This window comes from Cottoperca gobio, chromosome 7 (assembly GCF_900634415.1).
Source record: "Cottoperca gobio chromosome 7, fCotGob3.1, whole genome shotgun sequence".
In the NCBI taxonomy this organism is placed as follows: Eukaryota; Metazoa; Chordata; class Actinopteri; order Perciformes; family Bovichtidae; genus Cottoperca; species Cottoperca gobio.
In genome coordinates, this window is record NC_041361.1 from 7,406,689 (window position 1) to 7,520,680 (window position 113,992).

The 113,992-nt window shown below is 41.0% G+C and overlaps 4 protein-coding genes across 13 annotated transcripts; 1 reads left to right on the plus strand and 3 right to left on the minus strand.

The window, feature by feature from the left end:
- Positions 1–1,453: 1,453 nt before the first annotated feature.
- Positions 1,454–18,304, minus strand: uckl1b (uridine-cytidine kinase 1-like 1b). Of its 4 annotated transcripts, none has more exons than XM_029435158.1 (15): positions 18,174–18,304; positions 12,082–12,269; positions 11,312–11,418; positions 9,850–10,020; positions 9,442–9,513; positions 8,288–8,477; positions 8,023–8,084; positions 5,512–5,531; positions 4,713–4,811; positions 4,501–4,594; positions 3,936–3,998; positions 3,683–3,805; positions 3,295–3,402; positions 3,044–3,200; positions 1,454–2,929 (listed from the first exon to the last, which is right to left on the minus strand). In XM_029435158.1, exons 1-15 carry the CDS (start codon positions 18,245–18,247, stop codon positions 2,850–2,852), a joined length of 1,608 nt encoding a protein of 535 aa, XP_029291018.1. In that variant the 5' UTR covers positions 18,248–18,304; the 3' UTR covers positions 1,454–2,849. The 4 variants fall into 4 exon arrangements, with proteins under 4 accessions (XP_029291018.1, XP_029291019.1, XP_029291020.1 ...); XM_029435159.1 differs by lacking the exon at positions 5,512–5,531 and adding an exon at positions 6,837–6,853 and having other exon boundaries at positions 2,790–2,929; XM_029435160.1 differs by lacking the exon at positions 18,174–18,304 and adding an exon at positions 15,079–15,439 and having other exon boundaries at positions 2,790–2,929.
- Positions 18,305–18,947: 643 nt separating this feature from the next.
- znf512b (zinc finger protein 512B) lies at positions 18,948–44,345 on the minus strand. 6 transcript variants are annotated; one of them, XM_029435658.1, is made up of 18 exons: positions 44,228–44,340; positions 43,302–43,520; positions 41,720–41,854; positions 33,017–33,096; positions 32,734–32,862; positions 32,210–32,385; positions 31,817–32,094; positions 31,645–31,716; positions 30,674–30,808; positions 29,791–29,912; positions 28,752–28,844; positions 25,686–25,784; positions 24,867–25,121; positions 24,395–24,715; positions 24,053–24,154; positions 23,827–23,889; positions 23,333–23,431; positions 18,948–22,802 (listed from the first exon to the last, which is right to left on the minus strand). In XM_029435658.1, exons 3-18 carry the CDS (start codon positions 41,850–41,852, stop codon positions 22,491–22,493), a joined length of 2,469 nt encoding a protein of 822 aa, XP_029291518.1. In that variant the 5' UTR covers positions 41,853–41,854; positions 43,302–43,520; positions 44,228–44,340; the 3' UTR covers positions 18,948–22,490. The 6 variants fall into 6 exon arrangements, with proteins under 6 accessions (XP_029291518.1, XP_029291517.1, XP_029291519.1 ...); XM_029435657.1 differs by lacking the exon at positions 44,228–44,340 and adding an exon at positions 44,020–44,072; XM_029435659.1 differs by having other exon boundaries at positions 24,867–25,019; positions 43,302–44,345.
- Positions 44,346–47,621: 3,276 nt separating this feature from the next.
- samd10b (sterile alpha motif domain containing 10b) lies at positions 47,622–92,452 on the minus strand. Its single transcript, XM_029436485.1, has 5 exons — positions 92,105–92,452; positions 73,367–73,551; positions 63,623–63,791; positions 57,693–57,833; positions 47,622–49,386 (listed from the first exon to the last, which is right to left on the minus strand). Exons 1-5 carry the CDS (start codon positions 92,115–92,117, stop codon positions 49,364–49,366), a joined length of 531 nt encoding a protein of 176 aa, XP_029292345.1. The 5' UTR covers positions 92,118–92,452; the 3' UTR covers positions 47,622–49,363.
- Positions 92,453–101,424: 8,972 nt separating this feature from the next.
- Positions 101,425–112,573, plus strand: prpf6 (PRP6 pre-mRNA processing factor 6 homolog (S. cerevisiae)). Of its 2 annotated transcripts, none has more exons than XM_029436272.1 (21): positions 101,425–101,681; positions 102,310–102,469; positions 102,599–102,717; positions 102,863–102,941; positions 103,957–104,133; positions 104,509–104,622; positions 104,730–104,824; positions 104,917–105,073; positions 105,367–105,529; positions 106,509–106,627; positions 106,743–106,961; positions 107,639–107,761; positions 107,886–108,007; positions 108,230–108,368; positions 108,493–108,612; positions 109,221–109,397; positions 109,592–109,725; positions 110,047–110,138; positions 110,683–110,797; positions 110,977–111,103; positions 111,346–112,573. In XM_029436272.1, the coding sequence occupies exons 1-21, from the start codon at positions 101,494–101,496 to the stop codon at positions 111,499–111,501; spliced, it is 2,895 nt and encodes a 964-aa protein (XP_029292132.1). In that variant the 5' UTR covers positions 101,425–101,493; the 3' UTR covers positions 111,502–112,573. The 2 variants fall into 2 exon arrangements, with proteins under 2 accessions (XP_029292132.1, XP_029292133.1); XM_029436273.1 differs by having other exon boundaries at positions 101,494–101,681; positions 111,349–112,573.
- The last annotated feature ends 1,419 nt before the right edge of the window (positions 112,574–113,992 follow it).

Here is a 113,992-nt window from a genome sequence, read left to right on the forward strand (position 1 = left end):
AGAGAGAGTACAAGCGGAGAAAGTAAAGGCAAGACTTTACCTATTTCTTTCAACTGACTAAACCAAACCAATCCAAACCCTATTCTCATGATTCAGAAATTCACCGACTGAATTATTCATCCTCAACTATCTGCATTAGGCCACTGTGCTGTGTTGGCCTACTCACACCATCACTTCAACATTTACAATCCAGACACACTCACCGCCAGATAACCACGTGCATCGTTACGTTCCTTCTCTCTGAGAGCTTTCAAAGTCTCCTCTGCGTACTTCTTACCCACATGGCAGACCCTCTGACTCCTCAGACCCCCGTCAAGGCAGACAGTGAACCAATCTTCATCATTGTAAAGTCAAGAGCAAAAGAAGGCACACAGGAAGAGAGCAGAGTCACCTGCAGCCCAGTGAGAGATATGAGGATGAAATAGAAACACAGGTCGTTGAGTAAGAAAAGGCCACTCCTGCTGTCTTTACTAAGTGTGACCTCATTGTGCTTCACAGACAGACAGACAGACACACACACACACTCACACACACACACACACACACCACCTTCCTGTTTGTCAGTGCTGGTGGTAAACTTTCCACTGACAATCTCCATTCAAAGGACCAAATATGACGTTTTCATGTATTTTGACATTAAGAAATAAAATACATCTGCATTGAATTGAAATATTATCTAGGCAAATGTCATCATGCAATGGAATATATGACTCTTTGTGTGTGTGTGTGTGTGTATGTGTGTGTGTGTATGTGTGTGTAGAATAATACCAAATGTTATGATTTATGATGAATAGCAGGCAAACATATCTTTATATTTAAAAAGGCAATTAAGCTAATTAAATTACTGTAACTCATAATATTTCATCAAAAGTGTGGAATCAATTTTAAATGTTGCAGAATAATAAATAAAAGTTTTCAAATGAGTGAAATCTGCCTATTTAATTCTGGATAAACTAGCACAAGAACAAAGAATACAAATGCTGCTGCTGAGCTTCCTGATATTCTTAGCTCTTGCACGTCTTTTGAGTGTCCTCACGCCCCCTTCCTCTGAAAACGCTGCCTCTTGTGGGTCAATATCTGCCTAATAGTCTGCCGGTTTGTAATTGTCCATCAGCCTCATCAAATGTGTGTCAATCATACTTTACCGTGACTACCGTCTTGACAGCTGTCAGAGTGATAATTATGGAAAGTGATGGAAGATATCAAAGTTTCTTTCCATGAGAAGAGGACAACCACAATATACTTCCTGTTCATTTTCAAAGTGTAGGTAAAGTCTTTCCGTCTCGAAAAGTTTGATAAATGGAAAAAGTATGCAGGTAATGCTGACAAGTTTTCTGTATGTGTTAAAATGTGTGTTTTAATAACCCTAACTGAACAGTTTTGACATGACATGACCTTTAACTGGGGTGAGCTTGCTGAACACATTTAATACAAATGAAATAATACACAGTCATTTAAAATCTTTACTGCACTTTTATTAAATATATAAAAAACATGCAGCAGCAGTGGTAAACACAAAATCGCACGCAGTCAGACGCTGAGGCGGCAAGCACAATTGATGTATTTTCAGTACAGTGACTCACAAACAGTTGTATTCAGAAGTAAGCACATCCCGCACAGTAGCAAGTGACTAAATGGAAAAGTAAGGGTGAGCCAACAGTAGTAACGGTGCTTGTAGCTAATGTGGCGAAAAGTTGCATTTTAAATGTTGTATATTCAAGTCAAAATAAATAACTTTAAATTATTTTATATATATATATATGTTATATGTATTTCTTTTCTTTTAATCTTCCATTAAATAATAATTATAACAGTTAACTTGTTGAACCTTGTTGAACCTGATGATATTAAAATGAGTATGCATCACAATTCTCCTTCTTATGAGTCATTGCATCACTTCAAATAACTTACGGATAAACAAGGCAATATTAAATAGGCACAAACTTTAACAGACAGATCTCATTCATTTCAATACTGATACAAGTATAAAGATCAGGCACTAGCAGAGCTTTGTGAACAAATCCCATCTACTGCATGAAAAACAGAAGCAGAAATCAGGACGTGTGAGAAATAAACACTTAATCTGTATTTGTTAAATGCAGATGACCCATTTTCATAGCAGCAAAAAGATGCATGACTTGCCTGCTGACTGGTCAGGTCTATACAAAGAAAATATGTAAATTAAAGATATGGCGCATCAATATACACCACAAGTGCATACTTTTGGCTGAATAATGAATAACGGTTTCAACTGGTTAGGTCAGCATCCACAAAAGGAAAAGGGTGCGCCAGAGAACTGAAAGAAACACGGGTACACCCACGCATTTTCCGATAGAATGGTCTTTCAGAAAGTGCCTGTGGCGATGGAAGTTGAGCAACACAAGTTCATGTTCCGATTTTACTTTTGAAAAAGTTGTGAGGAAGGAATATGGTAAAAAATAACCTTAAACGCCGTGTGTGTCTTTTTCGTTTACGGCACGTGCAAATTCACATTCAGTTGTGTCGTCTACAGTACACGCCTTAAGGCTGGATATATCTTTTCGAAGCAACATGCCTGCAAATTTCAGAGATTGCCACAATTGAAACACGGAAATAAAATATTTGGACTTAATGTACATATAAAAATATTTCATACTTTATAACCCAAACTTTCTGCAACAGCATTTACATAGGATAAAATGATATACTTCAAAATGTCAACAAGGTGTTTTGTCCTGTTTTCAGTTGATTCCTCCGGGCACCTTGTTTGCCCTTGAAGGATGCACGTTACAGCCCAACAGCGTCAAAGAGCATGTCCTCATATTGTCCTTCGAGGGGCACAGCTCCAAATCCCTCAATAAGTTAGCGCATCAGCAACTGGGCTCATCCATCTCTTCGTCGCTCCAGTCAGGGGGTGCATCTGTTCCAAAGTATCGATCCCCGAAGTTTCCTATAAGGACAAAAAATACCAGCGTCAGTTAAAACAGAAAAACAGTTGACATCCTGAGATCATGTGCGCCATGCTGGGGAAAGAAAAGTCAACATAATGCAATAAATAGCTCACCTATGCCAGGTATGATGTGGAAGAGATCGTTGACCTTCTTGTCAACAGCTGTGGTGATGATTTTGACCTGTGGGAACGCGTATGCCACTGAATGGACTCCCATTTCAGCCATTAGCAAAGACACCAGTAGGATCTTGTCCTCCTGGACGTCATGGTCCTGAAAATGAAAACACACACATGAATACAGACTACATTAAGGGATGCGATTCACTGCAGCCAATCTGGAGCTGTGAACAATCGGGCGCACCCACCAGGAGGACTCGAACAGCCATCATGGCAGCAGCTCCAGTGGACACAGTACAGTCCATCAGAATCACGTGATCTTCGCTGATGTCTTTCGGTAGACGCAGGTAATGAAGCTGAGAGAGTTTAGAGACAGGATGTGGGTTAATACCAACCTGTAATAAACATGACCAGCGCTATCCTGGAGCCACATCGTGGGTGGCATTATGCAGAAAGGATATGTAGCATGTGGATATGTATGGACAGGATCATGCACAAGTGCAAGAAACTATTATTAAAGAATGTGTTTCATTTATTTTAAAGTTTCCGTCTTTAAAAAGGTCAATAAAAAAGGTGTTTGTAGGACAATTATGGCAAAATGTTTTACACAAATTCTATCACAATTTGAGTCTGTACCTCTGGTTCTCCTGTGTCCTGGTTGGTCTGGATGAGGATCTTGCCGATGCGGACATCTTTGCAGACGGCCCTCAGCGCGGGCTCCATGGTCTCCCCGGCTCGTAGGATGGACACGCCTGTGATCTAAAGAAAAACAAAAAGAAGGAAAGAAAATTAAACAGAGGTTAATTGCATCAATTTAGGTAGAGGGAAAACTCTTCCGACGGTCTTTAAAATAAAAAAGGACGGCAGGAAGTAAATGGAGTTCACTCACCCTCTTCCCGTGGAAAGTCCTGCCTTCATAATCCTCTCCCTGGGGGGTCTGCACTACGTGGGCCTGAGATAATATTAAAAATCATAACAGTGTGAGTACAACGCTGATCACAGCGCTATAGTGTACTTTAGAAGTCAATAATTTCATTTTCAAATGTCTCGTGTGTGGCTGTGTAATGCAAACCTGTGTCTCATGGTGAAGGTATGGAAACTTTCCATTGTGGTGACTTTATGTTTCCATGCTCACGCTGCAGCCCGATGTGTATGTTTTTCTCATTCTTCTCTTTAGCAAATACAAGCACTTACTCTGTGTGCATTCATCTTTATCTTGTATTTCTCTTTCTCTGTTTCATGGCCACATATTGTTTCGGTATCTGACTCTGTTGCTGTGTCTCGTCAGCTTCGGTCTACCCATTGGTTAGCTCACGCTTTCTTTGTCCTACACGTCACCATCTTCGCTCAGGTATCTAATGGCTCAGAGTCGATCTCCAACCAAATACAAAACGATTGCAGAAGCTTCATGCAGTGCTATGAATTAATTAACAGTGTATCTAAGTGTTCATCACCTGTGAGGGGAGGAAGGAGAGCGCTCGCTCGATCAACAGACGCATCAACCTCTTGGAGTAGAAGATGAACTCATCGCGGCTGGTTTCCTTGTTTCTAAAAGTGCCGATTAGGGAAAGAAGGATACAAGATTTATAATGATGGTGTCTGCACAGTACACTACACAGTTCTTTTTTTGATGGAAAGTTGTTAATGTGGGTTTCTTAGCTCATACCTGATGATGGTGTGCATGCCCCTGACCTGGGGTGTGCTCTCCAGAACACTGAGGGTCTGGGGGAGGGGTTGGGCCTGGTGTGCAGACGCCAAGGCTGCCCTGTAACCACGGCAACAAATAGTAGAGCGGGGGTGGTGCAGCGTGAGAGGAGCGCAAAGAGGGAAGATGGACAGATGCATGAATACAATGCACATATATAGTGAAATTAACACTTCTCTGCACGCATGTGCACAGCATGTGCATGTTTAGACACAAGCGTGCACACACACGTACTGTATGCGGAAAACAAACAAACACGCACACACAGACAGACGTGTAAGTGCATGCAGAAAGCTAAACATATCAGGAATAATCTTTAAGGTAGTAGTTAGAGCAAAGTTGATAATGGTAGTGTGCAACCACTGTAATAGGATTGCTTGGGGAAAAGGCAGACACAGTGCCAGTGTTGAGTATTTCAGGGGGAAATTGCAACAGCACAGAGACCATGATAATGGAAAATACATTAAAAATGAATCAGTTTAAACATTTACATAATATATATGGATATAACATTTCACTGTGTAATATAAATAAATAAAAGGTCTCTACTACTTGTAATTATTCTCTGGGACTCCACACATAAACATTAGGTTTGCGTATATAGTTAGCCGAGGTCTACCCTGGGCTCTAGAGGAAGAGACACACTGTTACAAATACTCAGTGATGCAGTCATTTTGACACTACAGTATCCACGAGATAGTCACTGAGATACACATTAGCCAGATGCAAAGAAAAGAGAAATCATAGCAAATCTGCTCACATATCCCAGCGAAGTTTCCTCTACAGGGAGTTTTTCGGCGAAACACAACAATCACAACAGAGGGGACACAGAAAGACGATAAACAACAGATAAGAGGAGGAAAAAAAAATGAGAAGAGACAACATCAGGTGGCTGAAGAGATGAAGGGATTATCACACACAGTGAAAAGTGACAGCTCAGACTTGAAAATGTCATACGTCTCGGGGAAATGCGCTTACCACTGAGGTAGTTTAAGTAAAATGATATATCCTTGTTATCAATTAGGGTATTTGTAATGACTAAGTATCAGGTCATGCTTTAAAGGGTCTTTACAGATTCTAGGGTAAAAGTGAGACTTATTTTTTTATCAGATTTTGATATCTATAAACTGGCATCCATTGACGCGTGGGAGGTGCACAAGCTATCGTGCGGCTGTCACTCTTTCACCGTGTAGAACAGTAGAGGCTGGTATTTCAGCTCACAGGCCCCGGCACATCCTGTGTCTAAAGACAGGCACCAAGCTCACTTCCTCTCTCTCTCTCTCTCTCTCTCTCTCTCTCTCTCCTCTCTCTCTCTCTCTCTCTCTCTCTCTCTCTCTCTCTCTCTCTCTCTCTCTCTCTCTCTCTCTCTCTCTCTCTCTCTCTCTCTCTCTCTCTCCGTGTCAGATACTGTGGCCGACATTCAATGGAAAAAAACTCAGCGCTTTGTAGTAGGGTATTGGAAACTTTCTCTGTGGCTGAGGTATGTGATAGTCAACAAAAGCTGTAGCAAGAGCTTCCTCTCTCCTCTCGCTCTCTCTCTCTCTCTCTCTCTCTCTCTCGCTTTCTGTTATAGTCACTCTCTCTCCTATTCTTGCTGTCGCTGAAAGGAGGGGTCAGTGACTTGACTCATTGGTGTATTTTTAGACACAGAAGGCAGGAAGAGTGTAAGTTGTCATTTCTCTACAAGGTAGAAAAGAAAAACCAACGTCTTTACATTAAATGCTGGCTGCACCACACCACATCCACACGTTGATCTTAGTTTGATGTTAACTAAGATTAATGTTAATGTTAACAGCTGCTTTCATGCAGTTTCTATACTTATGTATTTTATGTTCTGTTGACTAAGTCTTAACAATATTTTGGCACAGTCTCAGACTCTTGTGACTGATCACTAATTAGACGTATTTGCTTTACAGATACAACAGTGCCGCCTGGTGATGTGCCATGGCAGCCAGCAGATCAGTGGAAGGTAGAGGTTGGTTTTACTGGCCTCTTTTCCTCTCTCTCCCAGTAAGAACCTGAAGCAGTCGGGGAACTGGACAGATGGTGAGGAGAGAATGATAGACAGGATAAAGGCCACTCTACCTGACGCTGAGCTCGCGCTGTGAGCCATGGAGGGATTTGGGGTGGAGGGGAAGTGTGGGGGGGCGGGGGGGATGGGGGAAGAGGGTGAGAAAGCAGTCCATCAGCGGTGTGTGTGTTAATGTGTGTGTGTATGGTGGGGAGAAAACAAAGCAAACTGCATTGTGGCACAAAGTGCTCACCACAAGCAAAAATGTGCCTTTGGTGACAAATAGTGCACAACAAATCCAAAAGTCAAAACAGTATTGAACAGATTATTCTGAAGCTGAAGGGACCATGGGAGATTTCTATTAAGGTCGTGCAATTAATGGCACCTACATGTGTATCAGGATTAAATTATTCCACAATAATAAATGTTATGTAATATTTTCAACTGACCTGAAAACTTATAAACACTTAAAATCTAAAGAAAAGTCTTGAAATTAGTTCGATATGGATGAATATTAACGGGGGATTAATACTGTTAAAACAAGTTGTTAAAATGAATGTTCAAACAGCAACTGCAAATATGAATTAATCTACTACTAAATATGTGTTTCTGTTTTGTCAGCCAACCCCTCATCACAGCAGGTATGCCATTTATCTAACTCTGTTCTGAATGCATATTTAAAAAGGGCTTTATTTACATTTATAAATCTTAGCTGAAGACGGAGAAGCAGAAAACTCTACAAAGACCAGATTTTTTTTAAATGTAATTAATTACCAAAGCAAAAATGTAAACTTAGGGCTGTATCTCAGGAGTAATAAAGTACTAACTTGCTCATTTAGACCTCAGTAAGGCAGACAGCAAGAGTGACGTTTTAAAAGAAAACAACTGAAAATACATGTATTCTACTCCAAATTGCAATATTTTCCTCTGGAACAAATAAAAGTGACTACGATTAATAACTTTAACATTACTTTGAAAAATGATATATTTCCATCTCACTGAACCAGCCTGAAACGATCAAGCACATTCATCCTGCTCTAAAATATGTGCAGTGCATTTGCTATCCACTAGAGGGAGTAGTGGAGCTTGTAATTACTGGCAAAAAGATTTGATGCTGGTTGTAGCTACACCCTGTCGTAGTGCCGAGCATCCTGACAGTACGCTAAAAATGACTTCAGCTCAGAGTCAGAAAACTGGCATGACACATTCTCCTTGTGAGAGTGTGAGTGTATTTAGGTCTGTGCATGTGACCTCTCTTACCTCCTCCAGCTGACTGTGGACATGCTGCACAATCAAATCGATGGCCACCATGTTGCCACCGCCTGACGGGACGACAAACAGAAGGACAAAGTGGCATGATGTTAACTTAATATCATGGGACATATTTAGTTTAACAGCAGTAAAATGGAGGAACATTTGATCAAATTCCAAACACAAGACAACATTTTAGTACCATTAATGTCACAGTAGTAGTAACCTGTATATATATTATGTAAATATGTGTGAATGTGGAGTATGCACGTACCACGTGGCACAACAATATCAGCCAGCCTCATGGTGGGTTCAATGTACTGCTCAAATGCTGGCTTGACAAACTTGTTGTACTGTTTGATGACACCCTCAATGTCTCGGCCCCGGTCTGTAATGTCCCTCCTCAACCGACGCACCAGCCGGATGTCAGAGTCTGTGTCCACAAAAATCTTCATGTCCAGCAACTGACAAGAGAACAGAGAGAGAGAGGGAGAGAGGGAGAGAGAGAGAGAGAGAGAGAGAGAGAGAGGAGAGAGGAGAGAGGGAGAGAGAGAGAGAGGGAGAGGAGAGAGGGAGAGAGAGAGAGAGGAGAGAGAGAGAGAGAGAGAGAGAGAGAGAGAGAGAGAGAGGAGAGAGAGGAGAGGAGAGGGAGAGAGAGAGAGAGAGTTCAGCTGAACATGAGGATTCATACCACACAAAAAACATGGACAAATAAAATATACCGTGTTGATTCTTCTCTTAGCTTCTTTTTTGTGCTGTTTTAGGTCAAAATGTAGGAGCATAATTTTGCTTATACAGTTGTGTCATTATCTTTAAATCCTTTAGTAATTTATTTTAAAGTGTAAGTTAACTGTGCTTGAAATGAATATTTCCTCCTTCTTGAAATACTCAGGAAAAAAATGTGTCTTGAAAATGAACCCTGAAAAGGTGTTGAAACACTGTTTTCTTTTAAATTAAAGAATCACATTGGAGCTGCAAGTGTGTGGTGACTCCTCATTACAACAGGTACAGTATGTGTTTAAACTACATCTGTACTAGATTGGATGTAAATACTCTCAAATTAAAGCTGAAAGTCTGCACTTAAAGCACATATTGATTGTTTAATTTCAAGTCCATTGTGGTCGTGTACAGAGCCAAAATTATGAAAATTGTGTCAATGTCCAAATATTTATGGACCTAAGTGTATATACAGATAGTTATATCAGCTCCTATCCAGTGTTTGGAATTTGTTTCAATTGTAATCACAGATTGTACATTTAAAAACACACATAGATAACACCGATTGGGGGAAGTGAAAATCATTTAAATACATGTCCCTTCTACGTAAAGAAGAAACACATGTGTGACACAAGCACAGATCTATATAAATCTGACAGCAATCTTCCAATGATTAGCTGAACAAGTTAAAGGATAATAACCTTGCCCTACCTGCAAGAGCTTTTTATCAGCGAAGGACATAATTCCCTCAAAGATGATGACACTGGCTCCATATACGGTTTTCTGTGGTGGACACACATACATGTATTGTTACAGTACAATGTTCACACACAGTGCATGGTAATACAGACGCGCCCTATTACAACAATCATCATGATCAATCATAATTTCACCGGTGCCACTGATATGAAAGTATAGAAACAAGAAATCGCAATAATGGCTTTTCAGTGACCATCTGGAGCAGCAAATTTGCAATGCGACTCTGAACCTCTGGTGGGGCAGATTAAAAGCCTCTTAGGTCATCGAGAAACTGAGATTATATGCAGTAACTCCAGCATGCTTACTCATTAACTCACAAAGTGCATTGTCATGTGTGTGGATGTGTGCATTCGTCCTTACCCACTCCTTCTGTCTCCCATGAGTTGTAAAGTCATACACAGGGATTTTCACGCTTTTGCCCTGTTTGAGTTTGCGCAGGGTGTGGGTCAGCAGATCGAAGTCAAAGGCATCAGGGTGGTCAAAGTTATAGTCGTTACTGGCAGCCAGAGTCTGCTGTTCTGGGGACAGGACCTGAGGATTGTTACAATGTTGGAATTACTTTACAGCAAACAATGATGCTTTCAAAAGAAAACGAAAAATACATTCTTGAGCAAAATAAATTGCATCTCAAGAATGGAAGAAAAAAAGACTGATAAAACAATTTTTACACAAAATGTATTGTAATAAAACAAGCACACATGCTCAAAGAAAAGGTTTGCTACATCATTTACACAAGCTTATGCAAAAACACTGAAGATACAGATCACTGTTTAAGAGCAGTTGAAGTTTGGGGAACTATATTTAGGAGAACATCATGCGCCACTGTGACGTCTGTACCAAGTGGTGTTTGTGTGTGTGAGAGTGTGTGTATGTGTGTGTGTGTGTGTGTGTGTGTGTGTGTGTGTGTGTGTGTGTGTGTGTGTGTGTGTGTGTGTGTGTGTGTGTGTGAGAGAGAGAGTGTATGCGTGTGTTTGGGTGTGCCCCTTACGTTAGTTAAGCATTAAAACCCCAGACTTGGTATTTGGCAGTTTCAGAAGAGCAACACCCCCTTCTCAAGTGAACTGACTACACACTTAATATGATAAACTGGTGTAACAGGCTCTCTGGGGCCCGTGAGCAAACATGAGGAAAGCGTAATAGAAGAAAAGGAGATATGAACATGGAAAGACATAAATCTGGACAAAATGTTTTGGATGCCGTGTGTGTATTGCAGTGTGCAAACTGGCCCTTGCCGAGGGCTACACTACCACTAGCCACTGGTAAATCCCTCCTACTCTGCACAGCCTGAACCTCTGCTGTCAGACTGTGACAGGATTACATAACCAGAGAGTGGGTGGAGGTATAGAGGGGCAAGAATGATGGCTCTTGCTTGATTGCTCCCCACCACTCTTTTTCTTTCCCCCCAATTCGCTCACCACTGTGCTTCTATTTTGACTCATCCTCCGTCTAATATTTTATCCTTTCCGTCTCCTTTCACTCTTGTCCTCATTTCCCCTCTGGGATCCAATGGCAATCCTGTTCTCTCTTTCACTCTGTCTCCTGCACTCAGTCTTACTCTTTCCCTTCCTTCAGGACACTGGGTATTTAGCAGCCATACAAGACAGAGATGAAGTAATAATGGAAAAAAAGGAACAAGTGATTTATTGGATTTATGAAGATTTTAATCTCTATAATTACATTTTTGTTTTGGATTGATGTGAAGACATGAACAAACATGTCAAGCAAGCTAGATCTTAAGTATTTCTAACCTAAAATTACAATATTGATAAACGGGTGCATAGCTGGATGCAAATGGACACAAACAACATAGTGTAAAACACACCTTGTAAAAAGAGTCCATTGACAGTAGTACAACCCATGGAACATCTAGAGCTTCAATGATTTTCCTGGCTACAGTTGTCTTTCCTGAAGCACTCCCGCCACACAGACCTGTGACAGAATATTGACATAAAGACATTGATTGATGTTTGCAATCATGTTTAATTACAAAAGTAATTTAAGAATACCTTTGCTTGGTGGAAACATACTTTACTAGAGCTGGCTTGAAAGGGCACCCTATTACGTGCATTTTGAAAGTTGCTTCAGGCTATTATTGGCATGTAGAGAGACAGGCAGGAACAGATACCAGGAATCTCTTTGGGAGGTAAACATCCCCAATAACAGGTGAAGGTAGCAAAACAGAGACACCTCTAACTCTGTTAAAGTGTCAATGACTCTGAATGAGTCCATACTTGTCCATACACTTCAGCAGTAACTATTGTGACTGTTTAATTCTGCAAAGGACACTTCTTACCTGCATATAGAGGGAATCAGTTCATTTACTTTCAAAACATAAATATTCCTGTGTCAAAATGACCTATAAATTCAAAGGTGTAATAGTAAGGTACTCAATTTAGACTTTGGACTCTGTTTATGAGCTACAGTAGTCTAGGGCAGCTTTTGAGAACTTACACTTACAAAGATGTATTTGCACTATGTGTTTATATGTATTCTGATGTATGACAATGCAACTTTAAGGGAGATTGTAATCTAAATGATACAAAGAAAACATCAGTGCTGTTACATTGTTACACAACTCTTTAAGTATCCTACCAATGACGAAGGCCTCTTTGGACTGCGCTCCATGTTCGTTGTACCAGGGTGGGCGGCCAGCGGTGTAGATGGTTCGTTTGGAGGTGCGCAGGAGAGGAGGCTCAGACTTGCACTGACTGGTAGTTCTTTTCCTGGGAGAAAGGCCTGTGCTTACCGAGGGGAGAAGCCGGTCCAGTGATTCCTGACCACTAAAGCAACAAAAAAAACACAACAACAAACTCACTGTTTTGTTTTTTTTTTGCCTTTTGTTGGCGAATCATTTATGGAACTGGACAAATAACTGGTTTTGCATACAAATCTATAGATCTGTAAAATGACCAATTTCTTGACTGTTTTTTTTTGCCGAGGCACAAGCTAAATCACCATCATACAACACTTGTATCACATGTATGCTATATAATGAAATGGCTTTTGGTCACAGTATGATGGGGGTTTTATTTAACTTAATTAACTACACACTGAAAGACAGCACAACACCATAGTGCAACCACCGCTGATAAGTGTCCATTTGGACAGCGGTGAAGGTTGTTGTTAATCAGCCAATAAGGCATGGCAGGAACAAGATAGCCATGGCAACACAAAGTCAATGGGAAGGATAATCTTTAATAAAATAAACACTCCTTCCTGTGACAAAACACACACAGAGACAGGCTTGTTAGGTTGGTTGTGCAACTGTAAGATAGAAATGCAGATGGACAATAGCGACCCAGTTAACTGACAATAAACGAGACTGATCTAGTGTTGCGTTGCCTCCTGGCATGGGTTAATGTTTGAACATCTTTAACATGTAAGCTTTGTCCAATCTTGTACGGTAAAACTGCTGCAGGTACCAAAGTACACTAAATATTTGCTGGAAAAAATGTTGGCTTAACTACATGTCTATTGTCCTCCGATCAGTTGTACAACTCAATCTTTTGTGTATATACACAATACACTAAGGGCGTTACATGTGACTATGACTAATGCATTTCGACAGATAACCAGGTCCCTATAAACAAATGACAAGAAGCTCATTCAAAACAGGTATGAGACTCTCATGGCACAGAGTGAATTTGCATGGACTATTCAAACTAAACACATTGGTCAATCACATCTTCTGTGCAACACAACAACAATACAGATACATTGCCACTAAGAGAAATGTATGTAAGATCTTGTGCAAGTGTCTTTTATTTCAACACCAAAATATTGCATCTGCAGACTTTTGTAACAGTGTCAAGCAATTTAGTTACTTATTGCTCCACCTAGAGAACAACGGTTTAATGTTGTGATATTACAAGAAGAGAGTGAAGAAGAATGTGCATTAAGGATTCAAGGTTCATTTATTGTCAACACAGGGTTGTACAACAAAATGCAGTTGAAGCCTAGTTCATTCATGATAGATAAGGAAAAACATGACAAAACAGAACAAAGACAGCAGCACATTCCTGAAGTGCTGTGTAATATTCAGCTAAGGATTGTGACTAATCAAGATTCAGAGCAGAGGACAAGGATACGAAGAACTGTTTTAACCCATTGCTGAGTAACCCGTGTAGAACATCACCTCTCTTACAAAATCTATGCATCTGAGGTGCGTTATCTATAGCCTACAAAATAAACTATTTTGACTTGGACATCATCGGTGAAGCGATCACTTTTAATTGACTGATGTCATAAATAATAAATAGCACATGCGACAAAACAAATGCTGCCTTAGTTGTTTATCAAAAGAAAGTTTCTTTGAGTGATAGCTTCAACCAGGTAACAGTTGCTAGCAACACACTGCAGTATTCAAGACATCTACAACCAGGGAGGATTGTAAAAAGCCAGATGCCATAACTTGAGTACCGTACACTGTGTAAGAGAGCAGTACTACCAGTCGACTTTTAGCTTCTGCGTCTTTCTATAGACCATACACATCCCAAGGTGGAGTGTCAAGAGGTCAGATGTAAAGCAAACAAGAGAGAGAGCAAAGATTGTTCATATCACACCAGAGTCACCTGAGCATGGATGGAGCCAAGGAGCAAACTACAGTACGACTGAGGCATAGCCCACTCCACCTGAACACCTTATCAGTTAAAAGACAAACCAGGGTGCAATAAAAAATTAGCTGACCGCGCTGAATCAAACGCTTGTGAAGTGGGTACAGTCACAGTACTCAGTGCTCATAAACATTACTAACACTCATCTCTAAATGCTACTTTGTGAAAAGAAAAGGTTGCGAGTTCAGGGTACCTGACACCAGATAGTGAGAAGACATAGAGACCATCTCTAAACAGTAATAGTAGAAGTAAATAGAGCAGAGGGGAATGGCTTACACAACATGTTTCTTTTTCCCTCCGTAGCAAAGACAAGACTCTTACGTTTTTTGGAGGGTTCAATTGAAAAGACAAAACAAAGCCAACCTTAAATCTAGGGAGCATGACTACAACGTCTCAGCTCAGTTTGGTTAGGGATAGGCAAAACAGTTGAGAATAAAGTAACAGTATGAATTTGATCTTTTTTCTCTCCAAAAAATTTAATCAATTATTTATGATAATATGGCAAATTATGTAACTAAATATAAAAGAATTGAATCTAAATGAATTGTGTTCTACTGTTTACACACCTGGAAACTTAACATGACTCTTTACTTCATTATAATGCGTGTTGATTCAATAATTTGTGTAATAAAACTGTGAATTGATAACATTATATGATCGTATCATCATAATATTCCATAACACATGGGGTATCAGGACAAAAACATTGTTATAGTCACTCTCAGGGAATCGGTGTTATTACATGACAAATGCAAACTTTCCCAAAGCATGTCAACAGAAACGAGGGCCACATCAAAGAGAGCTACAGACTCCATGTGCCTGTCTTGTTTATCCACTTTTTGGGAGAAAGAGAGAAACTCTGGAGACTTAAACCTCTCGCAAGGTAGAAGAGCAAAACAACTCAAGTTTAGCACACCTGAGTATACGAGTGAATAAAGCTAAACAAAAAGTTAAATAATAAATAAAATGCACTTACCTGCCATCAGATCTTAGAGTCCAGCAGCCAGATATTCTAGCTCCTGAGTAAGATGGTATAGTGTTCATCACTGGAGAAAAATATATGGGAGGCTCCCCACTGTGTGTACTCCCGATATTACTGCCAACACGTAAACTCAGTATATATACACACTCACGCACAGTAAAGCATTTAACAGCACTGCCCTCTGATACAACATCCAGAGAGACAGAGGTAGAGGTTGGGCAATATAAAGGGGAAATAGATTAGATGAGAAACGAAACTTTAAACATCTGTTTAGCTTTCTGTTTCTTCCATTCAGCAAAAGAGGGAGAGAGACGGCACTGCAGCTTTGTAAAGAGCGCACACTCAATGTGAAACTACAGCAAAGCTTTTCCCTCCTCTTTCACTCACACTTCACTCCTCCCCTCAGTCGTATGGCCAACAAATGTAAGAAGATAACCTTCCCTACATATTATGTTCATTAGGTGGTATTAATAGCATCAGGTTAGAGCCAGACCTTCCCACTCCTGGCACATACACACACCACACAACACACAACACACACCACACACCACACACCACACACACACACAACAAGCTTGGGTCATCTGCTTTTGACAGTCAGTGTCGCAATATGTGGGTGGAAGTCAAGGAGGGACCAGAAGAGAGCGACAGAGACACTGATAAACAAACTGGGGGAAAAAAACTCTGCTTCAGGCTACGTTGGGGAGATAAATTGAGAAAGAAAGGTAGAGAGAGAGAAAAAGAGAGAAGACGACAGAAGGGCAGAGAGGGAGGCAATGTGGTTTTCTACTGCAGGGACCTGCCATGTCTCTATGAGCCTTAAACCAGTCTGACTCTGGAGACGTCAGCACAACACAGCAAAAAAACACACACACACACACACACACACACACACACACACACACACACACACACACACACACACACACACACACACACACACACACACACACAGACAGAGCGATGTTCCCTCCCTAACTTCACTCACAGTGAAGGGTGGGGAATAAATAACATGATGAAACCCAACACTACTGCTCTATCAGCTGACAGAGTAACAACCCTAGGCAATGCGCACATACGACGCATAACCACACACACACGGACACACTCACACTCCTCCCGGGCCACAACTTGAACAGACAAACAAATCGTTATTCTCAGAGATCAGAGGAGAATTGTTTCCCAGTGCAGCAAAAACAAACCCAAGAACTGAGCAGGTCACAGCTCAAGAACCACATTGTTTAGAGAAGCCACTAGATTAGATTTAAACCAACATTTAAAGCGTTTCCAAATATTTGGAGTATGGACTTGACAAGACCTCATTTCGGTTTACTTCCTTGTTAAAACCTCAGGGGAGTGACTAATTCAGTGTTTTTTCTCTAATCTTGACAGTCGTTTCGGGACTGTCGCTGTTGCTTTAAACTGCACTCGGAAGACAGCTGCAAAGCAAGAAAGCCACATCGAAACAAGAAGCCTGAACTGGTTGCTATGCCAAACATAGCCGTCTCTCTTTGGCAACAGAGACACTAAGAGGGGTCATCGTGCAGAGCTAAAGGGAAATTTACTTTACTAATATAATTGTAAGTACAGTGAGATAAATGTTAGATTATGTTAAATGCTGCATATATTGTGTCTCAAAAAAAGTTCATCATGTCTTAAAAGAAAAATGTAAGTAACATTTTAGAGGCCACAACGATACAATATATTGCAACACAATCCAAAGTCCAAATGCTTAATCTTATCTAATTTAGAAACTAGGACAGAGTTAAGTAATTAGATATAAAGGGTGGTCAAAATAACTAACAATAACCAGGCAGCTAAATAAAATATCTGTAAAGCTTATATGTTTAATTTCTGTTCTGACGTGTCAGAGGTGTTGATTCAACTGGTCATTTTATTTTCAGGCTATAGTTTTTGGTACTTTTGAGTTGGACTACATTATATTCACACAGACTGTCTGTTGACTGTTTTGCTGTCAAATTGTTGTCAAGTGCAATATTCTCTTTTATAACTTTTGCAATTACACTGTCATGTGCGACTGTACTTATATTATATTACTGTTACTGTATTTCTATTCTATTTAATTGTGTACTCTCTTTGCTGTAACAATGTAAATGTCCCCGTCGTGGGACAATTAAAGGATTTCTGATTCTGATTCTGAAGTTGTGTTCACAAATGTCTGCCAATTTCACCTCATCAAAATATACTTCCATGCTTGTGCGTTTACTCACAGCTCCACCATGAATATCTATTTGCAGTTACATTAATTGCAATAAGGCTTTGCTGTGTTGATGTTAAATTTAATCATGCGAGTTTAGTGTTTGTTAGTCCGGTTTAGTGAGTCTAAAGCAGGAAGAAACCCTCAGTGGATAGACCAATGCAGCAACACCCTCTTGTGGCTTAGTAGTGTACCAGGTTTTTATTGCTGTAGGAGGTGGTTACAGAGAGCTGACTAACTGGGTCAATATCACAGCATGACATCATGTGTATTCAGTTACAGTATTAGTCATCTAAATCAAATTATCCTTTTGTGCAGCCGTGTACTTCCCCCGGGGTAAAATGCGCATTTTACTCATGCTGCAGTGCCAGCAGAAAATGCCATGCTTCTTTCCACTGCTCAAAGAAAACTGTCTTTTATATTGCTTGATCCAGACTATTTATTTACCTCTAGCTACACCCGTCACACGTTCAATTAGCATATTTGAGGTGATAATAAATATTATTTTGTGTTCCTGGTTTGAGAAGATGACAATGGAGTTATGACAGGAGGCCACCTCGTGTAAAATATGACAATTGTTATAACCAAGAGAAAGAGTGGACAATACGATAAACTTAAGTATGTTTGAGTTAATATCACATCTGCAATAAACTAACAGTTATACTGTCACTTCCTGGCTGGCATTACAGCGACATGTCATCTACCTTTATGGTAACGTTACAGTGACTGTTGTGTGTCGTGGTTCCGTAAATATGCTTAGCCTAAACCAACGGTCAGTGAATGTTTATCTTTGATAGAAAAGTCGGCAATAAAAAAGCGTTTTAGGAAATTAATAGTTTTAAAGAAACCCTCAATATTGTAACAGTTTTACCTGTTTGACACAGAGGAAGTTTTCGCTTCGTTCTCCATTTTTGAGAGCCTTTCTTCCCTGCTAACGGCAGACATTACTACTGTTGACAATCCGGTTGAAGGTAGAGTTGGTGTTGAGGCATCGTGGGGATTGTAGGCGTATCGCATTTCACCATCGATAGACAACGCCAACATTGGCCACCCATATGGACTTCAAGCCCCAGAATGCATCTCTTCGGTTCTTTTGATCTTCAGCCAGCAGCATGCTTGGTCGTTTTAAAGATATATATATTTAGGCTACACTAGTATCACTAATCACACAGCGCCTTTCTACAAAGCTGGCAACGGGCGAGATTTTACATCTGAATTCTGAATTTTATCATTGTATTATTATTTTACTACATACATGGATATATTGTAGGCTACACTTAATCAAAAGTCAGTTACAACTTTCATGAAATTGGGAAAAATCCTTCTTAAGTCCTAACTATGAGCTAACTTATTAAATTATGTACATAATTACATTTTAGCAAAAACCATTGTTCATTTGATAGCAGGAACACCCAAAGTGTTATTTAATCAATGATTAACTTCCATTTAGGTGTGGGAGTGGGCCAGCATGCACAAAAGAGTACTGCCTTTATTAATTTAATATATACACGTATTATTACCTGTGTTTGACTAGTCAAAATGTTCACTGTGAGAAACATCTAATACATCCATTGTAAACACTAACAGCTGTAGTCAGCAGCTAAACTTAGTTAAAAGTTGACACAGTAGACACAGTTTGACACCATTTTAGTCAACAAACTTTTATTAATCAGTCGAGGGATACTAATGCACAGGTAATACAACAAGTTTGGGAGAAAAATTGTAACAGTTCAGACTCAAAGGAGGTGTTGATGCCTCCTATGTTAGGATCTATACAGCTTAATTTCAGATATGGAAATCTTTAATACATCATTAGTCTCATTTCACCTGTTACCTTTATATCATAACCAGTTATGAGCTACAACATCATCTCTGAAAACTCTCAACAGTTTCATCACAATGGCCCTGACAACAGACGTTGATGCCATTTCCTGCTTTTGAAGTAGGTAGCATACAAAAGGAACCACTGTTGTCCAAATAAAAGGGTAAAATTCTCAGGCTGTCTATGGGGATGTCTAAGGATTAACCTTGGTTTTGGAAATAACATTGTTGACAAAGGGAAGACGCTTGAGCCTGCTGTTTCCCCAGGTACAAAAGTCACACCACACACAGTCAGGGTAACTAGAAAGCTCCAACAACACTCCTATTTCAAGCCTATTTCATGGTATAGTAAGTGCACTAAATACAGAAACAAACACACATACATATGCCTTGTTGTCCCATATTGAATAGATAATAATAATAATAAAGGACTCTCTCTCTCAATGTGTTTGTCATTGTGTACTGAAAAAGCTCAATTTATGTGCATCATCAAAATGGATAAAATAACAGTGTATGCCGACACATAGGCCTACAATGTTCTTTGTGGTCTACAAATGTTTTCAACCTTTTTTTCTTTAGATTTCATAATATGTAAAAAGCATTTTCAAAGCAAACAAATAAAAGTAGGGGAGTGAAAAAAGCCATACAATTTTGAGAAGACACATCAATATCAAAATATCAGCAAGCCAACAAAACCAGCTAAATATGGTGTATTGCTGTACTCTCTAAAGATGTTGCAGTTAGCTCACACTGCGGGATAGATATGTGTTTTCCACATCATAGGAAGACAGATAGTAAAGGGTGTGATAAAATATAAAATACCCACTGTTAAAAGCAGTGCCTAACTATCATATTGCAACACCAAAGCTTGTCAGGTAAACACAGTCAATGTGACGTTATTAATGACACGAGTAACAAGCAGCTGATGAACTGATTCTGTGCCACAGCATAACACTCAACGAAAAGTGTTACCATTTCTGACATCCAGTCATTACAAAGGTGCTAACTGTTTTACACACACACACACGCACACACACACTCATACGCGCACACACACAAGGTCGGGACAACTCATATCGAAAAGGTCCGAGGACCAATCAGTGCTTGTCTAACTTATCCTCTCCATCGGTTGAACCTGGATTGAAGATAAAGGTCCATCCCATTAACAGAGACAGACACATGCATAATCATCCCCACCTGAATAAACTCCATCAGTTGATTAATAATGGAGGAATTCAGCTCAAATCTTTGCTTTACAATATAAAAGGTCACGGCGTAGGGATGACAACACCTGGGACACATACATTTCAAATTCATTGTTTCTTGAAAATGTTCCGCTGACATCAGTGCTCGATTTAAATGATGACGTTGACATTTGTTGGTGCAAAAAGACTTGCCAGTGAGGAGAAAATGGCAGGATGGATTCGTGGACTTACTGAGTTCAGGTCCTTAAGGTAGAGTGGCAAGTAAAGCACCCTTGTTATTTTACCAGAATATCCCCACATCACAACTTTATCCAAAGCTATCAGATTGCTATATGGGTAACACACACAAGAGAATATAAAATAGATTTATTATTTGTCACTTTGTTATCAAGCAAGTTATTATTTCTATGGACCTAAATTCCAGATATAAATCAAATATTTATGGATGTTTTATTTGTTTCATTTGTTAATATAACTGTGGATTCAAGTATCTACTTTAAACATGTTAAAGTGAAAATATTCTCTGATTGCACACATTTTAGATTTGAAAAGTAATTTATTAATAATGTTTTTTTTGTTTTTTTAATCTGAAGCTAAACTAACTTTAAGTGGTAAAGCAGCCTTACAATTCAACCAGACCTGTTATGGCTTTGTGTGGTGACTCATAATTATACGGTCGTGTTGGATTACAGATACTATCTAGAAAGAGTTAACCATGCTGCTCATTACCCATGTGAAGACAAATTTAGTTTTTCTGTAGTTTCATTTTTCATCAGAGTAAGATATTCCTGCTCCTGTGCCTGACAGCCACTAGGTTAGGTTCAATACTCCCGGAGTGCAAAAATACAAGAGAGGGGTTAAGGGTTAAAGTGCAAGGCAATAACTTTGAGCATCCAGGAATTAATTCATATACATAATTATAAGTGAATCTTCATTTGCAATTTTTCTGTTTAATAAAAGATTATGTCCCTCAACCTCTCTATAAAAGATATTTTTATTCTCTCCTCAGCTCTTTGATTCAAGCTAAAGCAGTAGCCAAATATGGCCTCCTTTAAAATGGTGTCACATCATTTGATTGTGCTGCAATGGTGCAACAAGCTTCACACAAAATTCTTCTGTCCAACATTTAGCTTTGCCAGTCCTATTTTAGACAGAATGCTTCAAGTTTTTTTATGTTTAAAATCAATTAAACAATGCCATATTAAGTATTAACTTATACCTTACAGATGGAAATCTCAAACAATCACTTTTTTGGGGTTATTCTGCTTAATAACTTCAGTGTAAAAGAACTGTGGAAATGATCTTTTGACACCTAATTATGGTCGTCAAAGCAGATACCTTTCACCGTCATGTGATGCAGAAAAAACAAAAATAAATGTCACTAAAGTGATAGCCACATAGCTGTGAGAAAAAACAGGGTGGAATATGATTAACAACTGACCAACGTTTTTAGCTTATATGACATTTGCTTATTTGAAACATGAAACGTAAAAAAAACAAGAAAAAAAAACATGAAAGAAAAAGAAAATCAAAAAACAACATTGCACTACAGCACACACTGCAAAAATTCTGACTGCTCATGATCCAATTGGACTTGTCAGGCATCATTGCTTTGAGTATATAGATATATAGATATAGATATTGTTTATGTACACAGTACAGTATATCTGTGGAAAAAAATGTGAAAACACTAGCTATCATTAAATGACTTCACCATGCTAATAGAATATCCTTTTTAAAACCTCTCAAACACAACATGAATATTGTAGAGAGAATTGCTCTGCATTTGTTTGGAATACTACCTCTGTTTAGAAAAATGCTAACCATGTAGAAGTCAGGATGTTATCTTTGATTACTACTGACACCCCTGCTGTGAGTACAGAAACCGAAATGTGTGCCTTGAAAAGAAGACAAAAGTGGAATGGAGAAATAAAACACTACTGTTACATGAGTACTGTTTATAACAGTAGACACATTTACTCTGGGATTTCAAAAAGTCTGTACTAAATGTTTTAGTTCTTAAGGGTTGATTTAACTTGCTTCTCAGTGCCAAGTCCTTGTGGAGTTAGAAAGGTCTTAGTTTCCTGGCACAACATTTACAGTAAGACTCCTCTCTGGCTCCTGGGTCGACAAAAGCAGAGCTACTCTGACAATGACGGCCTTTAGGGTTTGCTTCGTCTGGCGGTGGAGGGGATGGGCTGTCTGTTTTGGCCTGAATTAGCACTGTCCGTGGGGTCGGGGAGCAGGGAGGGGGACTGTGAATGAGTCACAGCAGGGGTTAAGTTTTGAGTAATGGTAGGTGCTTCAGTTTTTGTTTGGAGAGGCGCAACCACAGGGGGGCGCTCTTTGGGCTTGCGGCCTCTCTTCTTACCAGTGGTGGCACCGTTCCTCACCTCTGCTTGGATCCCATTGTTCTCCGGCGCTTTACTCTTGGTACTTGAGACCACTTGACTGACTGCTGCACGAAACCAGTTCTAAAGCGATAAACACACTGTCAAGAGCATGTATATAACTGTGTTTCTTACTGTATTCAGTGGTGCAAACAACCAAGCTTTTATATTGTGTTTCTTTCTTTTTCTTTTCAAGTTGTAAACTCAGATAATATTTAAGACATAAGCACCTGTCATTCTGACATATGCCCACATTTGATGCATGTGTGTGTTAATCAAGAAAAATAACAACAGACTGGAAAACTTTCCCTAAGGGGACATTATTCAGAGATTATTATTATTATTATTATTATTAATAAATATTGTTACTGTATTTGAGGGAACAACATCACTGTGATGTGCCAACAAGCTCTATATAAACAAGTTAAGTATTTATAGGCATATATATCCCGCTATAAAGGCATACAGTAACACCTTGTTATCACAAGATCTATAAACACACTTCTGCAACTGTTACTTTACTGTATGTTAAGTGAAATTTAAAAAATGCTGCCTTTGAGAGAGTAATTTAAGTAACACTAAATAATATAGAGGTTACACTGAGACTGACCAACCTGTGAGTGTGTCTTGCTGATGTGGTACTTCACACCGCTCTCTGAGCTAAACTCCTTCTGGCAGATCAGACAAGTGTACTTTCCCAGTTCTCCACCACCCTGCAACACACACACACACACACACACACACACACACACACACACACACAATTATACATGTTATTTAGTTCAAAACAATGTCTATAAGAAAACATGTTTGATGAATCTGCAGCCACTATCATTAACACTAAAATTAATATAATTAAATATATATCTAAATATATATATATATATATATATATATATATATATATATATATATATAAATGCAATGATGTGGATAACAATTTTCTCATACTTTTTAGGTTGTATTGCTATTACGTGTTAATAATGAATAATAATAATTTTTCAACCACATAATTCCATGTGTGTGTGTGTATTCTTATTTGTACTACAGTATATACAGAGGCAAATGCCATAAGGTTGGTGGCTTTGCTTCAGGTGAGTGTTTATACCTGGCTGCAGTTGGCAAGGTGGGCTTTTAGTCCTGATACACTGGAATAGACAGCTTCACAGTTCTGAGACAAAACAGAAATAAAGCAAACTCACTCAAAAGTTGAAATCAACAGCCTAATTATTATAAACCGCTCAATATTAAGACACGATTCTGAATCAATGTTTTATTTATTTAAAATATTTATATATGGTGACACACTACTGTAAACCAGTGGATGTTCTTACTTCATTGGTGCAGCAGATGAAGCCCTTCTCCTTGACTTGGTTCTTCCAGGTTTCTAATAGGTCTTGGCTGAAGTTGGGGAGGCCGGGACGGGTATAGTTTAACTACACACAAAAGACGACATCTATATCAGTATTCCTTGCAATGTTACACTTTAAAAGTACACGTCTAAAAAGAGAGACAGGGGGACATATTTATCTGCTGTCTTGTTTACCACTTAATCCATTGTTGCATTGCTGCCCCATGTCCGTACATTTGCATGTGTGTGAGGTGACTACGCATACGTTATGTCTACTATGTTCATGTTTACATGTGTGCGTAATGCATCCCCTCTCCGTCCTCACCCTCTTGCTATCAGGCACCAGGTCATCCTTGATGCGGCGCTTGGTGCCCCAGTCTTTGGCCAGCTCATCCTCTGCTATCTCCTGCAGGTGGAACACTGCCACCTGCGCTGACCGGCGCCTCACTCTGCCACTCGGGGTCCGTTCAAAGTCATCTCCCTGGCTCACAGTCTGTGCTACTTTTTCTGTGACTCGCTCCCTCTCCTTCTCCTTTTCCCTGTCCTTGTCCCTGGCTTCTCTCTCCTTCTCCTTGGGCTGGCCGGATGGTGCTTTCTCAGGCTGGCTTTGCTCCTTCTGGCCTAATGATGGAGACTCCAAAGAGACCTGGGGGAGCAGTAAGACACTTCTTTGAGTGGATAATGTGGGTAAGCTTTGGCTAGCTATTACTGAAAGATGTAGTGAAAAATAGCTTCTAAACAGTGGGAAAAATGGCATGTCCTCCTATAATGATTACTGTCTGCCAAGATGATCTTACCCTCTCTTTGCCGGTGTTGTTGTTGGTGTCAGTGATAATGTCTTTGTTGTTATTGTTGGTGGTGGCTGTCATGGCGGTGGTGATAGTTGGGGAGTGTTCGGTACGCACATGGTAGTCTCTGCCAGCCTTGGAGCGGTAGGTTTTTCCACAGTGCTGGCACAGAAACACAGGCTTCTCATCGTCAGAGAACTCGCTTCCACAACGTTTCTGGTGGTACTGGTAGCCCATCAGGCTGGAGAAGTGAGCTGAACAGCCCTGTATACGTGTGCGTGAGTTTACACACATAATGTTTGTGTGATTGTGTGAGACCAGTGACAGAAAGAAGACAGAATGAAAACACACATTAAAGTGAGCGGGAAACTGTGTAAGTGGAACAACATGTAGGTTTACTGTAATGGAACGATGTTACTGCAATACGTCATTATTTTGTTGTTACTGTTAAAAAGACAGGGAAAACAGCAGGAAGCTGCTCATTTTTCAGTGTGAGGACATGTCACAGTAGAGAGTCTATTTTTTGCAGCTCTTTCTCTTCCTCTCTCTGTCTTTTGCACTCTAGTGTGAGTAATGGGAAGCAGAGTGTTGATGTGGTTTTGGGCAACATGTCAAGAACAAGGCATAAAGGAAAAAGCAGGGAGAGAGGTAAGAGGAGGCACACAAAAAAGAAGAGCCTGAGGAAAAGAGAGAAATAAATTGAAACTGGCAGACGAGGAGAGAGGAAAATGTGACATGAAAGACAGAAAAGTTGGACAAATGGAAATGAAGGACACATGAGAGAAAGGAAAAGAGAAAGGGACACCGGAAGAAAGACGGAGTGCATACCTCACTAGGACACTTGATTCGTCCCATCTGTTTGAGCACTCGGCGCAGTCTTTCTCTTTCCTCATGCTCGTCAGTCGTCTGGCCTTCGCTCCCCGAGGGCTGAGGGGGAACAAACATGGCGTCGCATAAGTGTGCTGCACCACAACCCCTCCCCCCCTCCGACTTTAAAAGATTATGATGAAAATGTGTTTTCCATCTCGGGGTGTTCACACTGTGACAGGATCATTAAATGGTTTCATGGTGAGGCTGTTACTCAAGGAATGTTTGTGACAACTGTCAAACTCATATTTTCACTCGAGTGTTGGCTGGTGCCAAACCCCAGCCAACACCAGAACACCAGATGGCACGGCTGCCAGGGAGAAGAAATCGGGAGTGGAGAGAGTCTGGACTTACTGAGGAGTCCCAGGGGAGCGGACTTCATGTGTTTTCACTTGTGTTAACACACACAGAAAGAACTGAGATGACTGAGACACAACCTTAGCTTTCTGGAAAGGTAAGACGGAGAGGAGATACTGCCAGAGTACTTCAAATACTTCAAATAAATAAAGCTCACGTCTGCAGGTTAGAGAACAGACACCAGCTCAGCCATTGATTTACACTGGCTGGAGAAGAGTACATGAAACTACATCAGCATGTATTCTTAATGCCTCCATCAGAGACAGAGTGAGAGAAGAGGAGGCAGTATCACAGCAGCGACAGCAACATCAAGGTCAAACTCAGTAGGTGACCCCTGTCCCCTCTGTGTTTCCACACACTGCACTTGGGCTGTGCCGCGTGACCACACTGACAACTCACTGGACCCAGGGTTAGTGCAGACGCCAAATCAAATCAAACTTGATCGCACCACTTAAACAAGACTGAAGTACAAACTGCTACAAAGAAATGGTTTAAAAAAGAGATTCAACACAATCTGTAATACAGCCAACAACATTAACAGAGATAAAAACTAACAAAACAAACTATAATAAGGAGCAAAATAAATCAATACAATACTTTCTTTTGCAGTTCCCAGTATATAAACACATTTATATACCTAAATAAATATACTGTACCAACTCAGAGGAACACTGGAAGAAAATAATATTTCTGTGTATTTACATAAACGACACATTGTGTGTATAATATGTCCTCAGATCAACAAGCCTGTCACTTGCTGTGTACTGAGGACACAAAGAAATAAACCTAGCATAAGTCTCCACACGAAGAAAAAATAGGAATGCTTGCTCGAATATATGAGCCCAAACACATTACAACAATATATAAACAATAATAAATAGCATGACGGTGCGGTTAACTCCATACACACACATCGTAGTATTTCTTACTGAACAACAAAGTTATTAATTCTACCGAAATGCTAAAAAGTCTAAGGGTATGTTTTAAGTTTCTATGATTCTGATTCCTTCTGGTCTTGGATTTATGAATTTACTGCTTTCTCCTGTTTTTTTGTAAATAGAAAAAAGAAACAAGTCAACACAAGTCAAACCCGCTAATGATAAAAGCCTCTTTTTATTCAGCAGACACTTGAGTCTAGAGTACAATCACAGACGGCACAGCTTGTCACAAATGTTTTAATGATCTAATGTGAAAAATGTTGCAGAAAAGTGTTGCCGTTTGTTGAGGACGAGCACCTGATGGAACCTTCGAGCAGCTTAGTTTAAACACACTGACTGCTTATCTTCTGCTCTGCTGGACTGGGGATGCCGGCAATAAGGTCAAATCAGACAAACGACGGTATCAAAGCGTTTAACTCGGCCGACACAGATGGCACAGATGGTCATCTATCATCACGATTAAACCGACAAACATGCACAGACAAAGCCCCTCACACACACACAAACACACACAAACACACACACATATATACATGCATGTGCGCATATACTAATAAAAAGTGTGCCCGCACAAAAACACAAACACATATGCTACAAGGTTTGCTGCACGTACATTCATTAATCTTTCATGGTACTTAATAAAAAAAAAAAAGGCAAGTGTTGAATAATTGAACAAACTTCATAGCAGCACCATTGCTCTAATGCAGGAGCGTCGTGATAATATCTTAATGAAGCTCTCTGCTGTCAGAGTTAAGACAGCTGCAGAAAGAAAGCACTTCAAGGACAATCACCATCCCCAGTTTGAATGTTGTTTACAAAACCCTAAAATCAGAATTTCACAGAGGGGCTTCGCAGCTGACGATGAATATGCAACAGATACATTTCATATATCTCATGGGAAAAATATGTTTTTTGTCAACTGTGGATGCATACTTATATGGTATATGATGTCTACAAGCAGGACACCCCGTACCAAACAGTGAAAGCTGACACTAGCAGTAGCGTATGGTGGATTTCCACACTTAGAGTCACAAGTGTAAGTCTGACCGCTTCCTGAATTAGTGTAGTTCTTTGGTGTGGTGTCTAATAACTAACAACTTTAGTAGGGCAGTGTGACAGTGGTGAAACATTAGCTCTCTGAGTCCCCCAAAGTTTACCCATCTGGACTACTGAGTGATGAATTAAGGGGCAAAGATCAAGTCAAAAAGAAAGTCTAGAGCAGGCATTACAAAATGGCGCACCACAGTCTCTCTGGACCTGAGACCAATTTCAGATCATTTAATGAGAATAAATAAAAATCTTCACCGAGTGCTTTTTTCCGACGTTCGCGGCTATAAACCGTGGGCGCAGCTAATCCAGTTTATAGTGCATTAGCTTCACTCAATTGAGCCAATCAAATCGATTGTAGACAGTTTGCTAGAGAAAACAAAAGCATAATAGAGATGTGAGAGAAATGTCAGCATGAAGCAACGCAGCATGAACCCTGCTACTGTCCGGCGACAGAGCGTTTCCACTGTTTGCACCACAACCTTCAGCTGTAAGTCAACTTTGAAGTTGACAGAGAATGTTGTTGAAATGGAAATGTACTTTGTTGATTTCATTTGATAATACAGGCTATGGGACGCAATTTAGAGTTTCGGACCCTTGCAGGGAGGAAACTTTACTCGCTGGACCTTTTTGAATATTAATTGAATACCTCTGGTCTAAAGCAAGCTTCAGGAATGACATGTACCTTGGTGCTGTGTTCAGCCATGGTGTGGTAGTTGAGGCCTGCCTTGGACCTGAACTGTTTGTGGCACTGCTGGCACTTCAGGGCATCCTGGAGCTGCAGGGGTTAAAGGCCAAACAGAGGATAAAATAACTTTTTAATGAAAGGAAACCAACAAGTAACTCAATATTACAGGCAATGCTCTTTATTGGATCTATCAATATAGCAACAATTCATCTGTAACCTAATAGATGTTTGTTATTAGTGTGCAATGTTGGTGAAAACAAAAGACAAAGGGCACATCAGGCAACTTTGGGAACCGGAAAAGCCAATTTAACACAAAGTGTTCCTTTTCGTAGATAACTCCCCTCGCCTCAGTATTGATTTGGAGACAGAGGTGTTTTGATGGTGACTGACCCAGCGGTAATGTGGTGATTCTGTCTTTGCTTTATGGCAGACTGTCACTTTAATAGAGTCACACGGGCCATTGGGCCAAGGTGCCATTAAAAAGGCTGTTGGAACACGTCTCTCTGAGGGCCTCGAGGCTACTGCACCACTCCAGCTGCTTTGTCTTGGGGAAAACTCAATATAATGTACTTGGATGAACTTCTTCCGTGCTTCACTTAAAGGATATTACATGAGAAAACTGGTTGATATTACTGTACTGAGATACTGCCTGATGTTATTTATACAGCTTTCCAATTAATATGATGACTGTAAAGGCTCCCTAGACTCTGCACAAGACCTCAGGGAGGGGTATGTACTAACGCTGCAGTCAACGTGGAAATTACAGTTTTGGGTTGAGAGAGCTTTATTTCATACTCATAAGAAAAAACACGTTTAATAACAATTGTGGTTCACAGAAGGTATGACGATATGTAAACTGTTTGTTACTGATATAATATATGGATTCCACTGAGGCGTTGTGCAAATTGACCGCCGTAGATCTCCATTCAGATTAACACATTGTAGTGTATTGCATAGTGTCACATGTTACACAGGATCCGGATCTAAGAAGTTATAACAACTCCCAGTCTGATGGACAGCTGCTTCGCCCACTGACCTTCTGGCAAATCTCCATGTGTTTCTTGAGGCCGTGGATTGTTTTCCTGGTGACGATGGAGCAGGTGGGACACACCACTTCACCTCGCTCGTGGATTGCTCGCTGCCATTGGGTGTCAGCACCTTCGAAGCATATAGAAACAGTATTAGGGATAACTTTTCCATTGGTGTACTTTGTATTCATGTTTCCTTACCTTAAAGTTTACTTCTATGCTTGTGTTAGCATGTGATAATGTGTAGTGATGTAAAATGATCTCTTTGGGCGGCGATTTCCGAACCCCAAACTTAAACAAAGGTTTATTTTGTAATCATAATCAGTCACTGTATATTATATCTATATCAGTCATTTACTTAACAAACATAAGGCTGTAACAATTAGTCGATTAATCGCTTAGTTGGCAGAAATATTATCAGGAACAATTTTGATGTGAAAATGTAGAATTGAACTGATTTAATAAATTCAAACATTCATTGGTCCCAATTCTGATTTGTTGTTGTTCTCTGTTTTGCATCATTATAATTTCCTATCTTTCAGGTCTGGACTGTTGGTTAGACAAAGAACAAAAATAATTTAAAGACATTACATTGGGCTCGAGGAAATTGTGGGGGACGTCTTTCACTATATTCTGTCATCTTCTATACTAAATGATTGATTAATTGATTAATTGATTGGTTTGTTTAAGTCCTTTATCACAATGTTGTGATGTTTAACTTATTTAGGCCTAAGAAAAGCAAGACAACATGACATCATTCATAATTGACTGATTTGCAACGACCAAATTCTGATATTTGCACCGGCATCACTGGTAACATTTCAAAAGACACCAAGATGTAGAGCTCTACATTTCTATTGGGGGGGGATTGACAATCATTTAGTTGTTCACCAGAACTGGTTGTAGCAGGATCTTTCTTGGACGACTGACTTGAAGTAGGTCTTCTCTGGGGCTCCTCACTGAACCCACTCCCCTCTGACCTCTTTGCACGGCCGGCCTTCAGCTTCTCCTCCACCTTAGTCATACCTACAAGACACGCACACACACACACACACACACACACACACACACACACACACACACACACACACACACACACACAGTCGTGGTAGTAATTAATACTCTCGTTTAATGTATTCAAGGTAAAGTGAGAGATACAGCGAGGGACAGATGAAGGACAATGCTGAACAAGAAAATTGCTAATAAAAAGAAAGTTGATACTGGATATAAAAAAAATAAAAAAAGAGGTAGAAATGGAGAAAAGAAGGTTGGATTGAAACAGTGACAGGTGGATTGAAAGGGAGCAGGAGAGCGATTGTTTGATAAGTGAAGATAAGTAGTTTATAGCCGTGTGTATACTATATAAGTCATTGAACGTTTTCAGCATATGAATGAGCCAGAAAGAGCGAGGTGTGTGAGTCACTGATTCATTTAGTCGGGTATGAAACACCTCTACAGTAGAGGTATAAGCACTGTTAAAAGACCAGCACCATTGATCAGCAGCAGTAGGGAGCATTCATAATCACTCACAGAGCCAATCATACGATGTTAAGTTCTTTTGAACGAGCCCACAACCCACGATCCTGATACCTTTATTCAAGCAGTGGTACAAATCTCCTCCCATGGTTTCCATTATTCAGGGAATCATCAACCTGTGGCCTGCTGCTGTATTGTCAGTAATCAATGATGAATCAGCCGGCTGATAGTAACAATCTCTTCTTCGCAAAGTTTGTTTATTCACTTATTAATATTACACCCACGGGAGATTACTGCACACGGCTGTTTGATTGTTACGGACAAGTGTTCATTTGTGTATTTACTGTCAACAACTGGGTGAGGTGAGAGAAACCTTTGGTATTTACCTTTCAATCCAAATGTTCCAGATATAGAAGGCTGCTCTCCAGTGAATTTCTTAGGCGTTTTCTGCTTCCGTCCTAGCTCAAAAGAAAAACACAGAGCAAGGAATGGTCAAACAACATACAAGCATCCAATGAGAGCATGGGGTACGGTACAAAATATATGTTGTAATCTTACTGTGTCTCATTCGCTCTGGGTCTTCGTCAGGGAAAGAAGGGGGAAGGCTGTCCCCATCACTTTCACTGCCCTCCGCATCAGACGACGTGCTGTGGGACTGCTGGGACTGAGGCTGGACTGGCTGCGACTGGTGAGTCTGCGGTGAAGGCTGGCTGTGGCTGTGCTGTTTCCTCTCACTCTTCTGGTGGGACAGCTCCCCATTCTGAGAGGGCGTGGACACCTCGTGGGTCTTTTTCACTTTGAAGAACATCGGAGAGGGGGGACTGTTCTCCATGGGCCTGAATTCACAGACCGAGGGAGGACAGTTTTGGGCAGTCAGCATTATGACGTTACTAACTAACACCATTATGTGGGTCAGAGTGGGTGGGAATTTGAGCACTAAATCCCAGTCACCTTTTCTTGGTGTTGGACTTGACAGGGGTCTTTTGAAGCTTAGTCTGCTCGTCCTTGGGCTCCATACTAACCCTGTCTGGGTGGTTCCACAGCTTGTGCTTCTGCAGGCGCACCTTTGTGGCAAACACTGCCTCACAGTAGGGACAGCCATGACTCAGCTTCTCGGCTACGGTGGCCTAGTACAAACACAGACATCAGGAGAGGGGATTTAGAGTGAGCTCCCTCCCTACGCAAAATAAAATGACAGTGGGTAGCTGTTTCTGGAAGCATTCAGCGGACTAATCACAGGTTCTTGAAACAGCCATGTATGGTCAATAATTACTAAATATTTGAGGTGAGCGTTACAAATTATCTGGAAGTTTAAACCTTGATTTAACTTTACAGATAATTTATCACAGACGGCGATGATCCTTCCTTTGATGCGTTTCTTCAATATCTTTACTGTGATCCACTGTTAAAGACTACTCTCAAGCATAAGGTAGAAATAGCCGCATAACAGGAAAGAACAGAGGTTAGTGACTCACCCCCTGGCAGCGTTGATAGTGGTACTTGACGCCATAGATGCTGGGAAACTCTAACCAGCAGCCTGAACACGGACACTTAACCCTGGAGCGGCGCTTAAACTCTTCCTTCCATTGTACTATCATATGGGCCTGCTCAGGGGTGAGGAAGAGAGAGTTCAATACATGCAAGGATTATCGCTATACTGTACTGTATATCTTGCATATTCATGGAGAGCTGCCTACTCTGTGCAGGAAATATGATGCCCACTTCAAACACCCACTCCGTTCAAAGAGAGATACTCACAGGGATGCTTCTCAGCTCCTGCACTTCTGCTTTAGGGCGACCTTTCCTCTTCCCCTCTGCTGGCTCATCACACACTGGACCTGGTAAAAATGAGAGAGAAAACCATTTTGAGTTAGCGCGGAGTACTGCCACTGCTTCACATTCATGGCAAGGACATTAATGATATGATATTAGAACTTCTAAATATGTTTTCTTTACTTTTGACGGAGCTACACAAAATACCCAACTTCAGTAAAATACCTTTTTCAAACCTCCAGATTCCCTGAATCCACTCACATGTTCAAACTAAATATGGACCACATGACGAAAACATATTTATAAAGCTATTGTGATGGGTTTGAATATTGATAAGTGTTGAAATGTGTATGATTGTCATGTAAACAGAGGAAGAGAGAGAGAGTGTGTGTGTGGGACAGAGAGGGAGAGAGGGCAGTGTGTGTAAAAGCCTTTCTGTTCAGCCACATAGATCAGCTATAAATCTCTAGCGCCTGCGTGAACCTCTGACACAGCACACAGCAGGCCGACTGCCTCAGCTCTCTCTCTCTCTCTCTCTCTCTGCTCCCTCACTCCATCCCTTATACTGCTGCTTCCCTCTTTTCTCCCCTCATGTCTAGCTTACTCACTTTCCCTTCCTTTTCCTCCACACACCCTCCCCAATCTTTCTCCATGTAAACTTCGGAGGCGGTGCACTGGCTCATTACTGCTCTCTTCTCTGCTACAATTAGACCTCTGATCTCTATTTCCTCTATACAGTACTACTTGAGAGAAGGAGGGAAGGTGGAGAGACCTGAGGACGAGTGTATGCATGTGGAAGAAGAGGGAGTGGGGGTAACGGGGGGGGGGGGGGGTTGAAAAGGGAGGAGGGGGATGCTGAGGAAGAGAGGAGAGAATTGCAGAGGCAGATGACTTCTTCTTCTGACCAAGCAGAATACTGAATGACAGTGCTGCAGGTAGAAGCTGAGCCTGTACTCTGCTCTTCAGAATAATATATCTTTACATGTGCTCTCAACTCCCCTGCATTGATCTGGCAAGACCGGAGAGCGGCAGCAGAAACAAGGCACGCAGGAGACAGCTGCTAGAGCCTATTCAGTCATATTAGATCTAGAAAACGTCAAAGGGAAACTGCTTGAAGTAGATATGATAGTCCTTTGTTGTGAAGTGGAATGCAGCAATGGTATTGCATAGATTAACGTTTGAATCGGCTTCACTTTCCCATGCGGAGGTACAAGACATTGTGACTGCTTTCTTCTCCTGCAAACTCATTGACAAGCAGCGACAGGATGCACACATGCCTCCTGCAGCTCATTTGTGTGCGGATCCCAAATTGGATCAGAGCAATCTGTGTGCCTACCAGGATTATAAAAATGGTTGGAGGATTTCTCATCAAATAAATGAACTGACTTCCTGCCATCGTTGCTTATACAAAAGAGCTAGATTCTGCGAAACGATAGCCTTCCAGCCCAAACATATCTCTGTCAGTGATGTTAATGTGTATACAAATACTATCCAGGCCTTACCTGCCATGACCTCCCCTTCTCATTCCCCTCTGTTTTATTACACAATGTCAGCTCTCATTTTCCCTCATTTGTCTTCTTTTTGTTTCTAACTCGAGCGCAGGCACAAGCGCAGATTGACGGATTATATGTAATCTTTTACTTCAGACTCACAATAATAAGGTGGAAAGAAAATAAGGCAAGGCTGAATAAGATTGAATGAGAAGTAGCGCAGCCTTGCTGGCTGTGTTTGGGAATAGTTCATGACACAAGGTGCAGACACATTCATAAAAGCGCAAACTGCAAACACACAAGCACACACAAAACACAAGTACACAACACCATTACCAGTTTGTGTGAGTGTGATGTGTGTGCATAGATATGAGTGTATTAACATTCTCAAGGCGACAAAGCATTTCTCTATTAGCTGTCTGGGTAGCAGCTGGGGAGGTGATGCAGTCGGCGGTGCAGCTCTTGTGCTGAGGAGGAAATTGAGCATGCATTCTAATTCCTGTCTTAGAAAATAAAGGTCTTGTAAAAGAAAGGCATAATTAATGAATTCTGCTCTTGGGAAAGATATGTTCTTGTTGCTATGGGAATAAGATCCACTTGTCTTAGTTACCACTATCAGAGGCCTCTTTCGAGCAAGCAGAACAATTAGTCCCACATGACGGGGGCTACGATACAAATAGGCACGTGCACACACAAGCCAAGGTTGCGCACGTGCGGGTGCAAACTTAACTGTAAAAATGAAATATACAACCTTTCCTGGGGGGAAATATGTGAACACGATAAAATGTGTTCAGTATCTTTTACTTTGCTTTGCTTGCTTGACTATGGGGAGCACACTCTGGTGCTCAGCAATCACAACCATTGTCTTGGTATGAAACAAAGCAGGCCCATTGTGTCAAATCTAAACCCCGGTTCTCAGGCTCAGGCCTCGGGGATAAAACAGCTGTTCAACTAATGTCAGAGTATGACTCGCTCCCAGCTGTCAGCAACTGTTGCTCCACACTGGTTAACCCTGACAGCAGAGAAGAGAAGAGAAGAGAAGAGAAGAGAAGGAGTCAGGACCCAGGAGTGCTGGCAGCTGCCTAATGATCTCAAATAACCTCTGAGTTCTCCTAGCTACGCCTGCAACAGCTCCCCCTGAGTGCACGGGTGCACACATTAACCACACACACACACGCGGGTGCGCACACAAAAGAACAGTCATTTGTTTTCCTCGACAAACTCTCACACAGGAGCCTTTGTCTGTGTCTGCACAGTAGGGTTTAGACATACTGTAGTTCAGAGAAAGACAACACACACAAATACAAACACCACTCACCACTGACACAACTTCATGGAAAGAGGACACAGTATCACTACTTCCTCAATCTCAACAGACAATAGATGGAGAAATTGATACACCTGAACACACAGTGCAGGATAAACACACTGGCAGAGTGTAACCGTCTCCGTAATGTGTAAGCGATCCTGGTTTACGGTGAATTCAACCACTGGACCTTACGGCCGTTTGTACTTTTTCACTTTAAAGTTTATCCATTGAGTTTTGACTTAGTTCTTCACAACTTTCTCCTCTCTCAAACCTTCTCTGTTTAGTGGCACATCAGCACTTTCACACACATCTCCCCGTACTTCCTATTTCCCTACATGTTATTTTTCATCTCTAATGTCCTCAAACTCTCTTATTAACACACACACACACACACACACACACACACACACACACACACACACACACACACAGTACAAAGTACCTTCCCATCCTATACGCACCTCTCTTTGAAGACGTCCCCATAATTCCCTTCGCCTGATTCCAGACAGTGAGTAAGAAGAAGAGGAAGAAGAGGCAGAAGAGGAAGAAGAAGAGAGGAGGAGCAGCAGCAGCAGCAGAACAGCCTTGCAACGCAGACACTGCCTAACTGAAAGAAAACCAGACTCTCTCAGTGAGTCAGGCTCTCGCTCTCTGTCTTTGATTTCTTCCTCCCTCCCTCCCTCTCTCTCTCTCTCTCTTTCACTTTCTGTATTTTTATGAATGTGTATGTATGCTTATCTCTTACACTGATATGCAACACACACACAAACATGTTTACACTAATTAGCTCATTTATATTTATATTTTATTTATATATTTTTGTACTTTTTCTGAAAATGCTGCAAAATACAAAAAATCTTTTTTTTGCCATTAGACCTCCTACAGTATATAGTATATAGTATATAGTATATAGTATAGTATATAGTATATAGTATAGTTATATATCTGCTGGGATCTGATTGTGAAGAAGAAAATATGAGCCGCTTGCATCATATTACTTTCTATGATATTTAGTGGTTCTGTGAGTTAGATGATAACACAAAGGGTTAAACTTTGGGGCTAGACATAATGGACAACAGATTTCCTAGGTATGTCTTTAATAGATATATTTCCTGATTTAAAGTCAAACTGAAATCACATCTAGTCATTCCTCTTTGCACTAAAACATTATGTAAATGTCTTTTCTTTATGTATTTTTCAGGAAGCGCAACAGAGGACATATCCTTCTTCCAGTGCGGACAGACATGCAATAGATGCCATGTGTTCAGAAGAGATCAACACACATACAGTGTTGACTAAATGATTGATATATTATAACATGAATGAAGAATAATACCAGCATTAATTATGCTTTCTACTATTAGGTGTATCAAAGTTGTGAATTTTACAATTCTACATCTACGTGGCTTTGACATATCTATTTGTTCAGGGCATCATTTATTCATAGTTTAACTCCTTTTCAAGGTTTGTACGACTTTATGACTTAATGATAAGCAGACTTGGAGCCACAGATCTTCTCACTAAATGACTGGTAATTAGTGCCCAGTCTATGTGTGAGAGCCCGAAGGAAAAACAATGTTCAGTGTCCTCAGTGGTCTGAACTACTCTCTAGGGAATCACTTTGCGTAGAGTCCAGGAATCACCACACAGACCTGTGGTAGACTTAGTTTACTAGCACCACTAAACCACACTTAAAGCAGCCAAATCAAAGAAAAGAGCCTGTGCTCGAGATTCCTGCTACTGCTACATGATCTGGTGACTCACAGTACCTCGACAGCCTCTTCAGACCGGCATTGATTTTACAGCCTTCCACATCAGCTGCATGCTTCATATTATTGGAAACCTAATCTATTACCTGATGCCCATTTGGCCCATGGCCAATAGTATGTTTAGTGACATCCAATCACAACAGCTTCGGATGACTGGCCACACATGCGGCCAGTGAATTCCTGGAGGATGATGCCGACAGGTGAACTGACAGCGAAGCGAAAGAACTTTCTTAAATGTAAGACCGACTGGACAGAAAATTAGAAAAATATACATGGGTCATGGTGGAATTTGCCATGTATGCACTGAGGCCTGTTGTGCTATACACACTGAGAAAAGGCATGTGTTTATACAACAGCGCATATAGTATATATGAGCCAGACATGCCTGCTGCAGACTGTTTGTTGTGCCCTCCTTATGGACAATGACTCACCAACTCAATCTCTCTTCTCTCCCATTTCCCTGTACTCCTTCTCATCTGCCACCCTCAAGCCTGCCAAATAAAGGTGTGACAAAGATGACAAAGGACTCTCCTCAAAACCAGATGCAGCATCAGGCTGAGAAAAGCACCATAATTCAATTTCATCCCAAAACAAACATTCTCCAATCTACAGCTCTTTATCGATTTCATCTTTTGGTATTTCACCAATTTCTGAGACTCAAAGCATCTGCAGGCGAGAACTACAAAATATAAGAAATAGGAGACGCGAGTAGAGTGCATGCGGGGATGGAATGGAAGGTGGCAGGGATAGTGAGGCTGAAGGCCCGGGGACTCACTGCTGCTGATAATACTCCCTAATAAGTGAGACAAGAGAAAGATGAGGAGTTTGAGGAAGGAGGAAATGAAAAGGAGTGAAAAGTTATGCACGGAGAATGGGACAACAAAGTGTGTGAAAGCAATAGATAGATAGAGAGCGAGAGATTACTGCTGCAGCAAAAATATGCAGGGTCAGCTGATGGCGTCTGTGGGCATGAAATGAAGGTCCTACAGTTAGGGTAGTGTACTGTCATTGGAGAAGACTGATGGCTGTGCACATGCACACAGACATGTAAATACAAACAAAAACAGCATGAACTAGCACAGTTAACATCCAGACATAGTCACAAGCATATAAACCTATTCAGACCTTCGTCATACTGATAAAGACAGCTCTTCCCAACTCTAGAGCACCCGTCTCCCCTTACCCCGTGCTCAATGGAAAAATGTTGTCCTGGGTTCAGGTAGGGTACTGCACCACTCTCTAGCAAAGAAGGAGGGTGGTCAGACACTCACACACACACACACACACACACACACACACACACACACACACACACACACACATACAAGCCTAGACTCCACTCATTTTTGCCTGCAATAATGTTTGCAGAAAGGAGCCTAATTTCAGGGCTTGTTGAAACGTTTGGCAGAACAGCATTAGTTCTGTCCAAATACTTTCACTGTTGGTTGTTTAACAGCTTAGACCGCTGGTGGAGAAAGAAGTGACAAAACTAGGGCTCTAATAGGATGTTAATGTGAAAAGAATGTGAGAGCAAGAAAGAAAAGAGAGAGACAAAGGGAGAGCAAGTCACCCTCAAGGACCACATCCTTTCCTGCAAGTTGTCTGGTGTGGCAAGGTGACAGCTCAACCGCACCACTCTAGGAAAGCACACAAACCCGATTTGCAGCAGTCTTTGTTTCCATGTATAAAATCAGAGGGATTTCAAGAAAGCACAAAAAAAAACATTCCAGCCATACAGGATTTCTTCATTGTTACATCATGCAAAGTTTCCGACAAGGACATTTATCGATCAGCATGAGAAGTGATTATACAACAAGGTCCAAACTTTCCACGGACATGGAATGAAAAGCAGGAAGAGGGCAGATGATGCGGTACCTGATTATCTGAAGAGCAAACTGTGTACAATGGACATAGACTGAGCACTGAAAAACCTTCACAGGGAGCCTTAGATATTGAAGCCTTTGTTTCCCCATACCGAGACTCACAGTCCCCCTGGGACAGACACGCTAGCTCCAGGCTCAATATGATTATCACTGTAGCTTTTCTCCTCATCATTAGCGACAGAAAGCTCAAGACAGACACTGAAGAGTAATAAGAAAAGGAGGCCATGTTTTAAAAGATGTCTGACATTTAGACGTTTTGCTTGAGCAACAGAAAGTCCCATCAAAACCCATGAATCTTCTCTTTGCTTTAGCCTCAACTACCTCTGAGTGAATCATAACACACAGCTGTTATGGTTTGGTGCTTAGGGAATACAAATGCCACTATAATCGAGCTAATTCTTAGATAAGAATGTAACATTCCTCATGTGTTTCTTATGCTTTGTGTCAGAATCACTTCCTGCTGTTACACAAGGTCCTTGCATGTGTTCCAGTGGTCTTGTGTTTACCCTAAAGGTTGCTGGATGTTCTTAGAGAATCTTCAAACCTCATAATCACATAAAACTCATTCCACTGGCAATGTTACCAACTAAGCCTCTCCAAAGGCTAGGGAAACCACTGGTAATGTTCCAGGTACGAGACAATTCTTCAACCACAACATGGAGTGTAGATGTCTATCTTGTTCAATCAAAATTGTGCTGGAAGCTTTCCTTAGAACAGACGTGCACTATCAATAACAGTGATATAATTAGTGCAGCGGTAGTTTTGCTCTACTTTAATGAGAGTCAAAGCAGATCAACCGTGGAAAAAGAAAATGAAACAGAGTACCACAAACGGTAGAGTCTTAAGTTACCAGAAAAAGTCCCGTAAAGACCAGGACCATTACCTGTGAAAGCATAATCTGAGCACACTCACACTCACACACACACACATGCACACGCACGTGCACACAATCGTCAGAGGTACTCATTAGTGAACCTCAGCCAAGTGTTCTTCTCTCATTTCTAGCCTTCAGTCTCAAAACGATCAGCAACTTTGCACTGATTGATTTATAAACACTTCTTGTTTATTGAGTAATAAAGTGTTAAAATCTATAAAACATAACACTCTGAGAGGCTGCAGTGAAAACCTGTCATTCACATACACTGTGTTCTGCTACAATCAATTATTTAGGAGCAAAAACAGCACATCAGCCGGCAGCCTGTATACAATAAAAAGTTGAAGAGCATGCTGTGAGCATGTGCTACACTGCTAACTATCAAAAGACTAAGCAGATAACAAACACATCATTAAAATAGTTTAATAAATGGCTTCACCACTTTGTGAGAAAGCAACTGTCCAATGCTTTCCTCGCCCTCTAAGTTCTGTCTCGCAAAATAAGCTTTGTATCATTGTCCACAGCAAGCAGGCACACACACACAGGCACGCACATCCAGCCTACAGGGCTGAATATTAACGTGGAAAGAAAACAAATTGTCTAGTCTAATGCTGGTGCTGTGTGTGTCTAGGAATGAGGGGCTATTTTGTAGCAACCGAAACAACTGGGTCATATTAGAACAGCTCCAGTTTTCCAACTCTGCCTGACTTTATTAACAAAGTCATGATGATCTTTTGGTTATTGGATTGAAACATAATTCCCCCGCCTGGCTCTCTTTCCAAAATCTTCCATCTCCATCCAGATGGCTTAGGGTTTCACTAATGTCAGTGTTTGGCAATACTTGTTTGTTTGGTTTTCTCACTGTAAGGCAGTCTGAGGAAAAAGTTAATTGTAGTTTCCAGGCCCTTATGTGGCGAGAGGGGTAAAATTACATTGAGGCTCGGGATCCATTGATTCTTAGTCAAATATAACCCATTCAAAAAAGCAACACAAGACAGTTCAATGTGTTGTATGTTGATCAAATCCTCGAGAAACAAAACTGAAGCTCTGAACAGCCAGCTTAGTGCTATTATAAGATACAAAACAATTACAAAAGTCCTGCAAATTGAAAGCCACTGGAATATAGAGACACATTAGAAAGAACACAATTGCAACCGTCACTTGTGTGTAAGTATGTCATGTTGTATGCAAACGAAAGCTATTCTTTATGCATCGCCACATGGAATTCATCCTGGAGCAAACCTGGGTCACACAAAGTCAAAGCACTCCTCGTTCCCGGATTTAAAACAATCAGTGAAACGCTGCATAAATCTAAAGTCACACACTGTTTTCATTTAACAAAGTGCGGCAGCTCATCACTCACTGTGTTTGTTGTTGTTTTCGGGGCCTGCCGTGGTTCTGACAGGCTCATGGGGATGTCCATGCTTGGGGGTCCGGCCCCTTGGCGGCCCTGATGAGGACAGCTTCCCAAGCCTGGGGCCACTTGGGCTCTCCATGCCTGCAATGGTAGTTGAGGGGGTACAAAAACACACGATATAGATTAATAGCTAGAGGCGATATTTGGATGTTTTCTGACTCTTAGTCCCCTTGTCTAAACATTATTAGCAATGTCCACTGTGATGATGCCGTCCCCTCGTTCTACAACCGGTGCTATTGCACTGAGGGTTATCTGAGGAGAGGCGCACACACCATCTGCAGTGGTAATGAGGGTGTGACCTTCCATGTTTCATTTTAAAATCAATACTCTCACTTACACACTAACTCCATGCTCTGCCCATTAGACAAAAGGTGAGTCAAAGGGAGAGATGGAAGGGGGGGGGGGGGGTACAGAGGTACAAAGTGATGCATCTCTTTATCAGGTCACATGGTCAGCAGCAAAGTTATTTTTGCTTTAGGTGAGAGCTAGTCTGCATTTGTTGACTGCGAGATAGATTACAAAGCATAGTCTACGACTCCATTATAAACGTCATACCACCATCATCCATAGTAACCCTACAGTACATGTCTGTTTGGGGCTTTGTGTACTGAACCCTCATTCCCTACCAGCATGGGACAGTGTAATGGATGAAGGCTGACAATCACTAATTATTCTAAGTGGGACTGATTATGATCCAGCATGCTTTCTCTTAGCACACATTCATGTCACTCTCCTAATGAATTACAACAGCACACAAAGGGTCACTCGGTGGGGGCCACTCAGTGTCCGTTTACATGCTCTCTGTACATTGAGTGATGATGGCTCATCTGTCAGAGTGTCAATAAGCTCAGTTTGTTATAAGTTGAATTAGACTTTATATGACATTTTTATGACATTTGACTTTATACGAGATGGTGAGCTTGCTGCATGGTGCAAGTTGCAGAAATATTGCTCACACCGACACTAGACACCTTCCTGTTTCTGCATGATGTGTCAGCGTGTAAGAGAACTACACAAGAGCATTTAACTACTTATAGTAAACACAGCAATAAGACACAGCAATACACTGCTTAATTATCAATGCTGAAGTTATATGCTGGTAATATTTTAATTGTGAGTATCAATAGTGACCTCTGTACTCTTTGTAGACTGCACATTTTTGTTTCCTGTTACAAATTGAGCTTTCCTATAAAATTATTTAGAAAATAACACTTTCTAGATTTGCTCTGGCATTTCTTCAGCAATGTTTTCGAAATAACATTGCAGCTGGTGTTTTCATAAAAGATTATTTCTACAAGTAAACGACAGTCCTACATAACCATACATTTAGCTAGACACAACAAAACCTGGTGACACCCACTCACATTTTCTCACACAATCTGCTGACAAACCAACCTGGAAATAAGTATTTTAGCTCCGCACGTGGCACACTGCCATGCTGTGCATGTGTCAACTACAACAAGGTTACAGTGTTGCCTATTTTGTTAAGAAAAAAAGAGTGCTCCACTCTCTTGTCGGCCACACCTACCTGAACTGTCGGGCAGTCACCCAGCACTAGGGGCCGGGTGGCCCCGGGTCACCCACGTGAGGGAGGAGGGGGTCAGGAGACAGACACCGAAGTGGGCGTTTTTCCACCAATGTTATGTTACATGGCAATCACACCTGCTGTTCGTCAACGACCGGTCAGACTGAGGTTGGGAGCCTGAATTGAAGTGGACAGTCGTCACCGTCGTCCTGTCCCCCCACTCTGCGGACGACGACGAGGTGGAAGAAATACAGGAGTAGTGCAGGAGAAGAGAAAATACAATTTAGTCTGTACATGAAAAGAAATCCAGGATACTTTCACCTAATTCCCAGTTTCCAATTGCGTTGCCCCCCCTCCTTCCCTGCATTAATATGTAGGCTATACCACGAGGCACTTCTTCAACCCCTGTCTTCTCGTTAAACACTCCAGAAATATTAGAAATAGCCAGGAAAGATAGGTAGGTCCTCGACTCCTTGAGGAAAAATAATAGAATACGGGATGGTTTATATAGGCAGTGAAGCAAAATGGCGACTTTATTACGAAGGAGGAGTAAAAAAAATCCTTGCGCTGGCTGGAGCTAAAGGGAGGCACAAAAATATATTTAGTGCAGTAATTTCGACGGCGGCAAAACACTTGGTTAGAGTAAAAGAAAACGAAGCGAAGGAAAATGAGCAGAAACGCCAAACCCCAGTCGGTTTTGGTACACTCCTCGGTTCCTTACCTCGGGATTATTTCGTTTTTTTATACGGATATTATCTCGGCGGCCGTGTACAGTATTACAGTAATGTGTGTTGGGTCATGCGCGTATCCACTCCACCTTTGACAGTTGCAACTACAGTCTTGAGGCAACTTGCAAACTCTCGCGTTATTATTATCGATATCGATCACATTAATATTGGGGTTTCTGCCTAATGAACTCGCTGCAATACCGGCTCGTGCTGCTCTTCCGACGTAACGGCGCTCGTTCCTGACGAAAAAGGGTCAGGGATGAAATTCCTCAAATCAACCATCGCCAAGTATTTTAATCTAGTTGCTGCCAAATCTTCTTCCCATGCGTCCTCCAGCCTATAGCGGCTTTACCAAATGAGATGATTATAGTCCAGGCTGTGGCTATTCTTTGTCATTACCTGACTGTGGGCCAGTGCTTTAGTCAGTCACTGCAAGTAGCCCTATCTAAAAACCATTGGAATGACAAATGAGTTTAACAAGCTCCACATATTACCTATAGGATAATATGCTCAGCATTATATGCATAAACCAAGTTTTTTATAATAATCTGCCATACAATCCCAAAATTCAAGGTCAATATTTAGGCAATATTTATTAATCCTATTGATGTTAATCGCAGCTCAACAATACATAGATTTACAGTCAATACAATATTGGATTTTTAATTGCTGTAAATTGACTACAGGCTATGTGCATACTCCTGGCATTTCCCCATGTAAATCAGCTAATAATACATGTTTAACATATGGTGTGAAGCAACATCTTCCTTGTATCACAGCTCTCTAAATTAATCATTCATGGTATCATTGCCACCTCACTCGTTCAGTAAAACAACAGAGGGTCTCTCTCGGTCTTTGATTGGTGCCAGTTGTCATGACCTAATATTTCCTATCAGTTGAAATCATCTGAAACCATGATGTAATGTATGTGTAAAAAATGTTTTCAGAATTACCAGTGGAGGGCAGGAGAGCCTCATTTTTGTATCAAGTTTACTGTGATGAATTATCATCCCACAGTCTCACGTGTGTTTAAATAACTTTTAGTTTAATGTATACCCCTTTTAAATCAAAGAGGTAAACACATTGGAACACAGTAACAAAAAAGAGCTACACGGATTAAAGTATACAAGTATTTTCATATTAATATGCAAAACAATAATAGACATGTAATGTCAGGTAGACGAAATAAGCATTAATGAATTGAATGACTTAAATGACTTAAAGACATTTCCTTAAAGTTGAAGTCATGTTTTTGCTAACTGCTATACTATATATGTTGTATACTGTCTAAGAAAATGTTATCATGCCACCGATTCTTATTTAAGAACAATATAACACTATGTATTAACAAATTAATTTTATTGTTGCAAAAGATTTCACACTTCCAGATTTTTCTGTCATGTCCAGTCAAGGTTTGTCTGCATTAATCCTCCAATAGGGGGCAGTGTTGTCCTGTGATTTGTCATGAACAGCACATAAACCATAAACATGGGCCCTTGTAGCATCTTTGACACTTTAACATATGTGTTTGATTTTCATGGCAATGTCATGTGTGTTACTTTGATCCCATGAGACTTTACGGGACACTGAGACTGAGCCTGATGGGTTTTTACTCTTGACTAAGTGACAACTGCAATTTTCCTGCACAGCCTGCCCAATTGACGAACTTAAATCTTCCTCCTGCTCTCTTTAATGGCCGCTGATGCATAGTTCATGCAGGGCCTTGTTTGACCCGTGATTAATCCTTTTACCATGGCAGTGATTTATGTTCCCTCTCCTCCTCTGCTGAGTGAACAAAAGGCTACTTAATGGTTTTTAAAACTGGTCAGGTGGAGTGGTTTGTGCCCTAAAAGGCTCTTGAAGAGTCCATCCAGCAGTTGATTGTGTTATTTATCTTTTGACCTTTGCAACGAAAGTTGAGTGAGCAAGTATGCACTTTCTCCATGTACTGACTTGCTTTGTAGTGGTATTCTGAATATTAACACTTGGGAGCTGGCCAGAAAAATTACAGTCTTCAGCTGTTTGCGACACTGAGCAACTCCACTGGAGCAGCTGCTTAAGGGCTGCTCAACAGCAGTTGATGAGAGAGGACAGAGTGTTTCTCATTCTATTTCAGTGCTGTCAGAGGACTGAGATCCAGCTGATCAAAGCCACAAGCATATAACAATAAACAAGCTGGATGAAGAGCCTCTGCGTTTTAGAGAATGATGACGAAAGACAAGCTTTCAAAAAGAAAAGACACTTAATAGTAAACAGTATCCAATTAACTGCATCATGCAACCATCTGCTCCGCAGATTTATTATCTGTCAAGGTTAAGAAGGCTACTGTTTACTGAATCTCTCTATCATACATGTGCCTCGTTATCAACTTGTGAGTTGCTTCATGTCTCTCAGTAATTGGATCCAATTTTGTGTGTGTGTGTATGTGTGTGTGTGTGTGTGTGTGTGTGTGTGTGTGTGTGTGTGTGTGTGAGCAAGTGACAGAGACTAGGTATGTGTGTCTCTTCAGGCAAGCAGCACTGTTTTGCATTTACTGAGTCAGAGTCGTGACTCAAGGACCCTGAATGACAGGTCAGAGCTGAGCAAATATAATGTTTGTTTAGTCACACAATTCTATTTTTATATTCATTTTCAGATGAGCTTCACTTTCACTTTAAACTGTTTTTTCTTTCTTTCTTATACATACTTATATACTGATGTTTAAGGTTATAATTCATTCAATATTTAATAGAGGAATGAATGAACTAAGAGCAGAAAGAAAGCAACAATGGGAGAAAGACAATGAGAAACAAGTATCCACTAGAGTTGTTCAGAATTTCTTGGATATGACCAGAATAAGATTTGAGGATTTGAGGAGAGCGCCACTGAATCACTGTTGTGCCACTTAAATAAAAGCCATTGGGTTTCCATGAGTGTGTGTGTGTGTAGGTGTAAAACAGAGAAAGAAAGACACACAGAGAAAGGTAATCTTGTAGTGTTTCTGTATGCTCAGTAAATACATTATGATACAACATTGTTTTTTCAATAACTCTACTTAGGTGTGTCAGAGAAGTATGAGATATAATAATATATGAATGATATTGTACCACGAGGGTATGGTAGTTATACATAGGTTCCATTATTCAAAAGTCTTTGTGTACACATTCAGCCCTCTTTGCTTCACTGCTGTGACAGAAGCAACATTTCAAAAGGAACATGGTTACTTTTATTTTGGGATTGTCCAATGCTAGATTTATTTTGGTCTGATATTTTCAAATTCCCAAAGTACATAAACCAACTATCCTTCAGAGACTTGGTTATGTTTGTATTCTCGGAGGACACGCTATCACTTCTCCAAAGATGATTTGACAAAAGAAACTTTGTTTTGACAAATGTCTGTCCAATTGGGAAAGATCTTGGCTACCTTTTACAATATATTAGATATTGAATAGAGATTAATGTTCATTTATATTTAATTCTAGTAAAGGGTATTTTGTTGCTTTGATGTTACTTCTGTATCAAACATGTCCCTGTATGTCATTGTCTGCTGAACCAACTATATATGAAATCAATAAAAAAAACTAAACAATATATTAATACAACCTGAAATCAGGACCAGAACTGAATCTCAATTAGTTTATTTTAAAAAGACAGCTTTCATCATGTTCCATACAATATGTCTTCATATCTGTAAAGCACATAAATATGTTTCATTTTCCCTTTTTTGCATTTCAAACGCCTCATCAATCATCTGACAAAGTAACCCAAAAGTGTTCATATTTACAGTACATCAGGTAATCCAAAAATAATACAGTGTGTTCTCTCCCCTTTAACAGACAAATACTGACTTTACCTAAAGACTCCTCGTCAAAGGACGAATGGAGGGAAGTTGGAAGGTTAGGTTTTGTTTGTTGGAAGATTATTTATTTATTGAATTTATTTATTTATGTGACTGAGGCATCTTCATCTTACATAGCCGTCTTCTGCTGTTACATCAAAGGTGCTCGCTTGAGTGGTGCTGGGAATCTTGCATCTTGGTAGTTGTCATAGTATTTTTGATTTCTGAGCATTTGAAATCCGAGTGTCACACTCGGGACAGAAAGCGGGAAAGAATACAACAGAGGCTTCTCCTTTTTACTTAGTATTTGTGTGCGAGCGATGACATACTGTATACAGTAGCACACACAAAGGACAGAAGCTATGAGGCTGGCAAATGCTGCCACTGTAACAAGCACAATGTATATTTCCCTCAGCGGACACTCATACTTGCATCTCAAACCATTTATCCCATACAGTGCTACTCCTCTTCACCGTTTATCATTGAAATTATTACTAATTATTGCTTTATCAAGCATAGACAGTCAGTGATTATCATGGTAACTCTGTGTCCTTGGGATCCATCCTATTAATAAAAGACTACGGTATTGTTACAGTATATGCAGATGTATAGTGTATGTTATTCTACGCTCATACTGTACATATACATATATATTTCTAATTTCTCCTTGACATACTGCAGATCAGTCGCAATACAAAAAGACTGATTGTTGGAATGACATTCGGATTAAAGTGTCATTGTTGATCCTGCAAACCTACAATTCCAAAACTAAAGTCCTGAGAGGAAAATGTGAGTGTGACCTGTGGATGAAGAATTGTTTAGGATTGAATTGGCATTAGTCAAGACCAGCTGTGATTCCTTGAGAACAGGCTTGATGTTATAGCTTCAATGGGAGATAGAGATTGACTGGAAGTTTCTTTCACTTTAGATCCGAAGGCCAAGTCGTGGCGCTGCAAGTAAATCTAAGTTTACGTCACAATACAAGCCATCATCCACATGGTTTCAGCATCACGAGGCTCAAAGGTTAAGGTTATATAAAACCATGCCAAAGAGTGATTCATGTAATGACCTTGACCAGAAGAGAGAGGAAAACATATGAATCCTGCTTGTGCACATGTAAAAGCATACATCAAAATAAACCCAAGTGTTCTGCATCAAATTAAAAAAAGGTCAGATCCGAATGAGACAGGAAACCAAAAGGAGATTTTCTGCGATCAAGCATATACCAGCGACGGTCCTACATCATCACTAGGGTTGTGAATCTTACATCTTATCACTATGTTACAGTGGGTACCCCCGCCTCAAGCAGGGCTTTGTCTCTGTCTCAGTGTCTGTAAAAACCAAATTGGCCGCGTTGAATGAGAATCCTCCAGACGGGTTGGCATGTGGTGTAAAGGCTCGTCCTCTCCCCTTTCACTCGACGAATCTCCGCTCACATATCTGAGACAGCAGCTCTTCCATGGTTCCTGGAGATGTATTGTGACAAGGGGATGAGGGAAAGGGCTTGCCAAATAGATGAGCTAAGAGAAGTTTCCAAAGGAGGCTGCAGAGAGAGGGGAGAGAGGGGAGGGGGGATACTTAATCAAGATTTACATGGATAGAAAAAGCAGAGGTGAAAGTGCAGAAATAGTATGCTCTTATAATGCCTTATTGTAGCCTCAGTGTATGGTTAAACAAATGTCTCTGTTAATGCACCATGAAGCTGTTGAAACACATCTGAGAGCCTTTTCAAAGCACAAGTATGGGGTTCATAACCTTCCTGAATCTGTATGTAACACCTTACTCCCCCCAGACTCTGGTACTGAATAAATAAATAACCGGTGTGGCTGGCCTCTCTTTGTGTAACACGCTGCACTCAATCACAGAGAAATTACCTCTATAACAACCAATAATTTAGTATGAAACATGGCTGACTGAATAAGTGGTAGAGTAATGGTAGTGCGTGAAGATTGTGGCTATCTCGCTAACGTAGGGAGAGAGATGGACACTAAATATTGACGGGTAAAATTGTGGACCTGAAAACATCTTCACTATAAAAGTTTCTAATAATCAAATGCAGAGATTTCCACTATAAAAAGAGCTGATGGGTAATGTTGAATTTTGTATGTCATGGTTTAAGATACTGTATGCCTGAATTTCCCTCGGGATAAAGTATACATCCATCCATCCATCCATCTATCTATCCATCCATCCATCCATCCATCTATCTATCTATCTATCTATCTATCTATCTATCTATCTATCTATCTATCTATCTATCTATCTATCTATCTATCTATCTATCTATCTATCTATCTATCTATCTATCTATCTATCTATCTATCTACCTACCTATCTATCTATCTATCTATCTATCTATCTACCACATCATTATTCTAGTGCTGCTTTGACACTGCGGTTATATAATAAAGCTTTACAACAATGGGAATAAATTAAGCTAATCAGCATGTAACAAAGAGCCTTTATTCCTGAGTGCCATAATCTCTTTTTCTCTCTTGAAACAACAGATGCGACCAGGTGGTTTCCCTGACAACTAGCCAGTTTGTTCCATCCTGAAATGACACCAGGAGTCGGTGGGAACGTAGATTTTCCTCACCCAGACTGTTGGCATTTCAGCTCTGAGCCCTCCTCTCCTGATAGCCAAGGAAGACGCGCCACCTGTCTGTAGACACAGACAGATGTAACGCGGCACTGGAGTGAACCTGAACCAGGAAATGATGGAGAGAGACAGAAGGATGGAGAGGCACTGATATGACCAGAGGCGTGTTCAGACACAGAGAAAACAACTTCTCTGATAGAAACCTTTTTAAATGAGCTCCCAATGGAGTCCTCACAGCCTAGGTGCAGCAGAGGAGGAGAGGCGGATAAGAAAGCACCCAGGCTAAATTTGAGCTGAGGAAAAATGTCATGTTCCCTCTTTTTCTCTGTCTGTCAAGCTCAGATTTTCATTCATATTCTAATTCAGAGCTACGGTTCAGCTGGCAGGCGCCACATGGAGCTCTGAGTTAAAAGCTCTGCAAGGATGGGTAACATCACGGGAGCGTTTCAGAGCAAAAAGGTTACCAAGACCAAGACTCAAAGGGGTAAAGGGTTGGTCATCCTGTTTGGCAGATGGCTACACACAAAGGCATAGAGCGACTTTGATGAACATTTTATGGGTTGATAAGGAAGGAGGTGCTGACAGTTTATTATAAAGATATACCAACAACCAGAGGCTAAGAAGAAGAAGGAGGAGGGCAGATCCTCCTGGGTTCTGACCTGAATCCTCCCTCCCAAAGCTTTGCCCCTGCACGGTTCACACTACCCTGAGAGATCCATTGCTCCCGGGTGTGGAAGATATCATCCTTACCTTTCTTTTCCGTCCCTGATAAAACACAGCATAGCCTGATGAAAATACATGAAATACTGTAGGGGAAGAAAACAATACAAGATTCATGCACTATTTTTGTGCTAAAAGATAAAAGGGAATAGCTTTCATAACCATGAGAGGGTTAAGGACGAGAGGAATCATAAAAAAACATACTGTAAAAGAAAATGCCAAACTATAGCAGTGAAGGTTGAAGTGGTGGATGGGCATATATTACATTTGCATATGACTGATTTGAATTTCCACTTTTTTTTACTTTGAGTAAGTTTTGTTGTTTAGCCATGACCTGAAACTTTGCCCTTATGTTTAAAGTGATAACAACACAAACATATAAGTTTTTAGTTTCAAACACTAACCCCCTGTAGAATAGAAAAAAGACTGCAAAGGTTTTTGGAGTTACAATAGATGCCAAAAGTTCTTCAGTTAAAAAGCATTCCAGCATTGATAATGTGTATATCAAAACTTTTCAAACCACTTCAAGTAAACATGACGGTCGCTATGCTCAGTAAAGATTGAAAAAGGGGATGAGTGTTTGACATTCAAAATATATTGAGTGCAGTACGAGTTTAACCTTTCATTTCTTTAATAAAAAAAATCTCTTTTATTAGTCTGAACTTTACTCTTAGCTCACCATTTCTTAGGACAGGGGTCGGGAACCTTTTTGGCTGGGAGAGCCATAAAAGCCAAATATTTTTTTTATGTATTTCCCTGAGAGCCATATACATTTGAATGCAACTTTATGCGTGCATTTTTTAAGAATAACACGTCTCCGAGTACTAATAGAGGTATCAGTGTTGCATTGAACAGGAGCTCTTTTATTAAATAAACTAAACGCTTACGTTATTTATCTCATATATGTGCACGTTTCAGTGTTTACTGCACGGGTGTCAAACTCAAGGCAATTATATCCGGCCCGCGAGAAAATGTCATATGTCCGTCATAACTGGCCCGCCGGTTTTGGTAATTAAATCAATGCATGGCACAACCACGGGAAAATACATTTGAGGAATAATCTAAATATGTGAATGAAATGAAAGTTTTTGGAAAGCAAAGGGAAAGACACCACATATCTCTGGGAGAAAGTGGCGATGTGAGCTGGCCTGTTTGTGCGACATAACGAAGCATCTCACTGTTAAACCTGCAGCTTCAGGGCCGTGTGATCAGACATGTGTGATGCAGTGAGAGCTTTATAAGCCGAGCTGCCTGTGGGAGACTCTGATGCAGAAGGAAACTTTGGTCACTACGTGTTTCCAAACACTGACAAACATCTCCACCGCTGTGTTCCCGACAGCATTCTGCTGATCAACTGAGACCATTTGCCGACTTTGCAGCTCAGATATTTTAATTGAACTGCTCAGCAATCTGTCTGCAGTTGACTTAAATATGTTCCATATCTTTTTGCACTTTATGTGTACCCTGTTCAATAAATGTGGACCGTGTTTGGCCCTCGACGTAGTCCCAGTTTTTAATGTTGGCCTGTGAATGAGTTTGAACCCACCCCCCTCCGGTCTACTGCTTGCTTTGCGCAGTCTCACGACGGGCTGGGCTCCGCCCCCTACACACACACACACACACACACACACACACACAGCGGAGGAAAGGAGAGGGGAAAACTAAAAACAAATCCGCTGCTAAATGTTTTACTTTAAAATGGCACAGTATAATTATTTATTACTTGTTAAGTTAAAAAATGTCAGCTCAAAATTGTCTGCGAGCCATATCGCGTTATCGAAAGAGCCATAGGTTCCCGACCCCTGTCTTAGGACAAACTATCACAAAATGTCACATCCGATTTTTTATAGTTGTTAATTTCCTCTTATAACAAATAAGCTTTGAATGTGTGCTCCTTTCAGAAAATGTTTGCTGAACACTATTTATTCTCTCCTTTTCCTGAAACGCACAAAGCATGAAAACACGGTTCCATTCATGTATTGTATAGTAGTGGTAAAGAAGAGGTCCCCAGCATTCTCAGAAGTGATCTGATCAAATATATGTACAAAATATTATTTTTTCACTGCAGGAAAGAAAATATTGAATGTACTCTTCAAAGCCTGAGGCTATTTGTACAGAGAACAAAACGCCTAACCTTAGAAGTCACCACAGTTAACCTTAAAGGTGCACTCTAGCAATTTAGTAATGCACTTCCATAAAGTCTGGGGACTTGTGAGAGAAAAAGAATGGTCAACGTTGGTGCAGCAGAGGCTGAGATATCTTATAGTCTCCAGGTTAAGATTAATCTCCAAAAATGTGGGATCCTACAATTCCAATAATGCAACATCTGCAATGCATCTTTCCATATTCACACCTCTAGTTTGCAATGCAAATATTTTAAGTCTCAAGTCTACCTTAAGTCAACCTTAATGTAATGTAAGACATAATACAACTTTTTGGAAAATCATTGTGTAAGCAGACAAACAAATGTGTCCCTTTAAAATCCTTCCCCTGAAATCATTCCTTTTACTAGTTATATAGTTTATCTACAAATAAACCTTCTCACATGTTCTACAGACTCCGTGAGACAAAACATATCAGTCTCTTTAAGTCACAGACACAAGCATTTGTCTGAATTCAAACTCCCATTTCCCCCTGTGGTTGTTGTGAGGAGAACAACATTTTCAACACAAATTTTCAGCATAAGTAATGTGATTCCATGTTGAGTGTGAAATGCTATTACAGTGCTTTGAGCAAGTGAGCCACCTCCAGACAGATTAGCATGGAGCGGAAAGTATAGGGCCCCACAGGCGGGGAATGAAAGTGCTATGAGGCCAAGCTTTCTTTCATTATTCATGTTCCTTCATTAACCTCTTTACCCATCTCATTTCTTTATCTCTGTAATCTGTCGATCTCACTACCTGTATTTTTTAAATATCTTTTAAACATCTCACTTCCAATCCCAGCTCTGTGTCCTATTGTTGTTTCTTTTTCTTCCTTCTCCAATTCAAATCTTAGCCCTCAGGTGCTTCTGTGCACTTTTCTCTCATTTGTCTTTTTCATTTTGTATCACATATACATGTATTTTCACAGGGAGTTGGAGAGACACCGAGATGGAGCACCTATTGCCTGTAAAGGTTTACGAAATCACTGAAGAGTGCATTTCACAAAGCTGCTGAACGCTGCAGAGTCTTGTAAGGGTCGTGGTAAATCGTGCTATCACGGCTCAGATCAGAGACAAACACATCACATTCAAGCTTATTTGTATTTTCATCTTCTTTTCAACAGTTATTGTGAGATCAATATTTAATCTTTGGTAAATCCATCGTAGATGAATCAGACCTGACAGGCGATATAACACAAGGCTCCACTAAATCACACCAAAATTGAAAATGCATTGGTTGAATCTTTTAGGGAGAATAGCTGAAAGTGTGTGTTATGTGGAGTACCGTGTGAACCAAAACAGCCTGCAGGTGCATTAGTTACTGTGCGACGAGTCGGGCACTTTCTTTCTCACCTTCAGCTCTCATCCTTCCACTTCACCGTCGCCATTGCTTCTCCACACAAATCACCTACCATTCAACATCAGAATCTTTTCCCTCCTACGCATGTCAGCATCTTCCGATTTTCTCAACCCCACAGTAGCCATGCTGTCAGGAACAGCTGAGCTCAATTTAAATATCTGCATGCTAACATGCTCACAAAGACAATGTTAACATGATGATATTTGATCATTATTTCATCATGTGGAGAATGTGGATGCCTGTACCAAATTTCATGGCAATCCATCAAATAGTTGTTGAGACATTTCACTCAAAACCACCAATTTCAACCTCATGGTGGTGATATAGGAAAAGTCAGGGGACCACAAAAGTCAATAGGCTTCATCCTCTAGGGACCATACATGTCTGGCAATCTATTAAAAGATGGTCAAGATATTTCAATCCGGACCAAAGTGGTGAACCGAGTGACATTGACCGCATTCATTTAAATAGTTTGAAAGTACAGGCTGAGATGCAGGGACATGGCATAGCCTGCTGGTTACATAAACTTTGCTGAAGTGTCAGTCGTTATGCTGTAGAGTGTAGATAATGACAAGACAGGTCATTTTACGGTAAAACTGGTTTTTTTTAATGTTCCAGTCCACACTCCTTTATCACCTCTGCCCTCATCTACCACCTTATCACCACCTCATCACACTCAGCACTTAAAAACAACCCCCATTATCACCCCTGCAGCTGCTTCCCACACTGTCCTACTTTCATCACCTCCGAATACCCTCCAACCCTGTGAACCTCAGGTGTTTTATAAGGCCACCAAATTAGCTTGCCCATATAGCTTAGAGTCAGAGCCTGCTGAACTGGCAAATTACATTTGCATTGCTCTATTAATAGAAGTGTCCGACAGCAATTTAAATCTTTGTCCTTACCAGCAAATTGCATTCCATCTCGCAATTTAATTCAGTTTGATTCAATTCAACATGCTTGATTGGCATGAATGCGACTAAGTGTCTAAGCAAGAGGAATGAATGAGCACACAAAACTGAGTGAGTTTGGATTTCCTGGTAATCCACTGGTTTAAGGCACACGCAACTGGTTCGAGTCTGGCCAGGGCCCTTCATCGCACATCATCCCCATTCCTCCCTCGTTATGTTTCTGTCTCTCTCTTGGGAAACTTCAAAGCCAAAATGCTGAAAGGTAAACAGTCAGTTCAAGGTGAGATATTCAGTTCACTTGTTGCCTAGCAGTGATGGTCTTTTGCGGCATCACCAGTTCAAAGAAAGGGCTGTTTGGTGAGTGGTCTGTATTAATGTGCACTATAATTGGATTTAGTCCTGCATATATTGGCTGGTCTTCTTCTGTGACTGTTACTCTTGTTCTTTAATTGCAATTGTAGATTCGATTGGTTCTGATTACATATTTGGTTAATTCAAGAATCAATAACTTGTCTTTTATCTGTTTTTGTTCATCATGCAGACGTTTCATATTGTGATATTCAACGTCTTCAGATGAACTGATTACATTTTTAAATGTCATCTCACATTCAGGAGCCCATATCTATGTTGTGCTTAGTCTCCATAGATCACAGGTTTGTAGCACTATGTTCCTCATATTTTATAACACACATATAGCTCTTTCTGTCTCCCTGTCTCTCACACACACTGTTCATAGTGCTGTAGGGTTGTGGACCAATCACAACATCTCTGTCTCCTTACGCAGTCTACAAGGACACTTTCAGGTCCCAAAGGTGGGTCATGGATAGATTAAAATGAGCATCAAACCCAGAATTATTTATATAATTTCTGTCAAGCTCTTACTTTAAAGCAGACTGGAGAGTGAAAAAAAAACAGTAACAGCATGATCAGCATGAATAATCAGAAAGGGAGAGTGGGAGCATGACAGATTGTAAAAAACACTTCATTTACTTGTTTGAATGAAACTGGTGATTGTAGGAGTCCTTACACCATCAGTTTATAATGAACAGTTGATGACATAAACAACTCCATTGCGCTGCATGAACTAACACAATACTCTATTTTGGTTGAATGCACTTATGTAAAGGGAGAGAATTGGACAATTTAGAGCAAATGGTTACGCAGTTATTTTTATTTTTGCAGAAAATGGTTATTTTCTCCCTGGTGCTCCATGAATAAGAAGAAAAACAGTCAAAACCTCCAGAAATGTTTTGCTCCTTGTTTGAATACTGAATTACTGAAGCACACTGAAAACAACTAAAGCCACAAGCAGGTTGCAATACCCTTAAATGCTGTACATCCCCTCTTATTCAAGCCGGGGTCCTGCTGCTGAATATAGGTCATGATCTTATGATTAAAGGTGCCACAAGTAAAACCTGAGTGAAATAGCTGGAAGTCGCTGAGTGCATTTGGCTCTGAATAATAATGAAACATGAAAAACTGCACGACGCATCCATCAAATCGTTAAATATGCCTATTTTAGCGTGTAATACCATTGAAGATTTAAAAAGAACATATTGAATTTAAGCGACCGATCGATAAATACCTGTGGTCTCAATCCAGGAACCTACGGGGAACATGTTGTTGCACAACTTGAAGATTTCAACAATCTCCAGAGAACATTTGAAATCTACTTCCAGTAGGAGGAAAGTGTGTGGACATTTCACTTTGATGACTCATATTCATCAATGAACACAGACAACAATTACCTACAACAAGCACAACAACAGCTAAAACAGGCTCGCGAGAAGCAAGTGCTGAATCAAGGTCAACAGTGATTGACTGAGCCAGTTTACTGATGGCTGGATAATAAAAGTGTTTACCAAAGCCATCATTCAGAGGCAGGGCAGCAAATCAAGAGCTCCCATCAATAAAAACCACACGCAGCCACAAACAATTGCACTTCGATGTCCAACTCCACGTATGTCACAGCAGGCATGCAAGCTCTCAGACTGCCCCCACAAAATGTAGCCAAACCTAACTTCTCTCCACTTTCTTTATCTTTCCCTCTTTCTCTGTCACAAAAACACAATTACTCACAGACACATGGTTACCCACACACCATCTCGTAACTTACTTCTACTAAGGAGCTGCAGGTTGCGGACCTCTTCTCTGACCTGCAGCTGGAGGACTTGTTGGAGGACTTCCTGCCTCAGCGTCTCCTGGACGATTCCCATCCTCTCTAGCTTCTCCCCGTTCAAACGCAGCAACGCCCGTCCTGACAGGAGGAGGAGGAGGAGTACATGGATTAAGTTTCTCCACTTAGTTTGAAAAATACCATAATAGGTGAAATTGAGAATAGTCAACTTTGTCCTAAAGATCTATGTGTGTGCTACATTTTTACCTTTGGGTATTCCACATTATAATTATTAGTTGCATTCCAGATAGATTAAACACCCTGGTGTTATTGGAGAATAATATCCAGACGCCCTCTATTAAAACCCACACTCTTCCTATGTGAATGTGGGTTTCTTTCCATACTTCAAGCACATGCATTTCACAGGGATAGACGACTTTATGAATGTCAGGGCCTATCTATTGCATGTGTTACGAATGTGTTTGCAACTTTAATTTATGTTGTAGATTCTAATTTCCAGGAGTAAGGTGTTTATTTCCTGGTTAATACTCTTTAGTACAGTAAAGAGGCTGGCATTGCTCAGGCTGGCTGGAGCTTTACTACAGAGTATGGAAGTTAATGGAAGTTAACCCTGGGGACACACACATTTACCATACCATTACCCACAGTAAACTGCTTTTACAACCAAGCTGTACTCACACAAACACAAAGGCAATATGAAAAACTTAGACAGTGTGGTAATACACACACACACACACACACAGACACACACACACACACACACACACACACACACACACACACACACACACACACACACACACACACACACACAGGTTACTATGGGTAAGGGAGCTGTGTCCTTCCCCGGTGCAGACAGAAGAGGAATCCATCATACCTGCAGTCGCTCTGTACGATGCCCAAATCATAATTAGACACATTACTCATGCAGCGCACTCTCCGAATCATTCAAGTTCATTCCTATTTCCTTCCCGTGGAAATCACTGCATTCTCTGTATCTCTACCTTTCTTTCTACTTCTGTATTTCTGTACCGTATATGCTTATTCCATACACATAGTAGCCTTTCTTTCTCAGTCTCTCGCTCTATCACACACACACACACACACACATCTACACACAGACTCAAAATGTAGATAATGGGACACAATAATAAACTGTGTTGTTGTTCCTTTATTCCTCGGCAGCAGCTAATGAGCACGTCTGTCGGGGGAGACAAGAAGAGGGAACAGAACAGAACAGAACTAAAGAGAAGAAGACAAAAGAAAAGTACATTAAAGGAGAATAGAGTCCTCTGCCCTTTGTCCCTTCTCCGAGCCCATAAAATATATATATATATTTCCTTAACAGAGAGCGTAGTCATATTTCATAAACACAGGCTGGAGGGTGGAGAACAGATTTATGTGTGATAGACCGAGGTAGGTCTGTCGTGACCCTCAGTGGACCAAGGCCTGGGCTGAGTGCCTCTAAAACCATCGGTAAAAACTAATGTAACATGCCTCAAGCCGTAGTATTCACAACATCTCGACTTCAGCAACAAAGGTGAGTTGTAAAGTCGTAGCACAGCATCCGTCCTTTGCCCATGTTGCCTAAAACTATTTCTACTACAACTCCACAATACTCTAAGATTTGGGATTTCATAATGTCCAATGTCCTTAGGAGCCTAACCTAACCTCTACCTCAGAGCGCGTCGATTGACACATCTGAAGTGTTTTTTAACAGCCATGCTCGAAAGCGGGGTGAAGAATTGGCGATAATCGTTGTGGATAACAACGCACATTTTGACACTCTATCCTGCAAGGCATTGACAATGTTGAACTCTGAAAAGTGACAGAAATTTTGAAAGTTCAAACCCTGCCAACTAACCTCCTCACATCAGGACAATCACTGCATGAAGTGGGTGTGAATTTTGGATTGTTTGTTTCAGGAAGTTACAGCGCCCCCTAACTCTGATATCGCTAAGTTGTGGGGGAACGCCAAATCATAGAGTCATAGAGTTTATATTTTTCAATTTCTGATATCAGTAGTTACTGTATGGACTTCGGCCCTGGGGGAGGGGATATGCAAAGCAGTTCCACCATCCGACGGGCTCTTCTGTTGATGTCTACTGGCCCCGTAACTGTTTCATATTCCACTACTGGAACTCATAACATGCAGCTGGACTTTTAGTCAGTGTTCCCATGTTTGCAAATGTATGACTCCTCTGCTGACCGATGCACTCTCACATGTCAAACTGAAGCTCTGTCTATTCCAATCTTCATTTCCTTCTTTTGCGTAACTATTCCGACACACATATAGCTGTGTGTGCCCTTTGGAGGTAAAGTGAAATAGGATTGAAGCTTGAAAAATGTATTTAATAAAAGTATTAAACATTTAAGTTCAGCTGAAGTAGGAGTCAAATGTTGGTTATCATGACGGCAAGTGTTTGTACTGGTCTTTTTTCCTCTATATACAGTGGTTGAGAATGTTTTGTTAAGTGATTGATACTTTGTAGGACAGACAGATTACTGAACATTAGTAGAGCAGCAGTAATTGTGATTTTTATTTTCTAACTCCTGAGCTATGATATATAGCTCTCACTGGACCTTGGCCAGCCAAACGAGGACAGAACAGCCAGTTCTTGCCTTACAACCAGACGGGCTGGAACAATACAGACTAAGAGCTACCTCTACTGTGTGCACGTCTCCACTCCCCCGGAGACTAAACAATGACAAACCAGTAAGCTTTCGTAATGGTTTAATAGATACTGTATGTGTATGTGTGTGTGCACATGTAGTTTAAAATAAGGCAGATTATTTACTTCTCTTCAGAGTCCAGTCGCTCTCCGTTTCCAGCACATAGAGTTGAACAACACATTTTGTGTGAGCACAATTATCTTGGGGATACAACAACAATCATTTTCTATTTATTTTGTGCTAAGTTTCAGTTATTTTTTTCAAACACACACTTCTGTCTGCACACTCATCAACCTCTTTAACGCTTGTCCCCAACAGCCCTCTGGTGTGTGCTTGCCAACAGAAGTACCAGTATGTCCTAGAAAAACCACCAAGGTCTGTGTGTGTGTGTGTGTGTGTGTGTGTGTGTGTGTGTGTGCGTGTGTGTATGTGTGTGTGTGTGTGTGTGTGTGTGTGTGTGTGTGTGTGTGTGTGTGTGTGTGTACAAATGAGACAAAGCAGGTAAATGGAGTTCAAATCAATTCCCCTAAGAAAGACTTAATGCATCTCCTAAAAATTGCCTGCAGATAGGGAAAGTAGTGCTGTCAAAGGGAGAAAAGAAACACAAAAACAAACAACAAATTTAGAGATCGCTTCTCTCAATTTGGCTTCAAAATAAATTGCTTATTAACGACGTCTGTGGGCATGTGGGAAGCAGTTCTGCCTCGGATATAGGACAATAATGACACTTAAACCTGTCTAAAAAGCAATTTGAGAAGTAGGACGGTAAAGACTTCCTTATAAAAGAATACTTTTGATAGAAGAACATGTTCCTTCTATGTCTCCATTCAAATGGCCTCATCTGCAATTCACACATGATATACAATGGTGACCTGCATCTGTATATATTACCATGATAAGGAAAATAGAATATTACTGCAATGTGGAAATTAATGCAGCAGCAGCTGGAATGCAATTTAGTGAGCAAGATCACATCTGGAGGTAGTCTAGCGTGTTTTTTGATCAGACCTCAGTCTGTAAATGTAATCTATGCAGCTTCCCGTCATGAGAAACTATCTGTACATGAGCTGAAGACAGCAGGAGACAGATTAGTGATTGTCTGACACCTAGTCTTTGAACCTGCTGACCTACGGTACCTTTGAAATTTCTTATCACAGTGTAGACAAAATATAAACACCTGTTGTGAATGCAAGGCACGTCATTATTCTGAGACCTGGTCTAGTTGCAAAACAGGGCCTCTGTCAGTAAATCATATACACACCATGCCACCATTTCACTGGCGTTATATTCATGTTTCACTATGTGCTTATTATAGCACAGAGATCAGGGTTTCTAGTTCAAATTTGGATTGCGATCGTTTCTTGCTTTTGACAGTAGCTAGGCTGCTGGCGGTAACCATGTTGCTAACGATGTATAAACAAGTAGATCGAACTACTTGTTCCTATGGAAATCAACAGACAGTAAATATGTTATTACTGAAAGCGATCCGTTTGTGGTTGTGACATCGTCCCCCAACAATATACCACATTGTGAAGATACATCTTTACAAATACATTTTTGGATACCCTCTACACTACACCTTTGATATACATTTTGTAATGTATTCACAATCAATCATTTAATTATTTAGCACAAAACCATAATCGGCAAATAACTAGTAACTACGGTTGTCAAGTAAATGTACTCAAAAATGAAAAAGACGTTTGGTCACACACCAAAGGCAAATCAAGCTTGCCTGTCGACTAGGAGAAGCAATCACAGATGTGATATAGGGAACTCAGTTCATCACAAGCTTCACATACTTCACTGTGGTGGAACAGAATTATAATCGCATTGCACACACAGTCTGACAACCTATTTCCTGCTTTTGACAAGCATCCAAACTGAGTTACAGTATCTAAATCATGTCTACTACTACCAACGATAATAGGAACAAAAAGAGGACATTAACAACAGTTGTGATAAAATCAATAAACTATAACAAAAGATGGTAGCATGAATCTTTACACACATTTTAAATGTAAGAGCAAGAGACACTGAAGAAGCTACACTGATCTCCCCAGGCAGCTTGTTCCACTGTGACGCTGCCATTACTGAGAGAGAAAAAAATTACTTTTGGGTCACTGAACTAAGATGATACAGACACACAATCCATTTCTCGGCAGTGAGATCTAACATCCTTCTGTTTATTGATGTGAGTCTTTGATGCTGACCATATGCATCAACAACAAAAATACATATTCACACATTATTTGCACATGAAAACACAGGAGCCAATAACACAGGCAAAATGAAATCCAGCTGGACATCAGCAAGTGAATACATAAGGATAATTGGATCCAAGCCTCTGTCTCTCTGTCTCTTTGAGAATACATAAATACAAATGATCAGATCAGAGATGCTGTAACTATGACGGTGGCAGCATTGTTAACCCTGAAGCCAGTGTGTATGGCTGTGCCTGTGTGTGCCGGTGTGTGTGTGTGTGTGTGTGTGTGTGTGTGTGTGTGTGTGTGTGTGTGTGTGTGTGCATGCAAATGTAAGCGAGTAGTGGCTGACCCTACGGCGCAGAACAGCAATCTGTTCTCTGTGAGACGCTAAAAAAAGAAACTGCTTTACCGTCTGGTCTGTCAATGTGTGCGAACAAATGTGTATTTGTGTGCGTGTTTGTGTACACAATTGTATGTATCTGCTCATGTGTGTCTGTTGGGTTTGTGAGTCTATTCACTTGCATGCATTTGTGTGGGCTTGCTAACAAATAAATGTGTGTGCGTGTGGGGGGTGTTGTTTGAACTCAAAACACAATAACCCACCATTTTTTCCACAGATTTCCCTTTCTTCTCCAAAAATAGGCTGCACTCCTTTCGTTACCTCACATGAATGCCTTTTAAATCTCCTTTGGAGAGATTTGGGTGTAAACCTGTTTCCAGTTGAAAAAGCTAAGCTGTGGAACCACAAACCTAAAATAAAACTTGTGTGACATTTGGTAAGCCTTTTATGGCATTTGGTTTGCAATATCTTAGTCTACAGAAGCTGCTGTGCTGAGGTCAATGGACAAGGGACTGGTTATATTTCCGACAAGGAAGAACATCTACAAGACCACTCCTAGGTCATAAAAACTATTTCAAATATATATAGTTGCAAATACGAAAATTAGTAATCATTACAATGAATCACAATCAGACACATTGGTTTCTGTGATGCTTTGTGTGCATGCATCTTCGTGTGGTGTGCAGTACCTGTGATGGCATGATGGGAGAAGGCCTCTACATAGGTCAGGTAGTTGTGAGGACAGTGTTTCTTAAGCCACTTGCAGACATCCTGCTGAGTCCACAGCACCACAGGTTTGGACAGACTGGACAGAGTAGGACTGGTGTGATACACAGTGAAGGCTTCACCCGGACGCAACTGAAACACAACAACAACATTATATTAACCGTCGCACTCTACTGTTGCATGTTACAGTATGACAGTATTAACAGTATTAGCAAGACAGAGTCAGTAGGTGTAGGTGTATGTATATATTTGTGTTTTAATTTCCTGAACTACAATATGACGCAAGTTGGAACATTACTCTTTTATTGCTTTTCCCCACATAATCACCTTGTTATTGCTCTAGCTTACCTAAATATGCAAAATGCTGAATTTTCTCATTAATGTGAAATTAACTGGGATGATGTGTTTTAATGTAGTTTGCAACAAAATCCCTTCTGCTCGTAAATCACACATAGAAAATGCACAGAGTGCAAATAGAGTAATGCAATGGAAAGCAGCTTATTAGGGGTTTATATAGTATTGTGTAGCCTGCAGTGTTATCTCTCATTTATTGCATATAGAAGTAAAACATGTACACGTTAGTATGTGTGTGCACAACTTAAACCATTTAAAATGTTGAAAAGGTTATCGTCGGCGCTTCACATTCTCACATTCACATAATGAGCTTAAATGAAACCCAAATTAACAGCAACATACGGTTTAAAAGCTTGTAGGCAGAGAAGGGCAAACAGATGCTGTTCATTTGATTAAAAGGAGCACTGCACTCGGTCTTCGCTTTTCAACCCTAATTCAGAGAGACAAATGTAAAGCCACTCTCACCATACTTTCTCACGCTTTTCATTATTCCAAGTCTCTACAATGCATCACTTCACCCCTCTACCAAAAACATATCTTGATACAGTATTTACAGTATTACATTCCATGGGTTGTGTAGTATTGTGCCTGCTGTGGTCTTTTTTACTAAGGTAATGTTTTGCAATGCAATTAGTGTGATTCTATCCTATTTAACGATGCTGTGTCTTTATTCCTCTCATACTCAATTTCTCTCTCTGCTTCACACACCTTCCTCTCACCCCAAAATAATCCAGGCTTTTCTTTGTGTGTCAAGACTCACGGCTATGTGTGGGGAATTAATACGGACATTAATAAAGTCACAACCAGTTTATATGGGCAGGAAACACAACCACTCCTTGTCCCCTCAGCCCTCTCTCTTGTGTGACTTTGTCTCATATCTAATCCATTCATTCATGCTCTGACTGTGCCAACTTCACAACAAAGACTTTGGCTGATTTTCAACAGAAAAACACAGAACTTCTGCCAAACGTTCCACTCCATAACTGACTGCATTTAATGGGATTATGTATGCTGAAATGTCATACACACAAATGCAACTTGCACACACTTTTGTTGCTTAATATCCAATGTTCTCCCCGCCGCCTTTTTGTTAATGACACAAAGACCAGCTCCCAGAACACCTTCACATGACAATAAGTGATAGACACAAGTTCATAATTATTTACGTATTTGCTTGCCGCTGTAATGAGATCTCTTCTTGTCAATTAAAGGACCAATCAGCCCTATCAAGTTCTGGCTGGTCCACCAGCTAAGTGCGTTCATGCTTTGTAGGCCATAATTGAAAACAACTCCATTTCTTCGCTCTGGTGTGTTTGCTCGTTTCCTAATCACACACATACCTCTAACCCGAGTAAAGCCATTTTAATAACCCAAATGTACTGCTCCAGCCCCATCATTAATTGAGACTAAGATGGGAGAGGTGTGGAAATGCTCTCTCTTGTGGATGATTGAACGCGGACAAGAGGAAGTTAAAAATGTGTCCTCGTCTTTGGATGGCCATCTTAAGTCCCGATATTTTCTGCAATCCTCACATTGACATAGTTGAGTAAATATTAGAGTGAGTTGGGGCTGAAAATGCCTGAACAATCATTAAATTGAACAAGACAAATAGCTTTTTGTCTAGATCAGGTCAAAGGCAACCAGGCCTGCTGTTTTAGGACCAAACAGAAAGGTCATAATCCTTTGACCTGCAGGGCAGAGAGACTTCACAGAGGAGAGAAATACACGTACTCTTAATATGAAGCATTTAACATGGAATTAAATAGGATTGGGTTTCATAACATCAGAAAGATAGGTCAAATTATGTGAAATTCATATGTCAACAGGATACAAAGTAGTAGACACACACCATATTTTAATGTGTGTCACCCAGAGTCATTATTTGAGGATATGCCACTGTGCTTTTTCTCAATATTGACACTCTTGACCATTGTCACTGCCTACTTCTGTTATCTGTATGCTGCGTTCGGTCTGTGCTATGGGTGTCAACTAATGTGTGCTGCCAGACGCTGCCGATGTATGTCGCACTTACGGTTAGAGAGGAGAACAGCTTTTCCTGCTGGATGCACAAACCAGAACATTACAGCATACAACAACATCAACACTATCACAGATAGTGCAGTTAGAAAATCCGGAAGAGAGATTCATAAAAATCAAGGGACCTATATTTACGAGAAAACACATTTGAACAATCTGCAATAACTTATCTTCAATAGTGACTAAGTGACATGGCTTTGCATCATCACAGAATAAATCAAATAAAACACTTTAGATCCACTGAGGAATCAAACACATTACAAATATGGGAAACATAAACAGATCCTTGCATATAAGTTGTAATGATTATATTATTGAATATATCATGACTCATATCTGTTGACATTTATTTAACTGTACAGGATGTCGTATACAACTACATAGATGAAAAAGAAAGATGACAGACGGACAGATAGAGGAGGTGAACAACGACAGACAAGGAATGAGAAAAAGAAAAAGCAGACAGTGCGCAGGGGAACAGGGCACTCTTTGCGTGAGTAATAGCCTTCATCATCAAGAAGCCAGACAGAAGGAAAATGGAATGATAGCTCCCCATCATCCCTCCTTCTCTCCTCTTCATCCCTTGCTTTTTTTCCACCGGTCTTTGGCCATCCATCAGACTGTATCTCCTCTAGCCAGTTCAGTGTTGTCCCCGTTCACCCTTTACTACCTCCCCCACTCCTAGTGAGACCTACTTTTGTCCAGCGGGAGGAGCTCCCTCATTCATTACGTACAGCAGAGGAAGGAGAGTGGCGGAGCTGGAGGAGAGGGTGTGAATCGTCAAATTGGAGGATGTATATGGAGCGGAAGTCTAATATGAGGAGGAGGAGGACAGAGAAGAAGGAGAGAACGAGGGGGAAGGTAACAGATATGCAGTGATATGTTGGATTCAGCACCACAATGGCCGGGACAGTAAGCCAAAGTCATGTGTTTCAAACGGTTTAGTCCTTAATTGATTTAACATGAAGATATTGAAGTTCTTATCTACCATCCATATTTGATTATGCTGCAAAAGAATTCCCCTTAAAAGTAGCTCTACATTTTGGGAAATGTGCTAATTCACTAAACTACAGCCAGTTAGCTTAGCTTAGCATAAAGACTGAAAACAGTGAGGAAACGGCTAGCCTGGCTCTATCAGAAGGTAATACAACAATGGCGTAAATATCAACGGTGCAACCGGTGCAGCTGCACAGGGGCCGAGGCTGATCCGCAAATCTTTGCCAAGATATTTATGTAGAGTATGTGAAAAACAATAACAATGAGATTCCTAGCTAAAGTGATATACCACCTTCCTGCCTTGTGGATAACACTTACGTTCCGTTGCATTCTTCTCAAAAGTTATGAAGGAAGAAGGCCTGCTGGGTAATGCTATTTTGTCTAACGACCTTGCCCCCTGTCTTTTGTAATAACGACAGTGACTCACTTTTAGCGAGAAGCATTCTTAAGCAAATGGTCAAAGTTAGCGGCATAATGTTTAGCAAGCCCAAACAAAAAAGTGGTGCTAAACAGAGGAAGGATAAAAGGGAACAGAAGGAGTATAGTACTAAACTGACTAACTTAAGATCTTTTTTACTCATACCCCTGCGTCATCATTGTTGAATGTTAGCAACATTGAGAAGCATTTGGAGGCTCTCAATAGAGAACAGAGTCATGAATGGACATAAGTCCATGGAATGGACAGTGTTGACTTTTCAGAGTGCAAGGCCCGTACAATGAACTTCTATCACAACTATGTTATGCTGCTGAATACAATCTGTCTACCATCGCTCTGAAGCCGACAAAATAAACATGTTACAGTGTCTTTTATAAACTGTACAAAAATGATGTCACCACAAGGCAACAGGAATTCACTGTACCCGTCCAAGAAATTGTCCTGCACATAACCCCTATAAAACACTATTCCCGTCTTCCTGCTAGTCAGATCCATTTTCCCTTCCTAATCCACATACTCTGATTTTCTTCTCTGCACTTCTCTATTGATTATTCTGTTTGTATCCTCGAAAAGCTTATTTCTCTTATCCCCCCTCTACTTGCTCCTCATACATTTCATCCCCTGCCTGCCTGACAAACTCCCTCCGCCCTCCCTGTCCTCCCTCCCTGTCCTCCCTCTTTCTTGTTTCCTCCCTTCGATCTTTTTTCTGCCTTGGCTTCTGCGAACGGAACTACTTTTTGCCCATTTGTCATCGATCAACTTTTATTTATGTAGCTCAATATCACAAATTACACATTTGTCTCAGAGGGGTTTACAGACTGTACAGCAATACGACACTCGGTGTCCTTAGGCTGTTGCAGCGCACAAGGAAAAACTTCTCAAAAGAAACCCCCGTTAAAAAATGGGAGAAGCCTCAAGGAGAGCAACTGAGGAGGGATCCCTCTCCTAGGACGGACAGACGTGCAATAGATGTCATGTGAACAGAATAAACAACATAGTATAATTACAACATAGACAATCCATTTCCAAAAATTATATTGTTATCATGTATGAAAAGGATGGAACGGGACTCTTTCTGTGTGTGTGTGTGTGTGTGTGTGTGTGTGTGTGTGTGTGTGTGTGTGTGTGTGTGTGTGTGTGTGTGTGTGTGTGTGTGTGTGTGTGTGTGTGAACTGAATCAGGATTAGCTGAATCAGGATTAGCTGAATCAGGATTAGCCGAAAGTCAGGGGAGCGTGGGGAATCCATAAAATGTACTCTTTGTGACCGACAACGCCTCTCTTCCGACGACTGCTTCTGTCTCTGCACATCCACATCCTGCCTGAGATTGATCAATGATGCTACGCCAATTAGCAGAGTGTGTGTGTGTGTGTGTGTGTGTGTGTGTGTGTGTGTGTGTGTTTGAGTGAGTGAATCAATCCATGTTTTATAATCTACACACCATGCACTGTAGCTGCCTTTCCCTCTCCACTCTGCATCTTTTCTTTCTGTCACTTAATTTCTCCACAGGTGACTAAACCCTTCTCCTCTATCTTCTCTGTAGGCTCTGCTGTCTAACCTAACAGCTCTCTCTTTCTATCTCTCCCTCGACTGTGCCGATCTATCTCTCTGCTGTCGTTTTAGAATCAGATCTTCAATCTGTCTCTCCAATCCTAAAACCATGTCAGATCCTGACACATGATTCTTCAAATCTCCTGCTCACCTCTCTCCCCAACGTCTCATTTCATCTTTCCTCTCCTCTCAGTAAACACTGAACCCACCTCTTGTCCCTGGATGTTTCTGTTGCATAATTTAGCACCCCTGTGTCTCCTTTTGCTCAGTTTAGTGTTGTACATATGTGTTTTAGTGTCACTGTGTTTCTGAAAATGTTTATGTGTGAGTGTCCTCTTGTCAGAGGAAGTGTGTGCAAGTGTGTTAACTGTCAGCCTCCGTTAGCTTCGCACATCTCTGCCTTTGGTTATCCTCGGGACACGCTGCTTGTAAATGCCTTGCACTCATGTGAATATGAGCGGACTCTCAGTGGGAGGACAAAAGGCCAGATGGGATTTTCACAAAGCTCTCTATTTAGCGTGAGTCAAACATGTGTCTCAGACAGAGCAACACATCACTGAGTGGCAGGACAAGGACAATACAGGCTAAAGCATGTCTGCCTCAATTGCCCGGGAGCTCTCTTATTTTTCTCTCTGTGTCTCTTTACTGTGTCTTTTAAACCTCTGTGCTCTTTCTGCATCATCGCTATACTAACGCAGCCACCAGCTACTGAAGGTAACGCTGCCAGCACTTTAGGATGACAACAAGCAAGAAACGTATTTAAACGATTCGTATGAGGGATGTTTGATCACCTTTCAGTTTGGTTAAGTTTGGGCAAATAAAAGTGCTTTAAGGTTACGCTTACACATGTTCAGGGTTGTGAACAACAACCTAAACTGTTGTTTTTCTGGTGAGAACAGTCTCAATGGTTCTATTGAAATTGGGGACAACTGAAAAAATAAAAACAATTTCCCTAGTAATTTGTTTTAAAGATGATAAGATGGTAGGTAATCTACTAGCGTGATGGTGTTAAATAAAAAGGCAAAACACACTGTAACAAGAGTGTATAGCCATGCGCCTGGCCTGGTGAGGCTGAGGCAGTGCTTTGAGCTAATGCTAACAACAGCATTGGGGCAGAGATAGTTCAGTCTCGACCAAAGTGGTGAAATAACCAACAGACAGACTGTCGAGACCAACAGTCTCAACCTCAGAAAATATAAGAAAGTGCAGATAAATGTAGCCTACAATATACAATGTAATATACAGTATGTCTGGAAGCAGTAGCTTATTACAGTTCAGTATGTGTGCACACAATAACAATATAAGCTATACTTTATATACTAGGCTATGTACGAAGGATATTATTATGTATGTATGGTATGGTATGTATGCACTAAGTTGATGGCACCGCAGAAGTGCACATAGTTTAGTTCAATGGCATCATTTAGTTAGCATTACCAAAGCAGACAAGTAGAATAATCATAACAACAGTTACTAATTGTGGATTTCATATATGAATCAAGTTGGTGACTAAAATAATGAACCCTTAAAATCTAGCGTGTATCTTATTCCTTATATCCTTACAAGGAGTGATCAAAGTTAGTTCTCTAGAATAGTTCACTGCTTTGTGGCGATGCCACTGTGTTCTGTAATAAGGAGGGGAAAATAATCACAGACTGGTCTTTTATGTTCGCCCACCCAGCATGGCAATTTAGTGAATAAGGGCCTCACTTCCTGTAACAGGCTTGGTTCTGATATAGGGAAAGAAGTGCTGTTACTTCATAAATTGTGTTATTCCATCTATTCCCCAGTCTCACCCAAGGGTTCACCCACAATCATGAGTCATTATTTGGAAATGGCAACTGCATACAGGTCCACCTGCAGCAATGTAAAAACATAAAATCATATATAAGCTCTATTTTAACACCTTCAGCAGCTATAGCGTGACAATATTTCACCTGTTAACCGCACAAATTACTGTGTTCTGAATGTAATTTCCCACACCGTCTAGTGCAGGAATCAGCCTTGTTTCAGGAAACTTACTTTCATTTCCAGATAAAATATGTATTTTTTCTTTCTTGTTTTAAGCAAGACAAGTGATAAATGCTGAATATTGCATTGTAAATGAGGAAATATAAATATATATATATACTGTATTTATATATGTACACACACACACACACACACACACACACACACACACACACACACACACACACACACACACACACACACACACACACACACACTTAAAGCCATATTCCCACGGGACTACTTGTACCAGGGGACGTTGTGTGATTTAGAATTTACACCCCCCCACGCCTGTGTTTCAACACAGATTGTAGACGTTTGAGGTGCGCAAATGGACACTGAATTGTTTTTGTAAATGCAAGAGACACACGGAGACATCAGAGAGAGCTGGACTCCAGAAGTTGAATAATGCATAAAGAGGCTTGTTGCCACAAGGACATGATAAGCCTTACTTCTCATGGTATGGAGGAGGTTTAATTATCCAGTCTCTGTGTAATCACATGGAAACAGCTTCCCACTCGTCTTTTATTAAGCCTTTTATAGCTGTTATAGCTGAGGGGGCAATCTTTTATGAATTATTGAACAATCTTGCAGTGCATATGTACATCTTACAGCCCCACAATAGCAAACTTTCTTATAGTGGGGAGACTAAACAAATGTCCTCCACTGGGCTATCTGCTCTCTTTTGTGTGAGGAGTAGGAGCCAGGAAGAAGGCTGTTGTGTCATATGGTGTTTTAGGTCAAATACAGGCAGAATGCCTTAAAATAGATTTCTTTCCTCTTTGTTTTGCCTCTCTGGTGAAGCACAGATGGGATTCCATTTTGCTCAGGAGCAATGTGTGGAAGTAAATGATGCTCTAGCTGCTGAGCTTACATTATACTGCCGAGACATTGAGCCACCAAGCAAGCATTTCCTCACCAGCCATTCAGCACTGAAATTACTTTCATACCCGGTGTTTACACCTGTTATAGCTGTTGCTGAGCTTCGGGGGGGAAAACACGCATCTGTGGAATAAATGAGATTTTTAGACACATAGGACAGTATTATGTCCATTTTCTATGCAGTGTACAAGCACCGTTACATCACAAGTTGTGAGGTAGCACTTCTCTGAGCACTCTTTTGTTACATAACCAGTTTCTCTCTGGTGGTATCCACCGCAGGTTTAGGTGAGACCAGCCAACATCATGTACAAGATTAAACAGTTAGACTTCAGCACTGACGCTGACGCACTAATGCTCTTTCTTGTCTCTCTGATGCTAACAGATTATCTGCCACAGTGTACATATGGCTTTTTACCCGGCAAAGTCAGGGCAGCTTCATTACACCACTCTTTCTTTCATATAGTTAGAGACACTGCTTTTAAGAATACAGTGAATATACTTTTATGGGCTACCAGTTAATTCACACAGGATAATATTAAATTACAGCAAAACTCCCCTCAAGGGAAATAATGTTTTCTTAAACTAGCTATTTAAAAAGTTCAAACTGCTTTATTAAAATATTTCATCTACCACTGTGATCTAATTCAACTCAACATCATACAAGTGAACTGTGCAATTAATTCTAACTTAGTTTACAACAACTTTAAATAATGAGCTAGAGATGATCACTGTATTTATAATGCCAACGTAGCTGCCTTTGTTATATCCTGATGTGCGGAAAATAAATCATTTAAATACAAATGTTACAGTTCATCATATATTTTTAACGGACATGTGACTAGAACATTTAATGGTTCATCTAGTACCCTGCGATCAGACTGTTTTATCCCCAGAGCCATTTAAATTGACTTGAATGGCTGTAAAAAAATGTAACACAAATAACAAGAACAAAATACTGAATGCTTCGAGATGAATATGTAAATGATGCATTGAAATGACAACAGTAAACCACTAATAACACTAGCCGTATGTGGAATTGGCTGAACTGAACCGAAGCTGCTGCAAAATGTGATTAGAGTGGAAATTCTTGAAAATCTTCCTCTTTAGATTTTAAATTGTGGCAAAAGGCATGTTTCCTTTTCCTAAACTGCTGTGATTGCCCTGTGGCCGCCATTTATTCCTGTTGAAAAGATCCAAATCATTGACAGATTATATACAAGCATTTCACAGCAGATTGCTTCACTAGTAAAAACCGTGTAAGGCCTCAGAGGCTTTCTTTCTCTCTCCATGTTTGTTATGGTCCAACCTGCCCAATTCTGAGCTGTCCCTCGTTGCCTGAACGATTATTCTAGCAGTCTGTAATTTGTTTTCGTAAGCATTCACAAGCAGTAAAAACACTCCTCCACACGGCTTCTGGGCTGTTTGTGCCGATGTCTTTATACCTGGATGCCCTCTGTGCCGGGCTGCTGCAGTAGTTTGACGGTGCGTGTGTGCGCTGTCCTCTGTCCACGGCCGTCGTGCCAGGTCAGGTTGCTGCCTCCGGCGCGACGCGGCAGCTGGTAGCTCAGCTCCTCAGCAGACACCGTGTGCTCCAGGGAGGCACGGCAAAAACTGAAGCTGGACGCCGCTGAGAGAGAGGAGGAAGAAGAAGAAAGGAAAAACAGAAAGAGAAGAGCAGAGAGAGAAGAACAAACACTGATAAGCACTCACTTTGTATTGTCTTAGTTTACAGGGTTAGTCTATATAAACTGAGGACAGGAACATCTAAAAAACTAACAAAATAAATAATTGATAATCCTCTAAGAGCTTAACAGGCGACATTCGCTCCAGATTGCATGCTTTGCGTACTGACTCTCATACAGCTACAAACAGATGGCTGTTTTGGGGATGGTGGTGGGCAGCAGTGCTACTCCACTGTGATCTCCAATTATGCTGAGTGCATATTCACAGAGGCAGCGCATGCTTTTTGGAATTGCGTCTCTCTTGCTAGATTAGTCCTTCCTTATTTCAATCCTACATCATGAATATTTTTTGTATTCTCTGTGTCTACCCTTTCCTCATTTCCTCCCAGGAGTGAGTGTTAGCTGTGAGACAGCAAAGCAGACACGTTTTCAAGGCAGGGTCAGAGTACAGCTCTGTAAGAGCCACAGGGCATCTTCTACAGTTCACATCAAGTTGAACAAGCTACTGTGGATGTTCGTCTGTGGCAGTGGAGCTATTTTCATGGCGACAAATACATCAATTGTTCACTTTACCAAGACACAAATGTTTTAGTTATGTGAATGATAAAAGAGGATTTGACTGCACATCAGCTAGACACAACAGAGTGATGACTGAGGAAGGGAGCAGAAAAGGTCAAGTGAATGCATGACAGAAAGTGAAGCAGAGACACTAAAGGATCCTGGTTATTGTCAGCTTTCTGCAGTAACATGATTTTTTTTAAACGTCCCGTAAACTAGAAATCCATTCCTTCTGGGTGAGGAGTAACCTGGTTAACACACAGCTAGATTTGGGCCAGAGAAGGATATTTGTCATGTTTACACTGCAGTCAAGTCAAGCTAATACGTTACATTAGCAGCATCATTACATTACAGTTCATTTAGCTGACGCTTTTGTCCAAAGCGACTTACAAAAAGTGCAAACAATCATAAGGATACAACTCCGAACAGCAAGAATCTCGCAAGTGCATTAGCTTCAGATAGGTGAAATCCTTTATATAATATGCTTTGAATATGCCACTGTTGGTAAAAAATAATACTAGAAGGGAAATCATTGCTATTACTAACAATCTGCCAGTAAATGCAGCTTTGCAGGGCATGTGAAGCGCTCTTCAATTTCCCACATCAACAGGATTGTGTGTGCGTGTCAACACAGTCACTGAAGGGTTACAAGAGGAACAAAGCATAATAAATGTTGCATTCATTACTTTTAAATATGAAAAAAGTATCCTAACAACTGAACAATGTCAGAGCCTTCTTTAAGAAAAGCCTCATTTCATCTCCTGAATGAATTTATTTTCCTTCCTCCTCCTTGGGGACCAGATAAAACAAAGAATGAAAGATCGAATTTATTTGAACGTGCTAAGTTAACTTACATAAGGTCTTTTATGTGTTCATACATTTATCTCTTTGTAATGTTGCTTTCTTTTTGTGATTTCTGGCCCAACGGTCTTGCCTCATCTTCCCATACCTGGTGAAAAGGTGTGAAGATATAACTAGGATATATGCTGTCAACATTTTTGAAGTAAAATCAAACAAAACAAGTAAGACCTGCCATTGCTTTCACCAACAAGGAGAAACAAGCCTCCCAGGACTATTCCCACTTTAAAAATGACACAGACAGACCACTGAGAGCTTTCTGTATGACAGCTGAGGCTTGTGGGAAACTCCTGGTTGCAGCTGAGAGGGGTGGTGGGGGGGGACTTTTTCTCAACCCAGAAGTCTGTTCAAGTGAGCAGCAGTGAATACAGAGTTCACACAGCTATGATGGGGAGGAATGAAAAAGAGGGTTGAGATGAAAAACAAGAAAGGCCTGTCAGGAATCACTGATGTGTAACCTTCTCTCCCTTCGTAAACCGCTTTCTTTCTCTGGGCTCCCGCTTTCCCCATTTCTATATGCTGCTACTTGTATCTTCTTATGCAGCAGTATCTTTCTTGTTCCCCTCCTTTTCTCTCTCTCTCTCTCTCTCTGCCTCGCTGTCTCTCTGTCTCTCTGTCTCTCTCTGTCTCTGTTGTCAGGTCTTTGGGGTCGTCGGAACAAACCGAGCCCAGCCCTGATGTAATTACTGCCAGTCAGACTGAGGGGGAGGAGACAGGAGGAAGGAACGTGGGAAGCTAAGCGCCTTGCAACCCTAAAGACCTGCCAATCTCACAGAAAGAGACAAGAGCAAGCGCAAAAGCAAGAGCAAGACAGACAAGCAGGAGAGAGCGGTAGTGTAAATTAGCTTTGGATTCATGCAAACTGACAGTAAAGTGATCAAACTGTAGCAAGGTAAAAGAGCTCAAAGAAGAGGGAGGGAGACGCGTTAATAGACCACGAAACAACTTCATTTCACAAGCTGTTAAAGAGAGAGCTTTCCAATTATTAGACAGAGACCACAATACACTTTATAGATATCACTTTGTAGATAGGGAAATGCAACATCATGACCTCCCAGTTCCACTGAAATCTCAATCTGTGCCACATCCCCAGACCTTGCCAACCCTAGCAGTCATTAAACCAAGATAAAGCGCACATTCTGCAAGCTTCAATGGACTTGGTCGTCTTAACCTCCTGGCACAGGATACGGCTGAGAATTGAGAATCACCCAAAAGTGATTATAGTGATAATATCCATACCTTTCATTTCATGTCTCTTTGGGAATGACATTGCAACGTATGCCTCTGCCAGTTGCTTATACGGTCGCACAGCTTTAAGAAAATGCAATATATTCTAAACGAGGCTTAGAGGATTTAGCTGTGGATCTAGATGTGATAAAGCTCAGTGTTAAATGGATCTTTGCATTTGGGAGGGATTACCATCCTTACCATTCCGCAGGAGAGGTTATCTGTCACCTTTCTTTGTCTGTCTCAACATGCTTTTGATCAGCCTGGACAACCGCCAAATCTCCTCTGTCCTATTTGTCACTAACTGTTCTTGTATTATCTCTCGCTGCTCTTGCCGGTGACTTTTATCACCTCCAGTGAAGGGATGATGAAGGGTGAGAAGCGGGAAAAAAAACATAATATGTCTCTTCTGAGTCAGTAAATAAAAAATAAATAAGAAGATATGATGTAGTGCAATTATAAAAGCTCAGGAATCTGTAACTTCAGCCTCACATGGAAGGAGAGAGAGAGAACTGTTGGTGGTAGAGGTGCCAAAACCAAGGGCAAAGTGTCAGACAGGTGTTTATGTGTATGTCTGTGTGTGTGCAGAGGGTAGGTAGGTCAATACGACTCACCTCCTCTTGACTGAGCAGCATATCTGCCGTGCAGAGTGGCTGCTAAATCTCGGAGGTATACCCTTTTGAAAAGGTAATTAAGCTGTTAGGTACGGCACCCTGGAAGGTCGTTCCAAGCCAAATCCCACAGTAGATTAACATGGCATCACTGGACATTACTCATTTGACTCCAAAAGAGAGCATCTAAATTAGTCCGTGTGGACATTTTTCTGCTGTGGTGGCTTTTTGCAGAAGTTTAGATTTTTTGCATAACCTTGGCATCAACTTCTGGGCGCATGTATCCTCTCGTATGGAGGATGAGGAAAGTGGTCTGGCTAATCCACTTTATTTCAGGTATCACAGAGAGGGTTGCCATGGTGTATTTTAGCAGCATGATATTTGCATCAACCCGCTCAATGCCAAGCACCTCTTATTCAACTCAAAGATAAACATTTCTATTTGCAGTCCAAGTTTTATATGAAAGAGGGGAGAAAACAAATCCCAGTCTTCTTCATTCCTCGGTAATATGCAAGGGGGTGAAACTTCATCATGAAGTGATTTCATGCCTGTGTAACACATTCAACCTGAAGTACTAAATATAGCATCAAACAAACCGGTGCTGCCAACTCCCACTATGTCTAGTACATGTACAAATAATCCAGATTTGTTGGTCCTATAGTGTGTTCGGGGGTGAAGTGAGAGGCTATTTACAACTCTTCCACTTCACCACACCCAGTCTTAACCCCAGGAATGAGCCATGAAATTACCCCATTTTTAAAGAGCAGGGGGGTTGAAAAAAATAATTCTGGTTGCAGCTTTAAAAATAAATATAAAACCCAGGACCCCAGGGGTTTTACCCATGATGCATTTCAGTCTATTACCCACTATGACATGAGAAACTGTCGCACAGACTAGGGCTGAGGTTTCTCTCACAAACCATCAGTGTCACGGGAACACGCAGATAGGGAACTGGGAGTAAACAATGGACATTGACGATGCAAGCTGATTGAAGATAACAACACACCAACTCTCATCAGGACTAAATCTGTGCGTTTGATTTTGTGTGTCGGCGAATGGCGGCATACGTGAATGTGACTCACGAGGCCAGCATGAAGATTCACATATCCACACATCTATATAATCTCTGTCTGCTTTTGTTTAGGCCAGCGCATCGGAATAAATCTGCAGAGAGTCTGCATATTGTCACCTTCTTAAACTAAGGAAATGTCAATGTTCCTAAATTGGCATAAATAATTAATCCTCTTATGTTACATAATTGACAGACAGTGTTATTTGTATGTCAACAGTCATATATTGTCATAACCTTTTTGTGTGAAATGATTAATAAATATCATATATTATATATTAGGTTCAGTTTTTTGAAAAACTTTCAAATGTGGCATAGGCCTTTAGAAGGTGACGATATGCTGCCATGTGGATGGAGGCTGAATTGTGGATTTAAACTGCAGGGCTCACAATGCACATTGTAGCCCAGAACACAGGTGGAGCAAACATTTATGTTATCATTCTGGTAGTCACTGTAGAGTCCATCTGCACTCAGAGAGCGCAGAGAACAACAAAGAAGAGAGAAATGCCAGGCCGACAGTAGCTTCCTATTTTTAGGCAGAACTGCTGAGGGAAAAAAAACCTGGAGGGTCCAGCATTAAGGACAGCATGACTTCTGTCCTCTAACTCTCCACTTTGGCCTGAGACAGACAGAACTATTGATTATCCATCAGTGTGTCAGAGAACATATAATTACAGATCACTTTAGATTAAACGCACACACGCAGAAAGGCACGCACACAAACACAGTGCACCTAACGCCTCCACCCGAGGACACTGGCTGTCATATCCACTCCTGCTCAAAGGAACTCACTACATGTTTCGCACAAGAGGAGGAAAAGAAGGAATGACACAGCAAAGGAGATGGAATACGGGCGTCTGATATGGTCGTGCCCTCTTAAATGGAGGAAGGAATGAAGGCCAGGGTGAATGTAGGAACAGAATGGTGGGAAAATGGGCAAGATGACACGTCACAGAGGAGTGAATAGATGGAAAATTAAGCTTCAGAGCAGAACATTAAAATTAATTGCATCAGGAAATGAAGGAGGACAAAGATGGAAATGATGAGCAGATGAGATCATCCAATTGTTTTTTTCCCCTTCACAGCCAAGCACTCATATGATGATACTGGAGGATAGATTAGATCTCACCGACAATCGATAATTCAGAACGAATGTCAGAGGAGAAAGGAGGATGAAGTTGAGTAATAGGATGTGAGGTGAGATCAGGCTTGATAAAACTTGGTGCCTTTACACGCGCGCCAGTATCCCGGTTCTGGTTTGTGGAGTATCCTGGTTATGGAATATATTAAACACCTTGTCCACCTTGAAATGAAAAATAAATATTTGACTTGATAACAAATATTTTGTCTATCTCTTTCCATCTCAGATTTCAGCAGAGTTCAGGCAGAAACCAAACTGTGTTCCTTCCTAACTGTTGAGGTAAGTCAGAGGTACAGGAAGGACTGGCCAAAGAATGTGTTCCATGTAAATGTGTCCTGAATTAGATCAGAACTAGTACAAGACTCAACACATGTGCACAGAAACCTGCTCAATGATGTTTCTCTCAACAAGACCTTTCAGCAAATTCTATATTTCTCTCCACGTCTGTGAAACCAAAACCCCTTTTACATTAATCGGGGCAGAATTCAGGATTTACAAACTACTTCACTCATATGTTAAATCAAGTTACTTCGACCCTGACACGTCCACATACTGAAGAACAATACAAGCTCATGTTAGCCGCATTTGCATAATGAATCCATAGTATAATCATCATAGTGAATGCCAGCGCTTTTCAAGGGCGCACACTATCTTTGTGTATTTGCATGATGCTGTTTATGAGATATTGAATTATTATTCGACAAGCCAGCCTAACTAGCGAGGTAATCAGATGATCAATCTAGTTCACACGCAGCCACTACACTGTTATCATTCACAGCTCATGGAAACCTCTGACAAATCCATCCAAATTACTCTGGTTAGGGCTTCCAAAGGGATCGTTGCATCAGATGCGATAGAGCACAAACTGAGGAAAATTACATTAAAAGGTCAAGCAGGAAGAGCACAACTTTACACATGTTTTAACAGTTTTAAATGCCCATGGCAGTGATATCCACAAGCAAGCATTATAAAGGTTAAGCTAAATTATATCCCGTCTGATTGGTTGAATAATTTAATATTCCAAAATGTCAAATGCAAAAAAAAGTGAACTGATCCAATATCAACATTTCGGAAGTTTTAATGCTGTGAACGCAAGAGAACGCCAACATTATGTTCTTTTGTGTATGTTACAGTCATTTCAGCTGTCACATAAGAATAACCATGCTAAGTTATTATTCCTCGGCTTTCATATCTCAATACATGCTGTGATCTAAACTGTCTTCGCAGCGTGTCTGTCATGAAGAACGACCTCCTCTGCATTCTACTCCAAAGAATCCAAAATGATGGCGGATATAAAATGAACAAGCGCATAACTTCTCAGCTTAGGCAATATTGTTTTTTTTTATATTTAGTGTTTGTTTACAGCTGTTCCCCTGAGTGGCAAAATGTTCTGCCTGAGTGGATTAACGGATGTTTGTGTACAAAATATTAAAGCTCGGAAATTCTCCATTTCCATCTTAACTTAGCACCACAGCCTCGATGAAGGCACGCGCTGAATTAACAGCAGGAAATTCAGTGATTCAGTGAGCAGGTTACCACAAAAACAATGTCTGCATTCATTTCAATATCAAAATATAATATTTTTGTGCAGTTTAAGCTGATCATTTGGAACCTAGAGCTATAAACCAGATGGTCTGCTAATTAACTTTAAAGTGATTCAAGCGATCAGACAAACAGGTTTTGCATTCATCTTTTTTTTTTTTTTACTGAAATTAAAGAAGCAATTTATGCAAGCAAAAGGTGGCATGCTCGTTCTCAAATACCTTCAGCGATAGCCTGCAAGGCCGTCCGACAGGGATCCACCACACTCTGTCTCCTCAGCATAGAGAAAGCAGCCCCTTATACTCTCACATTGTAACTCTTTACATTAAATCACTGCTATGTGCTGACGTTAAACATGCCGACGTGAACGTGTGGTGTCTGGAGCCTGAATGGAGAGTTCATTGGGATTGTCACATGTGGTCTGTAAATCGATGTGGTGCACTCACGCTGTGGCCTGGTGAGAGAATGGGATGTGGAAAGGTTTCGCACTCAATACTTCACTGAATGTCCTTAAGCCATCACTATCGCAAAAGTACCCTACTTTGTTTGCACATGTATGTCACTGCTCATAGACCTCTGTAACCTATTAAAGGAGAAATGTCTGAGCAATGTAGCGTGGCAAAAATAACAACCAGTCAATAGCACAAAATGTACACACACACACACACACACACACACACACACACACACACACACACACACACACTTGCACAAACAAACACAAAGGTTATTGAGCACCGAGGGGTTTGCAAACAATGAAATGAATAAATGACCGTTGTGAGAGTTAGTTGATAATCTGCTCTACACCATCCCTGCGTCCACACAAAGCGTCTAGGATGAGGGGATAAAAGAAAATAAAGAGGAATGAAAAAGTGGGGGGGAATAGGCTTATAGAATGGGCGGGGGGCTGGTGGAGAAAAAAGATAAAAGTTAATGCTCCACAGAAGCTGAGAGGTAAACAGAGAGAGAGAGAGAGAGAGAGAGAGAGAGAGAGAGAGAGAGAGAGAGAGAGAGAGAGAGAGAGAGAGAGAGAGAGAGCACAGGGGAGAGAGAATGGAAATGTGCCAATGAATATGAAGCTGAGATAGACGAGGAGAGAATGAAAATTGCAGACAGGGAGTTAGTTTGTAGATCCGTAAGCAGCATGAATGATATGAAACAGCAACTCGGCAGCAGCCATGGTGGCGGTGGAGGTACTTCTGTCAGCCAACTGAAAAATAACTCAGAGCTTTGAAGTTTTTTAAAGTTTGTTGTGATCCTTTGTGATGTAATCCAGGAAGCTGCCTCTAATCTTTACCGGAGGGGAGGGAAAGGAGAGAGAGAAAGAACGAAAAAAGGTGTGGAGAAGACGCTAAGGTTGAGGCAGGGGGCCACACAGAGAGGCCTAGGCAATGCTTCTGAGACAGGTGAGTGGAGAATTGCAGCATGCACTGGCAACTATCAAACAGAGACATAAAATAACTCTGCTGTTTTCACTCCACGCCTCATTTCAACGAGCAACACAAGGTGTAAACCCGGCTGTACTTCCTTATAAAGTCAGCAGTTTGAAAAAAGACAATGATTTTCCGAGCAGCTGCAGCAGCAGCAGGTTACTTCAGTGGGACAGCGAATGGTACGAATGCACAATACAGTCAAACGTGTTTTGTACAGACCCTTCAGGAGCTTCCTTGTTTTCAGTCTAAAAGCGAGATAAATTAGCGCACACCTGGGGGGCACGCTCCCGTTCTCCCTGTCTCTGTATCCACTCAATGCAGTCCCACCTGTCTCTGTGGGTCTCTGCAGCATGCTGTGCTGATTGGGGGTCTGTCTCTCTCAGCTTAATTGCCATGTTATCAGCTCCACTCCTGCACTGCCACATCGCCCAGGCCTTTCAGTCAGACAGACATGCCAATTACGCCTTCTCCACACACACTTGTTCATGCTCACTCACGGTTTCTCGAGGCTTCGTTGTCAGGTAACATAGCAGACAGCAGCTGGTACAAAGCGGGCAGTTTGGGATGAAACAGGGAAGAGAATCAAAGCTCTTTGTGTAGCCCTTATTCACACATGCAGGCAAATACACATCAATACACATAAAGTCCCAGCAGGAGCTTCTTGTCCAGGCCGAAAGATCCCAAGGGAACCTTTCTACTCCCCTTTGCTTCTTAATCCTTTACACTTAGACTGTCTTCTATTAATCTCCCCTCTCTACTTATTTCCTTATGGTTTTCTTACCTTTCTTTTTCCTTAAAGGCACAGCTCAACACTTTGGGAAATACTCATATTTACTTTCTTTCTTTTCCAAGCAGACCGTAGACTGGAATAGACCCAACAGGCAATACGCTTATCTTATGATAACTTGTTAATTAGTGAGGTTTAGAGGAGTTTTAGAGCTTGTACTGTGGATGGTTTGTTTTTTTTATACCTTTGGATAGACCCAGGCTCTTTTCTCCTCTTACTGCCTTTATGCTAAGCTAACCACCCCCTGGCTGCAGCTTCATATTTATCATACAGACATGAGAGTGGTTTCAATCTTCTATTTCAATCTGCAAGAGAGTGAATGCAGTATAGATACCAAAATGTAACATTATTCCTAATACTAGTGAGCAGACACTACTGCAGTAGTTCTATCAAAACTAAATGTTTCTTCAACTTGTCTATGTGGTGCATCCTTGTAATTGAACGTACAGTGGATGTGGACAGATATTGTATTTTATATACAACCAGCATGTTTATTTCACTGTGAATATGATCACCTAATAATCTCACTTATGATTGAACCGGCTAACATCCCCAGCTGCATTAATAAATCTCTTGAAAAACAATCGCTACAGTAGAAGTAATGTAATTAGGTGATTTAGAAACTACTTCCTTTACCCATTTGTTGTGGCAAATACATCACAATGCACAATCGATGTCAGGTTTTTAAACACTATTAGCTCTCTATTGATAACTCCCCTAATGTTGACTTCTATTGACGCCAGATGTTTCATATGTGGCACAGTGAAGTAGAGACTACTCAGGGCTCCTCTTAGAGAGCCACCAATTAATCAACCTTAGAGTATGTGCGTGTCCATGTCAATGCGTGTGTGCACTTGCTTGTTAACGCAGACTCTGCCCCTTTTTATGGTGTGTGTCATGGTGATTTCAGTAATTCTGTTTCAAAGCAGCTCTCATTCCCATTCTCTCTTCCAATCTGCTGATCCTTTTCCTTATTATCACCCGGCTACTCAGACATTACAGACAATCGCACACACATAAGGACACACATTTAAAACACACTCCAATTATCCCTCAGACACATCATGTTAACAATGGGGCATTAATAGCACATGCATGATCAACCACGTTTACTCGCTTTTTCTCTTTCTGTGTCACCCACACTCCCATGTCTGTGCCATTACATCTACTCGTATTAACGCATTGGCTGATTTGGAGCCTTTTTCCCTTTGGATGAGAGAGGACAAGTGAGAAGAGCTTTATTATCCAACCCTTAATTATTTTACTTTCAGCTAAATTAGGTGCACTTCATCCCACCCAACATCCTCCATTACAGTAACTGCATTTTCTTCTGCTATCACCCTTTACGGAGGCCTCTTAACTATTTTTAAAAAGTATTAAAAGATATGTCTAATCTCTGGTGATCCTTTTATTCAATGTTTTCATAACACAGAGATTCTTGCAAACTTAATACGTGACTTGTGTCAGTTTTTATTCCCAGTGGAAAATCTTTCTCTGTGCCACAGTTGGTGGCCCGCAAGTGCAAATGTGTACGCGCGTGCACACTGTATGTATGGCGCACGAGTGTGTAGAATTATGTGTGTCGGCTTGTGTGTGTTTGCTTCTGAGACCCAAAGCCTGCAGAGCACCAGTGACCTGATATGTAGGGCGAGACCGAAGCGCTGGGATGACAGCTCAGAGCCCGCCCACCCTAACTCTGACTGACAGCCCTGTAACCTCGGCTGCCTCCCGCGACAATAGTTTGGTCTGGCTTCCACTTTAACGTCTGTCATTCTAAGCTCAATATAACAACTATTTCTGAGGCAAAGTTCTATAACAAACACGGAAACAGGACTGGAGGACAAGACAAAATCAGATGAAGTGGAATGAGAGGAAATGACTGCTTTTAGAGTGATATCTCACAAACTGCATATTCCCTAAAGCGACTGTCAGAATCTACAAAAGTCTTACATTTGCCCCGGGTGCTTGTACAGAGTTAAAATATACACGGCTGTACATGTATCACTGCAGGGTTTTTCTGTATTTCAGTCCTACAGCCTTTGTGACCAATGCAGCACTTAGGCAATCACATGCCACTGCCTCTATCTCCCACTTTTAAGGGACAAATCCCTCCTAATCTACGGATAAGGTTCAACAGCCACATGTCTCAGTGGATTTCAACAAAATCAGGTCAAAAGGCTGCAGACACTCTAGAGAGCATTATTGTACACAAAGAGTGCACAGACAGTTTTCCCACCATATGAGCAAAAGACCAAAGAAAAGGATTAAAACAACTACAAGACATGAAGAAAGAATAACTCCAGATTCCAAATCAAGAAACACATCAAAGTCAAATATTATTTGTTTTAGTAAAATATGTTTTGATGATGTTGTATAAGCCACCGGCTTTGACATCGTAGTCCCAATCTCCTCTTTGAGAATGAATCATTTAATGGCAAGTCAGGAGAGGGCACACGAGGTAGTGGGTTACATTTAGGTTAAAAGGAATGTCTTCTGTTCAGCCTCCAGGAGATATTCTGGGCTGTGACATTAAGAAAATCAGAGTCAGTTCTTATTTGTGACTGAAAGGCAGAAAATCTGATTATATGTACATGCAAACTGAATCCTGCATGTCACATTAAACAACTTAAATATCCATGCAGCTTGAGCATGTTAGAAATCTCTGCGATATATATTTGACATGGCGTGAGGCAATTCTTGAGAGGGCCATATGGCTTTTATATTTATCAGCCAGAGCGTCCTCTGGGCTCAGTGAGATGGGGGGAGGAGGGGGGGGGGGGGGGGGAGTTTATGAAGTGAAAATCTCACATTTTTCAGTAACTCCAGAGAGATACAATAGGGGGATGACAAGAGAGAAGCAGAGAGCTGAGAGAGAGGGATGTTGCAGAAAAAAAGAGGATGAGTTAAAGGTGAGAATAAAGTGCGAACAAACAACAAATGTAGCGAAAGTGTGAGAAATAAAAGCTGTAATGTAGGTATATTGTTAGTTCCAGAGCTTAAAGACATTCACAGAAAGTTGAGCTGCATTTAAACAGCTCTTTTCTCCCCACCTCGGCGGTGGAACTGACGCGCTGACACTTGGCTGCCTATTGACATGGTAAATTGAGGGTCCATTCGAGCAGCACTGTGACAGCCAGAGGAGGCCATAGACCCTGTCAGAGCCGTATATATTCACAGGGCACTATTACAACACACATCAGGGGACACAGCAGGAGAGGAGAGAAAGAGTGAGAGACAGTGGAATATGCACAAAGAAGTATGCAACAGAAGGTGAACTGTATGGAGGTTGGACAACTTTAAAAAGAAAAAGTGTGAAATGTAGGCTGGAGCAGCAAGATGAGCAACGGAGAGAAAGGGAACGGCTAAAAGGCAGATAAGAGGAGAAGACAGAAAGAAAAATTGATTTCCATTTTTGGAAGAGGTATGATCAATGGATGAAATGAGTCTAAAACATGTTCCATTTCAAAGTCACACACACACACACACACTCTGTTTGTACATGCATGATCTATCTCACATGCAGCTCAAACCTGCCACAGATCATGCTACAAGATTGCGAGCACCCGCAATGTAATTGCTTTTGGGGTGGATGAACGTGACTCGCGCTCCTGAGTGTGCAAGGGTGTCTGCCTTGTTATGGTGTAGCTGGAGCCATTAGCCATTTGGTTTAATAGGCAATCTGCTCCACGGGCTCCACTGACCCTGGGCACTTGGTAGGAGGAACAGGCCAACCTATTAACAAAGAGTGAAAAGCTCCAAGCTTACCCTATCACACAAGGCCACACTTAATTAGACTGTTTGTTTAGCAGCCTCTAATGGGAAGGATAGCGAGTGGGGGGAAAGGTTGAATGCTCTCCTTGAAACTGCAGGCTGAAAGACATCTGGCCAAGGATGAGATGGAAGACATGTGGATATTAGGGGAACGTGGCCCCATCACCATCGCCACGATCTCATTTTCTCAGGACAGATGGTAATGACCAAGAGCAACAATGGACAATATTCATAAATGGTAAATTGAGTCATTACAATAACATTAACATAATTATATCTTAAAATAAAAAGTACAGAAATGCTTTCTCTGAAAGGTCAAAACACATTTTGTGTGCATTAAGTGGGTAAGTGACAACAGAGAAGCACATGAGGGGATACAACCCCTGTATGAAATGATATCTAATTAGAAAAGTTACATTTCTCTTTTTCATCTATGCCTGTACCCTTTCAGACCTCTCCCTTGTTCCCTCTCCCTGTGCAGAAGGCTAATTAAAGGAGAGAAATTGGATATGGGCCTGTGCGCACTCTAATTCAGGGATAGGAAGGAGGAAGTAAGGGAGGATGGGGGGAATTGAGGGAGAAGTCGGACCCGGGACAAGGGCACTGGATCAGAACGGTGAAGCCTTGTCATCTCTGTAAGTATTATAAGGATGGCAGGGTTAGTGGTGATGGTGGACAAGATGAGACAACTGATGTGTGACACCTCAGAACAGAATCCAAAATCCACCACACTCTGCTCCTGTTAATCCACTGCTGATTTATGCCGAAGCGAACTCTGCCCTTTTACCACTTCATCAATCTCTGAGAGGCGTGTATGAGCAAAGTGTAAATGTTTATCTACTGAATCATCCTCTGTCCATCCCACCCCTGCACACTGGGTCAGAGGTCAAAACGGTTGGCGGAGGGTCTGAGAGGACAAATGCATTAGATCAATAACTCATTGAAAATGTTCTCCACTCTTTGAGAAATGTCTGAGTTTGATTGAAATTGAGCGAGCAGTCTTTAGTGTCCCCATCCTGCGAAACAGAATTGCGCACGGATTTGCTTATTTAAGGATAATTGCTGTTTATTGAAACTTTGGCCTTATGTCCATAGTTTTGGCAAAATAAATAACATTGCACACATCAATTTATTTGATGAGCGGCAACGTAGCTATAGACAAGTCGGAAGGAGAAAGACATTTAAAGGGGAACTCCACCAAAACGGTCCATTGTGACTGCGATAATGTTATAGTGCAATGCTAAACTATTTTAAGCTGCCACATGATAATACAGGTTTCAAACAAACTCCTAGTTTTGCCTAATTTATTTGGAAAAGAAAACAAACACAAACTGTAAAATTATCATCCATCACAGTTCAACTTTGATCTACTCAACTTTGCGGATCTTCCCAGATCTTAGCAATTACTGTAATAGATACAATGCTATCATCACAAACAAAGATGACGACATAAACTGCAGATATAAGACCCAAGGTGTAATCACAAAGCCTTTAACATGTCACTCAACTGAGGGAACAATTTATGTCACTTTTCCCAGTCAAGCTTCATCACTCTTGTCAAGACATTTTAGAGAATTTCAGACACTGAAGCATTTTATACAAACACATCCCTCTCTGTCTCCCCCTCCCTCTGTCCACTTTGTCTTTATTCCTCTCTCTGAGTCTAAAATCCAAAGGCTCAGGCCAAGTGCAGCTGCAGGGCTGTGGTGGATCAGAGAGTTGATGATGGAAGGCAATAGGGTGTGTGTGTGTGTTTGTGTTCAAGAGAATTCTCCATGCGTTATATTAAGTGACACACTCCCTGCTGTGGGGAGGATGGAGTTGGCGATGGACAGGGTAAAGAGGTTAACAGCTTGCATGCTCTCTCACACGCACACACACATGATATTGCTTGTATAACCCCGCTGGGGTTAACTGAGGGGGTTAACACGTCATTACCATATTACTTTACTACAGAGGCCAGAAACACATTTGGCTCAACACCAATTGCGCCAAATGGATGCTGTCTCCAGCAGGCAACGTAACGCTTGCCAGGAAAACAACAAAGGGTGTATTTGTCTGTGTAAAGCTAACAATCGACACCCCCCGCCTCCCCCATCGTCTCACCCACTGAGGTGCTGGTTTCCCTTCTGCTTCATCTGCATGTTCACACACACAAACATAAACACACACATTGACCAAAGCACATGCATGCACCTACATGCACACATACAGATTGGAATCCTGTGGAAAAGCAGGAGCGGCCCACGGAAAAGGGGCAATTATTTCACAGTTGAATGAGCACACGACTTTGGGACCTGATCTGAAGTGTGTGTGTTTGTGTGCCGTGGGGGTTTTGAGGAAAGGGTTAACGAACAGTCTAGACAGTTGACAGTTCCTAGGCTTAACACAACAAAAAAGATCAATGGTCGACACAGCAGATGTAATTATTTCTACATAAGAAAACGGTATAGAAAGTTCTTTATTTTTTCAATCATTTTGTGTTTAATGTATGGTTACTAAGAAGACTATAAGCCAATGCCTGTAACAGTTTTCTTAGAAAAGGCGTCAGTGTTTTTCCTTTTTGCGTCATTACAGTGTCCTTTAAGGAAGAAAATCCTATTAAATCCTCTTTGTTTGGGAGACATCTCCTCTCTGAATACAAATTGTTCTACATCTGTTAGTTCTCTTCCTACTCACATGTCGATCATTTAGGCATTAAATAGACAACATCGACCCTCCTACAGCAGTCTATCCACCCACATGCTCAGAGAGACATGGGGGTTGATACAAATAAATAGGTTGTTTTTGGATTCAGATTCAGCTGTGCTTCGTCTCCATGTGAGCCTGTCATGTTGCTGAGCACATATGTCTAACAGTGTATGGATGGATGGAAGAGACCCTGGCATTCTCTGCACCGGCCCAGATCTTTGGATATCCTTCATGCTGAGTTTAGTCAGGCCTGCCTCTTGGAGTGGACACACACACACACACACACACACACACACACACACACACACACACACACACACACACACGGTTGCCCCATGCTTATTTTTGATATGTATATGGGATGGACCATGTCGCTCTCTCTCTCTCTCTCTTCCACCTCTGAAAGAAATCCCAGCTTGTGGACGGCGTGCAGTGGACAATACTGTGGCCCAGTAGCATCATTTGTATGGCTGCTTATCTCAGATATGACAATACAGCCAGATGTCCTGGGTGATTTAAGCAAACGTCTGATGAATTTCATCCACTCTGACTAGCCAAAACATGGAGGGGGCATAATTATATAGCGTGCCTCGCTGTGCAGCGGGCAGCAACACGGAGAATGTAATTCTGTCGGTTTACGTGACGATAAGATAAATAATGTATTTTATACCATTTAAAATGCAGTTCACCCCTTGTAATCGACCGAGTCACAGGCCTGTAGCTGACAGTCCACCTAGCAATGAAACAATAACCTCCTGACAAATGGAAATCAGTGCAAATATTACATATCAACATAGCTATTATGATGCATGTATACCCCACCTAAAAGTATCTTGGTCGACAATTTGGGGTCCAGGATGTCCCACAATGAAATGTGGTGTAGATTTAACTTGTATAATGATATATATATATATATATATATATGTATATATATAGCATAAAACATTTTGAAAAGTTCCTCTCAAGCATCAGTCTGTGTCTGATGAGGAGTGTATGCATGAGGAGTGTTCGTAAATGGTTCTAGTTGTTGCCACTGGTTGTAAATCAGACTCTGAGTATGTCCTCAAACAGTGCTACAGTCTTTTTGGACCAGAACTCTTTAAAGTTTAAGTGGCACAACACACTGCCAGGGTGGCCTCAAAGCCCATGGCGCTGAGTAAATTAATGATGCTTAAGTAAACTATGGATTAATTATAGATAGCCCAATGTGTCACTGGCATATCTGCATATCCGAGTGTCCTACCTGCAGGCATGCTAATGAAGAGCTAACCTGCTTCTTTAGACAGAGGACAGATGGAAGACACACTTGGCATTGGCACTACACGGATGCTCTCACGCGCGTTATTGCCCTCGAGCAGAGAGAGCCTCTGATTAGGCTTCACTTAAGTTAGTTAGCCCGGAGCAAACACCAGCCAGCCAAGCGCAGGACAGATAAATGGACAGGATAACTACAACAACAATGACACAAACTATCAAAAAATATTGCAAGAGCTTTTTATGAATAGCTATTCAGCTTTGTCCCTGAAGTAAGAGAAGTGGGCAAGATATCTCCGAGGCCTACAAACAGGCCGCATGAATGTGACCTCATTGAGTAAAGATGTTTGATCAATTTCAACATGTGAAAGGTGGGATTTGCTATGACATCCAAACTGATTCAATTAGTCAATGAATCAATCAACGGAAGATTAATCAGAAGCTATTTTTGATCATGTCAAATGTTTCAGCAATTTATTTTCAAGCAAACTACTAAACATTTGCTGCTTTTCTCAGTTTTATAACATAATTAATTGGATTTGTTTGGACTGTTTGTTACAAAACAAGCTATTTAAAAATGTCTTCTTATGCTTTTTCACTATTTTCTGACATTTAGGTGAAGAAAAAGAACAAATCAATAATAACAACAATCACACAAAAGAGAAAAATACATTTCCTACTCTACACTACCAGAAAGAAAATACAATGTATTTTTTGCATTTTCAGTTAGGTTTGGGTTTTAGGCTAGGTTAAATGGTTAAGATGTTTGTTAGGGTGTGAGTTTGTTTATGGTTTTGATTAAATCACTGTATAAAAGAAAAACAACTCCTTCAATTTCACACATATCAAAAGAACATGATATTTATTTTTATTTAAAAGAGCACATCTGCAGAATTCTTTCCTCCATTATTAGTCAAACAAAAGGACAAAGAACAAGGAATGCTGCTTCATTGTTATATTCCTGAGCTATAATTTATCCAGGTGAGGCAGGTGCTGGCCCACAAATATAGACTTTCAAGTACAAGTTCTCTTTGCAGAACACCAAAGAAGTTGTATGCTACTTAACTGCACTAAACATTAAATATTCTAAAACATGTGCACGAATGAAACACTTATATGTAGATACGTTGTGACTGCATTGGTCATTCATACATGTCAGAGTGGATTATATCAAATCCAAGTGAACCTGACAGATAGTGGAGTCACACTTTGTACTGACAGCATCTGATATCCTGTCAGGTATTTGATTATTTGTTTTGGACAAGATTGGCCAGGAGGTTATTCCAAAATCAAGGAAATTACAAACACATTGTAGTCTCTGTATAGCTACATTTACTGTACAGTACAGGAACGCTTTTGATGAACCAGAACTCCGTCCGGATTATAACATTTTAGAATAAGCACATGTCCCTATGGAAATATTCTCATATGGTCGAAATGTGCGAAATCTTAAAGTACTGTAAGGTAGCCAACTATGAACTCAATATTGAATCCCTGTATGAATACTGTGGGGGCTTGTTACATGCTTTAGTGAAAGGAATAGTACGCGCTCTTACCGTCCACAGCCATAGTCGGTCTCAGCGTGTATCTCTCCGTGGTGTCAACAGGACTCTCCCATTCTTCTGCCAGATGGATAAAATGTTCTGAGTGCGAGAATAAAGACCGCTTCTTGCCCTCTCTAAGCCTCCTATGTGAACATGGAAGCGGCTCTCACTGTAGTCGTACACCGAAAAAAAAAAACGGGATCACACTGTCCCTCTCTGTCGGTTCACGGCCATTTGTTGTCCGGGACGCCGGGACGAGTCCGATGTGAAGCGTCTCCTTCTGAATCTCCGCCCCCCTCTCCGTACCTGACCGCCGGGAGACAAAAGGTCATTACGCCCCGAGACCAGCTGTTACTGGATACGGATACTGCTCTCTCTCTCTCTCTCTCTCTCTCTCTCTCTCTCTCTCTCTCTCTCACACACACACACACACGCGCACAAAAAGACACGCTCTCACTTCCCATCATTATGGCAACCGTCGGCTCCAATTGAAATACTTGACATCTTTTTTTCAGTGACTATATTCCAGAAAATTATAATATTTTGATATAATCCCCAATATGATTATTATAATAGAGTGACACAAAGCTGCCAAAATGCCACAAACAACCATAACATCACTTTAAAGTTGCTGCACCATAAGGATTGAATGTTGGTGTCTTGTGATATTGCTGCAGTTAGTGTGAGCTGAAACTACAGGCCTATGTCCACAAAGAAGGCAAATCAGTAGGCCCATAGCCTAACAATAACTTGACGCATTTGAAGTGGTGCTTAAAGAGAAATTACGGCAAAACTGGGTTTATCCTCCTATTTCTGTCCTCTATATTGGCCAAGATAAAGTTTTGCTCGACGCTTCTGTTCTAAAGAGTTGGGGAATGCATGCTCAGCTAAGGGCAAGGAGCACAAGCCTCCTAGTTTTACAAAAGAAACTTCAGTTTAACAGAGATCTTATGAAATAGTTGCCTTTGTGTCTGACTGAGAGTAAACACAGAAAGTAGTCACCTGGGAATCTCTCAAATAAGGTCTCCCTTTATTGTATAGCGGCAGCAATGAAAACTGCACAGTGTGTACTTTGTCAAACTTGCAGACACAAACCCTCGTCTTGCATTCAACCACTGCTTCTCTATCCAAACAAGCTAAATCTAAAGTGAGCCCCGTCTGACATAAACAAACCTGCATACATTCATGAATACAGCAAGTGAGTCAGTCAGCATGTTGACAATATGGATCGGCTATGCTGCGCAGTGTTTACTTTCAGTCAGACTCAGACAAGACAAGTACTTAGATGATTTCTGTTTTTCTTTTTCTTCTGAAGCAATACGAGACTTGCACTCTTTGACCCAAAAGTTTCAAAATGCTCTACAATGGAGGTGGAGATTCTTCGAATAGTTGGACAAAAATATGAAAATAAGGTCCAAGCTGTCACAAATTGATATTGAGTATTGTGCTGCCATATAAAGGAGGATGGCGATGGTGGGAGCAATGGAGGAAGTTAGGTGACCTTTTTTTATATACCATGAGATTATTATTGTAGCCTTAACGCTTTTACGACAGTGATTTGTTGGCACCGACAAATTATGTTGTACTATGGGCTTGTTTATTTTGGAGGAAGTGTACAATTCCCATAATGCAACTGTTAATAGCCTAACTTTTGTTATTGCCTCATCTTTCAAACTCCACACCCTTGGTATGGAACGCTGGCTTTCTGTCAGTAATTTGACATCATCAGATGACAGACGACGTCAGACAACGGACAAAATTATACAGCTGTTCTTACATGCTGAATAGTACTTCATGGTGAATCAACTGAGCTTTTTGTGTACAATCGGATGTGTGCCTCTTTAAGGTGGTGGGCTTAATTGAAACAGTAGAAAAGTCAAAAGCATGTGTGGGCTACCATCTCTGCAAACACGTGATCTTTGCACAAACCAAAAAGCAGACACAGGAAGGAGGTCCACTGAATGCTTGCAGAAAAGCCTAAAAACAGCCGTTCCCCCGCAGACACCCACGGCAGCCGTTATTTGCCCGTCAAACAGCCGAGCTTCACTTCAAAGCCGTGAATTTGGGAGGAAGTTTTGAGCGCGTCTTTGTCAATGTAATCTCACAACTTACTCAGCTAATTGATTGTGCTGCCATTCAGATGCAAGCAGACTGCTCAACGCCGGTGCCATTTTTTTGTGTAGAATAGAAACAATCTGTCCTGAAAGACGTCAAGACAGACCATCAGGCACTGGATCATCAAAGGACAACAAGGAACAAAGGACTAGCTGGTCCATCAGGGCTTCACCAGAACACATGCTGACAGGGAGTGAAAGCACTACTCACTAGCCCTTACATGCACAAAGACACATACTGTACACACTCATACCGATTTATACCTAACATTGCACTTACTGTACTCTCTTTCTCTTTCTCAAACACACAGCAATGTTCGTAGATACCCACACATGCAGAGACACACATTTTGTACGTGTTCACTCATGCTCTCAAAGACAGAGCTTAATTTAGAAGTGTGTGCCTGTAAGGACATTTTGTCCTGTAAAAAATTGAGCAGACAAAGCTTGTATCTTTAATTCAGAGGTTGGTCAGTGAAGTAAATAATGAATAGACCAGGACCTGCAGAGATCAAGAGGTTTGACTTGCCAAGCATCGGCCTATTTGGGTGACAGGTGGCAGAAAAACATAAGCAAATCTTGTGAAAAGAAATGTTTGTACAATGTTGTGTGGCAAGGCAGACATGAGGGAATAGGAGTTCAAAGAAATGGGAATTGTTAGTGTAGCCTGGAGTTGACAGTTTGGTTGAAGCATCTTTTCTTGGTGATAAGCAATTGTGGAAGGGAAGAGTGATGGGAACTGTGTCGAGCGAGTGCGTCTCTACACAGCCTATACATTACACCCTGTTACTAACAGATGATGCCATTAAACTTTTATAGTAAGTGTTATGCCATTACATATGGCCTGTTCACCTTGTGCCAAGAGACCTTTATTATTTTGCTGTGACACATGAATAGACAAATGATGATGAAAAAAGAGTGTCTCGGGCCTGTGCTCGAGCTCCGTGTAGAGAGAGAGAGAGAGAGAGAGAGAGAGAGAGAGAGAACTTCCTCAAGAAACATAGAGAAGCTATTGATACCGGAGTGTGGCATCAGCCATTGCCAAAGCTGGTGTCATGGTGAATGGCTGTCCCTGAGTTGGCAGTTAGAAATAATGGTTCCAAATAGGGCAGAAAAAAATGGAAAGAAAAGAGCAGTTGCGAAAAGACCAGACTAACCTTGGGAGCATCTACATTCTCAGAGAGAGAAAAGATTCAAAGAGGTTGGATTTCAATAGAACATAAGTGTTCTCTGCTGTCTGCACTTAATCTGATCTGAAAGGGAGGGCCCTTTCAGGTGGAAGTGAAAGCAATCTAATGAATTCCCACTGGAAGCTATTTACTCCACTGAGATGAGTGCAGATGATAGAGAGGAATCCACTTTATAGTGTTAAATTGTGGCCCTGAGCTGTTTTCCTAATAAGAGACCAGGGAGAGTTTTCCGTAATTCCGTGTGCATATTAAAGAGAGGTTTCCTTTGAAAAAGCTGTGTCCCCTCTCTGGATTTATTCAGGATGTGGAGCAAAAAATGACAGAACCTATTTAAGAGATATATTCCCTTTGCAACTCTCTGATCATCACCTCTTGCCTCTTGCTCTGCAACGCTGAATGTGCGTGTGTGTGTGCGTGTAAGTGTACGTGTGTGTGATGTATATGTGCTTCTGTGTGTGTGTGTGTGTGTGTGTGTGTGTGTGTGTGTGTGTGTGTGTGTGTGTGTGTGTGTGTGTGTGTGTGTGTGCGTGTGTGTGTGTGTGCGTGCATGTGTATGTTTGCACATATGTGAAGGGAGGGAGGGATGGGAAAAGGAAGGCGATTCACATTCCACTCACTCACTGATGGTGACCTCACTGTTATGCAAATGACCACAGTGTAACAGACAGTGTCTGAAGCTGAGCTGTGCTACAAACACAAACTCTCTCTCTCACACACACACACACACACACACACACACACACACACACACACACACACAGACACACACACACACACAAATATTCCGTCACATCTTTAGGCACATCTATTTTTTTTTCTTACACTGTAATTTTTCCTTAACTGTGAAGCAAAGTCGTAACTGAATAAGGAAGAATGCCATCCTGAGCCTGTGGCTGAATGTCATTGATTCCTTTGATAATGTGGCACAGAAACAGTTGCTTTACATGTGTGTTTATGTGTGCATGTGTGTTACAGAGAGTAAGACAGATACAGATGGGGACAAATTAAAGGAACAATCTAAATAAATGAATGGAGAAACATAACAAATGTAGATACAGTACATAAAAAGGCATTCACATCCTATTATGGTGTGTGACATGCACATTCATGCTTAGCCGGTGGCTCTGTTATCCTCTGGGGGACATGTTCCTGCCATGGTTTGGGTCCACTTATCTCCTCAGAGGGAAATGTTGCTGCAAATCAATGCCCATTTATTCTGAGTCATTATCTTCATTCCATAATGAAACAATTCTACCCTGATTAGAGTGATACCTTTCAGTATGACAATGCCCCCATCCACAGGGCACGAGGGGTCACCCAATGGTTTGATGAGTATAGGAAATTATGTGAATCATATGCTAAGAGCTTTGTAGTCATCGGATCTCAACACAAATGAACAGCTAAGATGTTCTGGCATCGTGTCCCAACAACTTACCATGACAATTTGTGTTGGTTGTTCCTTTTGCTGAAGCATACAGCACCTTTATCCCTGTCAGTTTGAATGGAGTTGGAAGCTGGATTAGATGAACAGTTTGGGTTTTAAAATCAAACAGACTGAGAAAAGAGATGCTTTCAGAGTTATGACTGGCACAACTTAAAAATAAAGACACTGTAAAAACCACAGCTAAGGAAAATAACAGACCCTGCATGTCAAGAAGAAAAGAAAGGCAACAATTGCACCATCACACATCATCCCTTCTCATCTCAGTCAGTGCCCTTCCAGGTCACTCTTGTCTTTCTCCAGAGATGTCTGGAGTCTTGGTCACTTAGACAATACCTATACCTATACCGGTTTTCTTTTTTTAATTGCAATTATTTTAAATGAACTGCTTTTGAGTACATCAGCAATAGTTTCCATTTATGAAACACAACTAATTCTACTGCTTCTGAATACATAAAATATACTGTAAGTCACTCTCTCAGTCTTCAGTTCATTTAATTATCTTCCTCACATTTGCTGTTTGCATCTTCACACAGGAACGGAGACAGATTTTCAGGTATTAAATGGCAGACAAGAAGACGGTGGCACATTCACTTTCATCTTATTATACAAAAAAATACCTCTTTGTGTCGAGTCTCCAGGGATGATTCTGATTGGAGAGAATCCAGGTTTATTCAAGCTTTATACTTCTGAGTAATGGCAGGATTGCTCAGTCTCTCTCTCTCTCTCTCTCTCTCTCTCTCTCTCTCTCTCTCTCTCTCTCTCTCTCTCTCTCTCTTTCTCCTTTTTTCTGTTAGTCCCTCCGTTCTTCTTCTGAAATCCCACTCATCCCTTCTCTCTCTTTCTGTCTCTTTCACTCGATGAACCTGTGTTTTGCTGTCCATGCCTGTCCAGTGTGAGAGTCTCCTCTCCTCTCAGAAAAGATCGGGTCAAAAGAAACTAGGAATGCATCATGGCGTGATTCACTGTGTCTAGATAACCCATCTTAATACCAGTCTCACTCAAACAACAGGTCAGGAGAACAGCTCTAGTCAATCTAATGAGTCATTCGCAATATGATTGACCCACAACGCACATATGTCACGTTGGTCAAAGAATTAGTATTCACAACACAAAATCAACCATCTTTTTCTCCTTTGTACAGTCTCAGATCCTGCAGGAGACTAATTGCCGGACTGTCCTCAACCAAAGCTTTGTTGTTGCACTAAGCTTAGTGGATCAATGAAATTGCATTTGAGTATCTGTTGCCCAAAACGACTCTGGTTGGCCATCCCTAAAGGAAGGCCCTAATAGCAATTTACTGTTGTCCTTTCTCAAGGACACTTTTCTTTGTTTCAGAATAATACGCAGTCAGTAATAAGAGCTAAATAAACCATTAATCCTCTCAGGACTTTCTTCTATGTACCAAATCAGGCTTTGTGCACGTAGACTGCTTTCAACTAAGAGACAGTAATTGAGTTTAGCATGTGTGTGTAATAGTGAAAAATGATGATGTCCATGTCCTATTTTACAATTTTTTTTGCTTCACCCTCATTGTATTGTTGAATATAATGAGCTAAAATTAACTCACAATGCAGCTCAGGCAGTATGAATGATGTGTCAGTGTTTCTTTGTGTGAGTAGGTGTGTGTTTGTAAGTGATGCATGAAAGTATATCAATAAACCTGTCATCTCCACACATCTCCCCCTGTGTTTCTTTTCTTGCAAACCTCATCTTTCTCTCAATCAATGGACCATAAATGGGACATGGTGTTATTTGCTATTTCATCTTCTAGTTCTTGGTATCTTCCTGTAGACTGCTTCTGCTGCATGCAGCTCCACCTACATACTACATCTACATTAATCATCACACTATGGACATCCGCTGCGACCGATAGGACAGATAGTCCAGTGGTCCTCCCCTCCATCCCGTGTCATAGGCACTGCATAAACAGATTAAATGGAGTCATGCATCCATGCAAACTGGCACACACATGAATGGATAAACATGCTGAAACATGCAGATTATGCTACGCGTGCACGCAAATAGACACACTATCACATACACAGCACCACAGCTTTAATTTGCCTGGTTTATAGCACATAGTTTATTTCCCCAATTACTCACACATCAGTGTATCACCATATCAACAATTAAAGTATAATTCACAAAATGAGGGGTCTTTTTTTGTGAACTTCTCAAAATATGTATCATAGCCATTAAATGATTGTCTTTCAGCTTCACACTAATGCCTTATTCATATTATTCATATTATTATTTTGACTTCAGCATAGTAAAACAATCTAAATGGGCTGTCAATCATAAACGCAATGTCTATTATGATCACTTGCATTTTAAAAATATTATATATAAATATATATTTAGAAAAACCCTGTAATTTCAGTGCAAAACAGATGCAACACACATTATAATCATCTCATTCATTGTCAGCAGTCCTGTGTTATGATACCAAGTTGACAACAATACAGGTCATCTAGAAAAAGATGTTTATAGAGTATTTAATCTGCACTCTGTTTCCAGCTGTATTTTTTCACAGCTCTATTTACAGTAAGCGTTGCCAAATGTATTATGGCAGCACATCAAAGGGAATGATTATGGTACGATCTTTGGTAGGACCACAGGTACTCAGGCAACCTTCACAGGCCGCAAGCGGATATCATAACCTTGGCAGATATATTCTGCTGCCACTGTTTAACATTTGTGTGTGTGCGTCTCTGTGTGTGTGTGTGTGTGTGTGTGTGTGTGTGTGTGTGTGTGTGTGTGTGTGTGTGTGTGTGTGTGTGTGTGTGTGCGTGTGTGCGTGTGTGTGTGTGTGTTTCTCATTGTTAATTAATATTGGACAGTATTACTAATGATTTATATATCACTGATGAGACTGACCTGGATTAGTCATCCATGGGTCAGTGGTGGTTTTGTTTAAAATCTTTCCCTTATTGTACAGACCATATGATGTGAAATCAAGTTGCACATTAAGCCGGTTTCTAGATGCGATTAGATAGATCATTCAACTAAAATGAAAAGATCATTGAAATAATCACAGGAACGTAAAAGAGGCTGTGTGTTAGAGATGAAATCAAGGCTTGAGTTGCGCTTCATGTTTAAATTGGTCCTCGTCTGTGTGAGCTATATGTCTTCTAATGTGTCTGACAGTCCATTTTCATCATCAACGTTCTTCTCCCAGGAGTGAAATAATGTGTGCCCTCCAGGCAATGTAAATGAAGAAAAATGTTAAAGCCTAGGCCGAGGATCAGACAGTGGATGGGTGAAGTTAAACGTGATTTCAACTAATTGATGTATGGCCTCACTTCATCTCGTGGGATGAAACCCAGAAATGTCATGTTAGAATGTAATTACCTTTATTGCAGTCTCCTGTTTCATGTTTGAATATAGACTCTCCAACATTTATATTTTTCACTCCTAATGCAAGGCAAGTGTTTGCTGTAACACATTAACATGTTTCTGTCAGAATTACTCTAAAATCATCTGAATCAACTCTACAACCTAAATATCCTCTCTAAGACAATTCTACTTCAATATTTTATTAACTACTATTTCTGAGTGCCAGTTAGGGACCAATAAAAATGGTTTACTGTGGAGTACATGATCCTTTTAAACGCAGGAGCACTGTTAAAGCTCTGACATTATAAAGAATGGGAAGGTTCATTTGAATTCAACAACCTTCAAGGCCTGATTGTTTATTCAAACAAATGCCAGATGTGTCATATGCCATGATTGGGGTCATGACACTCTGTCAAGAGAGGAAATGAAATAGTCTCATAAAATGTACAAAGAAAAGATGATGCTGTTACTAAATTTAACTTTATTAGCGCATGCCTTTGACGTTTCCATTAATGCCATTAAAAAGAGGAATTGTGAGAATATTACAATAAATCACAATAATGCCCCCCAAAAAATGAAGTTGACCTTTCTGAGGGTATTTTATACAAAATATCATAAGTTCAGTCGATACATTTCAAATGCAAAAACTCTAAGTGTTATTAAGAAGACTTACATACATCAATAGGCATTGATAGTGATTGATTGCAATAGTTCAATAGCTGATAGCTCCGATTCTATGTTCAGCCAGTTTGAGCTCTTGAGCTCTGGGAGGCGCTAGAGTCTGTGACAACTAAAAATGTATTTTAAAAAGTCCATCATACCAAGTGCCATCAATATTCTTAATTTAACATAGTGACTGAGTAGATGTAAGACCCAGACACTGACATGAGCTGTGTTCATGTGTTTTAATGTGTAATAGGACTAAATGCTTTCTGCATTTTATGTCTTTGGTGAGCCGAAGACAAATTCCCACCCTGGTGGACAACAAAGATATATTCTATTCTATTCTATTATCTTTCAGGATGTGGCGCCCTCCTGTGGCTTCTAAGAAACACTGATATTAGTATAAAACATGATACATATCCTAAAGAAATCCTTTCAATAACACAGTTAAACAGCGAGAATTGGGGAATAAGCACGGTGCATAATTCACATCAACAATTTAAAACTATATGAATATCATAAGATAAGTGACAATAAACAGAAACCTGCCTGTCCTGTGGAGGCGCTGTTTACAAACAACGCCGACTGTTCGCGTCCAACGGAAGTGCGACTGTTGTTTATCCGGCAGTTAGCCTACTCGCCGTTGGAGAAACGATGGCCAGTTATGCAGCAAAACAAGGACCTAAAATTGTCTCCAAATCATCTGCGGGAGGCTCCGGGCCGGCAGGGGTTGGCGGCGGCCTCCCGGCTATGCCCATAGCCTCTCCGCTCATGGGGAAAAAGAAGAAGCCTTTTCTGGGGATGCCCGCTCCCCTGGGCTACGTCCCCGGTCTGGGTAGAGGGTAAGCTAACCGAAGCTAACACGCATAGTTAGCTTGCTAACAACCGTTAGCTCTCTAGCTAGTAAGCTAGGTGATTGGTGTTAAATGAAGGCTAAGCAAGCTACATAGTATTTTATCTTTTGGCAACTGGGCTGAAGTGAAAAGACATCGCAACAACCTTAATGCATTATATTTATGCAAATACGCAATAGTAGCTAACGTTAAATACAATTAGTTAAATTAATGGAGGTACTAGCTCGCATTAGATGCATTGAAAAGATGTCTTCCTTCTCGTAATGCCGAATAAACTAAACTAAATAGTGTTAGTGACTCCAGCTATTATTTTTCAGTTTATTTCTGACTCCACATAGCCTGCTGACAAAACAGTTGAAAGTGAAAACCTATGCTGGTCACATATCTCTCTTCTCTCTTCTATCTTGCTGTCAAACCAAGTCAATGCAGCATGATCTAACGTTAATAAGTCAATCATCAAATGTATCAAAACGTCACTAAAAAAAGCACAGATAACTTGTCAAGCAACCGCCATCAGCTGGTTGTGTATTAAGTTAAAAATCCCAGTACATGCTTATCACAAGTCTACCTATGTTTATTTGTGTAACTAACATTTAACTTAATTGCTCCTCTCTAGTGCAACTGGTTTCACCACCCGATCTGATATTGGTCCTGCTCGCGATGCCAACGATCCAGTGGATGACCGACATGCAGCTCCAGGGAAGAGAACGGTTGGGGACCAAATGAAAAAGAACGAGGAGGATGAGGAAGATCTTAACGACACAAACTATGATGAGGTGCTTATGATTGGACTCTATGGCTGTTATGTGTATTTGTTGTAGGGCTATCACATTGTTTGACTTAATCCATTCACTCAAAGTTTCTTCTGACATTTAAATCCCTCTGGTTGTTTTTTTTTCTTGTAGTTTAATGGATATGCTGGTAGCTTGTTCTCCAGTGGGCCCTATGAGAAGGATGATGAAGAAGCAGATGCTATATATGCAGCACTGGACAAGAGGATGGATGAAAGGCGCAAAGAAAGAAGGTTACTAAACAATTAGTCTATTTTCCACCAGAGCTTTAGGGAACCAGCATATAGTTTCCAAGATTTACATGGTGTATGTTTAACATCCTGTGCACTTGACACTGCATGTGAGTGTAATTATGAATGCTTTCATCTGTATTTTCAGGGAGCTGAGAGAAAAGGAAGAAATTGAGAAATACCGTATGGAACGACCCAAAATCCAGCAGCAGTTTTCAGATCTGAAGGTACAAAATTGCACATGAAAACATTGAAACCTCTACTGTTCTCTTCTAACACCTGTCTCTTAACATTTTGCAGACCTATAGTATTTTGTCACTCTTGAGTGGAAAGACATATGTTCCCAAACAATTGAAATCACCGTAACTGGATTGTCACAAGACAACAACAGAATTTCTTTTACAAAGAAACCACATGTCTCTTCGAAGAATCAAAAGACGGCAGGGGAAAGCTGCAAACTGACAAACACATTTCTTTATTTTCTTTGAGTTGTACACATTTTTCAACACATCCTGCCTGCATAGTAAGGCTGCAAAAATGAATGGAAAAATCAATTGCAATCACGTTTTTAAATAAATTTTGCTTAGAGAAAATGCACCAACAATAAGGAGCTGTCTTATTTTGATGCAAATATTTTTACATTAGCAGGAATGTAGCACAACATGGAAGTGAAAACAGTGCTCTCCTTATTTGAAGGAAAATAAAAAATAATAATGAATAAAAAATATGAATAATCATTATCAAAATATTCGTGTTTATCAAATTTAAATGCCTTTTTTTTAAATTGATAAATCGCTTGCTCTTTAGTATGTCAGAAGAGAGTGAAAATGTCCATCCCAGTTTTTCAAATTCCAAGGTGATATGGGATAAAGCAGTGGTTTTCAATCTTTCTGTGGCCAAGTGTCGGAGGGCTGTCAAATAAAATTGATTAAAAAAAATTCCCGCGTCACGCCTGACGATCTCTGGCAGATCAGTGGCGGCACAGTGGTTGAAAATCACTGGGATAGAGAACACAGAAAAGTAGGAAACTCCATAATTGAGAGGCTGAAAACAGCACTTTCTGACGTTTTTGCATGAAAACTGCTTTAACGATTAATCGGTTACAAAAATAGTTGCCGATTGTTTTTCTTTCGACCGACTTATTGATTAGTCGACTAATCGTTGCAGCTCTAGTCCATTTCAAGCTATTCCACATCTCTCTTTCACCTGTCTTCATTCTCTCTTTTTTTAATCTCTTCACAGAGGAAGTTGGCAGAGGTGTCAGAGGAGGAGTGGCTGAGCATCCCTGAGGTGGGAGATGCCAGGAATAAGCGGCAGAGAAATCCCCGCCATGAGAAACTCACCCCTGTCCCCGATAGCTTTTTCTCCAAACATCTGCAGACCGGAGAGAACCATACCACTGTTGACCCTCTGCAAGCGGTCAGTGTCCAAACACACATCCACATACTGTAGACATCCGCATGAAACGCATCACTAAAACACATGATGTCCTTTAAGCCTGCAGCGGCAGAAGTCGGGATCACATGATCTGTTAGTACTTAAACTGAAAACAATTAAGTTTGTTGAACATTTTTCAGTTCTTGCCATGTACAAAATGTTACATTATGACCATAATTTTGCTACACGGTGTAGTTCAGCCCTGCAGCACTTTTTCACAGGTATCATTTACAGTGCTGAGAAAATGTCATATGATCTAGGCCTACGTTTCCTTAAACGTTTTTGCCATACCGTAACACAATTCCCACAGATAGAATAATGCTCCTCTCCATTATCACTGTGTCCATTCTCCACTAGCTGGGAGGTCTGAACACGCCTTACCCAGGAAGCATGACACCGGGGACAGGAGAGCTGGACATGAGGAAAATCGGTCAGGCCAGGAACACACTCATGGACATGAGGCTCAGCCAGGTAACTAATAATCGTCCTTTACACCATTCTATCATTCATACTCTCGCTGTCGATACGCACAAATTGTTGTTTTCTCTTACCTGTGTCTGCCTTTTATCAATCTTTAGGTGTCTGACTCAGTGAGTGGACAGACAGTGGTGGATCCTAAAGGTTACCTGACTGATCTTAACTCCATGATCCCCACACATGGAGGAGACATCAGGTAGAGACACACAGGCGACACAAGAAGTTCCTGTGTGTTTGTGTTAAGTTGTGTGTGTGTCTGATGGTTTGTCTTTGGTTCTGCATGTCCAGTGACATCAAGAAGGCTCGTCTGCTACTGAAATCGGTGAGGGAGACCAATCCTCATCACCCGCCTGCCTGGATTGCCTCTGCCAGGCTGGAGGAGGTGACGGGCAAACTGCAGGTGGCCAGGAACCTGATCATGAAAGGCACAGAGATGTGTCCTAAGGTAAAGCATGGTGAACATGTATATTAAATCTATTGAGCACTTTTGCAAATACCCATATATCAATAGCTCATCTAGACCATAGATTGGGTAAAATGTATTGATTTGTTTATCGGTTGATGTTATACACTCTTGTTTGGAGGAAGAAGCAAATGAAACCTATAGCATCAAAGATGGATTCCAGACCTTTCAATCTGCTTCACCAGCTGTTTAGATGACGGAACTGTCCAGCTGAGAAGTGGGGGAAATGTTGTTTTGCCCTCCTGTTGATGTAAACAGTTCTCTTTGCCCATCAGAGTGAGGATGTGTGGCTCGAGGCAGCCAGGCTTCAGCCTGGCGACACAGCCAAAGCCGTGGTAGCCCAGGCTGTCCGCCACCTGCCACAGTCCGTCCGCATCTACATCAGAGCTGCAGAGCTAGAGACGGACATGCGGGCTAAGAAACGAGTCCTCAGGAAGGGTAAGGCTCCCAGATAATACCAATTGTAACAATATACTGTGTATATAACAGGGCTCGAAACACCACATGCTCACGTTGTAAGGAAGTCAAACGTTGATATTTTGATAAGACAGTGTTGCTGTTATGTTTCTATGAGAAGACTTTTGTGTTCCTCCTCAACAGTGCATGAACACGTAACAGTTTCCCTGCCAAAAGGAAGACACTAATTTCAGCTGTGCAAAGATTCAAAGCCAGTCTGTCTGTCTATTGTCTCATAAAATCACCCACACAGACGGTGCCTGCACATGTGAGATTTACAAAAAGGTTTCATAAGTGTTACATTTGGTAGCTGCAATTTTTCATCAAGGCCAGGCACCTTATCTGAACCATGGTGTCAATGCCCTAACATGCATGCATGCATGCATACACACACACACACACACACACACACACACACACACACACACACACACACACACACACACACACACACACACACACACACACACACACACACACACACACACACACACACACCAATATTTCCCAGCAGCATACCCCACTGACAGAGATGAATGCGGAGCTTCCTCTGTGGAAGAGCTCACTCCGCCTCTACATGTTCAGTTACCTCTGCTCTACTTTTCTCCATTACATACACAACACTCTGCCTTCCCACTCAGACACTATTTAACTTTACAACTATTGCAGGAAATGGTGTTTGGTGTTTGTTTGTATTCCTTGCATGTTCACTGAAATGGAAAGTGTCTTCATTTCCCTTTTTGTCTCTGTAAATGAGGTGTTGCCAGTGTACATATACTTACTCTGTGTTTTTCCAGTATAAAAACATTTGCCTGTAACGGCAAGCTCCAAAGAATAAATGTTTTGTTAGTTAGTTTGTTGCCTTGAGCAACACCCTGACCTGCCCACAAACTGTAAATCACTGGGAATTGAAATGTGTCATGGAAATGATTTAACAGTTGTGTAATTGTTGCCCATGCAGCTCTGGAGAATGTGTCCAAGTCAGTTCGACTGTGGAAGACGGCTGTCGAGCTGGAGGAGCCAGAGGATGCTAGGATCATGCTAAGCAGAGCTGTGGAGTGTTGCCCTACTAGTGTGGAGGTACGCCTAGCTGTCGTTTAATTCCCCCCGTCCCGTCCCAACATGTACAAATTGCAATGCAACATTATTATCATTCCTACCTCTACATCTAATTATTCCTGTCTGTCCTCTCTAGCTGTGGCTGGCTCTGGCCCGGTTAGAGACGTACGAGAACGCACGTCGTGTCCTGAACAAAGCTCGAGAGAACATCCCCACCGATCGTCACATCTGGATCACTGCTGCGAAGTTGGAGGAGGCCAATGACAACACTCAGATGGTGGACAAGATCATTGACAGAGCCATCACTTCTCTACGCGCCAACGGCGTGGAGATCAACAGAGAGCAGTGGATACAGGTGTGTACCTGTGGCTTTATTAGAGAGAGACACAGAGAGAGAGAGAGAGAGAGAGAGAAATGAATGACTGCGTAATGTGTGCGTCAGCTTTGATAACATGCCAGCATACTTCTATTTGATCTGGGTGCAACAGAACACAAGCCAGCACTGTGTTTGTTTTTGCAATCATAGGCATCTGCTGCAATCACTCTTCACACTTTTTTATTTTTTATGGTCCTTGACGTTCGAGATTTCTCTACCTCTGGCAAAGTATGTGGTCATTGTGGTAGGTTTATCAGGGCCGTTTGCCAGTACACTCATCGCAGCACCAACAACAGATATCTTTTTAAAATGGCAGGATTCAGCGGCTCTTAAAAGAATCCTTTTATGTGCGGAACCCTGAGCGTGCCTTTTATTCTGCCCACAAGAATCATCCGTGCAGAGAATACCTCTCATAAAAGCCTGGCTATCTATAAAACTGCAATTCCATGAATATACTGTCGGTTCATTTAAGAGTTTCTGGTCTTAGTGGTAGAAAATATTTTTCTGACATTTCAGGTGTGTATTCATCTAAATCACTCCCATCATTCACCTCAATGTGCTGACTATTGTACTGTAGGGGTCAGTAGTTCATCCCACAACTCTCTTGCATTCCCCTTCCATATACCATCCACGATCTTGATGTTTTTGTCCCGCAGGATGCAGAGGAGTGTGACAAAGCAGGCAGTGTGGCTACCTGCCAGGCCGTGATAAGGGCTGTCATAGGGATTGGTATTGAGGAGGAGGACCGCAAACACACCTGGATGGAAGATGCCGATAGTGTGAGAACCGACATATCAGTTTTTTTTTAGTTTTTTTACATAAGCCGCACTCTGACACGTCATTCACATACTCATTTTCTGTCGGGGTTTAACTTAACTGAGATGCTTGTCTGTTATGTTTCAGTGTGTTTCCCATGGAGCGCTGGAGTGTGCCAGGGCCATCTATGCCCATGCTCTGCAGGTGTTCCCCAGCAAAAAAAGTGTCTGGCTTAGAGCTGCCTACTTTGAGAAAAATAACGGCACCAGGTGACCAGATTTGGTTTCTGAAAATAAAAAACCGATTGTATTGAAAAACTGACTTCATTACGTCATGTTTTTATTTGTTAATGTTTAATATTGGATCGCTTTATTGAGGGTCTGTCTTTTATTATATTCTGTGTGTCTCTCCTTTTACCTCTCATGTGCTTAATCATCTGACACTGTGCTCCCCCCTTCCATTACTCTTCAATGTCTCAATGCATCTCTCAGGGAGTCTTTGGAGGCCCTGCTCCAAAGGGCTGTGGCTCACTGTCCCAAAGCAGAGGTCCTGTGGCTGATGGGGGCCAAGTCCAAGTGGCTGGCTGAGGACGTACCTGCCGCCAGGAGTATCCTTGCTCTGGCTTTCCAGGTGATGATGCCGTTATGCAAAGTTTTACGTGTTCATTTGGTATCCGTGCAAACCTGGGTCTCACTCTGTTTTCCCCTTTCCTGTTTCCTGTTTCTCCCCCTCCTACTTTTATTTTCCTCTCTAGGCTAACCCTAACAGTGAAGAGATCTGGCTGGCTGCTGTCAAGCTGGAGTCTGAGAATAACGAGTATGAAAGAGCCCGTCGACTGCTGGCCAAGGCCCGCAGCAGTGCCCCGACAGCCAGGGTAAGTGTGATGATCCAGTACAAAAGTAGAGTAGAAATTAAAACAGATCAGCTGGATACAATTTAAAAAATGTTTTTTAATATGGATAAGAGCGCCTGCTAAAGACGTGTAGTATAATAATAATAATAATAACAACATTTTCCTAAGTTTCTTGGCTGTTATGTGCAGGGGAAGATTGTCTAACAGCCCTTTCGTGACCCTCTGTACCAGTACTGACAGTTTGTTTTTCATTATGCAATGTTGGTATGAATAGATGTCTTCTACAAACATCCTGTCTCTTGGTTAAGGCTTGCAAGTTTACTACACCTCAAAACAATCGGCACCACACGTTGACAGGTGCTGTCAGTAATGCTTTTAAACTCTTATCAGGTGACTCGGCTACACCCTCTTTAGTTATATCTGTTGTATTTGCTGACGGATGCAACTAAGAGAGCCTGCTTTAATGACTGCTGTACTGATTATCCTGTCAGATCCTGTAAGATAAGACAACTGCTCGCCGTTAATCAAGCAGCATTAGAAAGGGGGAGTTCATGGGTCCTATTTATACATCGCTCCTGACTGACTGACTGAAAAGCATATGTGTTTGTGTGTGTGTGTTATCTCTATAGGTATTTATGAAGTCGGTAAAGTTGGAGTGGGTTTTGGGGAACATAGACGCTGCCCAGGAGTTGTGCACTGAGGCCCTGAAACACTACGAGGACTTCCCCAAACTTTGGATGATGAGAGGCCAGATAGAAGAGCAGTGTGAAAACATGGATAAGGCCAGAGAGGCCTACAACCAAGGGGTGAGGAGGGGAAGAGTTTAGTTTGTTTAGTTATTATAATAACCACAATGGCAAGGCAACCGATGGAGTACAACTTTTACTTTTAAGGACGTTTAAGTGCATTTTTGATCATATGTGTTTTGATAAAAAATGTGTGTTTCCCTAATAACTGGTCAAATAAATATGTGATAAATTACTTGTTTGTCCCTCTTTAGCTGAAAAAGTGTCCTCACTCGGGGGGCCTGTGGTTGCTGCTGTCTCGTCTTGAAGAGAGAGTGGGACAGCTGACCAGAGCCAGGGCAATCCTGGAGAAGGCACGACTCAAGAACCCCCAGATCCCCGAGCTATGGTAGGAACATACACAACAAAGACCATGTGGTAGGCCACCTAAATGGCAAAAGCAGGACGCTGCCTGATGAAGAGCTTTAAATTAAAAGGTCTGTTTGCATGCTGAGCTATCACAAATGTTTATTTTGGCATGCAAGTAGCTTCCCTCTCTTCCTTTTTGTTGGTATATTTTTTATGCTTTTACTACATCAATGAAATATGTTTTTATAGATGCCACAGAAACCCAATGTGGGGATCGTTAAAAAACAAAGATATGAGATAAAACTGGCACACGTGTAAATCTCCGTCTCTAAAATGGTGTATATGTTATTATTTTAACCAGGTTGGAGTCGGTGAGGCTGGAGTTCCGGGCTGGACTTAAGAACATCGCCAACACACTAATGGCCAAAGCCCTGCAGGAGTGCCCCAATTCAGGTGAGAATATATTCCTGCTGTTCTAAACCTTTTAATGTTTTATGTTTTTCATCAGGTTTTGTGATGAAGGGCCTAATTGGGCTTTGAATTTAAAAGTCCTTAAACATTATCAAATGTGTAATTATGAGGTCTTTATTTTAATATTAACCTTGATTTTCTCTGAATTTGCTGATTTGTAAGAAGCAGAATCAAGCCAAAGCCAAGCTAATGTTTACCTTATTACCTCAATGTTCTTTTATTATACCTGTGACGACCACCTGATGGGTCATACTCAAGTGTAGAGAGAAATCTGATCTTTCAGTTATAGTTAAGAGTACCTCAGATACAGTACCTCCAGTTATGTTCAAGTATTTTAAAATGTTTTCCAATAAAATGCCGCAGAGCTAAACAGTTTTTAGATTAGGGTTTGTATTGTCAACATTATTCCAACTGTCCAATTGGACTGTAATACTTATATATATTTTTATAATTACTTCTTCTTTGTGTCCGTAACCTCAAATTCTCTGTTTTGACCCACTCTTTCCTCTCTACTCTTTCCTACAAGGTATCCTGTGGGCTGAGGCAGTGTTTTTGGAGGCCAGGCCCCAGAGGAAGACTAAGAGTGTGGATGCTTTGAAGAAGTGTGAACATGATCCCCACGTCCTGCTAGCTGTTGCCAAGTATGTCAGCATCTTTTCACTGTTTTCCACTCTCTCTTTTTTTACAGTAATAAGCTGCAAGTCTTTATCATATAATATGTTCTCTTTCTCTGCAGTACTGCTTTTTACAGTGTGTCCAGCAAAACTTTAGGCATGGTACTTGAATTTGTATTAATTTCAAATGCATGCTTGCGTTTTAGGTTGTTCTGGAGTGAGCGTAAGATCACCAAAGCCAGAGAGTGGTTCCTGAGGACAGTAAAGATTGAGCCAGACCTGGGAGATGCTTGGGCTCTCTTCTACAAGTTTGAGCTGCAGCATGGCACAGAAGTAAGGATATTATTTGTGTCTCTTTCTTTTCATTTTGTGTATGTCAATGGTCATGTTTACATGGAAGGTCCTGTCAAGCTCACATGGTTCACGTTTGACGGAGAATGAAAAAGGCATTCTTCAGTCAAATGCAAGTTTAGTTAATGTAGCTTAGTTTATCAAGGTGTGTGTGTGTGTGTGGGTGTGGGTGTGGGTGTTATGTGTGTGTTATGGGTATCTAACCCCGCTTGTTCTGCGTCCAGCAGGATCAGCAGGAAGAGGTGCGAAAGCGCTGTGAGAATGCGGAGCCCCGCCATGGAGAGCTGTGGTGTGCCGAGTCCAAACACGTCCTGAACTGGCAGAAGAAGACAGGAGAGATCTTAGCGGGGGTAGCCAGCAAGATCAAGAACACATTCTGAAAAAAGGAAATTTGCCCTGTAAACACCTGGAGGACTCTGGCAGTCACCAGTCTAGGAGGAAACGGCTATGGACATGCTCAACTATTGTTCTCTACCAGGACTTTCCAATCTGCGGCAGATACAAAACATTCACACACACCACTTACCTTACAGATTTTATTGTTCTTCAAAACCAAATCACAGTTTGTATACTTATCAACAGAAACTAATAATTAAAAGATTTCATGTCAAAGAGAAAGCAAAGTACCTATTTTAAACTTTGCTGATTACACTCTTCATGTGAGTAAATAGCAGCAACAGGAGTAGGTTTTTGTTTGACAGATCTGTGGGGTTTTTTTTTGACTCAGCAACTCCAGAAAATAACATTTTGGTTTGTAAGCCATTCCTGTGTAACTTTAGCTTTGTATTTGAGGTATTTGTCCCAAGTCTGCTTCCGGACTGCTGCAGGTTGTCCTCTGGGATTTAAGCTCTTTCCTTTTTTAGCTTCTGATGTATGCACAGTGTCTCCCATCTCACACATAACACCCCATAGGTCCTTCAGAGTTCTTGGAAATGTTCATGTACAATAACTTTTGTTATTGGGATCCAGCCATTACCATCAATGTGAAAACATGTTAACTAGTCTATTGTTTTGCCATGCTGTTAATTCGTCAATTCAGTTTGGCTTAAGCAGTGTGCCAGTTCTGTGTGCCGAATTGAAATTGAGTGAAAATCATGCCAGACCAGCACTGTACCGGCCAGGCTTTGGAATGCATCCCCAGGTCACTCCTTGATTACACACAATAATAATAACAATTACTAGATCAATACATTTATTTGTCTATTTTTCTGCTGATTAGAGTCGAAATTCTAATTGCAGTAAGTGTACTTATACAAAACACACAGGTTGATTAATTCCACCTTTACAGTATTTTTGGAATGAACTCTTTAGGTATCAGGTGATCAGATGTTATTGTCTTTGTTATAACAAAAAGAACTACATCTTATTTTTGAGGATTTCTTTTTTCATGTCCAGATTTGACTTGTCTGTTTTTAGTAGTTGTGTATATAAACTCCTCGTCAAGGACTATTACATGACTTCTCGTGTTATTGTAATGACCTGCTTTTTTTTTACGTAGCTTCCTTGGAATGTGTTTAAATTAAAGCATCCAATAAACAACACAGTTTATTGAAGGATTTCCTGTCTCTCCCAAACAAGTCACATTATAAAATGTCATGTTGTCATTTGAATGTCAAATTTAATTCTGAGTGCTTTTAGTTTCTTAATGTGTTTTTTCCCAGACATTTCAGTCCAAGAGATGTACTCCCATGCCGTTCTCCTGCATGGTCAGCATTTCGGTTGCTCTGTATGGGCTTTCATTGTATCTGTACATTTTGGTTTGGCTGAAACCAGTTTGGATCACTGCATTATGTAAATGTTAAACATCATAAGAATTAAGCATCGTTTCATTATTGAGCTGGTTTTCTGTTGCTCTCACTAAAGCTCAGGGGCTCTTTCCCCACTTAAGCCACCCAAGGTGAAAATGTATGCCCAGAAGGCATTTTGGTTAAACCTTACACCACAATTCACGCGCTGTTCTCACCACTCCTCCTTGGCATGTCTTTCCAACGAAACCGAAAGGATGAAAGCAAGTGATTGATTGCGGTGTCAGCAATCCATGACGGGGAAAGAAATTGGAGCAGCAGTGCCTTTGGTGTTGTTGGAAACCACGGAGCACCACATCGGAAGTCCAGCAGCCACCGCGGTAATCTATCCACCTGAGGAAGTGTAAACAAAATAAAAACAGGCTTTGGAGACAATGAGCGCGACCAGATCTGGAGTAATTCTTTGGCTCTTCCTGCTGCTGATAGAGATGGCTTTGCTTGTCTAAGGATCCCGCAGTAGAACATGATAAATGGTATGTGTGTGCGCTTAACATCTGGGTTGCGTATTTACGCAACAGATGAGCTCATGTAGAAAACTATTCAAATTTGCGCCGCTGTCGATGAAGTTTGTTTACAGGGCTGTACTTTTTGTAGAACTGTATTCACATTGGTCATTATGTCGTGTGGGGCAAACGGCTGGAAACCGAGGGTTGCTTTTACGCAGGCCAAGCTGTGGCGCACTGTGGGTCCGAGCAGAAGCCATTGATTCATGTTTTTTTTTCTTCTCATTGTTAATAAAGAGTGTATTTATTCTTTACTTAATGTTTTAACACCGCTCTCCTTTATAGTGTCTGACTGGAACTCTACTTCGTAATGTCCTGCTGGTTCTCTTGTTGGCCGAAGCTTGTGGTAAACGTAGATGTAACTATAGGGAGATCCTGGGCTCCTACCGAGAGATCATCTTCGTTGAGCTGCAGAATCTGGTATGAGGACATTGTTACTTGCAGATATGTGCACCTCATGTGACGTTTATAGAGATCTAGTTTTACTTTTACTTTTTTTTATTCGCCCTATTAACATGGGTCTAAGTGTCAGTTTATTCGAGCAGCTGTTATTAAACATACGA

Bases quoted from the DNA above. Each gene is read 5' to 3' on its own strand.
- prpf6 (XM_029436272.1), top strand. From the start codon at position 101,494: ATGGCCAGTTATGCAGCAAAACAAGGACCTAAAATTGTCTCCAAATCA. The intron at 102,942-103,956 runs GTACAAAATTGC...ATCTCTTCACAG, and splicing joins AGCAGTTTTCAGATCTGAAG to AGGAAGTTGGCAGAGGTGTC. The intron at 106,962-107,638 runs GTGTGTACCTGT...TTTGTCCCGCAG, and splicing joins ACAGAGAGCAGTGGATACAG to GATGCAGAGGAGTGTGACAA.
- uckl1b (XM_029435158.1), bottom strand. From the start codon at position 18,247: ATGTCTGCCGTTAGCAGGGAAGAAAGGCTCTCAAAAATGGAGAACGAA. The intron at 3,999-4,500 runs GTGATGAACACT...ATATTATCTCAG, and splicing joins TCTCCTTCCTCCCCTCACAG to GCCCACGTAGTGCAGACCCC. The intron at 2,930-3,043 runs GTGAGCTATTTA...TTGTCCTTATAG, and splicing joins CCACATCATACCTGGCATAG to GAAACTTCGGGGATCGATAC.
- samd10b (XM_029436485.1), bottom strand. The intron at 63,792-73,366 runs GTATAAAGACAT...GTTGTGTTTCAG, and splicing joins CCGGCACAGAGGGCATCCAG to TTGCGTCCGGGTGAAGCCTT. The intron at 57,834-63,622 runs GTACTGCACACC...TCCTCCTGTCAG, and splicing joins CTCCCATCATGCCATCACAG to GACGGGCGTTGCTGCGTTTG.
- znf512b (XM_029435656.1), bottom strand. From the start codon at position 41,852: ATGGAGAGCCCAAGTGGCCCCAGGCTTGGGAAGCTGTCCTCATCAGGG. The intron at 28,845-29,790 runs GTCAGTGGGCGA...TAACCCCTGCAG, and splicing joins ACATGGAGATTTGCCAGAAG to CTCCAGGATGCCCTGAAGTG. The intron at 25,785-28,751 runs GTACATGTCATT...GTTCCCCCTCAG, and splicing joins TGGCTGAACACAGCACCAAG to CCCTCGGGGAGCGAAGGCCA.